Source organism: Neofelis nebulosa, chromosome 4, assembly GCF_028018385.1.
Source record: "Neofelis nebulosa isolate mNeoNeb1 chromosome 4, mNeoNeb1.pri, whole genome shotgun sequence".
NCBI lineage: Eukaryota > Metazoa > Chordata > Mammalia > Carnivora > Felidae > Neofelis > Neofelis nebulosa.
In genome coordinates this window covers 40,965,657-41,109,835 of record NC_080785.1, presented here as the reverse complement: position 1 = coordinate 41,109,835, position 144,179 = coordinate 40,965,657, and the positions used below count along the sequence as shown (strand labels likewise).

At 35.6% G+C, this 144,179-nt stretch overlaps 1 long non-coding RNA gene and 1 pseudogene across 1 annotated transcript; one reads left to right on the top strand and one right to left on the bottom strand.

Annotated features, from left to right (window-relative positions):
- Positions 1 to 33,065: 33,065 nt before the first annotated feature.
- On the bottom strand, positions 33,066 to 70,106 carry LOC131508540 (ATP synthase subunit d, mitochondrial-like; annotated as a pseudogene).
- Positions 70,107 to 71,277: 1,171 nt separating this feature from the next.
- LOC131508397 (uncharacterized) lies at positions 71,278 to 126,729 on the top strand. Its single transcript, XR_009259994.1, has 3 exons — positions 71,278 to 71,382; positions 120,696 to 120,800; positions 126,505 to 126,729. It is a non-coding gene; the product is annotated as an uncharacterized LOC131508397 (long non-coding RNA).
- The last annotated feature ends 17,450 nt before the right edge of the window (positions 126,730 to 144,179 follow it).

Sequence of the window (144,179 nt, the reverse complement as noted above, 5' to 3'; positions counted from 1 at the left end):
TAGATGCAGTATATTTCTCTACTTGGTTTATATCACAAAGTATACGGAATTTTAGACATGTGAATCTAATGGTCAGATGTTAATTTTGTGAGGATTTACCAATCATTTGGATTTAGATCTTAGAATTATCTCATTTGGCAAGATAAATATAATATTTTGACATGACAAATAAGGGTTTAAATCACAATATATTTATATATTAAATGCATCTTTTAAATCATTTAGAATACTCCCTTTACTTTGTAAAACTTAAATGACTTTTCCAAAATCCATGAGTATTTATTAAGAGAATAAGTGTTCAAAATGTTTAACTCTAGGGTATTTTTCCCACTCTGTACAATGCTTTTTTGAGAAGGCACCCAGTTTTAGGGACTTATCAAGTTTTTTAAATGTTCATTGCAAGGGAAGAGGTGTGAAAATCAAGCTGAAATGCAGAATAAGCATAGAGAAGATGGATTACTTATCTATGATTTAAGAAATAGAGGCTCATCCAGCTTCTCATGAATCATGGATGTTAATAGTTTCCAAAAGATTAATGTTAGGTTTTCATTAAGAACTTCAGCATATTCTTGATTATTTGGACTTTGAAATTCAATGGTATGATTGAGAAAGAAAATCAGCTAAATTTTGGTTTAAATGTCCTTTTCTCTGATTTGACCTCCATCACAAGTATAAAGGCTCATGATGCTTTGAGAATCTGGAAACCTGTACCTATGAGGGCAGATTTCAATTTAAAAGGATTATGCTCCCAAATGCCAGAGCTGCCAGCAGCTACGTATGGGAAGCTGTTTTGGGACATTGTTCCTAAAATTATTGCTTCTAGCAGATGGCTTATCCACAAGTGAGGATGATTCAATACTTAAAATGATGAAAAAGATGGGACTTTTGGGGGTGAAAGACACTTACAACACCCAGCTTGTTGAACACCTTACATTGATATAAAATCTCAACAGTTAACACACTAATGGGAAAATACTTCCTCTACCTCTTCTCAATGCTTTTTTATTTTTTTACAAATATATATTAAAAATCATTGAGGGTATTGTGAACCATCACTGAAATAATTTTCTAATATTTCAAATACTAGACTTTCTGTTCTCATATGGGCACTAATTTATTAATTTGAGATTGTAATATATTTCATGACAAATGCTTTCGAGATAATGGTTTGTTCTCTGCTGAATTCTGGGTAGCTTATTGAGATGGTATCATGCTAATTAAAATGTACCTAGGAAAGTATCACTGTGGTCAGGACTTCAAAGATGGTTAAGACAAATTAATATTGTTGAACCCAAGAGATATATTATAAATTCCTCTTTATGCTTCCTTTATTTCTTTCAAGGACAATTTACCCCCTGCAGACATAACTGATCTTTTAAGTTTCTTATTGTCTCCTCCTGAAGAGTAGTTTAATTCTCTGCCTAACAGCTACAGACTTATTTTTTGCTGCATTTTAATTTTTTGAACTGAAACATGACATACCCCAATTTAAAAAATTGTGTTGGGAATTAGAAGTTAAGAAGCATTTAAAAAGTGGTAAGTTGTATTTTAGGCAAGTGTGTCAGGCAAACTAAAACTATGACTCAATCATTACATTTACCAAATGAATTTAAAACATGTAAATACAATTACTTATGTTAGAAATACTCATCAGAAGAAATAGTTAACTTCTTAAGAGGGCAATTCAAGGTTAACTTTACTATTCCTTGTTTTTAAATTAGAATTCGTTAATATAGGTAATAAGCATGGCTATAAAATTATGAATACATAATATTCTTGGGAAAAACTATACCTGATGACAAATAAATGTTTCTCACTCTCATGACTTGTCAAGTAGAATAGCTCATATGCCCAGATTTGAGTAGAGCCTGAAGAAAGTATATAAATGGGAAAGAAAAGATAGTAAGAATTGAGCTATAGAAGGATATGCTTGTATAATTAATTCAAACAAGTGAGGGGGTGTGGTCTAGTGGTTATATGCTTAGTATCTGGAATCAAACTGCTTTCTCTACCCTTTCTAGTTAGGTAACTGTAATCATATGTGTTAATTCCGTAAGCCTCATTTCCCCGCTAGTGAAATGGAGAAAATAGTAATAACTGGTTTGCAGGATTATATGGGGATTAAGTAAAATAAATGACATAAAGGGTTTAGTTTAATTTCAGTAACTGGCACAAAGTAAAGGCCTAGTAAATATTTGCTTTATTATAAATAATGAAGTCATTTTTATTGAGATATAATTGACATATAACATGTTATTAGTTTAATGTGTACAACATAATTTTTTTCATGTAATATGAGAACTTTTAAGATCTTGTTCTCAACAACTTTTAAATATACCATATAGTATTGTTAACTATAGTTACCATGATGTGTATTATGTACCCAGGACTTTATTTATTTCATAAGTAAAAGCTTGTACCTTTTAACCACCTTTACCCAGTTTGCTCACCCCGCCCCCTACTTCCTTCTTTGGCAACAGCCAACTTGTTTTCTGTATCTATGAGGGTTCTTTTTGTTTTTTAAATTTTACATATAAGTGAGATCATACTGTTTTTGTCTTTGTCTGGCTTACTTCACTTAGCATAATGCCCTCAAGATCCATTGATGCTGTTGTAAATGGCAGGATTTACTTTGTTTATGGCTGGATAATATCCCTTTGTATATATATGCCACATTTCTACTTATCCCTTCATCCATCTTTGGACACTTACGTTGTTTTCATGTCTTAGCTGTTTTTAATAATGCTGCAGTGAACATGGGATATAGATACCTTTTTGAGTTAGTGTTTTAATTTCCTGTGGATGAATACCCAGAGGTGGAATTGCTGGATCATATTGTGGTTCCCTGCTGTTTTTCATAGTGACTGCCCCATTTTGCATTCTTTACATGCTGTTTTCCACCCTGACTGTCCAGGCTGTTTTCCATTGTGACTGCCCCAATTTGCATTCCCACCAACAGTGCACAAGGGTTTCCTTTTCTTCATATTCTCAACAACACTTGTTATTTCCTGTCTTTTTGATAATAGACATCATAACAGGTGTGCGGTGATAATCTCATTTGGTTTTGATTTGCATTTCCCTGATGATTAGTGATTTTGAGCACCTTTTCATGTATCTACCTGTTAGCCATCTCTATGCCTTTTTTGAAAAAAATGTCTATTCAGATCCTTTGTCCACTTTTTAATTGGATTGTGACTTTTTTTCTTTTCTTTTTTTTTCTTTTTTTTTTTTTTTTGCTGTTGAGTTGTATGATCATGAGTTATTTTATATTCTTGCTTTTGGCCCTGATAAGTTTTCCTGAAAGATGCATCTGTTTTACTGTTCTCTCCAGAACATTAATTTTCAAGGCTTTTCCTTAAGAAAATTGAAGGTCAAAATCATGTAAATATTAATAACTTGAAGACTGTTTTATTTTCTTTTTCATATATAATGTACTACAGATCTATAGGAGTGTAACACTATGGGACAGGGTGATTTTTGTAACAACCAGTACCTTAGCAGGTGTGCGGAGAGGAGCTAACTTAGGACTGATTATCAGAAGAGTCCGCTTGCCCGGCTGACCCTTGGCTGGCTTTTGTAATGATCTCTGATTGATAGGTTGTTCTGTGTGCCTGGGACAATGGATTCTGTTGTCCAACTTGTCTGGGCTATATACCAACAGTGTGATCAATAGTGAGCTCTTACTTTTCTTTTAACAGTCTGAGATTTCAATGATTGTGGCTGATCATAAAGGCAGAGTGTCTGTCTTACCGGCTCACAATAAAAAACCTTGGAGTTTTAAGGGGCCTTACTTGAGCAGGAAAACTGCATAAGTGCTGTTACATTTTGCTATTGGAATAAAGAGACTGTAGGAAGCCTGTACATGAGTTCCTCTAGATTCCACCTGATGTGTCTTTTTCCCTTGCAGACTGCTGTAATAAACTATAGCTGCGAATACAGCTGCATTTGAGCCCTGAGAATCTTTCTAGAGAATTGCTGAAATTGTATTTGTGAGGACCTCAGAATAGAGGTCCTCAGTTACCTGTTATAGAATATCATGCAGTCAGGGATTATTGTTAGGAAAGGTTATCAGAATTTATCTAGGGCAGGATCATAAATAATAGCTGGTTTAGAGTGTGAGAAGATAGCAGTTCCTCTGGGCTTAGCCCTAAAGGAGTTAGTGATGAAGTGAAATCCAGTAAAGGCACATTTTTTTATTGTTTTCTTCTTTTGTGTTGACAGTATGATAACCCATATGCATGTGTGGCTAGTGGATACCTTACTGAACAATGCCAATCTAGAAGTTTCAGATTTTTCCTGGCAGACACGTAAGGTGACAATGCTTGTTAGTTCTTAACATGGAATGAGATGGTCCTTTATTCTGGTGGAAGACATCATATGCCTACATTTTTTTCTCAAGCTGAAAGCATCTCTCCCGTACTCAAAGGCAGCATTCTATAAAAACCTTTAGTTAAGTACTTAAATCAGTAAATTTTTTAGCATTTCTCCCAATATATGCTTTGTTTGTTCTTTATATGCATGCATCATTGTATTAATAATATATTATACATATTAGAAAATACACTAGACATTTTTAAAGAATAAGCTACAGTAAATATAAAGTCTAATATTATTCTCCCACATAATAATGGTTGCTTTGAGTACCTGTGGAGTATGTGCACTTGCATTTGGAGACCTCACCCTTATTTCTAAATTCCATTCTTCCAGAACGTACTGTAGTTCATTGAAGAAATGTGTGACTGTGTTGCTGGTGCAAGGAAAATACACCATAACCTTAGAACATGTTTTGGTACCAGAAAGTAAGAAAGTACTCAAAGAGTGATGGAGAGATATCCAAATGATAATTGGGGCAAATTGAAAATCAAAATAAAATGTTAGCCCTCAATTTTAAACACTTTAAGCAAATTAGGAAACCATGGACCCATATTTATGTAAATAAATAATGAATACCTAAATAAATTCAGTAGAAAGGAAGCTCTACCATACAGTATCTCCGCTTAAAATAATCACTCATTGATTAATGAATGTAAAATACTATAAATTAACTTTTCAGTGGAGAAATTTGGCAGATATGATCTTAAGCAAGTGATAAAACTAACATCATTGATAATGAGAGGTAGAAACATCATGTATCCTGTGATATTATGCACTGAGCAGAAAACATTCAATGTATCTTTGAATTCTAAACAAAGGAACAATTTATTTATGTGGAAAATCAGAAAAACCCCAAATGAGGGACTTCTTTAATGAAATTACTGACCTGTATGTCAAAGTTATGAAAGACAAGGAAACAATGAGAAGCTGTTCCAGTTTACAGTAGGGTGAAGAAACATGACAACTAAATTCAACATGTGATCCTGGATGTATTAAAGACTTTACTGGGATAATTGGCAAAGTTGAGTGAGTTCTGTGAATTAAATGATAATCTAGTGCATAATGCTAATTTTGTGATTTTGATGGTTATAATTTGGTTTTGTAGGAAAAAGTTGTTATTTTTAGTGTATGCAAACTGAAGTATTAAGGAGTAATAGGATCATTTTGATTTTAATTTATTAAGTGGTAGAGAAAGTGTATTGTATATATATGTACATGTATATATACATACATATATTTATATAGACAGGTGTATTATATACACAAACATACAAAAAAAGCAAATAATAAAGCCAAGTGCGAAATGCAGATGACGTGTATACTGAGATTCTTCTCTTTTTTTTAAATATATTTTTTAGAGCAGTTTTAAGTTCACAGCAACACAGAAATTTTTCATATACCCCATGTCCACACATGCATAGCCTGCTCCCCCCCACTATCAACCATCCCCCACCAAAATGGGACCTTTTTATTACAATTGATGAAGCTACATTGACACATCATAATCGCCAAAAATCTGTAGTTTATATTATGGCTCACTCTTGTTGATTCTGTAGTTTTGGACAAAGGTTTCATGACATGTATTCATTATAATGAGTTGGGTTTCTTTTACTGGTTTTGCGACATATCTGAAAGTTTTAAATCATGTCTGAGGTTTTAAAAAGTTCAAAACACTGAAGATATTATCTTAGAATTAGGAAACATGATATTTGCATCAGTAAAAACTTTTGCCTTGGCCAGGAGGCCATAACAATTGGCCTCTACCTTGGTAGAGGCCTTGAGAGAAAGACTGTGAGCCAGGGAATAGAGGGTCCAGCTAAGCTACACCCAGGGTTCCCCACCCACAAGAACTGTGAGATAATAAATGTTGCCTTAAGCCACTAAATTTTTGGTTAATTTGTTATTCCACACAAGGTAACTAACATAGGTAATAGGCACTGTTACGATTCTCACTTTTGAAAGTGAGGACTCTGAAATCCGTTTCTGGAGTAACTGCTGGGATGTTCTTTGGTTTAAACACTCAGTGAGTATACTGGTACTGCCAGTTAGTTATCTGCCTGACTCATAAAGATATTTGTCTTCTTGTCATCCCCCAAAATGTCTTTTGCTTATGACAAAGCCCAATAACAAAGGTTTTCAGGGATTGTATTCTGAGAATACATTGACCAAATGCTTTAGCCAAATCTGTGTAGAACCCATTTGTGTGCTAGTTGAGCATATTATACTTTCAATAAATGTTTCAAACTCAGACTTTCTAGTTGAACTCTGGAACATTTCCCAGATTTCATAGATTTTTAATAATCCCCTGGTGAAACTATACTAGTTTATATTATTTTAACTGGATCTAGAGTCCTCTGAATCCTTTATATTGTATACTTTAGGTTAGGGATTCTGATGGGAGCAGCCTTAAGTATTAAAGGCCACAAGAGTGTGCTTAATTCTAATCTCTTTATTTACATAAATATCAATAAAATGGCCTCTCTGGAGTGTGTGTGTGTGTGTGTGTGTGTGTGTGTGTGTGTGTGTCTTTTTAACCAAATGCTTTTTATAGTTATTTTCCAATATTTTCATAGTTAAGTCTATTTAAATTTTATATAAATATATTTTGCAGAATTTATTTTTCATTATTCAACAAGCAGAAATAAGAGAATAAAGGATAAAATTGCAAGAATGTGTTCTCAGTTAAAGGTTACAGAGGCATTGAGTTATTTATCTCCTCAACCCTTATGTAAAGTGTATGGACTCCCCAGACCTGTCCCTGGCAGATATGAGTGGCCTTACCTTAAGTCCCAGTCTGAAATACAAATTTTAACATTTTATGGGGTCATGCCAAAAGAAAGAGCAGGATACAGCTTAGTAAAATCTTTGATAATGTACTTTTTCCCTCAATCCTGCCCTTTTATTCAGTCACAAATATATTGGGCAGGGCTCTTAATAACAGAAATCAACTTTAGCTAATATGGGCAGAAAAGCAGTTTAAAGAGAAGTCATGAAAGAATTCTTACGGAGATTGGGAAAGCTGGAATCTAAGGCTAATCAGCAAGAAATCATTTCCAGTTTGATTATGCTCTTGGATCTTGAAACTGGATTCAGACACCACAGCCTATATCAATAATACCCCGATAACCTCCAGTGACATTTGCCTCTGGATTCTAGATGGTGTACAGATAACTGCTATACTCTTACAATGAGCAAAGAGGAAGCACCTGCCACTGTCACTGTCTCTCCAAGAATGGATGCCGTGTGACTCTCACTTCTTCACTGGCTTCCAATTAAAGCTCAGAAGCAAGTGTTTGAATCCAGGCTTCCAAAAGGGGAAGGGTTATTTGACTTCTGTACGGGAGGGGCATTTGCCTCCTAAGTTGAAAGAGTCCTTACACATAGGACTTTTGTTAAATGCAAGTAATGTGAAACAATGGCAAATGTACATGCAACCAACCATTATCATAAATCCATTAGAGATGATAGCTAAAATGCATCATTTAAGAATGGTGAAAGTTTATGGGGCGCCTGGGTGGCGCAGTCGGTTAAGCGTCCGACTTCAGCCAGGTCACGATCTCGCGGTCCGTGAGTTCGAGCCCCGCGTCAGGCTCTGGGCTGATGGCTCAGAGCCTGGAGCCTGTTTCCGCTTCTGTGCCTCCCTCTCTCTCTGCCCCTCCCCCGTTCATGCTCTGTCTCTCTCTGTCCCAAAAAAAATAAAAAATAAAAAACGTTGAAAAAAAAAAAAAAAAAAAAAGAATGGTGAAAGTTTAAATGATTATAAAACTAAGGAAATCTCTGTAAGGGTTGTTTCTGAAGATGTTAATGCCCTGCTTAAATATTTAAGAAAAAATTAGTCTGTTTCAAAGCCAATTTTCTGAGCTAAGTTCTGTTGGTTTTAAATTTGGAATGAAAAGTATGATTATTGGCCTAATAATGATTTGGAGGCTCATTTACTATCGTGGGTTACTGCTAAGCAATGTTTCAGATTCATTCGTGATGGTAGGAAAAAAGTCAAAGTGAGTAAAATGAGGCACATTAACTCTTTTTCTTCCCTTACATTAGACATTCTTCAGAAATAAGCGTGTTGGGGCGCCTGGGTGGCGCAGTCGGTTAAGCGTCCGACTTCAGCCAGGTCACGATCTCGCGGTCTGTGAGTTCGAGCCCCGCGTCAGGCTCTGGGCTGATGGCTCGGAGCCTGGAGCCTGTTTCCAATTCTGTGTGTCTCCCTCTCTCTCTGCCCCTTCCCCGTTCATGCTCTGTCTCTCTCTGTCCCAAAAATAAATAAAAAAAAAATGTTGAAAAAAAATTAAAAAAAAAAAAAAGAAAGAAGCGTGTTTATTAATTGATATTTTATTACCATCATAAGTTTACAGGAATCCTATTTTAGTTATTGTGATACTTATATAAATACAGGTCATCTAAAGGAATGTGGTGATGAAATTATGAAATTTGGTATGTAATAAATGAAATGCTTGTGCTCTAAAACAGTTACCATTCTCACACTTTGAAAGCAATGTATGGTTTAGATTAAAAATGTTTATTCGGGACCAATATAGATTAAGGGATAGCATTTAAAGAAATTCTCAACTCCTGGGATCTGTGAGCTTTCTAAACTGGATGACTCAGTCAACAAGTCATGGAACTTCCCTGTAACATGGACTGTAAAGTGTGACTCAATATAACCCTGTTCTAATGTATTAGACTGTCAAAATCTTGTAAAGAAAACTGTCTTGTATTCAGTAATTTATTTGCACAATTATAGAATATTTTAAGCTTTAACTTTGTTCTCCTACCCACCTGTATGCACATGTGCACACACACACACACACACACACACACACCAACACACAGATAGACAATTAGACACATATACTCAACTGGGACGCAGAATAGTCAAAACTATATTTTACTATCAGTTCTCCCATATTTAATTCTTTGAAGAACCAGACTACAAATAATAGTAAGTCCAGTTACAGCTTGACTTTATAGCCAAACTCAAGTCTTGAGTAGTAGATAGGTGAGTTTGTAATAACCGTTAATCAGTTTTTATAACTAGTCAATCTAGTTATAAGAAAAGCAATGTGTGGCAAAGAGGTAATGGAAGGAGGATGGGGAGTGGCAAGTAAAAGCAATAAACTTGTTCAATGGTATAATTTCCTTTTTTTATTTGGCTTTAAGAAACCAATTTGGGATCTATTTTGATAAGTGAGTTCTTAACTCTAGCCCTATGATATTGTGATTGTAAGAAATATATATTTAGTCATTCAGATGGCCAAAACATATTTCTCATATATATTTGGTCTTTGTTCACAGTTCCTGGCTCACAGCTCCCAATCCATAGCAATTTTTAAGTGTGGAAAGTGTTAAAAGTGTCTTTTGTTATGTTAACAGGGTATCATTTGGAAAGCACTTAAAGATGGAGCCTGGTTGCCAAGAGAGCCAACCATGTGATTAGAAGGTTAGAATTTTAAGTCTCACCCCCTGATCTCTGGGGAGGGGAGAAGAGGTGGAAATTGAGTTTATTTGCGAAGGCTGATGATTTAATCAATGGTACGTAGGTCATAAAGCTTCTTTAAAACCTAAAAGAATGGATTTGGAGAGTTTCTGGCTTGGTGAACGCATAGCTATTCAGTGAGAGAGGTGCCCTGGAGAGGACATGGAGGCTTCGTGCCCTTTCTCCATACGTTGTCCTGTGTATCTTTTCCATCTGGCTATTCCTGAGTCATACCCTTTTGTAATAAACTGGTAATCTAGAAATTAAAATGTTTTTCTGAGTTGTGTGAGCCACTCCAGCAAGTTAATTGAACCCAAGGTGGAGATCCTGGGCACCTTTCATTTATAGCCACTCTTTCAGAAGTATGGGTAACAACCAGGCCTTGAAACTGGTATCTGAAGAGTGTGTGTGTATGTGTGTGTGGGTATTGGTGTGTGGGTGTTGGTGCGTGCGTGGGTGGGTGTGTGCACATGCACGTGTTGGAGCTGGGGTATCAGTCTTGTAGGACTGAACTCCTAACCTGTGGATTCTGATGCTATCTCTGGGTAGCTAGTGTAAGAATTGAGTCAAATTCTCCAACCCCCTGCTGGCATCTGAGAATTATTAGTCAATGTGAGGGAACCCCCCTTTCCACATTGGAAATTGAGTCTCAGACTACCAAAAGGAGCCCTTTTAAATTTACTGTGAACATTTTTATTGTAGTTGTACTGGTACTGCTTTTGCCTTTAAGGCATGTATAATCTGAAACAATATAATTGTATGCTTATAAGATATAGAAATAATAGAATAAAAACTGAATTAATAAAAAAAGTAACTAGCACATTGTACTCATTATGGCAAAAACAACATTACTCTTTCCTAACATAAAATCTTCTTTCTATGACCTGGATATTATTGTAGAGAAATGGAATATTATAGTAATTAGAACTGTCAATTTTAACAAAGAAAACCTAGATTATCAGATAACCAAAGGAACTATATTCTTTCTATACTCTGAAAAAAAATATTCTATAAACCTGATAGAATCTTCATAATTTTAAGACTTTTTTGGATCATGCTGATAAGACATTCTCTTATGAATGTATGTGATGTAAAATCAGTGGCTGTTCACCACACAGTGACAGGGAGGTTAGGGTGATTAATGTGGAATGGGGGTAGGAGACACTGGCAGAATGTAGCATTTTCATAAATTGTATGTTCCCCAAGGAGCTGCTTATTATGGCGCCTTCAGCACCAATCCCATCATTTCTTGTGGAACATGCCATATTCCAAATTAGTGCTCCATTCCCAAGACAACTTTCCTCGAGAAGCAGTCCTTTCCTGTCCTGTGGATTCTTTTGACAAACTGTTTCAGCAAGTGACACTTGTCCTCTACTTTCTCCTTCACGTCTTCCTCATCTGGCTCATGAATTTTCAATTCATGTTCTCGTACATTTGGGGGAAATTCTAGAACACTACCAACTGGACAAGTACTTAATTTCAACTCTGGCCATCAAATAAGTCTTTCAGGGTTTTAACACTTTTTCCACTTCTACCTTTCCTCACATTCTTATACTCAAACCTATGTTATTTCTATGCTTTTACCTAAGCCCTGTGAAAATAGTAATAAAATTGATAAAGCTAATCTCAATACCTTTGTGGACAGAGATGGCATGTAAATTAACATCTGAGCTGTACTTCCATAGGCGTGGTGTTCCAGGAGCTTGGGCTGGGGAGAGCAGCAGGGAGAGTGAACTTATGGGCTGTGGTACACGTTAATAAAGGGAGGAAAAGGGATATCATCTTGTGAAGAAACCAAAATTGAATGCCAAGCAGAACAAATAACTGAGAAAAAAATCCAAATACTATCAAGGAAGTAAATGTATAATTTTGATGAGAACTCTTACCCAAGGAAAGAATAATCTGGAAGAATTCTCTGTGCCAGAAGAATTTTGTCAGAGATTCTCTTGACAGCCTCCCGTGCTTTCTGCCTTTGGTAAAAAGTACATTCTTAAGGGCAGTAAGTTTTCTTGAAATTCTACCCCTTCTTCAGAAATCCCTAATCTCAAGTAGGGTGGAGATGTTTTTTTTTTTTTTCAGGTTTTCTTAGTGGGTGGTTTAAATATGCCTTTATATATTCCACTGTAGAGAAATGATTTCTGACCATGGCCCTACAGGGATGGACTTTCCAACTAACAAGGGTGCAGTTGCCAAGGCATTAATGAGAGCCTCTCTCTCCACTCACTTTGTTTACCACTTTATTCAATTAAAAATAAGAGTTGATCAAATGCCAAGGGCTGTACAAGATGTTGAGGGCAAGTCAAAATAGAAATTGTCCATGTCATCATAGAGCTCACAGGTTGGACAATTTATAAGCTCACTCCTCTCCAGCCTGGGTCGGTCATCAATTTAGAACTTGAGGTGCTGGGTGGGCAGTTAGTATTCATTTTCTGCATAAGTAAGAGCAGAGTAAGGTGGGATATTCATTGGTAGAATTTCATGAAACAGAGGTTTTTCTAGAGATCTTCAGGGAACTTACAAGGATTGTGTGTTTTTTCAAAAGTATGCCAAGAGTAGGAAAGGAATCCACTGTTACTATGAAAAAGGATATTTTTGATGAGGGACAGCAACAAATCAGTATAGATGGACATGGGGAGCAATCATGTTGTTGGTTAGGCATAACAACAGTTTAGTGTTCATTTGACCAATATGTACCTACTACCTATTCTCTGAAAAGCATTGGAGATACAGCCTGCAAGAAGCAAATGTTTTTCTTTCTCTCATGAATCCCACATATTAACTGGAGAGACAAATTTAAAGAATGTAATTACACAATTTATTAATGAATGTAATTGCCAAGATTACTATAAAGAGAAATTTCAGAATGTAAAGAGAGCACATCAGGAGGGTATATAACTTAGTTTAGGGCATTTGTAAATGTGTCTGAGTAAATTATACAAAGGGTAAGTAGAAGTTTCTAGAAAATGTGTGCAGGAAGGATACATAAATACTATCGTCACAAGGAGCAGTCTTTGTGCACTCTGGAAGAATGATTAAGTATGATGAGTGTGAGTAAATAAATTTGGAATGAGAGCTTTTGGGGAGCACGTGGTTGTCTCTGCTCTGTGGAGCAGGCAATTCTTAATTTTATGGTTGTGATTTCTGGTCCCACGTTGGATATAGAGATTACTTACATAAATAAAATCTTTATTAAAAAGGAAAAAAGAAAGGGAGCCTTTGGGAGTGAAAGGCAGAGAATGGTAGACAAGGGTTAATTTCTGTGATTCCTAATTGACCACATTAAAGATTTCATGTTTTATCCTACTTGAGTGGGCATCTATTTAAGTTCTTGGGTCAGTGAAATGTCACAAATAGATTTGTCTCTAAAAAGTACTAGGAAGAATGTGTTGGGTTGAGGACAAGAATGAATTTAAAGAAAGCAGTGAGGAGACTACTTCAGTATCCAAGAAAGTGGTGGTGTAGATATAGAATATGGTGATGGCAGGATTTGTTGTTGGAATGGATCTAAGGAGTAAGCAAGAAGGAAGAATCAAGTTTCTCTCTTATATAACTGCATAATAATTGTGCCAGTCACTGAAATAGAGGATATAAAAGTATTAATCCTTTTTGGAAGAAATAATCTAAGTTTTATAGAGAGAGATAGAAGTGCTTCTACAAATAGAGATGTCAAATAGGGAGATGGTTCTGAGGTTCTGCAACTCAAAGGTGAGGTCAAGGCTAAAGGCATCAATGTGTGAGTCATTGTATGTCAGACTGTAATTGAAGTTAGGAAAGTGGATGAGCTTGCCTGGGAAAAAGTGTAGAGTGAACAGAGACTAGCACATAGGGTCAAGCCTAGAAGAACTACAGCATTTTAAAGATTAGAGGAATAAAAGAGTCTACAAAGGAAGCTGAGAACTGACCAGAAGTATAGAAGGAAAAGAAAGACTATCTTGGGGTATATGTCTTTTAAGTATATCACTGGTCTTCAGGAATCCCATTTATAATCAGGATACCACTATTATGAACCCTCTGTGCCTCAGTTTGCTCATCTATAAAGTAGAGGGTAAGAATACTTACCTGCCTATCTCAGGGGCATTTGAAGATCAAATATGATAATGTCCAAAAATAAATTCAAAATGGATTAGAGACCTAAATGTGAGACCTGAAACCATAAAACTCCTGTAAGAAAATATAGGTAGTAATCTCTTTGATATAAGCCATAGAAACACTTTTGTAGTTCTGTTTCCTATGGCAAGGGAAACAAAAGCAAAATTAAACTATTGAGACTACATCAAATAAAAAACTTTTGCACAGCAAAGTAAACCATCAACAAAACAAAAAGGACCTACTGAATGGGAGAAGATATTTGCAAATGGTATATCCAATGAGGGGTTAATATCCAAAATATATAAAGAACTTAAGCAACTCAACACCAAAAAACACAATCCAATTAAAAATGAGAAGACATGAATAGACATTTTTTTCAAAGAGTACATACAGATGGCAAAGAGACACATGAAAAGATGCTCAACATCACTATTCATCAGGAAAATGCAAATTAAAACCACAATGATATACCACCTCACACCTGTCAGAATGGCTACAATTAACAACATAAGAAACAACAGGTGTTAGCAAGGATGTGGAGAAAAAGGAACCCTTGTGCATTGTTGCTGGGAATGCAAACTAGTGCAGCCACTATGGAAAACACTATGGAAGTTTCTCAAAAAATTAAAAATGGAATTACCATATGATCCTGTAATTCTACTACTAGGTAATTTATGAAAACAAATAATAAGTTTGAATATGAAAACACTAACTTGAAAAGATATTTGTACCTTAATTTTATTGTAACATTTATAATAGCCAAGATACGGAAGGAACCCGAGTGTCCATTCATAGATGAATTGGCAAAGAAAGTGTGGTGTGTGCGTGTGTGTGTGTGTGTATGCGTGAACACATATGCATGAGCATACACACACATATAGGAATATTATTCAGCCATAAAAAATGAAATCTTGCCACTGGAAATAACATGAATGGAACTAGAAGGTATAATGCTAAGTGAAATAAGAGAAAGACAAATACCACATGATTTCATTCGTGTGGAATTTAAGAAACCAGACAAAATTAAAAAAGAAACAAAAAACAGACTCTTACCTATAGAGAACAAACTGATGGTTACCAGAGGGAAGATGAGTAGGATGGGTGAAATAGGTAAAGGGGATTAAGCGTACATTTTCTGTGGTGAATATTGAGTAATGTGTAGATAGTTGAGTCATTTTATTGTACACCAGAAACTAATGTAACACTGTTAATTATACTTGAATAAAAAAATACATGATAATGTCTGAAAGGTCCCTGAGTACAAAAAAAAACTCTATGACAGCTTAAATTATAATTATGCATCATCATTTGCCCTCTTAAGTGTTTTATTATCTCTGTGTTCCTGAGGGTAAATGTACATGAAAATAAGACTCTGCCAAAAGCTTTTACTCAGCATGCTATCTCCTAACCTCTTTAGGTAAAGTTTTGTTCATTTTTCATCTCAGCTCAAGACTTACTTCTTTATGAATGCTTGGCCTCAACTTCCAACATAGGCAAGACTCCATTGTTATAGAACTGAGTTCCTTTGCTTTAGAGGACTTAACTTGGATTTTTAATTAAACAGAATTTTGTGATTATTTGCTTACACTAGAATACATGCTTCATGAGAGCATGGACCATGTCTTTATTGATCTTTGCTTGATTACTATTTCTTAGAATACTCTTTGTGAAAGGTAGGTATTTAAAAATATTAGTAGAGGGGAGCCTAGGTGAGTCAGTCAGTTGAGCTTCCGACTCTTGATTTTGGCTTAGTCATGATTCCAGGGTCATGCAATTGAGCCCGTGCCTCATTGAGCATGGAGCCTGCTTAAGATTCTCTGTTTCTCTCTCTCCCTCTCTCCCTGTCCCTCTCCCCCACTTGTGCTCTTTATCTCTCTCTCTCTCTCAAAAAAAAATATTAGTAAAATAAACTGAATAAATGGATTAATAAATGTTTTCTTCAAAAGTCAAGAAAGAGGAATTGAAAATAGAAAAATATTTAATTTACCAACATGTAACTCATGTGTGAAATTAGGAAGACCTAGCTCAGTAAAGCATTTGTGATGCAAAAATGAAGGGCATTGGAGAACAAATAGAAAATAAAATGCAATGATAGAGAACAGACAACTTGTTCAAGAGGATTGGCTATGATAAAGATGGGGGTGTGTGCCTGGGTAGCTCAGTCAGTTAAGTGTCTGACTTTGGCTCAGGTCATGATCTCATGGCTCATGAGTTTGAGCCTGCATAGGGCCTTTTGCTACCATCACAGAGTCTGCTTCGGATCCTTGGTCTCCTTCTCTCTCTGCCCCTACCCTGCTTGCTCTCGCTCTCAAAAACAAACAAAACTTAAAAGAGAGATGGGAGAAAGCAGTGGAAGTATTCTTCCACACCTAGTGAATATACCTTATTTCGTGAACACTAGATAAGTGGAATCAACATTAGAGGACTACAAAGAGCATACTTTACAACCTAAAAACAATTCAGAGACTGAAGTTAGACCTGAGTAGCATGGCATCCCACAGAGACAGCATTGTTTATGGATACGTGGGCAGTTGCATGTATAAAAAGGGGTCCAGCACAGAAGATGAAGATGAAGTATATCATTTTTTGGAGGCTGTCTTCTTCATGTTAGGGTATCATTGTAGTGGGCCTGCCTGAACATGATTCTGTAGTACAGAAAGGAAGGTGTCCCTCAGTAAGCCTGCCATGGGAGTAGGCCTGTTGATGTCAGAAGGTTTGGGCTCAGAAAAAGGTATGTTGGTCCTTCAGGCTGCTTAGTACAGGTGAAGCAAGTACTCATATAGCACATATCCCACATCCCTGAGGATCCTGTGCAGTGCTTGCTTTGACCAGGCTGCATTAACACATGGTGGTAGTGTAGTACCTCATCACACTGGATGAACTATTTCCCACGTTCATATCCCAGGTCTTAACCAACATCTCAGGGGCTCACTTTGATCATCTGAGTCAGTTTCTAACTAGATGGTATCACTGCACATTTCCCCGTAAGAAATAATTCCCGAAGGTGATGTCCCATGATACTTTAGACTCTAGGTTAAAACATCTTGAATATTTTCCTGACAGATACATAAGAAATAGACCTGTAACAGTCCTCAAAAGGGCTGCTTCTCTACACCACATCTTTATCCATTCACCCGTGGATGGGCATTTGGGCTCCTTCCATACTTTGGCTATTGTCTATAGAGAGAAGCAGCCCTTTTGAGGACTGTTACAGGTCTATTTCTTATGTATCTGTCAGGAAAATATTATATATATATATAATATATATATATATATTATATATATATATATATTATATATATTTTATATAATATATATATATATATATACCAGGTATATATATATTTATATATATATATATAATATATATATATACCTGGTATATATATATTTATATATAATATATATATATATATAATATATATATATACCTGGTATATATATATATATATATATGTGTGTGTATATACACATATATATACACATACTTGGTGATCAGAAAGAATGAAATCTTGACATTTGCAACTCATGGACGGAACTAGAGGGTATTATGCTAAGCGAAATCAGTCAGAGAAAGATAAATATCATATGACTTCGCTCATATGTAGAATTTAAGATACAAAACAGATGAACATAAGGGAAGGGAAGCAAAAATAATATCAAAACAGGGAGGGGACAAAACATAAGAGGCTCTTAAATATAGAGAACAAACAGGGTTACTGAGGGGTTGTGGGAGTGGGGATGGGCTTGGCTATTTCCAGCTTGGCTAGAATGAAATTCTCACGTTTTTCTTTAGACTGCTGCTGCCTGTTGGCAGACAACTGACCTCTTCGATAAAGTCTCCAAGGCTTGGAGGAAATTTGATGGTTAGAAACTTCCTTTCCCAAAGAAAGAAGTTGGTCTTTAGCTTTCAGGAGAAGACCCACGGGAGGTAGCCATTGGGGATGGAGTAATTTTAGGCTCAATGACCCATACTAATTGCCAGAGGCTTTGGTCATAGTATAAAGGAAATGAGAGGCATTTTTAAAGGTGAAGTTCCATCTCAGTGCTAGTTAGAAGTCTCCTATAATCAAAATAAAGTCAATCTCCACGTGACCCAGTCTTCACCCAGTGTTGTAGTTTAATAAATTTCTGTATCTAAAAGTAATTTTAAAAACGTATAGAGATTAAATTGAGAAAACAACAAAAGAACATTATTTTCCAAATACAAAGAAGAGTTCCTAAAAATTCTATGTCCTCAACTATTTCTCTCAGAATCTGATAGCTACTTCTTTGAATCATGTCTTCTTTTGGTAAAATTCCAGAAAATTCTCCATCTTCTTAGCTTGAGTCAAATCTCCTCTCCTTTTTCCAGTCTCCTTTTGGGCACCAGACCCATCAGTGGCTTTCCATATTTTGCAAAAACAAAACAAACAAAAACCAAAATGAAGTTGATTTTGTGCCTCTTAAAATTTCCTAATCATCACCCTGCTTCTAAACAATGGAGAAACAGAAATTGTGTAGGGATTCAGAATTCTCCTTAGTAGACAAAGAGAAGGGTAAATTTTATTTTCTTGTCACACAAGCTAAACCCCAGATTTCTCATTTCTTGAGCAAATGAATATATTGCGTACCTATTGACTCTAAAGTTGCACCAGCCTTATTTGAATTCAGAGCTTCTAATACTGGATATTTGACTTTGGGCAAGTCAGGTAATTTTCTCCTCTCTCAGTGGAGTTATTAATAGCTGCCACACAGGGATGTTGAGAGGATTACATGGAAAATATAGGAAACGATTCTGTTGTAAATGGCACATAGTTAGCTTGCAACAAGAGCTGGTTCCCTTGGAATAGAGTTCTCTGCTTGTGACAGTTGTTAACTGGCACAGTAATAATTACTATGAGGATTAATTTTAACCTAAGTTTGTTTCAGCATATAAGGCAAGTTCAAAAATTTGACCAAAGATATTTCACTTTTACATTTGACCTTGAATTGTATAACGCTTATGCTGTAAATAATTTTAAAATTATTAGTATTCAAATACCAGTGGGAAAAACATGGAGAGAATAGATTCTAACATGGTTTTTGGCAAATTGCTTACCATATGTGAAGCTGGATATTTTAATGAGGTGTTTTCTCTTGTTTCATCACACTTACTTGTGTTGACAAGAATCCCTTGAACATGATCAATGCTAAAATCTCACTTTGGATATTAGTTAATATTCTCATGTTCTAAAATTAAAAAATACCTCTATTTCTACTGACATTCATTTGCCTTTGCTTCTTTTTGTAGTTGATTGTAAAAGAGTTACTCTCATAAACGTGTCATTACCATTAAGATTATTTGAAAACATTTTTATCAGTGTTTACCTTTGCTTCAAAGGATATAGTCAACTAATTTTCATGTCAGCCTTATCTTCAAGTAGAGTAGTTCCAGGGAACTTTTAACTGAACTTATTTATGTCTAAAAAACAACAACGTGCTGAATCAGTAACAAGAGAAGGAATCCGAAGCTTTTGGAAGTCTTTTTACTGAATTGAAAAATTTACTTCCATTGCATCAGTGTTTTATTAGAATAACTAATCAAATATATAATGCCCAAATTCTTTTATTTATCTATTTATTTATTTACCTACTTATTTCTAAAAATGTTTTATTATTATTATTTTTTTCTTGAGAAAGAGCATGAGCAAGGGAGGGGAAGAGAGAAAGAGGGAGAAAGAGAATCCCAAGGAGGCTCCATTCTCAGTGTAGAGTCCAATGCAGTGCTCTGTCTCACAACTGTGAGATCATGGCCTGAGCCGAAATAGAGTCGGATGCTTAACTGACTGAGCCACCCAAGCACCCCAGGAAATTCTTTTAAATCAACGTGTTTGTGTTTTTCTTAAAAAATCATAGTTTGTGTCAAGGTAATTCTAAATTACATTGGATAACCAATTGGGATCAGATGGTTTGAATCAGTTTTAGTGTATGTTTCATTCACAAGAACCAATAGCATTCTTCTACTCAGGAATTTAGGGAATGAAGTTATTTGTTTATTAAAACAAAAATAGCAAAAATTTCTCAGAGTAAATACAAACCAAACATAAAACAATTTGGAATTGAAAGTGGAAAGTCACTAATAACTTCTTCTTTCCTTCCTTCCTTCCTGCCTGCATTCTTTTTTCTCTTTCTTTCTGTCTTCTTTCTTTTCCTTCCTTCCTTCCTTCCTTCCTTCCTTCCTTCCTTCCTTCCTTCCTTCCTTCCTTCCTTCATTCCTTCCTTCCTTTTTATTTCTGTCTTTCTTTGTTCTTTCTTTCCCTTTATCCCTTCCTTCCTTCCTTCCTTCCTTCCTTCCTTCCTTCCTTCCTTCCTTCCTTCCTTCCTTCCTTCCTTCCTTTTCCTGCTTTTATATCTTCCTTCAACTCATGAGAGAGACCCTATGCACAGGGATTTGAGATGGGGAGGTGAGCGGAGAGAGGAAATACATGTAGGCATCTCTTTGCAAATTGTTCTCAGTGGTAGCTTCAGGAGGGGTAGACATGGGCCAAGAAGATTATATTAGAATGTACTAGAATATGTTTGTAGGCTACAAGGAAGAAAGAAAAATTAATATTTGTTGATTCACCTAGATTAAACACTTGTCTGACATTTGACATTTAACTGAGGGCAGTATTTCCCTTTGACTGCAGAACTACATGGTAATCTACCCTGCACAAAGTCCTGTCCTGCCCATAGGTGAAGGAGTGACAGGAGAGAAAACGGGAAATTAGAGTAGCACCTGCAGAACAGTCTGGTGCCTGAATCAAGTATAACTGTTAGTCCTAAAGGGATATACCATCATGTAGCCTGTGTCAGGACTGCTTTCCTTTTTATGGATGAATAATATTCCATTTTATGGATGGACCACATTTAAAAATTTTTATTGATGCAAAGCTTTTTAAAAATTTTAAATTCAAGTTAGTTAATATACAGTGTAATATTGGTTTTATTTGGGATTGTGTGACTACATAGATCAATTTCAGAAGAATTGACTTGTTAAAAATACTGAGTCTTTAATCCATTACCACAAAATATCTCTTCATTTATTTATGTTGTCTTTGTTTTTTTCCAGTTTTTTTAGGTTTTCTGCATATAGATTCTGCATATATTTTGTTAGATTTATACTTAAGTATTTTATTTTTTGAATTGCTATAATATAATGTACATATATTACACAACATATTATATACTAGATTGTATACTATAATAATATACAATATAATATAACCATAATTTGCACCTTTGATATGCTTGCTTTTTTACACAGATTTCTGGGAAGATTTTTTTGGTGAGAGGAATAAATTCTGTAGAATTTTCTTTATAGCCAATTGTATTGTCTCTGAGACAGTTTTTTCTTTTTCAATCTATTTATCTTTTATTTCTTTTTTTGTCTTCTTATATTATTCTTTTACTTGTATTAGTGTCTTTTTACTTCCAGCACAATGTTGAATATGAATGGAGAGAAAGAACATTCTTTTTGTTCCTGATCTTAGAAGGAGTGTGTTCAGCTTCTCATGATTTAGTATGGTGTTAGCTGTAGGTTTTATGTAGATGTTCTTTATCAAATCAAAGAATTTTTCTTGATTCCTAGTTTTATGTGGGTTTTTACCATGAGTGGATATTGGATTTTATTAAATGCTTTTCTGAATCAGTTAATATGATCGTAGGATTTTTCTGTTTATGTTAATTATATTGATTAATTCTCAAATGTGAGTTAGCCTTGCACCCTTGGAATAAGTTTCACTTGGTTATGGTGTATGACACTTTTTATACATTGATGCATTCAAGTTGATGATATTTTTGTGTCTTTGTTCATGAGAGACATTGGTTTATAGCGTTCCTTTCTTGTAAAGTCTTTATTTGTTTTGATGTTGGGGCACTGCTATCTCAGAGAAAGAGTTGGGAAGTATCTCCTCTGCATCTTTTTTCTGAAAGAGATGTTAGAGAATTGGTGCCATTTTTTTCCTTAAATGTTTGTTAGAATTTACCAATGAAATGATCTGGGTCTGGTGATTTGTTGTTTTGGAAGCCTATTGCTTATGATTCAACTTCTTTCATAGATATAGAATCATTCACGTTTTTGTGTGAATTTTGGTAGTTTGTGTCTTTCAAGGAATTAGTCCATTTTATTTAAATTATCATATTTGTGGCCATAGAACTGTTCATATTATTCCTTTATCATTTTAATCCATGGAATCAGCAGTCTTGAGTCCCTTTCAACTCCCATATTAATAATTTGTGTTTTCTTTCTTTTTTGTATGGTTAGCCTGGATAGAAGTTTATAAATTTTATGGCTGTTTTCAAAGAACTACCTTTTAGTTTTATTTATTTTTTCTATTGTTTTCTTGTTTTCAATTTTATGCTTAATGCTCTAACTTCATTTTTTTCCTTTTTCTTGCTTTAGAATTAAACTGATAATATTTTTATAGTCTTTTAAAGTTGAAGCTGAAGTTAATTGATTTTAGATATTTCTTTTATATCATAAGTGGTAAATGTTACTCATTTCCTTTTATTTTTTTTTTTCAACTTTTTTTTTTTAATTTATTTTTGGGACAGAGAGAGACATAGCATGAACGGGGAAGGGTCAGAGAGAGAGGGAGACACAGAATCGGAAACGAGCTCCAGGCTCTGGGCCATCAGCCCAGCCCAGAGCCTGACGCGGGGCTCGAACTCACGGACCGCGAGATCGTGACCTGGCTGAAGTCGGACGCTTAACCGACTGCGCCACCCAGGCGCCCCACTCATTTCCTTTTAGACACTTCACTGTTTTCACAGCATGACAGTAACTTCGATAAGTTGTATTTTTATTTTCATTTAGTTCAAAATATGTTTTAATTCCTCTTGAGACTCTTATTTAACCCATGTGTTATTTAGAAATGTACCATTTAATTTCCAAATATTTGGTGATTTTCTAGCTAAGTTTCTGTTATTGACTTCTAGTTTAATCTCATTGTAGTTGGAGAACATACTTTGTAGTATTTATATACCTTTAAATTTGTTAAGGATGTTTTATGGCCCAGAATGTGGCCTCTTTTGGTTGGTGTTCCATATCAACTTGAGAAGAATGAATATTCAGCTGTTAATGAAGAGAGTATTCTAAAATTATCAATTAGACCAAGATGATTGATATTGCTGTTTGAGTCTACTCTCTCATTGATTTTCTACCTACTTGAACTATCAATTACTAAAGAGGAGGATGTTTTAATTTCCAGCTATAATAGAGGGTTTGCCTATTTCTCTTTTCATTTCTATTAGTTTTTTGCCTCACATATTTTGATGCTCTAGCACTAGGTCATACCCTTTTTGGATTGTTTTGCCTTCTTGGAGAATTAACCCCTTCATCATTGTGTAATGTTCCTCTTTATCACTGGTAATTCTCTTTGTTCTGAGTTTTTCTTGTTGGAAACTAATATTATTCTTCCAGCTTTCTTTTGATGAGTCTTAGTATAATTAGTGTTATCCCTTCCTTTGCATTTATCCTATCAGACTCTTTATATTTGAAATGATTTTGTTTTAGACAAAAAGAAGTTGTGTTTGTTTTTTATCCAGTCTGAAAATTTTTATTTTTAATTGCTATATTTAGAACATTTTATTTTATTTTAAGATTTTATTTTTTTAAGTAACCTCTATACCCAACATGGGCTCGAATTCACAGCTCTGATATCAAGAGCGGTACATTCCACCAACTGAGCCAGCCAGGCGCTCCTTAGAGTATTTTAATTTAAAGTGATTATTGATATGTTTGGATTAATATATTTTTTTAACATTTATTTATTTTTGAGACAGAGAGAGAGCATGAACAGGGGAGGGTCAGAAAAGGAGGGAGACGCAGAATCTGAAACATGCTCCAGGCTCTGAGCTGTCAGAACATAGCCTGACGCGGGGCTCGAACTCACAGACTGCGAGATCATGGCCTGAGCCAAAGTCGGACGCTTAACTGACTGAGCCACCCAGGTGCCCCATGTTTGGATTAATATTAACCATGTTTGTAAATATTTTTTATTTCTTGTCAGAGATTTCTTTTTCAGACTTGTTTCATTTTAATTAAGCATATTACACAGTTTCATTTTATGTATCCTCCTAAAATATCAAGGATACATTTTTACAAATATGTTATTGGTTACCTCAGAGTTTACAATACACTTTTCGACTAACGTAAGTCTACCTTCAAATAACACTATTCTCCTTCTCTTGTAGTGCAAGTATCTTAAGTCCAAGCATTCCCAATCTCTTGCTCCTGCTCCTTATAACATTGGTGTCATTTTACTTTGCTTATGTGTATGCTGCTATCACCCAATGCCTTGTTGCTATTATTACTTTAAATACAATTAACTTCTAGATCAATTAAGAAGAAGAAAAGGCCCCTACCTTACAACACTCACAAAAGTTAGCTGAAAATGGATTAAAGATTAAGTTAAGACCTGAAACTGTGAAACTCCTACAAGAAAACATAGAGGGAGGGAAAGCTCCTTGTCATTGGACATCAGCAAGTCAGACTATATGTAACTAAAAAGTTTCTGCACAACAAAAGAGAAAAGGAAGCCTACAAAATGGGAGAAAATATTCTCAAAACATAAATGTGATAAGAGGTTAATATGCAAAATATATAAGGAACCCATGTACGTCAATAGCCAAAAGACAAATAATACAGTTAAAAATGTGCAAAGGGGCAACTGGGTGGCTCAGTCGGTTGTGTCTGACTCTTGATTTCAGCTCAGGTCATGATCTCACAGTTTCTGGGTTCGAACCCTGCATCAGGCCCTGTGCTGATGGTGTGGAACCTGCTTGGTATTTTCTTTATTCCCTTTTCTCTCTGCCCCTTGTGTTCTCTCTCTGTCTCTGTCTCTGTCTCTCTCAGAAACAAATGTATATTAAAAATAAGAAAATAAAAACAAAAATGGGCAAGGGATCTAAATAGACTCTCCCAGAGAACATATACAAATGGTCAGTGGTACATGAAAAGGTGCTCAGTATAGCTAATGATCAGGGAAATGCAAATTGAAACCACAATAAGATATCATCTCACACCTGTTAGAATGGCCATCAGTGCTGGTGAGGATGTGGAGAAAAAATAATGCTGTGTGCTGTTCATGGAAATGTAAATTTGTATAGCCACTATGGAAATCAGTATGGAGGTTTCTCAAAATATTACAAATATCATATGATTCAGGATTCCACTTCTGGGTATTATCTGAGGGAAATGAAATTGCTATCTTGAAGAGATATCTATACCCCTAGTTCACTGCGGTATTGTTATAATAGCCAAGACATAGAAACAGGTGTTCGTCAGTGGGTTAATAGATGAAAAAAATGTGATACATATACACGCACGCGCGCGCACACACACACACACACACACACACACACAATGGATGATTATTCCACCATTAAAAAGAAATCCTGCCAGGGGCGCCTGGGTGGTTCAGTCGGTTAAGCGTGTGACTTCAGCTCAGGTCATGATCTCATGGTTCATGAGTTGGAGCCCACGTCGGGCTCTGTGCTGACAGCTCAGAGCCTGGAGCCTGCTTCGGATTCTGTGTGTGTGTCTCTCTCTCTGCCCTTCCCCTGTTCACACTCTGTCTCTCTCTCTCTCTCAAAAGTGAATAAACTTAAAAAAAGAAAAAAAAAAGAAAAGAAATCCTGCCACTTATGACAACATGGATCAACCTTGAGGGCATTAAGTTAATTAAAAGAAATCAGACAAATACTGTGTGATCTTACTTATATGTGGAATCTAATAAAACCAAACATGTAGAAACAGAGAGTAAGTTAGTGCTGCCCAGGATCAGGCAGATGGAAGAAATGGGTGAGAGAAGTCAAAGGATACAAACTGCTAGTTATAAGATAAATAAGTTCCGGGGATAATGTACAAAATAATGGCTATAGTTAACAATACTATATGATACACTTGAAAAGTTGCTAAGTGGGGCGCCTGGGTGGCTCAGTCGGTTAAACGTCCGACTTCAGCTCAGGTCACGATCTCGCGGTCCGTGAGTTCGAGCCCCGCGTCGGGGTCTGGGCTGATGGCTCAGAACCTGGAGCCTGCTTCCGATTCTGTGTCTCCCTCTCTCTCTGCCCCTCCCCCATTCATGCTCTGTCTCTCTCTGTCTCAAAAATAAATAAACGTTAAAAAAAAATTAAAAAAAAAAACAAAGAAAAGTTGCTAAGAGTGTAGATCTCAGAAGTTCTCACCACATACAAACACACAAAAATGGTAACTATTAGGTGGTGGATGTGTTAACTAACCTTATTATGGCAATCCTTTCACAGTATTCTAATATCAAATCGTCCCATTATACACCTTAAACCAATCCAATGGTACATGTCAATTATATCCCAATAAAGCTGTAGAAAAAGAAATAAGAAAAATGTTTTATTTTATTTTCATTTTTTCCTTTCCCACTGTTCTTTTTTTTCTTTACATATATCTGTGTTTCTGACTTAATTTTACTTCTCTCTGAATTAACTTCTTTGGGTAGATTTTACAGGGCAGGTCAGCTAGTGATAAATTAATTCTCTGCTTTTTTTTTGTCTGAGAATCTATTTTTCCTTCACTTTTGAGGATAATTTTGCTAAGTGCAGATTTATAAATTGATTTTTTTTCTTTTAACACTTAAAATATTTTGCTTCGCTGTCCTCATGCTTGTACGTTTTCAGAGAAGTCTGCTGTAATTCTTAAAGTTGTTTTCCTGTAGGTAATCCCTCCACTCCTACTTCTTTTAAAGTGGCCCCATAGTCTTTGGTGTTCTGTTGTTTGAATAGGATATACCTCATGTTTTGCTTTTGGTGGGTATTTTTGCTGTTTGTCTGCTGGGTGTTCTCTGGTTTTCCTATATCTGTGGTTTGATGAGCATCATTAATTTTAGAAAGCTCTTAGCCATTGCTGATTCAAATATTTCTTCTGCTCTGTATATTCTGTCTTCTCTTTCTGATTTTCCAAATGTTTATATATTAGGTCTTTTGAAATTGCCCTCAAAGTTCTTGGATTTTTTTTCAGGATTTTTTTTTCTGTATTTCCATTTCACTTTTGGAAATTTTTATTGCTATGTATTTAAGCTCACTAATTCTTTCCTTAGCCAATTCAAGTTTATTGATGAACCCATTAAAGATTTCTTTATTTCTGTATCATGTTTTAAAAAAATTTGCTTTCAGCATTTTCTTTTGATTCTAAATTCAAATTCCCATGCCTCTGCTTACAAAATCCATCTGTTATTGTATATGTATCTGTTTTTTTTTTCCATTAGAGCCTTTTAACACATTTATTATAATTATTTTATATTCCTTGTTGGTAATTCCCACATTTTGTCATATCTGAATCTGGCCATGATGTTTGCTTTTTTTCCCCATGGTCCATGTTTTTTCTCTTAGTGTGTTTTTCATTTTTTTGGTTTAAATTTGGACTTGTTGTTTTGGGTAATAGGAACTGAGATAAATGAGTCTCTAGTGTGAGGATTTATGTTAATACGGGTAGGTGTTACACTGTATTTTAATTTTGTTGTTGTTGTAGTTGCAAGATATTCTAAATTCCTCTAGTGTCCTTGGTTTTGTCTCTTCATAACTTTGGGCATTTTTAAGTTCTCCTTTCCAGAGAGCATTTGCATTTTGCAGGTTTTTCAGCTATAATCCACTCTGATTTACTATAGTCTCCTGGTATGGTGGTAAGGCATAGCGGGGAAGAAGTATTTAATAATCTTATTATTGAATCTCAGCCTTTTAGTGAGCCCATGTCTCTGGTCTGTGACTTTCACATGTCTTTCCTTGTATAAAGTTTCCAAGTAATGATACCTGGCTTGAGAAGCCCCCTCTCCCCCCCCCATCACCTTTTTCATACAATGCTTATATAGGTAGTTATACTGCCTCTATACAATCCAGTTCATGTCACATAAAGCAATAAATAATAATAGGGAGCACTTTTATAATTTTTACTCTGTGTCAGGGACTAGTCTTAGCCCCTTATATATTTTAACCTAATTGTTTCCCATAAATAAATTATGAAGGGGTACTATAATTATCTGCATTTTGCAGTTGAGGAAACCAAGAGACAGGTTAAATGATTTGCCCAGGGTCAGTCGCTAATAAGTGGCAGATCAGGAGTTTGTCATTGAGAAGACTACATCTTGAGTAATTGGAGACTTGGATGGATGGATGGATGTTGGATAAATGAGCCTTTGTTCTGCCAGATAAAAGCATGATTTTAGCTTGTTAGTTATTACTTTCTTTTGCTCTCACGAAAGGGCATAAAAAGCATAGCGTTTCTACAACCACTTAGTATATTGTTTACCAGTTATTTCTGTGGTTGCTACCTGACAGCAAGTCAATACTTGTTACTTGTGAATGTTTTCATTTCTTTAGTGATCCCCAAATTTATATTCCTCCTGCACCAATTATTCAAGTGTAATCGAGTCTTCACCAGTAAATGAATTAGGTAGGTGAATCTGTAAATGTTTCTGATGAAATTAGGTTTCCTTTTCTGTGGAGTCTGGTGGAAAAAATTAGGCATTTAATTCAATGAGTTATGAGGACACAGTCTGAGCTTCATTGATTTATTTACCATTATTCCTTTAGTGTGGACTTTGAAAATGTAGTTATAACTATTATATTTCCAATAAAATAGGAAACTGAATTTTCACTACTGGAATGTTGGCATATATTTGGGTTAGTTTCTTTTTAAATGTTCCCTATATTTTATATTTAAAATTGACTAAAATAACCTGTTTTATACATTTATCAACGTGATCAAATATATCCTATGAGTTAGGCTAGAAGTTTGGGACGTTTGGCTGCCAAACATTTCATCCTGTTCATACCATATTGGCCAACATTATATAAAGCCTAACATTCACTAGAATATCAGCAAGTAAAAAGAACCAGGATACAAAAGGTATCTTCTGTAAGCTTAATCTGTAAATTTACCAGATATATTTATTTTCTTTAAGCTCCTGAGTAAAGCTTGGATATGAGAATTATGATCCTTTAAAAATGTATTTTTATGAAGATAGTCAATTTGGTCAAACAGTTGGGCCCACTGGTCAGCTAACATGAAGAAACATTTTTAGGTAAATATGATGGGATGTAATATCACAGGGAATCTACTCTATGCCTCAAACATATAGAATACATAGCTGGATAAATTAAATGCATAGCTAAACTGGAAATCAAGAATGGAAGAAGCCACAGGCATTTGAAAAGAATCAGAAAAGCAAAGAACACTGAATAGACACCTAGCCAAGATGTCCATAGGGAAAACTAAGGAATATGGGGCTCTAGTCCTGATATATACTAATAATCCTGACCCCTGATTCGAAAAGTATAGGAAGCAGGAGTTGAGTTGCCATGAGAAGGCCAGGAACCACACAGGCATATATTGTGAATTGTAACCCAGAAAAATTCCACCCCGGTTGCCACAGGAAAATAGCAAAGGAATTTTCTGTCTGCCATCTGTCTGAATAATATCCTCACAATTTCATCCTTGTAAACCTTTGTTCTACTTGAAAGGTGAATAAAGGGGACCTTCTCCTGCCACAAGGCCTTTGAATCTATTGTTTCCTCTGCTTTGGATGTTCTTCCAGGGAGCCATGTGTCTCATCACTTTTCTTTGATCGGGTCATTGGTCAAAGATCATTTTGCCAGAATGGCCTTTCCTAAACTGCCTGTCCCCTTTACCTTTCTTTAGATTTCACCATAACACTTATCATCTAAAAGATGACAAATTGATTTGTTTACTATCAGTCTTTGTCTAGTAGAATTAAATGCTATGCTTACAGGGACATGTTTAACCTCTTACTACATAGAAAATCATCTGGCATGCAGAAGATGCTCAGTAGTGGTTGTTATTAAGAATGTGAGGAAGGAAAGGGAAGGGAAGGAAAGGGAAGAAAGGAAAGCAATACAAACAGGTAAAGTAAATAAAAGTTTGCCTCTCTAAAAATAAAGGAGACATAGTTTGGGATTTATTGCTCACTGAGTTACCAAGCTCTTCTCATTTTTTTTTTTTTAATTTTTTTTTCAACGTTTTTTATTTATTTTTGGGACAGAGAGAGACAGAGCATGAACGGGGGAGGGGCAGAGAGAGAGGGAGACACAGAATCGGAAACAGGCTCCAGGCTCCGAGCCATCAGCCCAGAGCCTGACGCGGGGCTCGAACTCACGGACCGCGAGATCGTGACCTGGCTGAAGTCGGACGCTTAACCGACTGCGCCACCCAGGCGCCCCTCTTCTCATTTTTTAAAAAGTTGCAAGTATTATGAAGTCATCAGTGATATTGTGTGAGGAAACAGATGTGCATTTGATATTACAAAGAATTAAGACTCAATGTGTTTAAAATGCCAATTTAATAATCATCAGTGCATTACTACCCTCTAATCAAAGATCTAGTTTATGGCAGGAACCATTCTTCTCGATCCTGCTTGAGTTTAAGAAATTTGTCCTCAAGATTGTGCTACTACAGAAGTAGCAAAGAATTTATACCCACATTTCTTTCTCAGTTCATAATCTCTCTTCATGTTTCCTGTATTCTACTCATCTTCATCAATAGGTACAATTCTTATAAACTTTATTATATGTCTGATGTCAAGTGGATTTTAAGATCAAAGTAGGCAAATGTGACCCAATGGCCATGTCCAGTCAGTAGAACTCTCCATGGGACAAATGTCTCCATATGGGACAAATACCAAATTTCTAAATCCTTCAGTGCCTTTTCATGATTTTGGTGTATAACTTTATGCCATTCAGGTTAGAAATGCTGACTTCCTATCTAAAAGCTTTAATTTTCTACAATATAAGATGTAAACCTTCATCTGAGTCTTGAAAGGTGTATAATACTGTGCCTTCTTTGGATCGATCCTGAAGGGAAATATAAAAATCATGACTTTTATCATGTTACCTACTGATTTTTAAGCACTATCCATAAGAATTGCCCTTGGTTATGAATATTTGAAATCTATAGGGCAAACATGAATGACAGTAAAGAGAAAACAGGGTCAAAATGGGCAAAGATTTGTCAGACTGAAGGAGAAGATGTTTTAAGAAAGGTGAAGAAGAAGTTTCTTTGAGAGACCTACAAATGAAATCTAGCATTCTTAAACATTTTATTTATTAACTTGGTTCAGTATCATGAATATTAGATTTGATTCTTTGAGAGGGCCTCTCTTTACATTCTTGTCTTGAATCCAGAAGATGAGCTTAAAGTATAGTGTGGTTACTTACACATCATTATAGGCTTCATATTGTTTTAATGATTCATTCTTTCAGTAAGCATTTATTGTTCATGACTACATGCATAAGCATTTAAGTTGTTGAAATCTATCCCATTTAATGAATTGATTCAGTATACTACTATTGTGATCCACGTTTATCAGCTTGGGGTCAGAACATCTGGGTAGGCAGAGTTAACAACTGGGAAAGTTAAGACATTCCTCTTCCTTTAGTCTTCATAATAATTCATAGGAGAAATAATGTAGTCATCTCAGTAACTTTTGTTTGTGTGTGGAAGTGGGAGTTGGGGAATGGTGGATAATAGTGACCATCCCCAGATCATCCTCCAGTGTGAAAGAAGCAGGAACAGAACTGAAAGCAAGGCACAAAGAAGCTCTGTTTCTTTAACCTCCCAGAAGAGTGTATGATTGGCTAAAAATTTAATTCATTGGCTTACTATAATTACAATTCAAACCAACTAGAAAAACTGGCCACATTTTAATCATGATGGACCTCTAAAATTATTCTTCTTTAAGAAGACATCATACCTATAACACATGTTAAAATGCTTCTTTGTTATTATCTTAGCCAAAAGTCACACTTGGACACATTTTCTTCCTTTATATTGAGCAACATATGATGGAATGAACCCTTTAAAAGGTTCCTTCTGGGCATAATTTAAGACAGAGTTTGGCTCAGTAAGTTGAGTATCTGTCTCTTGATTTCTGCCCAGGTCATGATCCCAGGATCATAGGATCGAGTCCCGGGTTAGTCTCCACACTAAGTGTGAAGCCAACTTGGGATTCTCTCTCTTTCACCCTCTGCCCCTCTCCTCTGCTCATGCTGGATGCAGATTGTCCATGACTAGCATGGTGATTCAACAGTGTTATTGGGGGCCTGTCCTACTCCTGAGTTTAATATTCTTCATGTTTAGTGTATGGCTTCCATTTCTGAGGTTTTTCTATGGCCCAATGTAGCTTCTGATGCTCTAGGCAACATAGTTATGTCCTGAGCAGCATAAAGGATAAAGATGGAAAGAGAACATGTCAGATACCTCAAGGGGGATATCTCAGGGGAGTCCGCATTCTCAGCATCCCCACTCATATACCAGTAGTATGTAAGAAATTAGTAACGTGGACATACCTAGTGGGAGGCTAAGAAATTTATCTTGGCTAAAGATCGCTCCTGAACAAATGTTAGGATTCTTTTCTGAAAGAAGAGGTAAATGGATACCTGGTATGCAACTAGAGGGTCTGTCATGGAAAGTGGGATGACCACAAGGGATCACATGTGTGCAGGGCTTGCAGTAGCTGGCAGAACATTGAGAGGTCCTTATGTAAATCAGGACCAAAAAGGTCATGATTCTTTTATGTCAGACATCAGGAATTCCGTATGAGAAAGGTATACCATTAATAAATAGGGAGGCAGTGGGCTATCATTAAAATCCAATTGGGGATTAAAACAGACTTCTTTTCTGCATTGATGATTTTATATTCTTCATCCTTAAGGAAAAATGTTCCTTCACTTTAGAGAGACAAAGTGCATGCACGTGCAAGTGGGGAAGGGTCAGAGAGAGGTGAGGACAGAGGATCTGAAGCAGGCTCTGTGCTGAGAGCAGAGAGCCCGATGTGAGGCTTGAACTCACAAAGAACATGAGATCATGACCTGAGCCGGACTCAGACACTTAGTCTGCTGAGTCACACAGGTTCCCCAGAAAAATATAATTTTTACATGGTTAAGAACTGAAGACTTTTAGAAGATTGGCCAGTAAAGATTGAGAATAAAAAGAAGTTTAGCTACGGAGTTTTTAAAAAAATATTCATTTCTTCTATATCTTTGATACAGTGGTCAATGAGTCAATGATATGTCCTGTCAAATCTAGTTATTTAATTCTCATGACAGTGAGTTTCTGTTTGTTTGTTTCTTTGTTTGTTTATTTATTGTGTCCAGACTTTATAATACAAGGACCAGAGCTTTCTCCCCAACTCAGGTTTATAAATTTTTCAATTGGCTTGTGAGGTCAGTAGGGATACTTTTTTTTTTTTTTTGTCTAATTTGGTTTCCGGGAAGACTTTATTCAGGTCCTCAATGCTCATCTGCTCACATGGAATTATGTTCTTCATCTTCTCCAGCTCTTTTTCATATTACTCATTCCTAGCCTTTGAGGGAGACAAAAACTCAGCACATCTTTTCATATCTTCTTTTTCTTCAGCATCTACCTGGACAGTATATTTACCTCTGGGCATTAAACTTCTCAAAGTCATCTACCAAGCCAGACTTCACCACATTGACCTTGTAGTCAGCCCAGTAAAGGGCTTCTAGCAGGTGGATTCTAGGGGAGAGTAGCCAACCTAGATGGAGGTGAGGGTCTCATTCCAGGATTTCAGGGAGTTAGCAATGGCCTTTTGGTTTCCGGTTATGGTCTCCCCAAAAGCTACCCAGTCAATGACTTTTAGAGCAAGTTTTTGCCCAGCTATCTTGAGATCTTTCACCTACCCTGGCAGCCCCATGAGTTTCTTATTTTAAGGAGCAATAGTTAAAAATGTGACTCATATCATTTGAGGAACTTAATCCTGGATTTAATAATGCTGGTTGCTGAGCCTGCTCTAGAGATTCGGAGACAGTCTAGCTGTGATGTGGTCTAGGACTTTCTAGTTAGCAAAACCTCAAGGTGGCTGCATCCTGTCTAGAAAGTTTTCTGTTCTTGGTTATTGGATTTTTTGGAGGGAGAGAGAATAGGTCATTGTGGTAGAGAGTAGGCACAGAAGAGTAGAAAGCAATATTGGAAAATTTTCATCAGAGAGATACTGTAATTTGTTTTCCTCAAAGGAGCATGAACCCAGTAATAGCCTGAACAACTTCAAACCACAAACCTTAGTAGACACCTGTTACTTAATTATAAATTTTTACTACTTAAGCTTTCTTTTTGCCTCACGTTCCTCATTTATTAAAAAGCTTATTCAGTTGCATGAGTTTTAAAATATTTTGTATCAGTGAAGTGGTAAAAAGTAAAAGTTACCCATTAAAATAAAAGTATTTGGAATTGGCTGCTTTTCTTGTCTTACATACTTATTTGATTTTTCTTATTATTTTCCAACCAGTGGTTTCTAATTTTGGACTTACTGAAGAAAGTCAATAATTTTCTGTGACTTACTGATGGATCTTTTGTAATTAGTGACATATTCAGTCACTGTGAACAATCATTAATTTAATGTTCTCATCATTCCTTATCTAGCCTATTCTACATATTTGATTATTGTTTCCCCTGAGCTCCTCCCCATAGCATATAACATATCTTCAATGGAATGTAAGCCACATGAAGGTGGCATTTTATATCCATGCAATGCCTTTCTCTTACATATTATAATATGTTGTCATTTTGGAAAATAAAGTAAAAAATGTATCTTAAATGTAGCTGAATTTCAGGGCACCTGGGTGGCCCAGTCAGTTGAGCATCAGACTTCAGCTCAGGTCATGATCTCACGAGGCTTGTGGGTTAGAGTCCCACATCTGGCTCACAGCTGTCAGCCAGGATCCTGCTTTGGATCCTCTGTCCCTTTCTCTCTCTGCCCCTCCCACTCATTCTCTCTCTCTCTCTCTCTCTCTCTCTCTCTCACACACACACACACACACACACACACTTTCTCTCTCTCTCTCTCTCTCAATAATAATAAACATTAAAAATATTTAAAAATATAATTGAATATTATTTTTGCAGTAAGCTAAGTAATAATTTTTAGCTATTTCTTCACAGTGGCCTTATAGGCTGGCTGCTATTTATTTAAGGTTAGTTATCTTTCCCCTAGAGAGGATATTACAAAGGGAAGGGCAGATTCTTAAGTTAAAATTGTGTTTCCTGATCAAAAGCACAGGATTTATATGGTTGCTTTACTAAAGTTATTGTTGCTGCTTTTTATTTCACTCCCAGGTTATTTGGTAAATAGAAACTAAACTTTCTTGTCAATTTATACTTACCATAATTTCAGAAGCTGTTGAGGTTGAAAGCATGAGCTATATTCCTCTGAATCCAGCAATATGAATTTTTAGTAGAAAGAGAGTAAACAAATTCAAAGAACACATGAACTGTTATTAAAGGTTCCTGTTATCATAGAATTAAAAGTTGTTAGTTGTAGATTAGCAATGTGGGTTATTTTTAAAAACAACTTTACTCTTAATCAAATAAATCCATAATTATAGAATTAATAAATTTATGTTTATAAAATAAGTTGCCTCAGCTTATTGATCAGCTTACAGAATCATTTTAGAATGTTCACAGGGAAACAATTAGCTTTCCCTTTCCAAAATATATATTCCTTTCTCTCAAAATGTCTTGAGAAGAACATTCCAACTTCTAAAATTACCATAATTGCTCTTGTCTGTATCTTCTAGTTTACTTTTTTCTAATGACTATATGACTTAGAGAAACTTCGTTTCTATAATTCTTAAAATTTCATCAAAACACTTTCCTGAGCTATTCAGGTAAAACAAAAATATATATTTTCTGACTAATTCAAACAGTTATTCTAATATTCACTTCATTTTGTGTATACCTACCCTTTTCCTATACATTTTAGACTAAATTTGTTTGATTCTACTCCCTGCTAGTTACAGTTGAGTCTTGAACAAAAGGAGTTTGGACTAAGTGGGTCCACTTACATGCAGATGTTTTACAGTGTCCTACTGTATGTGTATTTTGTTGATGATTTTCTTAACAAGACTTTTTTTTCAAGCTTCCTTCATTCTAAGAATACAGTATATAATACATACAACATACCAAGTATGTGTTAATTGGATGCTCATGTTATCTTTAAGGCTTCTAGTCAGCAGTAGGCTACTAGTAGTTAAGTTTTGAGGGAGTCAAAAATTATATGTGAATTTTTGACTGCATGGCTCCTAATTGCCCCTAATCATTGCCCCTAATCCCATGTTGTTCTAGGACCAATTGTATTTTCAACTTTTACAACATTAGCCAAGATTTAAGAAAGTGTAGGAAGAAAGAATGTACCTAATCAGTAAACTGAAAGTATAGCTAATGAATATGATCACTACATAAACAGCTGTCAAAACATGGATATTTTTTAAAATGAACGGAGGTGCTAACCAGGCCAGACACAAGGATAACTGTTCAAAATAACTGAGGCTGTCCTGGGAAAACTGAGGCAAATGTTCATACTGGTGATAAATAATTCACCACAAGAACTAGCTAAAATCCCCCACATTCTGTAAATTTATTGCAACATGCACTAGCTAAGATTTCCCATATTCTGATGCATATATTTTTACTTTTGGGGAGGAAACTTTTGACATTTTTCATTCAACTGCACTTAGTTCTGGGATGGGAGTGAGGTGCTGAGGCTCAGCACTGAAGGAAACACATCCCACCATGTTGGTTCTCAAAGCATGCATATCAAGCTTTTCTGTTAAATAGAGGTATTACCATTTTATGGTATCTCAAATGTTTTAGGATGTAGTACAGATAAAGTGTAATTAAGCTGTCATATTTAGGTACAACTGTGTAGTAAAACTGCTTTTAAAAACAACATAATTTAAAGGAAAATCTATGCTTTCAAATGCCTGGTGCTTTTTTAACTTTTAGAGCTTATCTTAGGAGAACTAGTAAAGTGTAGGAGCATCTTTAAAGAGAAAACAAGTATTAGATGAATGAAGTCATTAATCTGTGGAAATCTCTTTGAAAGACAGAATGTTTAGCATAGCAAGTGGTTAAACAGTGATAGAAATGTAAAAGACAGAAACTAGAAAAAAACAATAACATTATTAGAGTTAAGGTTGCTTAAAATCAGTTTAAAGAGATTTAGAATATCTATTCCTTCTCTTCCTCAGAATAACTTCATATAATATTCTGCACGGTTCCTGATTTGTACTCTGAATTGGCAGGAACAATCATTTCCAGATAGATCTGTGTTTACCAGTGGTAATGAACACATCTATTCAAATTCTCCATCTAAGTGGAGAATTCACCTGGGTGGCTCAGTTAAGCATCTGACTCTTGGTTTCAGCTCAGGTCGTGATCTCATAGTTCTTGAGTTCAAACCCTGCGGTGGGCTCTGCGCTGATATGCAGAGCCTGCTTGGGATTCTCTCTCCCTCTCTCTGCCCCTCCCCCCCTCACACCTCCCCCCAAAATAAATAAATAAACATTAAAAGAAATTCTCCTTCCATACTTGATTAGAAATACTGGTGTTGCCTCAGTAATAGAAGTTTATTATAAAAAAAATTACCAGTTGTTGAACTGAGTAGTACCCACAGCAATACCATGTTTTGTTGTGGAGACGTCAGTTTTGGTACTAGATCCTTTACTGCTTGACAGTGATTACTTATGTAAATAACTTTTTCTCTTGGACTTAACCATGTGTGTGAACAGGTTGCAATTAGCCTCAAATGTCTTCTACCTTGAATGTTTGGTGAGTGTTTGTTTTTTTTTTTAACATTTATTTATTTTTGAGAGAGGGAGAGAGACAGAGCGCGAGCAGGGGAGGGGCAGAGGGAGAGGGTGACACAGAATCCAAAGCCGGCTTCAGGCTCTCAGCTGTCAGCATGGAGCCTGATGCAGGGCTCAAACTCACGAACTCATGACCTAAGCCAAGTTGGACACTCAACTGACTGAGCCACCCAGGTGCCCCTTGGTGAGTGTTTTACTTTAATATTATAATAGAATTTCTCAACTTCTTTCTCTCATTATTGTGTATTTTCCATGTACCTTCTATTGTAGGGTTTTCTAATTTCCTTTCCTTTCCTTTGGAGAGAAGCTTCTGAAGGAATAGGTTCATGCATTTTTCCACATTTATAACTCTGATTCACTAATACCTCAACTTTTTGATATGGCTTTTCTCTTACCATTTAACAGATTAATTATTATTTTTTAGGTCACCAAAGACATTTGTGTGACTAACCCAAGATGAGCATAGGAATTCTTATCTCATGTAACATCTCTGCAGGATGTGACCTTTTGGGGCACTTTTGCCATTTTGAAGTTCTCTCCATCATGGTATCTCATGACATTTCTTTTTACTTTTTTTTCCTCAACTTCTCTAGCCACTCTGTTTTTTTTTTTTTCCTTTCTTTACCCTCTTCTTTAATACTGGTATTCCACGAACCCTTGTTCAACTTTTCTTTAATTCTACTTAAACCTATAAAAATTTATCCATATCCATAAGTTCAATTTCCACTTATTATGTACATAAATCTCTCTCATTAGACCAAATCTTTTTTAGGTTCTGTTTTACTACATACCTAACATTCATCTGAATATCCAACAGATACCTCAGGTTCAACAACTGTAAAAAAATAAACAAAACATAAACAAAACCAGTTTAGCATTCTAATACAAATTCTCCTTCTAAGTGGAGGATTCACCTGGGTGGCTCAGTTAAGCATCTGACTAATACAAATGTATTCCTCCCAGAGTATCCATTATCACTACATATACTAGTTGCCCAAGTCTCGACCTTTTATCAGTTTTATCTACTTAAAAAATTATCAAACTCTTCTTTCTTCTTCATATTCATTACAAATGACTGTAGGTTAGCCTTATTATTCTTTGCATTTATGTATTAATAATACAATAGCCTACTGGCTAGTCTCTTGTTCTTCACCCCCAACCACTGTCTAAAATTTTGGCATAGATACAGCTTTCTGAAACAGTGAATTTTTTCTAGTTCTTGTCTGCTTGGAACCCTTCAATGAGTTTTCATGGCTCTTAAGATAAAGCCAGAATTACTTGGGGCAGTGGATTCAGCAGCCGACTTCAGCTCAAGTCATGATCTCATGGTTCATGAGTTTGAGCCCTGCATCAGGCTCTGTGCTGATGTCTCAGAAACTGGAGCCTACTTTGGATTCTGTGTCTCCCTCTCTGTCCCTCCCCTGCTCATGCTCTTTTTCTCTCTCAAAAACAAACATTAAAAAATTTTTTTTAGAAAAAATAAAGCCAGAATTACTTAACATGGAATAAGAAACCTTCCTGAGTTGGCTCCTGTCCATCTAGTCTCATTATCCTGCTATATAGCACTCTATAATTATTTATATATTTATTTCTTCCCTTGAATTGTGTGTCCCTTGATGGTGAGGACTGTGAAATATCTCATGAGCTCAAACTCATGGAAGTGTGTCCCACATTTGAAATATGTTCAGATGGTATTAATTATTTAATTAAAAGATTATCAAGTTTAATAAAAGTAAAATAGGATTAATATGTTCTCAAAGTTATACAGAGTTAATACCTACATCGAAGAATTAGAAACCTAAATTCTAATCTTCAATCTCTTATTAATTAGTTGTGTAACTTTCACCAAGTCACATAACTTTCCTGGTCCTCAGTTTCTTACCTGTAAAGTGATTTTGTAGTTTTAAATGATTTCTTAAGCCTCTTCTAGTTCTGACTTTCTATGTAACCTGGTACTGTTCCATGGTCATAATTTAATGAGACACATTAACTTTCCTGGCCTCTAAGGAACAATTTCCTTAACACTCAAATATAGTGTTTCACCCTAGTTTCTGTCCTATATCTAAGTATGTTTTGCCCAAGGGAAAACAGGCTCAGAGTGCTGTGATGGTGGAGAACAGTTTCTCATTTCCATTGGTTTTATATAAAGGGGAGAAAATGGTGTCATAACTCCAGTGGATTTATTTCCTGCTAACTTTAAAAGCTACGAAATGCTTGAAAATATATCCTCAATGTCACTGATTAGAACGTCCTGTGGAGACAAATTAATTTTCTCTAAATGACATTTGAAAACTTGCTAAGGGCAAAGAACAGGAGAATATGGCTATCCGATGAGTCATTTCATAATTTCAGGATGAAGTTGACTACCTTGTATGATAAGTTTTTGTGGAGCAAACAGGACAAGGTGAGTTTTACCCAGCTATGAGCAAAGTACCTATTACTAATTTAGAAAAGGGAGGGATAACAGTCTGGAAAATTATAGGCACATTTAAATAACTAAATGTGCTATAAAGATATATGCCAAGATTTTGGTGACAAGACTTAGAAGAGTTATGGGTAAATTAATACACAGGGACCAAGTTGGATTTATGAGGCATGAAATAATTACAGACAGTATGAAGAAGAGTTTTATGTTAATGCAAATTGATAGTGATACTGAGACTCTGGTGTTTGCAAATTCTGTTAATATCCTGGAAGTGTGTAATAGAATGGAATAGAAATAGCTAAGCTAATATTAAATCATGTAAGTTTATAAGTCTTGTTTTTTTGAAGAAGATATTATTGTAGCAAAAAAGGTTGTATATTTATGGTGCTAAATACCCAACATAGAAAATGTAGATAATGGAATGATACCTAATTGGAAAGACATAGGTATATGATTGAGGTAACGGTTCTTTTTTTTTTTTTTTCTTCTTCTTTTTCTTGTAGACTGGCTACATGTTGAAAGTCATTTTTAAGTAGCTCCTACTTGTTTTACTCTTTTTCTTATTTTAACTTTTGTGATTAAAGAATGGCTTAAGTCACCAGTATGACACATTTTAAATAATACATTCTCAGTCATGGGGATTTGAACTAATTTAGGAGTTGCAAATTTAAAATGCTGATGATAGTGTATTCTCACCAAGTCTACAGAATATTTGAGTGAGATGCATGTAATCCTTTTGACTGAAAATATTAACATTTAAAATTTCACAGAACTAAAAAAAATGTTTCAAACACGTCCATTACCGGTAGAGTAGTGGTTTAGACACTCAGAAGATCTCTCCTGCAAAACAACTAAATCTTGCATTACAAACACACTGCTGAGTTTCAAGAAATAAAGGAAATCTTCAGAGGCCCAAGCAAGCAAAGAGCAAGCTGTAAGTTGAAACCTTACCAGGAAGCAGTGAAGAATAAGTAACAGGAAAGCTGAGTTGGTCCAAGGTATAAATAAATACCCAGGCTAACCCTGTGATTAAATGCTGTTATGAGGATGTATCATAGTGTGCAGGAGCCTAACCAGGAGGGTTAAAGAAGCCCCAAGTAGGTACCAGAACCTGTTGGACAACAGCAGAAGCAAACAAATTCTTTTTTGTTTGAAGTATCATACTTTTAGGGCCTTATGATTCCCACAGACTAAGGTCAAGAAAAGAAATGCTTATAATCAGAGACCACAAAACACAGAAGGAAAGAAGACCCAAGGGTAAGTATCAGCATAAAGAAGAAATACTTCAGATGCTTTTTAAAAAGTTTTTGTTTTTAAAGGGCACTTAAGGGGTGGCTCAGTCAATTGAGTGCCTGACTCTTGATTTTGACTCAGGTCATGATCCCAGGGTCATGGGATTGAGCCCCATGTCAGGCTCTGTGGTGAGTGTGGAGCCTGTTTAAGATTCTTTCTCTGTCTCTCTTTCTCTCCTCTCCTCTTCTCTCCTCTCCTCTCCTCTCCTCTCCTCTCCTCTCCTCTCCTCTCCTCTCTCTCAGTGCCTGGGTGGCTCAGTCAGTTAAGCGTTCAACTTCAGCTCAGGTCATGATCTCACGGTTCGTGGGTTCAAGCCCCACATCGGTCTTTGTGCTGACAGCCCAGAGTCTGGACCCTGCTTTGGATTCTGTGTCTCCCTCTCTCTCTGCCCCTTCCCCTGCTCATTCTCTCTCTCTCTCTCTCTCTCTCTCTCTCTCTCTCTCTCTCTCTCACACACACACACACACACACACACACACACACTAACACACACACATACACAAATAAATAAACATTAAAAAAAAGATTCTCTCCTTTTCTCCATCTACCCCTCTCCCCATTTGTGGTCTCTCTCTGTGTGTCTGTCTTTAAAAAAAAAATAACGTTTTTTAAAAGTATAATTGATATTCTTAAACAAGGAGATAAAATGGAATTATATAAAATGCTCAGTTAAAACTGCAAAAGGCAGAAAAACTGTGGAAGACAAAAGTAAGAAAATGGGCAAGAAGAAAAAAAAGTAACAAATATGGTATATATCAATCCACCTCTATCAATAATCATTTTAAACATCAATAGTCTATGCACCAATTAAAAACAGAGATAGTCATGCTGATCAAAGAATATGATCCCAGTATATATTGTCTGTAAGAATCTCAATTTTATTAAAAGGACATCTTTGAATAATAACAGTAAAGGGATGCTGAATGATATACCACACTAACACTAATCAAAAGAGTGAACATCTATAGTAATTTCAGCCAGAACAGACTTCAGAGCAAGGAAAGGTATCAGTGATAAAGAGGGAATTGCATAATTATAAAGAAGTTAGTGCTCCAAGAAGAAATGATGATCCTTAATAAATACATGTCTAATAATAGAACATCAAAATATGTGAAACAAAAACTGATAGAACTACACAGGGAAGTAGATGAATCTACTATTATAATTGAAGACTTCAATGCTCCTCCATCAGAAGTGGACAGATCCAGCCGCAGAAAATTAGTATGGACATAGTTGAACTCAACAGTGCCATCAGTTAACTGGATATAATTGACATCTATTGAGAATTCATCAAACAACAGCAGAATACACATTTGGTCCGTGCTCACATGGGACATTTACCAAGATAGACTATGTTCTGGGCCATAAATCACGCCTTAAAAATTTTAAAGGGCTGAAAGTTCTAAGCTTCTAATCCTAGCTTAGTCTTTTAGTGACTGGCCCTCATTCAGGACTATTGCCTCACCAACCATTGCCTCATAAGAACAAAAGACACTCCTATCACCCAGGAAATTCCAATGGAATTTGTTGTATAATGCCACCTCTACATATATCCATTTTCCAAATGTGTGTATTATTGGTGAGATTTCTAGTCAGTTCTGTTTGTCTGACCTTGTGCTAGTATCATTCTAACTTATCATAGCCATTTAATTGTTAATGAGGTAAGTTCTTATCAATCCCCTACCAGTGCTTCTTCTCAGGAAGTATCCTATATATTCTGGAATCGTTTTTTAGGCCTAGTTATTCTAACTCAACAATCTACTTTCAACCACATTGCCATCATCATTTGATATTACATTTGACAATTAACAAATACGTATTTGGCATCTACCATATGCATATACATGAGCTACGTTTGGGGATGTAGCACTGCACTGTGCTGTTAAGGCTCCTAAACGACAGTAGCTTATGGACTTACTCTGGATTTCATTTACCATGCTCAAAGCCAGCAAGCCAGCATGTTCTCTTTTAAAAGAATGTGAAATTCAAAGTTGAAGAAAATATGACCATCCTCCCCCTGATTTTAAGAGATGCAAAATAAAACTAAAGCTAAGGAGTTCACGCCTAAGCATGACTGACTTCCAGCCAATTCCTAATACCTATTTAAAATCCGGCAGGTCTGCACGTCTGTATACTTGATTGCACATTGGTGAAAGTCTGGAAAGTCGGTGAAAGTTTGTTAAAGTAAAATTAGAAAATCTAACCTTCAAAGTACGTAGAGAAGGTGTTTCCTTGATGTGATGCATGTGCTTGTAAGAAGGAGCTGGTCTTCTAAATAGTCACTATTCTGAGTTCGTGGCTACATTATAATCATTACAGAAATTAAATATTTAGGTACCAAGATTATCAACTGCTCTAATGCAGCTAGTACTTGCACTATTTGTGATGGTAGGGAGTATTTTAATTAAGAAAAGTCAGACTTCGGAGGATTAAATCATCTGTCACTTACCTTCCAAAATGGCAACTAGCCAACTGAGAACAAACTTTCCTAAATAAAAGGGGTAAAAAAGATGTCTAGGGAATTCTTCCTTCTGAAGCCAGGAAGCAAATGGAAGACCATGGGGGAGGCAGAGGAACAGCAGAAAGAAGTGACAAACCAGAAAGCTCACATTTTCACTTCACCTATCTCATTCCTGCTGTTTACACTTAGGATGTGATTTTATGGAGTACTCTGTTCTCAAAGAATTTTACCAATCCGGACAACACTGGACCCAGAGACAGTGCTGAAACCAGAGGCCACATAAAACTGGAAGAGTGCAGATGGGATGGCAGAAGCTTATCAAGAGACAGAAGCTTATTTAAAAAATGTTTTTAGAAGACAGTATGTTACCATATAGCAACAAAAGGTACTAAGTTCCAATTGAGCAAAGTATTAAAGAGCATAAAGTGCTATATAATTCTGTCTGTATTCAAAGCCAGTGAAAATGAAGTCAGGGAAGTTATGGGAATTAATTTAAGTTGAAGTGGGGTAAGGCAGCAGTTTATATGATGGCAATTGCTGGTGCCTGTGCTAGAGCAACTTTTTGAAATCTCTAGTTTCTTTCCCATTTGTATGTAGGGATAGGCCCATCAGAAGACCTGGGTCCAGAAGCCCATTGCCTCACCAAACTCTACATATATTGTGGATGCATCATACTTTTCAAAACCCCTGAAGAGGAGAGAACAAAGGAGCAAAGAGAAGCCACTTTAGTACACTTCTGGTTGATAATAAATTTTGCTTTTAATGCTAAGTCTTGTTAGACTTACACAGAATGAATATCTATTAGATTTCTTTTTAAGATCCCTTCTCTAAGCTCCTAAGTATATACAAAAGGTCCTGGATGGAAATTTTTGTTCGACTAGTTCTAAAAAATGTAGATTTCTTTCCTTTTGTTCTTTTTCCTTTTCTTTCATTTTCTCTTCCTTCTTCCTCTCCTCCCTTTCCCTCCCCTCTCCTTTCCTCTCCTTCTGTCTTTTTTTTTTTTTTTTTTTTTTTTTTTTTGCTTCTTTTGTCTATCAGATTTAGAGCACAAGTGAATCACAAAAGGAGGCAAAGAACCCAGATGGGACAAATGATGCCTAGCAATAGGCCACATGTTTGAGTCTGTAATATGTTTTCACTCTCTCTTCTAAATTTTGAATATAATCCCAATTAAAAAATAAAAAAGCTTCACAGCTTGCATACCTGACTCCTCATTCTCTCTTCTATTTATTATTTCCAAATGGCTCATCTTTGAGGTGATTTTAAAGGGGTAGTGTTATAGAACTTACGTTTCCTTATTTTTGGAAGAATTAATCAAGTGTGTTTAACATTATAAGTACCTAGAAAGTCAACTTTGACCACTCTGATTACATTGTTAAGGTAATACTGAATTTCTTATTTAATTACTGATTATTATTTTCCACATGATTGTATCAAATAAAAGCAATTACTATTGCATTTTGACTACATTTATTGCCAAATAAATGAATGCCTTGAATTTCTAAGTCAGGTGCTCTGTTCATTGAACTGTTTACAGAACAGAATGGTAGTAAATGTGGCATTTCCCCAAACTAATTCCATTTGCCACAGAACAATTAAAATATCCAGAACACAGCCTCACTTTTACTAATTCATCTGGTTTCTGTAATAAATTGTGTGTACTAGTGTTGGCTAAACTAATGAAAGTATGTTTTGCTTGTGAAAAAATAATTCAGTACCATATGTTCATTATTTATATGATGGGTGTAAATTATTCAAAATGCTTCTCTTTATTATACATTTTTTTAAAGTTTTCACATATTTCAGATAACTAGTATTTTTTTAAAAAACAGTTGTTCATATAATATTTTAGTGTATAGTTCAATGTATATAGCTGCTTTCATTCAGCCTTGAAAATAAGATTTTTTAAATGAATCACTTATAGAAATTTACGTTGCATATATAACTTCTGAGCTAAAATAATACACAATTGCCATGAAAAGGCAAATTAATTACAGCATTAAAGGTCATTTTTAAGTTTTCTGACAGTGTAGAACATTAGAAGGACAAAAATCAATGGCACATTGTTCTATGCTGGAAAACATCTTGATTTAATCAAGACACTGTGTAGGCTTTTATGATTCAAAATAATTGTACTTTCTATGAAATCAGACATTCAGATTTGTAAGCTACTGTTTTAATAAGAAATGAATCAAAGATTAGAGAAACATTGCATTTACTTTCTTATTTTCTCTTACAAACAAATGTAACTTTCCAACACAAAGGCATTTCTTTCTATTTACTCTTTAAAGTTATATTTATACAATTGATGTATATTTTCAACATTAATGAAATAGCTCTCAAAACGTATAACCACATAGAAGTATAACAATTGTAAATTCAAGGATAACTTATCCTTGAAATTCAGGTTTTTATCATCTTTCATTGAATGGAAATTTGAAATGGTCTCTCTGGGGAATTATTTTGGTTAGTACTCTCATCACCAATTCCCCCCAAATGCCCTTATTTAAAGATGAGTCATTGCCTTATTTCAAATGAGAAAAATACATTTTTTCTCTTTGCTTTTCTTTCTGTCCTGAAAGCAAATGAATTTTAGGATTCAAAACATCATTGGCTAAACACTTTAACACTATTAACTGTGTGCTCATAATTGAAAATCATGAGTAAATTTTGTAAGAGGTAATGTATTTTATACATGTATTATACTGAAAGACTATGGAAATTGGTGCCAATAAACATGAGTTTGAATTCTAATTTTCCCACATTCCAGCATTTTGAGAATAGCAAATCATTCTCTGCATCTTTTTTTTAATCTGTAAGAAGACAATAATCTGATTTAAAAAAATCATATTTTTGTGGGTGCTGGGGTGGCGCAGTCGGTTAAGCATCTGACTCTTTTTTTTTTTTTTTTTTTAATTTTTTTAACGTTTATTTATTTTTGAGACAGAGAGAGACACAGCATGAACGGGGGAGGGGCAGAGAGAGAGGGAGACACAGAATCGGAAACAGGCTCCAGGCTCTGAGCCATCAGCCCAGAGCCCGACGCGGGGCTCAAACTCACAGACCGCGAGATCGTGACCTGAGCTGAAGTCGGACGCTTAACCGACTGAGCCACCCAGGCGCCCCAGCATCTGACTCTTGATTTCAGCTCAAGTCATGACTTCATGATTTGTGAGATCGAGCCCTGTGTCGGGCTTTGAGCTGACACTGTGGGGCCTGCTTAGGATTCTCTCTACCTCTCTCTCTCTATCCCTCCCCCACTTGTTCCCTGTGTCTCCCAAAATAAATAAACTTGAAAAAAATTAAAAATCATATTTTTGTAAGGAACAAGTAAAACTCTTTAGATGAACATATTAATGAACCATAAAATACCATAAATATCTCTGTTATTATGTAAAACCAAAGATAAAGCAGTCATTGAGAATATAAATATGTAAAACCAAAGATAAAGCAGTCCTTGGGAATGTAAAAACAATATGGAGGTTCCTCAGAATATTAAAGATAGAGCTGTATGATCCAGCAGTTCCACTACTAGGCATATATCTGAAGGAAGTGAAGTCACTATTGTAAAGAAATGTCAGCAACCCATTTTCACTGTAACATTATTTGTAATAGCCAAAATCTAAAAACAGGTTAACCTAAGTATCTACTGACAGATGGGTAAAAAAAAAAATACAGTGCGCGCGCGCACACACACACACACACACACACACACACACACAGGAATATTCTTTAGCCATAAGAAGAAAGAAATCCTGCCATTTGCAATGCCATGATTGGATTTAGAAGGCATTATACTAAGTGAAATAAGTCAGAAAGAGTAAGAAAAATACTGTATCTCATTTGCAAGTAGAATCTGAAAAAAAAATCCCATATTAGTAGAAACAGAACAGAGCACTGGTTGCTAGAAGTGGGGGACATGGGAGGGAGGCAAGATAAAGAAGGCCTGATTATTTAGATATTGGAAAAATTATTTTACTCTGAGAGCTAAATCATAAAATCAACATAGCATACATAACTAAGCACAGTCATCAAAAATACAGAATGGCTAACATAGACGTGATAGGAATTAAAATAATATAATAGAACATTTCAAAAATAAAACATGGTTAAAAGCCAACTTATTCATAAAGGGTGTTGGTAGCAAAATACACTTAGGAAATTCAATTATCAACTCTACAAACTCTCATTTGACTCCAGCTTGATGGCTTACCATGACCTTTAAATTCAATTAGTATTTAATTAAAATTCATTCTACTTTCATTTAATATAGCATGGGAGGCCAGTTTTCTCCTTCAGATCTCCAGGGATTTGGGGGGAAAAGATCTATTTCAAATATTTGTCTAAAATTCAGTTCTTATATCAAACTCCATTTTGTCTCCTGCTGAGCTATCATTCTTCTTTATCCCTTTCCCACAGAACCACCCAAATGAGAATGAGTACATAACAATATAAAATTGTGACCGAGGTTCCAAGGGTGGTATATGGGTAACATTTGTAGCACAGCACAGAACAATATAGAACTTGAAAGTCATTCAGCAGCCATATCTAATCACTGAGTAATTTCAAAATTCACCTCTCCTTGAAGAGCCTCACCTTTGTAGGTTTCTTATTCCCATTCATTCTGGTTGTCTCTCCCTAAATCAAAAATCTCCCCTCTCTCTACAATGGAGAACAATTCAGTACCCTCCAAATTAACTGCATGTCTTCTTTGCATAGTCAGAGTTTATTAGACTGATTATTAAACAAAGAACCAAGGAGCAGTTGTAGAATCTCACACTTAACTAATTGTGTTAGTTTCCTAGCGCTGCCTTAACGAGGTACCAAAACTTAAAAGTCATGAGGCTTAAAACAACAGATATGTATTCTCAGTTCTGGAGGCTTGACGCTAAAAACTAAGATGCTGACAAGGTTTATTCCTCCCAAGGAATTTCTGAGGCAGAATTGTCCTTTGCGCCTCTCCTGGCTTCTGATGGTTGCTAGCAATCCTTGGTGTTCCTTGGCTATGGATGTATCTATCACTCCAGTCTTTGCCTTAGTCTTCACAGTGGCTTTCTTCGCTGTGTCTGTTTTTAAATTTCCCTCTTATAAGGACCTCAGTCATTGGATTCAAGCCAGCCTTAATCCATTATGACCCCACTTTAACTTGATTGTATCTATAAAGACTCGGTTTCAAAAGAAGGTCATCCTCACAAGTTTGGGAGTTTGGATTTCAATATTTTTTATTGAGAGACGCAATTAAATGTATAACGTGGAGCAAATGGCTTATGTAGGAAACTTAAAACCAGATTTTTCTCTATTGTCGACCAGCCCCAAGATTTGGCATAGCTGTTAGTCTCTAATAAGAAACATCCCACTTTGTTGGGTGCTCAATATTTTTGTGTTTTGTAGGGTGGCAAAATAAGTCACCCAAAAATATGGTATTTTTGTATAAGACTTATTTTGAGCAGAAAGCAGTTGAGAAGAAGCAGATACAAGAAAAAGCTGTCTGCTGTCCCCTATTTGCCTGAAAGCAGGACATAAATTTATAAAGGTGCCCTCTTCTCCTCTCTACCGGGAAGGACAAAAGTTAATCACTGGAGACAACTTAAGACTTTTATCAACTTAGCGACAACACCAGAGGAATTTACATAATAAACTTTATTAACTAGCCTTGTCTGTCATTAATTTCCCATATATTTGCCTTCCCACAATTTGCCAGCCTTGGAAACCCTTTTTGTTTGTCCTGTCACTTCTCTAAAAACATATTGTTCCTTTGTTAAGATGCTACCTAAGCCCAAGTTCTAACCAAACCTCTGTTACCTTGTGTACTCTTCATGTGTTATATGCGCAATGCATGTTAGTAAATACATGTTTTTCTTTTGTTAATCTGTCTTAGGCCCATCTAATTTATAGATCCCCAGCTGGAGAACCTAAGATGGTTAGAGAAAGAGATTTTTCTTCCCCTCTAACTCCTATAAATATATTTGAACTTTCTTATGGGATCAAATAAATTACTTGGGAATAGATTGATCCATTTCAGGTCTGTCTTTTAAGATTTGTTAGGTGGGAACACAGCAATGCTCAATTTAGGACTAATTATTCCTCCACAACAGAGGCAAGGCTCTTCTGAGTACTCTACCCAATGCCTGAATCATGAGGTTTTCCAGTTGGCTCGGTGGGAATGGACACTATTTCCAGTTCTATGTGAATTCCAGCACCTTTGCTTCTAGGCTTCTGGGTGGTTCTTTCCCTGACTTTGGGTAGCTTCCTCACAGACAAGTATTGATCAGTGCTGAGAGGGCTCATCTGCAGGTTTATACATTTCTCTCTTTGGGCAGCTTTCTTTTCATCAGTGGTCTGCCCTGTGAACTCTACTTACTTTGCTCTACCAGTCTCTCACCTTTATCTTCTCACATTAGGGGATCTGCTGAGCTCTGGTTGGGTCCTCCCCCACGTACTGCAATCTTGTGGGACTTTACATCCTCCTGTGTGTGAACGTTAGATTGCTTCCAATATCTTGCTATAAACAGTGCTGCAGTGAATAACTTTGTGCTTATTTTCATATTGTTAGAGGTTAATTTAACAATAAGATTTCTAGAAGTGCAATTACTGAGTGAAAAAGTAAGTGTACATGAAGATTTTTTGTGTATTGCCAAAATATTTCCCTGGAAAGATTGTATCGCTATCCATTCCCATTAGCAATGAACCAGTGTGCCTGTTTCCCTAATCCCCATGAACAAAAAATATTGTCATGTTTTTAAATTGTTGTCAGTCTGATAGTTGAGAAATGGTATTTTAATATAATTTTCAGTACGGTTTCTCTAGTTATCAGTGAGTTTGAACATCTTTTCATATGTTTGAGGACCATTTTTATGTCTTTTTTTTGGTGAATTTTCTGTTGAAAATTGTGTGTGTATATATATACTTTAACCTATTAACTACAAGAATTTACTACATTCCAGGTTCAGATAACTGAAAAACAACCTTAGTTTGACATATTCTGGAATAGTTTTAAATCTTGAAGATTTAAAGAAACTTATAAAGATCCTATAAAGAAAATGAGGTCATAAACACCCATGCTTAATAAAATAAGGTACCATATTTAGTACTTTTGATATTGGCTAAGGCCATGAGTTCTGGGTTTGTGAGATTGAGCCCCACATCAAGTTCTGCTGATATCACAGAGTCTGCTTGGGATTCTCTCTTTTCCTCTCTCTTTGCCCCTCCCTGGATCATGTACACACTCTCGCTCTTTCTCAAAATAAATGACATTTAAAAAAAAACGTTACCATCTCCCATTTATAAATTCTCACTCTTTTGGTTATATATTTTGTTTGGTTTGAATGTGAATTTGATATACTGAGAAGTGAGAGTTCTATCAGCTATCAAAGTTGAGATATTTAGGCAGGGAATCTACAAACAAGGAATTCAAAGGAAAATACTAAGTTAAAATATGAAATTAAGCATAATTAGTCTATAAATAGCAAGGCTCAATGAGGTCATATATAGCTTATAGATGGCCTTTAATCATCATTTGTTAATTAATTCATTAATTAGTAGGTGACATTCCAGATAGAAAAAAGAAAAGGACTTAGAACCAAGACTTAGTTCTAAGGACTAAGAAACTGCAGAATTCAGAGGTTAGGTAGGGAAAGAGAAGGCCAAATAGAAAAGTAAGAAGTGATGGGCCAGAAAGAGCAATATTATGAGAGAGGAGAATTGTCAGAAAGCTAAGTGGGGAAGGCATTTCTGGAATTGAATCATAAACTATAGAATTCTTCTAAGATGTCAAATAAAACAAAGATATACTGTAATACTTCCTAATGAGCATTGATTGCTTCATCTGCCTGCTTTAGGCACCAAAACTTCATGCGCAGTAGTTAGCTAGATCTAACAGTCTGAATTTGAGTTTCTAACCAGAAGAGCTTTTCTAACCATTATATAACCTCAAATTACTGCTATAATATGAAAAGGTAAATAGATTGTCTGAAAAATCTTTCTCTACAACATCACTAATCAAACTTCAGAGCAGTAACTTCAGGGCAGTGGGGAGATTTAATCTTCCATGAAATGCAGTGCTAAATAAAGAAACCTAGTGACCATTTGCAAATAGAGACATTCATCAAGTATAGATGGGATGAATGTCAGGAAGTTGAGCACTCGTTTGGTACATACACACTATATAATTAAAAAAGAAAATTAACTGCTACTGGAAATGTCATATTTGAGAAATGGTTTTAAAATTCTACAGACAAAGTCAGATTTAGGAGAAGAAACAAAAAGTTATTTTAAGTATTTTTAGAATGTATTATATGGAAATTTTTTTTGAGAACTTGTATGTGTATGACAGAGTATGTTTTCATAGTCATATTTTTATACTGGAGTATTTAATTTATTCATATTCAGAAGTGTTAGATAATTGATATAAGCCTAATGTCTCTGATAGCAATAGAAATTTGAAAACAAATTTGAAACAGTAGAGAAATTACTTTATTTGGACAGGTTCTTGATAATTCAGGGAGAATTATGGACTCAGCATTTCCAAAGCCAAGATTGTTCATAAGTTATCTTTGTGTGTTTATTTTTTTGTTTAGTACAACAAAACAAAAAACCCCACAAACCTCTGTTTTGGAGTAAGTTTAAAAAGTTCCATCACTTTTTGTTAATGAACCTACTATCTCTCTGCATAAATTGGCAAAATTTTTATCAGATTGAATCCTGATTTAAAAAAAAAAATACTGGACACCTGAGTGGCTCAGTCGGTTAAGCCTCCCAACTCTTTGTCTCAGCTCAGGTCATAATTTCACAGTTCCTGGGATGAGTCCCACCAGGTCTGTTTCTGCTCTGACAGTGTGGAGCCAGCTTGGAATTCTCTCTTCGAGTGCAAGTGCATTCTCTTCCACAAAATAACCTTAAGAAAATTTTTTTAAAAAAGTACTTCCTCTGCAAGAATTGAGCTTCAGTGGGCTAAATTTTTAAGATAGACATTAAAACTCCTTTTTCACTATAGAAAGTATATTAATAAAGAATTCAAATTTCATGTTTAATTATTATCCTAATAGTACAGTCTTGGAACAAATGAGGCCAAGTCTGTTAATAATTTAAAAATAAACTTTTTTTAATGTTTATTTTTGAGAGAGAGAGAGGCAGAGTGTGAGCAGGGGAGGGACAGAGAGAGAGGGAGACACAGATCATAATTTAAAATATGATTTAAAAAATTGACGGTATAGTTTAGTTCTTACGGATGGTAAAACTTGAGTGATTATATTTGACCTTTTTAATCAAGTCAAGCATTCAACTTTGTTTATTTTTTGTTAATATCATTTTCATTAGTGACCTTTGCACTTGATTTAAGTTTAATTTTCTTCCAGTCTTATAAAACTTAATCGTAGATATGGAAACAAAAAGCTTAGTTAGTATTTTCCAACGTGTTTACAATAATTTTTTCAATAGCCAATAATCTGCAGTCTGTATGTTATTAGATACTGCCATGTTGTTTTTCAACTTTGTGTGTACTTATATACATTATCAACAGTTTGTGAGAGTGATCTTTACTTTATATCTTTAACAAAAATTTGCATTGTTAAACTTTATTGTTTTTTTTAAATTTTCTAGGAAATACATACACACACATATTTTTCTATTGAGTTGCACATACTTTTCTTAATTGCTTATAAAAATTATGTAATTTGGGTAGAAATAGTTTTTCTTTATGTTATACATATTTCTCATATTTGAGGGTCTATTATTGAGAAGTTCTTAATTTTAGTGTAATAATCAAATTTTTCAGCTTTTTAAATTATGTATACATTTGAGGATTTCTTTGAGAGATATTTTACTATTTCTAGATAAATAAGATGTGCTGATATTTTTGTAAGGTTGTATTCTTCACATTTTTTATTTTCAAGAATGTGGAATAGATTTTTGCATACAAAAAGGGTTATCGTTTAGTGGTTGTTTTCTCAGTTCATTGCATTGGTCAGAGGTTTTGTAATGTATAAAATATCCATTTCAGAACTTTGTGAGGTTAATTTTTAATGAAGTTTCTATGTGTGTTTATTCTGTAATTATTGACAGTACAATTCTGTGTATGTTCATTAAATGGTGCCGTATTGTTAGTAATTTATAAGTGACGTGTTCGAAATAACCCATTGTGATCATGGGTTCATCAGTTTCTGTTTTTCTACGTATTAAGGTAAGATGTTTAATTAAATTCATTTAAACTTAGAATTTTAATTTCTTTTCCTAAAATTGTGTTTCTTTGAGAGAGGGAGAGAGTGTGCAAGCAGGTGAGGGGCGAAGGGAGAGGGAGAGAGAGAATCCCAAGGGGACTCCATGCTCAGCACAGAGCCCAACATGGGGCTCAGTCTCATGAACCTTGAGTTCATGACCTAAGCCAAAATCGAGTCAAAGAGTCAAACACTTATCCAACTGAGCCAAGTGCCCCAAGAATTTTAATATCTTCTAAGTCAATTAAAACTTTTATGTTTCTGTAGTCACCATTTTTATCTCTGATAATTCTTTTGACCTTAAAATCTCTTTTGTTTTATACTAATGACAGTTTGTCAGCATTTTATAGTTGCCATTTTTCTGTATGTGTTTCCAGACCATCCCTTGCAATCTTTCTATGTTCTTATGTTTGGAATAAACATCTTATAATCAGAAAAAGTTGGAGTGGATTTTTAATCTAACTAAACAATCTCTGTCTTTCAGTTGAATTATTTTACTAGCATTTAAGATAATTGTGAATATATTTGAATATATTTCTACAGTCTTATTTTATATTTTTTGTTATCTTCCTTTTTTCTGTCTTTTTCTCCTTTCGTACTTACTTTTTCAACAATCATTTTTTTCCCATTTAGGTTTTCTCCTTTGTACTAGACACGAAATTTTTCATTCTATTTATATTCTTAACTAGCTATACTTGAAATCCAACTATGAATTTTATTATTTGTACGGTTAATCAGTGTCTAATTTCCTTCTGAAGAATTCAATGAACTTAGTATGTTTTCATTTTGACCACGTGTGCACACACACACATCATCCCAGTTTACATGGACTTAATGACCAGCTATTTAGTTCTTTTAAGTTTATTTTTAATTTAAAAATATGTCTAATGTATTGACTTAGTATTTCCATAACCAGTAAATAATATATATCTAACCCCATATTAATTTTCCTTTTTCTATACAACGTTCTTCTAAAGATAATTAAGTTTTAAGTTTCATTGTTAGCTCCATTTTGCATGGAAAGAAACCTTTGTGTAACCAGTTTTTACTGGTGTTGAGGACTCTTAGCTGTGATAATACCATAGGTCCTAGCCATGTGTGGTTTTAAAATTTAAATTAGGTAGAGCATGTGACCCTTGATCTCTGGGTTGTGAGTTTGAGCCCCACATGGGGCATAGAGCCTACTTAATAAAAGAAAAAAGGGAAAAAAAGTGAATTAAACAAAATTAAACATTTAAATCCTTAACTGTGCTAGGCATATTTTTTATTATTTATTTATTTTTTAAATTTACATCCAAGTTAGTTAGCATATAGTGCAATAATGAGTCCAGGAATAGATTCCAATGATTGAGCCCCTACGTATAATACCGAGTGCTCATTCCAGCAAGTGTCCTCCTTAATGCCCCTTGCTGATTTAGCCCATGCCTCCACCCACAACCCTCCAGCAACCCTCAGTTTGTTCTCTATATTTAAGAGTATTTTATGTTTTGCCCCCTCCCTATTTTTATATTATTTTTGCTTCCCTTCCCTTATTTTCATCTTTTTTTAATCTTACATTCCACATATGAGTGATGTCATATATTTGTCTCTCTCTCACTAATTTCGCTTAGCAAAATACCCTCTAGTGCCATCCACATTGTTGCAAATGGCAAGATTTCATTCTTTTTGATTGCCGAGTAATACTTCATTGTATATATATATATACACACCACATCTTCTTTATCCATGCATCTGTTGACAGACATTTGGGCTTTTTCCATACTTTGGCTATTGTTGATAGCACTGCCATAAACATTGGGGTGCATGTGCCCCTTCAAAACAGCACACCTGTATCCTTTTAGATAAATACCAAGTATGCACTAGGCATATTTTAAGTGCTCAGTAGCCTCATATGGCTAGTGGCTACTATTATAGTAGCACACCTATAAAACACTTAAACATGGAAAGTCCTATTGGATGGCACTGCTGGAACGCCTGGGTGGGTCTCACTTCTCATTATTCAAGAATAGTTTCTTTTTTCCCAAATGGCCCTTTAACTAGAGCTTTGAGAGTTGAACATCTTAATTTTCAGTGCTCTAGTTTTCCGATTTGGATATTTGTCCCTTTCTTAGTATTTGCTGTTTTCAATTTGCTACCTCTATCTAAGTAGGTTCTTTGGGATTTCCCCTGATTTTTTACAAACTTAGACATACATCTTAAAAGTGCTTACTGTAATTTATTCAGTATCTATGAGTTATCAGAGGGCAGCAGACCACTATGATACTGGAATAAAAGAAAAAAATAGCTTATTTTTATTATTTCTATGTATTCATACATATTTGCTTTTTCTGTGAACTGTCCACTGTATTGCTCTTTACAAATTATCAATTAATTTCTGAATTTTTTATGGACTTGAAGGAACTCTGGAGGAAACAGCCCCTTTGGTACCAGATGTTCTTTGGTGATGTTGCTTTTTTTCTTGTTTTTCCTTTGTTTCTTTTTGATATTTGGTTTTGACTCTGTAATAGTATATATTGCCAAAGAGGCTACTTCATTTTAATTTACATAACTTTTTATGGCTTCTCTTGTTTCATATGGAATTTAGGCAGGTCTTTTCCACACTGAAGATATACATTCTTCTTGTACTGTTGCAGTTTATTTTTAATATTTACATCTTGAACCCATCAGGAATTACTTCTCGTGTAACCTTGAGATGGTAGTTTTATATATCCTCAAGATGTATGAATTTTTGCAACACTATTCATTGAACAATTCATTGTTTTAACTGATAATAAAAAAAATGGTAGAAGTGTTATGCAAAAGTCCTGTGTGTGTATATGTATGTGTGTGTGTGTGTGTGTGTGTGTGTGTGCGCGTGTGCGCGCACGTGTATGGTAATGAAGGTCTAATTTAGGGCTATTTATTTTCTCCTTTCTTATGGTTTGTCTAATATTGCACGAGTAACAGAATAATAGGATTTCCAGAAGTTTACAGTTGTTGATATTCCTTTGTTATTTTTAACGTCTGTGTAGAAACTTTAGAATTCACTTGTTTAAAAAAATTACATTGTGGCTTTTATTGGTAACAGATAATGCTTTAAATATTAATTTAGAAAATTTAACATTTTTTCTTACTGAACGTTTCTAGCCAGGAACAGCATATTGCCTTTTAATTGATTCAAATTTTATTTTTATGTCCCACAAGAGAGTTTTAAAATTTATTTCATATGAATCTTGAACATTACTTATTAAATATATTTCTGTAGGTTTAATCCTTTCTTGTTTCTATTGTAAATGAAAGTTTTCAAACTGGTTTTGTTTTTGATAGAGGAAGGCAATTTAAATTTCAACCTCTAAGACAATGCCCTTATTTTTAAAAATATTTTTCAGTTAATTTACTTAGTTTTCCAGGCACACAATATTGTTTTGGTAAATAATGATGATTTTGCTTGTTTCTTACCTTATTTCTCTCTTTTGTCAAGTCATGTAAGCTCATATCAAAAACAGTGTTAAACAACAGTGGTCATAGTGTATATCCTTGCACTATTTATAAATTTAACAAGAACACTGATTTGCATGCAAAAATCTGTATCCACATTAAAACTATAAATTCTAGATTTATGTCTAAATACGTGTTTAAACTTACATCTATTGTCTGTATTTTCTAATGTCTAATAAATATCGAGGATTTTAAACTCGTTATGTACTATTTAAATCAGATGTGGATGTAAAATTTTAATCAAATACCTTTTTACCATTTAAGAAGTGATGATAAATATTTTACATTTATATTGTTATACAAATTATATTAGTAGATTCCTTCTCTTTTTTTAAGTTTGTGTATTTATTTTGAGAGAAAGTGAGCAGGGAAAGGGCAGAGAGAGTGGAAGAGAGAGAATCCCAAGTAGACTGTGCTGTCAATGCAGAGCCAGATGTGGCACTCCCATCTCACCGAAGTCAAGAGTTGGATGCTTAACCAAGTGAGCAATGCAGGTGCCCAACAATATCAGTAGATTCCTTCAATATTTAAAATTTTCTTTTTAGAAATATGTTTTAACATTTATTTCTTTTTTAGAGAGAGATAGAATGCTCGTGGGAGAGGGGTGGAGTGAGAGGGAGACACAGAATCCAAAGCAAGCTCCAGGCTCTGAGCTGTCAGCACAGAGCCTGACATGGGGTTCAAACCCATGAACCATGAGATCATGACCTGAGCCAAAGTTGGATGTTTGACTGAGCCACCTAGGCAACCCCTTCAATGTTGAACTATACTTGGGGGAGCCACGGTGGCTCAGTCGGTTGAGCGTGTGACCTCAGCTCAGGTTATGATCTTGTCCTTCTGGAGTTCAAGCCCCCCATTGGGCTCTGTGCTAACAGCTCAGAGCCTGGAGTCTGGTTTGGATTCTGTGTTTCCCTCTCTCTCTCTGCCCCTCCCCCACTCATGCTCTGTCTCTCTCTCTCTCTCTCTCTCTCAAAAATAAATAAAAATTTAAAAAATTTAAAAAATACTGACTTATACCTGAATCCAGTAGATTCTAATTAATAAAATATTGTTCTTATTATTTATATTAATATGCATTAATATATGATTATACTCCTATATTCTGTCTGCTAATACTTAATTTATGATTTGTGTCCAGTAGTGAAAATGTATTATTTTCTTTGTCTTTCACTTTTGTTTAGATTTGCTAAAGATGCTCTTGAATAATTTAAATAGTATAAATTTTATGTTGCTTAAATAATTGGTAGAATTCCATGAATTTTCTGAGGAATCTGTAATTAGTGCTTTATCTTGAATTGGTTTATGTGTTCAGAGGTGTGGGAGGTGAGAGGTTGTTCGTTGACAAGTTTCTCTATTTCTTCTGTGGTAATTTGTATGTTTCAATTTATGCTATCTGGAGTGAGTTATCTTCTATTATTTTGTCTACATATGCAAATTAATTTTCATTGTTTATTTATAATTCTTTACTGTCATCTTTGAAAATTCACATCTTCTGGGGTGCCTGGGTGGCTCAGTCGGTTAAGCGGCCAACTTTGGCTCAGGTCATGATCTCGCAGTCCATGAGTTCGAGCCCCACATCAGGCTCTGTGCTGACAGCTTGGGGCCTGGAGCCTGTTTCAGATACTCTGTCTTCTTCTCTCTGACCCTCCCCCATTCATGCTCTGTCTCTCTCTGTCTCAAAAATAAATAAACGTTAAAAAAATTAAAAAAAAAAAAGAAAATTTACATCTTTGCATCTTTTTTTTTTAATATATGAAATTTATTGTCAAATTGGTTTCCATACAACACCCAGTGCTCATCCCAAAAGGTGCCCTCCTCAATACCCATCACCCACCCTCCCCTCCCTCCCACCCCCCATCAACCCTCAGTTTGTTCTCAGTTTTTAACAGTCTCTTATGCTTTGGTTCTCTCCCACTCTAACCTCTTTTTTTTTTTTCCCTTCCCCTCCCCCATGGGTTTCTGTTACGTTTCTCAGGATCCACATAAGAGTGAAAACATATGGTATCTGTCTTTCTCTGTATGGCTTATTTCACTTAGCATCACACTCTCCAGTTCCAACCACGTTGCTACAAAAGGCCATATTTCATTCTTTCTCATTGCCACGTAGTATTCCATTGTGTATATAAACCACAATTTCTTTATCCATTCATCAGTTGATGGACATTTAGGCTCTTTCCATAATTTGGCTATTGTTGAGAGTGCTGCTATAAACATTGGGGTACAAGTGCCCCTGTGCATCAGTACTCCTGTATCCCTTGGGTAAATTCCTAGCAGTGCTATTGCTGGGTCATAGGGTAGGTCTATTTTTAATTTTCTGAGGAACCTCCACACTGCTTTCCAGAGCGGCTGCACCAATTTGCATTCCCACCAACAGTGCAAAAGGGTTCCCGTTTCTCCACATCCTCTCCAGCAACCAAAGTCTCCTGATTTGTTCATTTTGGCCACTCTGACTGGTGTGAGGTGATATCTGAGGGTGGTTTTGATTTGTATTTCCCTGATAAGGAGCGACGTTGAACATCTTTTCATGTGCCTGTTGGCCATCCGGATGTCTTCTTTAGAGAAGTGTCTATTCATGTTTTCTGCCCATTTCTTCACTGGGTTATTTGTTTTTCGGGTGTGGAGTTTGGTGAGCTCTTTATAGATTTTGGATACTAGGCCTTTGTCCGATATGTCATTTGCAAATATCTTTTCCCATTCTGTTGGTTGCCTTTTAGTTTTGTTGGTTGTTTCCTTTGCTGTGCAGAAGCTTTTTATCTTCATAAGGTCCCAGTAATTCACTTTTGCTTTTAATTCCCTTGCCTTTGGGGATGTGTCAAGTAAGAGATTGCTACGGCTGAGGTCAGAGAGGTCTTTTCCTGCTTTCTCCTCTAAGGTTTTGATGGTTTTCTGTCTCACATTCAGGTCCTGCATCCATTTTGAGTTTATTTTTGTGAATGGTGTGAGAAAGTGGTCTAGTTTCAACCTTCTGCATGTTGCTGTCCAGTTCTCCCAGCACCATTTGTTAAAGAGACTGTCTTTTTTCCATTGGATGTTCTTTCCTGCTTTGTCAAAAATGAGTTGGCCATACGTTTGTGGGTCTAGTTCTGGGGTTTCTATTCGATTCCATTGGTCTATGTGTCTGTTTTTATGCCAATACCATGCTGTCTTGATGATGACAGCTTTGTAGTAGAGGCTAAAGTCTGGGATTGTGATGCCTCCTGCTTTGGTCTTCTTCTTCAAAATTACTTTGGCTATTCGGGGCCTTTTGTGGTTCCATATGAATTTTAGGATTGCTTGTTCTAGTTTCGAGAAGAATGTTGGTGCAATTTTGATTGGGATTGCATTGAATGTGTAGATAGCTTTGGGTAGTATTGACATTTTGACAATATTTATTCTTCCAATCCATGAACATGGAATGTCTTTCCATTTCTTTATATCTTCTTCAATTACCTTCATAAGCTTTCTATAGTTTTCAGCATACAGATCTTTTTCATCTTTGGTTAGATTTATTCCTAGGTATTTTATGCTTCTTGGCGCAATTGTGAATGGGATCAGTTTCTTTATTTGTCTTTCTGTTGCTTCATTGTTAGTGTATAAGAATGCAACTGGGGCGCCTGGGTGGCACAGTCGGTTAAGCGTCCGACTTCAGCCAGGTCACCATCTCGCGGTCCGTGAGTTCGAGCCCCGCGTCGGGCTCTGGGCTGATGGCTCGGAGCCTGGAGCCTGTTTCCGATTCTGTGTCTCCCTCTCTCTCTGCCCCTCCCCCGTTCATGCTCTGTCTCTCTCTGTCCCAAAAATAAATTAAAAAAAAAAAAACGTTGAAAAAAAAAATTAAAAAAAAAAAAAGAATGCAACTGATTTCTGTACATTGATTTTGTATCCTGCAACTTTGCTGAATTCATGTATCAGTTCTAGCAGACTTTTGGTGGAGTCTATCGGATTTTCCATGTATAATATCATGTCATCTGCAAAAACGAAAGCTTGACTTCATCTTTGCCAATTTTGATGCCTTTGATTTCCTTTTGTTGTCTGATTGCTGATGCTAGAACTTCCAGCACTATGTTAAACAACAGCGGTGAGAGTGGGCATCCCTGTCGTGTTCCTGATCTCAGGGAAAAAGCTCTCAGTTTTTCCCCATTGAGGATGATGTTAGCTGTGGGCTTTTCATAAATGGCTTTTATGATGTTTAAGTATGTTCCTTCTATCCCGACTTTCTGAAGGGTTTTTATTAAGAAAGGGTGCTGGATTTTGTCAAAGGCCTTTTCTGCATTGATTGACAGGATCATATGGTTCTTCTCTTTTTTTTGTTGTTAATGTGATGTATCACGTTGATTGATTTGCAAATGTTGAACCAGCCCTGCATCCCAGGAATGAATCCCACTTGATCATGGTGAATAATTCTTTTTATATGCCGTTGAATTCAATTTGCTAGTATCTTATTGAGAATTTTTGCATCCATATTCATCAGGGATATTGGCCTGTAGTTCTCTTTTTTTACTGGGTCTCTGTCTGGTTTAGGAATCAAAGTAATACTGGCTTCATAGAATGAGTCTGGAAGTTTTCCTTCCCTTTCTATTTCTTGGAATAGCTTGAGAAGGATAGGTATTATCCCTGCTTTAAACGTCTGGTAGAACTCCCCTGGGAAGCCATCTGGTCCTGGACTCTTATTTGTTGGGAGATTTTTGATAACCGATTCAATTTCTTCGCTGGTTATGGGTCTGTTCAAGCTTTCTATTTCCTCCTGATTGAGTTTTGGAAGAGTGTGGGTGTTTAGGAATTTGTCCATTTCTTCCAGGTTGTCCAATTTGTTGGCATATAATTTTTCATAGTATTCCCTGATAATTGTTTGTATCTCTGAGGGATTGGTTGTAATAATTCCATTTTCATTCATGATTTTATCTATTTGGGTCATCTCCCTTTTCTTTTTGAGAAACCTGGCTAGAGGTTTGTCAATTTTGTTTATTTTTTCAAAAAACCAACTCTTGGTTTCGTTGATCTGCTCTACAGTTTTTTTAGATTCTATATTGTTTATTTCTGCTCTGATCTTTATGATTTCTCTTCTTCTGCTGGGTTTAGGCTGCCTTTGCTGTTCTGCTTCTATTTCCTTTAGGTGTGCTGTTCGATTTTGTATTTGGGATTTTTCTTGTTTCTTGAGATAGGCCTGGATTGCAATGTATTTTCCTCTCAGGACTGCCTTCGCTGCGTCCCAAAGTGTTTGGATTGTTCTATTTTCATTTTCGTTTGTTTCCATATATTTTTTAATTTCTTCTCTAATTGCCTGGTTGACCCACTCATTCGTTAGTAGGGTGTTCTTTAACCTCCGTGCTTTTGGAGGTTTTCCAGACTTTTTCCTGTGGTTGATTTCAAGCTTCATAGCATTGTGGTCTGAAAGTATGCATGGTATAATTTCAATTCTTGTAAACTTATGAAGGGCTGTTTTGTGACCCAGTATATGATCTATCTTGGAGAATGTTCCATGTGCACTCGAGAAGAAAGTATATTCTGTTGCTTTGGGATGCAGAGTTCTAAATATATCTGTCAAGTCCATCTGATCCAATGTATCATTCAGGGCCCTTGTTTCTTCATTGACCGTGTGTCTAGATGATCTATCCATTTCTGTAAGTGGGGTGTTAAAGTCCCCTGCAATGACCACATTCTTATCAATAAGGTTGCTTATGTTTATGAGTAATTGTTTTATATATCTGGGGGCTCCGGTATTGGGCACATAGACATTTATAATTGTTAGCTCTTCCTGATGGATAGACCCTGTAATTATTATATAATGCCCTTCTTCATCTCTTGTTACAGCCTTTAATTTAAAGTCTAGTTTGTCTGATATAAGTATGGCTACTCCAGCTTTCTTTTGGCTTCCAGTAGCATGATAAATAGTTCTCCATCCCCTCACTCTCAATCTAAAGGTGTCCTCAGATCTCAAATGAGTCTCTTGTAGACAGCAAATAGATGGGTCTTGTTTTTTTATCCATTCTGATACCCTATGTCTTTTGGTTGGCGCATTTAATCCATTTACATTCAGTGTTATTATAGAAAGATACGGGTTTACAGTCATTGTGATGTCTGTATGTTTTATGCTTGTAGTGATGTCTCTGGTACTTTGTCTCACAGGATCCCCCTTAGGATCTCTTGTAGGGCTGGTTTCGTGGTGACAAATTCCTTCAGTTTTTGTTTGTTTGGGAAGACCTTTATCTCTCCTTCTATTCTAAATGACAGACTTGCTGGATAAAGGATTCTCGGCTGCATATTTTTTCTGTTTAGCACACTGAAGATCTCGAGCCAATCCTTTCTGGCCCGCCAAGTTTCAAAGGAGAGATCAGTCACGAGTCTTATAGGTCTCCCTTTATATGCCAGGGCACGTTTATCCCTTGCTGCTTTCAGAATTTTCTCTTTGTCCTTGTATTTTGCCAGTTTCACTATGATATGTCGTGCAGAAGATTGATTCAAGTTACGTCTGAAGGGAGTTCTCTGTGCCTCTTGGATTTCAATGCTTTTTTCCTTCCCCAGTTCAGGGAAGTTCTCAGCTATAATTTCTTCAAGTACCCCTTCAGCCCCTTTCCCTCTCTCTTCCTCCTCTGGGATACCAATTATGTGTGTATTATTTCTTTTTAGTGTATCACTTAGTTCTCTAATTTTCCCCTCATACTCCTGGATTTTTTTATCTCTCTTTCTCTCAGCTTCCTCTTTTCCATAACTTTATCTTCTAGTTCACCTATTCTCTCCTCTGCCTCTTCAATCCGAGCCGTCGTCATTTCCATTTTATTTTGCATTTCGTTTAAAGCACTTTTCAGCTCCTCGTGACTGTTCCTTAGTCCCTTGATCTCTGTAGCAAGATATTCTCTGCTGTCCTGTATACTGTTTTCAAGCCCAGCGATTAATTTTATGACTATTATTCTAAATTCACTTTCTGTTATACTATTTAAATCCTTTTTGATCAGTTCATTGGCTGTTGTTATTTCCTGGAGATTCTTCTGAGGGGAATTCTTCCGTTTGGTCATTTTGGATAGTCCCTGGAGTGGTGAGGACCCGCAGGGCACTTCCCCCGTGCTGTGGTGTGTAACTGGAGTTGGTGGGCAGGGCCACAGTCTGACCTGATGTCTGCCCCCAGCCCACCGCTGGGGCCACAGTCAGACTGGTGTGTGCCTTCTCTTCCCCTCTCCTAGGGGCGGGGTTCACTGTGGGGTGGCGTGGCCCGTCTGGGCTACTTGCACACTGCCAGGCTTGTGGTGCTGGGGATCTGGCGTATTAGCTGGGATGGGTAGGCAAGGTGCACGGGGGCAGGAGGGGCAGGCTTAGCTCGCTTCTCCTTAGGTGATCCACTTCAGGAGGGGCCCTGTGGCAGCGGGAGGGAGTCAGATCCGCTGCCAGAGGTTTGGCTCCGCAGAAGCACAGAGTTGGGTGTTTGCGTGGAGCAAGCAAGTTCCCTGGCAGGAACTGGTTCCCTTTGGGATTTTGGCTGGGGGATGGGCGGGGGAGATCGCGCTGGGGAATGCCTTTGTTCCCCACCAAATGGAGCTCTGTCGTCCGGGGGCTCAGCAGCTCTCCCTCCCTTTGTCCTCCAGCCTTCCTGCTTTCTGAGCAGAGCTGTTAACTTATGACCTCCTAGACGCTAAGTCACGCTTGCTGTTGGAACACAGTCCGTCCGGCCCCTCCGCTTTTGCCAGCCAGACTCGGGGGCTCTGCTTGGCCGGCGAGCCGCCCCTCCGCCCCGGCTCCCTCCCGCCAGTCCGTGGAGCGCGCACCGCCTCGCCGCCCTTCCTACCCTCTTCCATGGGCCTCTCGTCTGCGCTTGGCTCCGGAGACTCCGTTCTGCTAATCCTCTGGCGGTTTTCTGGGTTCTTTAGGCAGGTGTAGGTGGAATCTAAGTGATCAGCAGGACGCGCGGTGAACCCAGCGTCCTCCTACGCCGCCATCTTCCCTCTCTCTCCCATCTTTGCATCTTTAACCTTTTTTAAAAGATTAAAGATTTATCTGGTTTATTCTTTATTTTAACTATGGATGCATTTCTCAGAAATTAAACTAAATTCAACTTTTTAGTTCAATATGGCTATATATTACACTTTCAATATATTCTCCCTTCTTTATTGCTCTTTAACTTTTTAGGTTAGATATTTATTGTATTTATTTTTTGCTTAGTAATGTAAATCATTAAACTATTCAATATTTCTCTAAATACTACTTTACATGTGTTAAATAGACTATTGAATGTAATATTTTCATTAGTGCTCATTTCTAGGCAGTCTGTTTTGGTTTTAAACCAAAAACTATTTGAGAGATTTTTTTTTTTTTTTTATATTTTAAAGTCTTGACAAGATTAAAAGAGTTCTCTGCTCTCTTTTTTTAGATTTATAATGTTTTGGATATTCAACTAATATATTCTGGTGTCTCATTTCATTCTGATAATAAACCTGAGAAGTAGACATTTTCCACATTTTGAACAATGCAAAGGGATCTTACAGTATTTAAGGAGTAGGATACATCATGGAAAAATATGACTGAAATCTAAAATTAAGCCTTGTCCAGATGTTGGGTATTTCTTTTTTCATGTACATATTAAAAGAATTAATGTCTTTATTTATTAAGTAAATGAAAGAATGTGATTAAATGAGACATAGGAGTCTGATGTACCACAAAAGTAGGATCAGTCACTCTTTTGGTGGGATGTGCAGCTTGAAAGCATTAAGAGATGTTAGTGGAAATGGTGGAATTTCGAGACAAGTTCAACAGGGCACCCTTCTGCAGTATTAGATAAAGATTTCAGATTTTCTGGCCCCAGGTCACAATGCCATCTTGCCATAAAACTGTGACACTTGCTAGTTACCATTTTTTTTTTTAACATTTTATTTATTTTTGAGACAGGGAGAGACAGAGCATGAACGGGGGAGGGGCAGAGAGAGAGGGAGACACAGAATCTGAAACAGGCTCCAGGCTCTGAGCTGTCAGCACAGAGACCGACGCGGGGCTCCAACTCACGGACCGCGAGATCATGACCTGAGCTGAAGTCAGCCGCTTAACCGACTGAGCCACCCAGGCGCCCCCTAGTTACCATTTTTTTAAGTTTATTTATTAGAGAGAGAGAGAGAGCAAGCAAATGAGGGAGGGTCAAATAAAGAGAGAGAGAATCCGAAGCAGGCTCCGTGTTGTCAGCTTAGAGCCCGAACTGGGGTTCGATCCCATGAACGGTGAGATCATGACCTGCGCCCAAATCAAGAGTTGGAAGCTTAACTGACTGAGCCACCCAGGGCCCCCACCATTTTGTTTTTTATTTCCCTGGTTAAATGTCTTACAACATGATAGGATGGAATACTGGATACTGGATACTAAATAATACTTTCACAATATGTTGTCTTAATGATCTATTGCAGATAAGTATCATTTAGGGATTCTCTTATTTACAGGATGAGTAATAAAAACTCCAAAATTACAAATATAATTTCGTTTGTAATGAGGAATCCCATCTCTCTTTTAAGTTTTGGTTATTTCCTTGAGAATTCACAGAAGAACTCTATGATACTTATCTTGCAAATCAAAACCTGAATCTCTAGCAAGCATTTTATAGTACTGTAGCTTAAATGCTGTGACTAGAAGGTTCTGTGGTATCTAATTTACACCTCCCTTTCCCCCAAGAGAAGGTGAAGACCTGAAAGTCAAGCTGTTCTTTTTGACCTAGAATGTAGGGATAAAATGTAGACCTTCCTGATGGCAATCACCGTCACACAAAACTCTATTGTAATGCCCTGGAAACGTTGCAAATAATTCTGGTTGGGTGGTAGGGCTTAGATATACTTGTGCTTCCATAGAACACCTCTAACCTTGGTCATATGTTACAATGCAAAATAAGTCTGCTTCAGCAGAACATTCTGGGAATAACAACACAAATTGTCCCAGCAAGAGAAATGTGTTAATGATTTTATTTCATTTAAGTCAATAAGTGGCTTGTCTCTTAAATGACTATTAGCCCAGAACTAAGGTATCCTGCTTATAAAAATTTGGTTGACAAAGCTTGTCAGTGTCTGCAATTCCGTTTATTTTATGTACATGTGAGAAAAAATGTAAAAACCCCATTTGAAACAGCATCTGTCCTCCTTTGAAAGCAGAGATCATCCAGTTTTTGTAGTGGATTTGTCTTTTTTAAGGCAGCAAAATTACCCTATTTGTTTTTACCACAACCTATAAATGTCAAATATTCTCAGTGAAAATGATAAACACATAATTTAACTGTCACATATATGCTCATAAAGCAGGAATGTGTTTTTGGTGAAACTTGGAGATGGGGTTTAACTTGGATTACACTATTGTAAAGTTATGAATATATATGGAATATGTATTTATTGATCTTCAAAACAGTATTATTTGTTATTTAATTATTAACACATTTTGGAAATAATCACTTATGCTCACTATTTCCTAGTAAAAGGCTTCTTTATTACTTTGAAATAAGTTACATATATTTTTTTTGGGATTATGTTATTGGAAATAGGTCCACAGTCAAGCTTCATATAGCATATGCCATGACACTGAATGTAAGCAATGACTTAAAATTAGATGTGCTACTTTACAGGGTGTGGAGTTGAGTCAGAGTACAATACTAATAGAAATCTAGTCCATAAAAAATGCTATTAGAGGCTTGGGGATGATTATATGGTTATTTATCTATAAACATTGGATTTTTGGAAATAAATGATGAATTTCTACTACTGCCATACATTCCCATATATTCCTATTTTCCAAAGTACTGACAGGTCATATATATTTATTTTTGATGTTAAATAGAGAATATCTGACATATATTAAGAATTTACTGATATTTGTAGACTTATTTCAATCTTTTCCTTTTTCAAAATGGCACACATCTCCTAAAATCCTTATGAATTGCTGACGTTATATGATTTTGTTGAATGGATTGGCTTACTCCTCTATAATAATGTAATCATATGAGGTGGGAAGAGGAAACTAAGTTAAACTAAACTTTGTACTTTTTCTAGTAGAGGAATAATTATAAATCTATAGAAAATCATAGTCATCCTGTCACCAGAGTACTAGCTGTTGTACACACATGAGTAAAACAGGCCATGAATGTAAAGGCACTGCCTACATCATTTTCTTGTTTTAAAACACTTCTTTCCAACCTATTCCCTGCAATTCAGAACCCAGACTAGAAATCAGTTAGTCATCCTTAACACCTCCCTCTCATGCACTCTCTCACATGTAGTCTATTAGCAGTGGTGTTGACTTCACCTCCTAAATATTCAGGACTCCATCATTTCTCCCTGCCACCATTCTACTCCTCGTGCGAGCTGACATCTCAGTTCTCTGCATCTCTTCAGTACAAGTGAAAAGTGCTACTTCCCAGGTCAGTCTGCTTCCACTTGTTCCCTTCTCAATTTATTTTCTATTATGTCCATGTCACTCTCATGTTTTCAACCCTCAGTTGTGATACGAATGTCAAGCTAAAGTCCATGTTAAAGCCTAAGAGCCTGAATGACCTCACCTATATCTAACTCCCCAACCTTAACTGCATCTTGCACTATTCTCTTGTCCTTTCTGTTCTCCCTTCTTACAATAATCCATAGTTACTGTCATGTAATTTTCTACCCAAGGGTCTCTGTATATGTTATCCTCATTGCCTGGAGCATAATTTCTTCCCTTCTCCTCTACTTCCTAACTGAAGAAGGAGTCTGAGACATTTCTCAGGTCTCACATCAAGCAATGCAGCCTTCCCTGACTTCCTTGACATATATATTCTCTTGCAGCTTTCCTTCCTAGCACGTATGATAATAGCAATTTGGGTAATTATTTGGTTAATACCTATCTCTGTCACTAGACTATAGTTCTGTGAAGGCAAGGTTGTGTTAGTTATTGTTAACACAATAATGTTATTATTTTATTATTTTTATTTAGTATAATGCTTGCTACCTTACTGAATATTTGCTGAATGAGGACTGTGAATAATGAGTGACAAAATTCAGTTTAAAAGACTAAAAACAATGAAAGAAATGGTAACTTTGGAGCTGGGATACCTGGGGAAGTAGGTCAACCTAAACAGAGTTTGAAATTGGGTCACATTCTTCTGGCGGCAGGTCCTACTCCAAATAATTATAAACCTAGTCTTACAATAATAATCAAAAATGAGTATCATTAGTTGAATATTTACTATGTTTCAGGAACTGCATTGGGTTCTTTATATAGTGCCTTAAAAGATTTGAGCCACGATTTTAAAAAGCATCTACATAATAAGGAGATGTCAAATGTCCCAATTTTTGTGACATTTTTGTCTTTAGCAGGCAAAGATATCTGCTGAAAGACATCAATTTGAATAAGTATGTGAGGATAATGTTTTGAGATGTAAACAGATGGAAGCTTCTTTTTTTGATATTTTCAACTATTCCATATGGCAGAAGGATTAGATTTTTTTTTTTTTTAATCAGTCAACGTCAGTTTTTTCTATCCGTGAGGTTAAAATTTCTGCCCTGTCTGGGATGAAAGAGAGAGGAGAATGAGAGAAAAGTCTAAAGATTAAAAGCTAGTGTGTCTTAGAGTTCCCAGGAGAGAGATGATAGAACCCCTATGGCAACTAGATCAGAAGAAGCCTCATGCCACTGTTGTCTGATGGGGCCAAGAATGCAGCAAGATCCCAGAGTTTACCTTTTCCTGCATGGTGCGGAAGCAGAAGAAATGTCTGTGTCATCCATGTAGTCCATGTAATGTTTCTGAGTCAGTAGACTCTACTCTCAAGACCTCCTCATTGTTGAGGTGTTGCTAGAATATCTATTCATTTGACCCTTTACCTTGTGCAAAAGAGAGCATATTTGCATTTAGCTTCCTTCTTGGAAATTGTTAAATTATTTTGACTACTTTATGGTTTTGTTTAAATAGAAACCTTATTTCCTAGGGGAGGAAGAGAGGAAAGGAGAACGGTATTAGCCAGAGGGATCCAGAGAGGTGACAACTTGAAAATCTCGAATGACTAATACTGCTGTTTAGTATCACAGGAATAAAGTGCTTTATATAGACATAAGGAGTCGATGAAACTACATTACTCATAAGGCAAAACACATTTTAAACACAATTCCATAGGCCAAGAAAGCCAGTTTTCTTAAAAAGAACTAGATTTGCTGTAGCCTCTGGGCAAGACAGGAATTCTTATTGCCTGTGTAAGAGCAAGCACTTCCTACAGTCTTTTGAATTTTATGGGTATTTTCTCAGGTTTCAGGAAAAAAAAATATATATATATATATTAGAACATAGAAGTAAAAGCTTCTTTAGAAGTACTTCCTCTTTTTCAGATAATAAATACATGAAGCATGCCTTCTTTTTCAGGGATAGAGGTTGGTTTGAAAGCCTTAATGCTCACAAATCACATTATTGTCATTATATATTTTTGGGTGTTTTTTTCCAAATAGGTCAATTTGTATGTTCAAAAAGACTTTTCAAAATTTCTATCAGTAAAAGAAGAACATGATATGCTTCAGAAGTACTTTGCTATTTGGTTTTTCTATTTTATCACCACCATCTTTGCTGGTTGCTATGCAATAAAAATTTGATTGCAATATGGAAAATTTAAAGAGTTTTTTTCAATAAGCAAAATCAAAGATTTCTTTTTTATTATTTTGCTGAATTCTAGTGAGAAACCTATTTTAATATTCAAGACATTCTATTCTAGGATCAAAGGTCTAAATTTTTCTTGGAATCCATGTAGTTTATATGTGGTTTTCTAAAAGTTATTTATCAATGCAGAATTTGTTCTGTAGAGAGCAAAATGCTGTGTACATCGTATCAAAGTATATTTGATTTATCTGTGATTTGAACTATTGTATTTTTCTTCTAGCTATAAAAAGAATGCTGACTGTCCAGTAGAAAGGTCAGCAGGCAATGAGGCAGCATGGTACCATTCAAGAAGCACCAGCCTAGGAGACAGAGGACAAGGGACAAGGTACTCCCTGACTGTTTTTAATGATCTTGTCTGTGCTGAATGCCCATTAGTTTTGAGCCAAAGAAAAATAATTATTTCTTCCACATACATGAACGTGTATAATTTTTTGTTTCCCTCTCCCAAATAAGAGAGAAATCTCCTCCAAGTTAGCAAGATTAAGAGATTATTGTATGCATATGACCAATCAGCATGAGCATCAACCTACAGCCATTAATTGAGTTTATAATAATTACCAAGAAAGGCAGTGTGGTTTAATTGAGGAAATAACAGGCAAACCTGAGCTGATAATTTAGTTTTAGTACTTATTAACCATGTGAACTTGATCGAATTCCTTAAATTTCTGGGCCTCATCTACAACATTAGGCTAACAATGTTTACCTTCCTGTGTTGTTATAATGATTAAATAAAATAATTGACATATGCAGTGTATATCACACAAAATAAGTACTCCATAAATGATTATTTTTATACTGGAAAAACTCTGACGTTTCACCATCACCAGTTGTAATGTGTTTCTTCTGATAAGCCTCATATACCTGCCACTTACTTTGTCCTCTTTGGACATTTGGTAAGGATTTGATGGTTATTCAGCTCTCCACCAAAAAGATCTTTATACAAAGATCACTATACCTTATATCATGTGGCCCTGCCGTTCTGTCCAGCATTTAATTGGTCTGTAACCAGTTGACTGAGCAAACAGCTAGTAGCCTAGGGCTTAATGTAGGATATATCAAGAGCCCAAAGGGGCATTTATCTCCCTTCAGTGGGGAAATTTGAATGTGACATTCGCAGATATGTATCTTCTCTCCTGTTTCCCGTCTCCTGTCTTCTCTCTTGTCAAAATAAACCTGCATTACTCACATTATCTGAACATGTCTCTGTTCATTGAGTGCGAACCAAAAAATGATACATAACACAGTTCTCCCTTTCATTTCACCAGTAATATGACACCTAAGTGATACTTTCAGTGGTAAACATTTTTTCTTACTAAGAACCGGGTATAAAAGACTATCGTCCAGTTTATTTCCAAGGAATAGAACTCCATCCACCATTGAGACCCACTCCAGAAGCACAAGAACTAGAATATGCAGGTCAAACTGTTCACTGGTCTCAGTCCTTGATAAAATTACTATTTAAGTGTCTAATGCTTATCTCATTTAGTATCAAAGTAAATGGTAATTGGGGAGAAAGTGATGGATTAGTTTAGTTATGAAGTGTAATAGTTGCAAAATTAAGTACAATGCCACTAAGTAGAAATTTTAGGCATAATTACTTCCAAGGGAGATAAAATTTTCAAATAGCCACTTTGGAAGATTACTAATTCATGTTTATAAATTATATTAAAGATGAAATGCATTATTTAAATGTTAGGGTATGATCTAATGTGCCTCAAAGAATTTAATTTATGTGCAAAATGACAATTACCAGATTCTAATTAAATAGTAAGAGAGAGTAATGGTCTAATGCTTTGATGATAGGCAGAGTCCTAATCATCTAGATTACTAGAATCTGGTTCTAAGTTTGTTGGTTTTAGGCAATCTCTATTTTTTCTGATGAAACTTAATGAAATTTTTCTTTTCATAGGAATTAAAAAAAATAGAGAGTTCTTGGAGTTGGTCTGACATTTTAAATATCATTAATTGATTTTGATAGAACTAATCAATTGACTTCTTTAACTCTTAAAAAGTTAATTCTTGTTTTCTTTAGCTCTTAAGGAATAAGATGATGTAGATATACATACATGAATAATTATGATTTTTTTCCTCAGAGTAAAATTACTATAATCATTCATATATATATATATATAATTTATATTATATATTCATATGTATATATATATATTTTATATTATATATCCATATGTATGTATGAATATGAAAAATAATTTAAACTGGGATGTAAAAATGTTTGTATATTAAACCATTTCTTAATGATCTATAAAAAACTCTACAATGAATTTCACATTTTCATTTAGCTGTGGAATTAATATAATATTTCATAAATCTACCATCTAACAATTATGTGCATCATAGCCTTCTTTAAGGGTCAACTTAGAACAAACTAGACCTGTATTTAAACTGAAGTCTTGATATTTTCTTACCCTGCATTCATGCTTACTGATTTTCAGTGTTGGTAGTCATCCAAAGTCTTCATCATTCATTCATCAAGCTATTACTGAAACTCTTCTATGTGTTCTGGATGTTCTGCTAAATTTAGAGAATGTAAAGAAAGTTAGAGCTCATCTTCTCCTCTAAAAAATTTCTTCTCCAGGGAATAGGATAAATAAGTAGGTCAAGTACACCAATGCATCAAGTTGTAAAGATAGTATATATACTGGGAGACTAAATCAAATATGTGAACAAATTGATGAAAGAACAGAGAAGTCTTCCTGTAGTTTGTTCTCTGAATGGAATATTAAAGTATAAGTAGCTATTAGCCAAGGAAAGCAAGGAAGGGATGTGGTGACCCCATTCCCTGAGATGGAGCTGATTGAACAAAGAAGGGAAGATACAATGTTAATTGTGCATGTCTGTATATAGTGTGTGCTAAAAAGGGGACCACTAGGAGGGGAGCTTAGAAAGGAGGCAGGGGCCAGGTAAAGGTAAACCTTGCAGGCTAAGTGAAGAACATGGATGTAATCAAATAAGTCAGGAGGGGCCAAGGTTTTTCCTGCTTAACGAACAACTTGTTCCATATTTCTCTGTACAAAAGCATTCAGTACCCTGTATTGTATACCTTTGGCCCTTTGGCTCTCAAGAGAAGAGGATCTGTACAATATGGTTTGCCAGAAAGTATGTATACATCCCAATTAGGGCTCTCTACTTAAAGTTACTTCTCATTTCCTTAAAGTACATCACAATTGGCTATGTAGTGCTATTAAACACTGTCTCTAGGATAAGTACATTCATACTTCTATGTCCGTAGTAACAGATTCAGTGAGGTAATTAATGGCCAAGTCCAGTAGAATAGAAACTGAATTATCTGTGTAAAGCAATAATATTTCTGTCTTTAGATAATTAGGCAGTATATATTACATATAATATAGTATAAATAAATCTCAAGGCAAATTTTCACTGTGTGACTTCCTGACTCACCCCAAGGAATCAGAAAACTGTAGTTAACTTTTAGAATAATTTAACTACACAGGTCCTTTGGGTAAGAGGAAAATTCCAATAGTAATTAGCATCCTCATTATCTAGGATGCCTATACATTAAGTTTAGGATATGAAGTTACTGGAAGAACCTAAAAGGAAATGGAAGCTTATTCCAAGTTATGTCTTATCTTCTGAGTTTTCTCACTCTTAATTGGGGGAGGTATTGCCTTCTGTACAACATGAAGTTCCAATAAATCTTCAGGTAGAGTGTAAATAATGTATGTTAGCTCCATTTATGGGATAATATAAATGGCTAAATTTGTGTGAAAGTAAAGCAAGAAGCTTCATTTCATGACCTTTCAATTTTTGTCATGTTAAAATAGTCTTCAAGGAATCAATTCATTTCCATATCTGGAAAATGGAGGATATATGTCCCAGTTATTTCTTGTGGCAAGGTAATTTATTGAGATGTAAATTTGTGAGTATGAGGATGGGGCATGCTATTTTTTCCAGTGTTCTTGAAGAACCCTTACCCTTCAATTGCAAAAAAGTGTTTTTTCCTGTCTTAGGAGCTCTTTCCAGTGGTAAGCATAGACTGCTACCTACGTTAGGATGACCACATATCTCTTTTTTCCTGGGTTCATATGAGGGCAACAGATGATGCCCATGCTTTGCCCATACCCCCTCAGATTTTTTTTCATGGAAGTGTGTCTTCTGTCCCAACAGTGGGCACTTCTGTCTTATTGTGGGAAGGCTCCTCACAGATTCCTGTGACCCACTTTGGCAGCACACAGAGAACTGGAAGTATCTGGGAAGTTATTTATATTCATCTAGAGCTGCACTTACTGACTGATGGGTGCAGTGGTTTAAATATTCTAGCTCCCTTGTCCCCTGGCCCTCTTAAGTGTGACCCATACCTTTTCTCTCTCCAGAGATGTCTTAGGTAGGGTTGCCAAATGTAGCAAATAAAAATACAGGATGTCCAGGAAGAAATTGTTTTTAAGTATGTCGCATGCAATATTCTGAATGTATGTATGCCAAAAAATTAATTTTTGTTCAACTTGAAATCCAGTGTAACTGGATGTGTTGTACTTGATCTGCGACCCTCACTTTTGTGGAAATGGCATTCTTGCTTGGCTTCTCTCTCAGACAGTTCTACCTCCGCACTCATCTACCATGTTTCTTTGGGAATATATCCTAAGAAATCACTTTAATACAAATCAGAATCTGCTGGGGAGCCTAATCTAAGACAACCAGCTTTATCTGTTGCCTTGCCATGATTATTAATCCTTTCTCAAAATGTTCTGGTTTGAATGACAATTTTTTTTTTAAACGTTTTATTTATTTTTGAGACAGAGAGAGACAGAGCATGAACGGGGGAGGGGCAGAGAGAGAGGGAGACACAGAATCGGAAGCAGGCTCCAGGCTCTGAGCCATCAGCCTAGAGCCCGACACGGGGCTCGAACTCACGGACCGCGAGATCGTGACTTGAGCTGAAGTCGGACGTTTAACCGACTGAGCCACCCAGGCGCCCCTGAATGACAAATTTTATGATCACTCAAGCTATTATAAAAACATAACTTACTGGGGACATTATACTGTGTTCGCAAGGAATATATAGAGACATGAAGTAGAGACTATGGGGTGGGAAATTGGAAACTTCATAGAGAAAAGGCTTTTCAACCACAGGGCTTGATCTAAAGTTTGTGGTTTCCAGAACAAGTGGGTATAGTGATTCAGACCCTTGAAATACCCTGGAGAGGTTAGATTTATTTGCCTATTTACTGTGACTAAAGGTTCAATGCTAGACACCAGGGTTTCTGTCCTTATCAAAGTTCCCTGTGCCCAAATATATCATAGAAATAGCAGAACAATCAGACCATAGGGGCTATGCAGGTTTGGATAATATTCCATATTAGCAAACAAGGACTACTGAAGCCTGAAGTTATGAAACACACCTGGGGCCTTCACATGGCCCTGAGCTGCGTATGCATCAGCCCTAATAATGGTGAAGATTAAATTCTCTATTAACCTCAAGCGATGAAAATAAGTCATATTTAATTTTTTTTATTTTTACTTTTTAAAATTGAGGATAGTGTTTATTTTTTTAAATGTTTATTTATTTATTTTTATTTTTTTTGGGGGGGGTGCGTGTGTAAGCAGGGGAGAGACAGAGAGAGGAAGAGAGAAAATCCCAAGCAGGCTCTGTGCTGTCATCCCAGAGCCCCACAAAGGCCTTGATCCCACAAACTATGAAATCATGACCTGAGCCAAAATCAAGAGTCAGACGCTTAACCGACTGAGCCACCCAGGTGTCCTTTATTTGATTTAAATAAAATAGCTTTACTGTGGGATACATCTAAGTTTGTGGCTACAAATTTCTAGCACCACATTTTCTAGAAGTGTATAATAAAGCTAATAATTACTACCTATTTAAGTTTTAGTTATAACTTCGTAAGTACTCAAAATGGCCACCCAAAACGTTTTGTGTTTATTTGAATCTAATTTCTAGATTTATATCATATACAAGATCATTTCAATATTAACTTTAAGTGATCTCAAATAATACCCATGAAAGTGAGACAAATATTTCATGATGAGAATTGTACAGGTTAGCATGTGATGACATTTGTAGGATTTCAAATTAAATATTACAATTAAATTGCAGTCACCATGCTATCATGCATTCGTAAATCAAAATATCACATATAAATCTGAAGCCAGCTACTAGATTCACCTTTAATTAATGGATATAGAAGTTGTATGAATGGTATGGTATTAAACATATAAAACCAAAGAGTATATTTTCTATTACTTTAAAAAATGATCTGTGTTAATCAGTTTCTTTGGCTGAATTAGTATGGCATGACCCTAGCTTTGAAATGTACTTAATTTTCTATCGTCAGTACTTTCTCAATGAAGAAATAAAATTTAGAAATTGGAGGACATGATAAATAGCCTTTATTCTAAGGTCAGACGTAAGATACTCAAAGCTAATGGCGAACATCATTCTAAGCCACAGCAAATGAGCCCTACCAACATAACAAACTGCTGATATCAGCCTGGAAACCATCTTGAATGTCAGGGATATGCTCTTCATTTGCAGCATTTGATTGTTCATATAAATATTTAATGAAAATATTATTAGACTATTCAGCTGAGTGAAATAAACTGATGGCACAAGGAGCTAGAGACGCTTACTTAATATTCACTAAATGAGATGGCATAATAATTTATTTTGCATATTATAGAAGTCTTTGGAGAGGTTTTGTACTTTTAAACTTTTTAGCACTATTTAAAAGGCATCCTGACTGCCATCATTATGAGTTTTTAATGTATTTTTATGGTTAATGAAAATGTAGCACACATTTTATAGGGAGAAAGAAGACCATCATCCACAAAATGGATGATGGAAATAAGGTACCTCTGATTCTGAAGGTTGACTTACCTTTAATATAGCTTCACTGAATCTTACCATAAATGTTAACTTTATACCACATAAAATTACACAGTGGGTTTCTCAAGAGTAGAACTTAAATGATTAAATGGATAAGGTAGAAAGCTTTTTAACTATCATGTGAGCTTTGAATTTTCAGGAAAATTGGAAATCGCCTGTTCTGAATCATGTATATTTTAGAACACTGTTTTAGCGAGGCAATATGAAGAAATATTTGGCAAAACAAGTTTTAGAGAACTGTTAACAATCAGATCATATATTTACATATAACATTTCTCAAATTCTTTCTAAATGATGCATCTATTAGTTATTTTGAAAACAAATATTACTTGAGGTTCATGTATATGTACACAGGATAATAAGATGGGTAGAAAAAGAAGACATGTGTTCTAAAAATATGTTCCTTGGAAAGTCAGGAACAAAAAGGTGATACCTACTTTTAAAAAGTTTGTAAAAAAAAAAAAAGGTAGCACTAGAGAATAAAGTGTATGCGTGTGTACATGAATGTGTTCACATGCTTAGGGTGTTTTCTCTCCAGTTTACCCACAAGTTATAGAAAGAATAAATCCTTTGCATTATTTCTTAAGTGTGAGACATAAAAAGCATTTGCCAAGCTTGCTTTTATTCTTGGTATTTGTAAGGAAACTAAGATAGTGAATACACATAAGCATTAAGAAAAAATTCCCCAGAATACTGCTGAGTCGGGGTGCCTGGGCAGCTCAGTCAGTTAAGCATCTGACTCTTGATTTCAGCTTAGGACATGATCTTGTGGTTCCTGAGATCCAGCCCTGCATTGGACTCTACGTTGAGCATGGAGTCTGCTTTGGGATTTTATCCCTCCATTTCCCTCTGTCCCTCTGTCACTTGTACCCTCCCTCCCTCAAAAAAAAAAAACAAACAGCTGAGTCAGCAATAAATGTTAAATAAATGTAACATTTATGTCCCTCAGACTTCAGCAGTTTATGGTATAAACAAGTCATCCAATCTGATGGGTATGAACAGAAATATACAAGCACATTTCAAAGAGCCATCCACAAATAATTAGCATACTGTGTGTATACTTTAGAATATCTTCTAGGACTGTGAAGAGTCAGCAGCAAATCCATTAAATAGAAGTAGTTTAAGAGAACTTGCCTATGAACTTCTCCTCTCCCACAAAGAGTTTATTGATCATAGGGTAGGTCTATTTTTAATTTTCTGAGGAACCTCCACACTGCTTTCCTATCCAAGGGATACAGGAGTACTGATGCATAGGGGCACTTGTACCCCAATGTTTATAGCAGCACTCTCAACAATAGCCAAATTATGGAAAGAGCCTAAATGTCCATCAACTGATGAATGGATAAAGAAATTGTGGTTTATATACACAATGGAATACTACGTGGCAATGAGAAAAAATGAAATATGGCCTTTTGTAGCAACGTGGATGGAACTGGAGAGTGTGATGCTAAGTGAAATAAGCCATACAGAGAAAGACAGATACCATATGGTTTCACTCTTATGTGGATCCTGAGAAACGTAACAGAAACCCATGGGGGAGGGGAAGGGAAAAAAAAAAAAAAAGAGGTTAGAGTGGGAGAGAGCCAAAGCATAAGAGACTGTTAAAAACTGAGAACAAACTGAGGGTTGATGGGGGGTGGGAGGGAGGGCAGGGTGGGTGATGGGTATTGAGGAGGGCACCTTTTGGGATGAGCACTGGGTGTTGTATGGAAACCAATTTGACAGTAAATTTCATATATTAAAAAATAAATAAATAAATTAATTAATTAAAAAAAAAACAAAGAGTTTATTGAAAAATGCAATTTGGGAAACATAATTCTAGGAAATTGTACCAATTAGCATTTTTGTAAGGTTAATTTTTAGATATAAGAACACCAACAAAATACATCTTTAAGGCAAGAATAACTCATGCCATAGAGAAAACTATATCTTCTTTTTAAGTTTTTTTTCAAATTCTAATTAGTTAAAATGAGTGTAATATTAGTTTCAGGTGTACAATATAGTGATTATGCACATCCATTAAACACCTGGTGCTCATCACAACACATGCCCTCCTTAGTCCCCATCACCTCTTTAACCCATCCCCCACTAACCTCCCTCTGGTAGCCATCAGCTTGTTCTCTGTAGTTAGAGTCTGTTTCTTGGTTTGCATATACCTTTTAAGAGTATAGTTTTATAGGGAATTTTTTTTTTGTTATTTGCTTTTGTTTTTCTTTTACTATGTCTCTTCCTTTTATCTATTTAAAAATTACATTCAACTTTAGATTAATGGCAGCCTAGGAAATTAGACTTAAAGAGAAATTTATTAAAACTAAGCTTGGGGACACCTGGGTGGCTCAGTTGGTTTCATGTCCAACTCTTGATTTTGGCCCAGGTCATGATTGCAGGGTCATGGGATCAAGCCTTGCATCAGGCTCCACACTGAGCATGAGACCTACTTAAGATTCTCTCTTTCTCTCTCCCCCTCTCTCTTTCTCTTTCTCTCTCCCCCTCTGACTCTCTCCCCTGCTCTCATGCTCTCTCTCTTTTTAAAAACCAAATCAAACCAAACAGACAAAACTAAGCTTGAAGGCATTGCAGAATTATCAAGGCAGTGAGGAATAATGAGGTCAAGATCTAGGAAAATAAAGAAATCCATTGAGTTGAGCCCCATATTTGGGGTGGCTTCTTTTTTTCCAGATAAATTTCAAAAATACAAGCAGACTTTTTATAACCTCAGAAGACTTGGGGACAAAAATTGGTTTTCAGAGAGCATCATGGAGGGAAGATACTGGTGAATGCCCATACACCCCAAGTAAGGGTGATGTGGAAGATATTGGCACTTAAAGAAATTTCAGTTTTGGACTTTCTCAATCCCAAATTAGATCAAAATGGTTTGGGTTGTTGTGCCCTTGCCCACTTGTTGGTAGCAAGCATAAGTCTTCTTTGTGTGAATATGATATTTTCCTAGGCTTCAAATTATTTCTTTATTTTGTGAAATCAAAAGAAACTAGGCACATGAGGAGATGAAATGACAGAGTAAAAAACAAAAAAAAAAAAAATAGAAGAGAAAGAAGAGGAAAAGGAAGGAAGAAGAAGAGAAGACAAGGGGAAGGAACAATAGACTCCAAGAAAAAGATCCCAAGGGAATCTGTTTGATGGAGTTCTCGGACACAAACTAATCACAATTCTTTTTTTTAAAAAAAGATTTTAATTTTTTAGCAAGCTCTACACCTAGTGTGGGGCTCAAACTTACAACCCTGATATCAAGAGTTGCATGCTCTATCAACTAAGCCAGACAGATGCCCCTCTAATCAATATTCTTAATTCAAAGAAATAAAGCACAAAATTGTAACTTCAGCAGAGAATATATGAGAGATGTGTATGTGTGCATGTATACACATACATACAGAAAAATACATTAACTTAATTGCAACTATGGAACTGAAAAATAAAACAACTTAAAATTCAGGTCTAAATAGATTAGTGTAACTCCATAGTTGTTATGACTGAAGAGGGGATTAGTAAATTGGAAGAAGGATCAGAAGAACATAGCTAAAGAAAAGCCCAGAAGCAGAAGATGATGGATGGCACAGAAGAGAAAACTATTAACATGGGGGCAGTAGTTGAGTACTCTATCACATATGCAAATAGAAACACAAAGGAGAGGAAGGAATAGACAAGAAAACACTGCTTGTAAATGACACAGGAAGAAAAATGTGTGTGTGTCTAGTAAACCTACCTAATCTTAAGAGTTTAAAGTGATTGAATATAAAATTAATTTCCTCCAACAAATAAAACTACAGTTCTTATTGGTTTAAGCCTATGGTTAAGAAGGAAAGAACACTCCTATGATAGACAAAGAGAGATCTTTTACTATTATTTTATGAGGGAAGGATACTCTTTGAAACTACACCCAATGGTAACATTATAAGAAAGGTAAAATGGAGGACAACTTTAAGCATAGATTAAAAAAATTATAAGCAAAATAAAAGCATATCAGATTCAGTAGTATATAAAAAAGATGATGTATCATGATCAACTTAGGTTTATTCCAGGAATGTAAGGTTGGTTTGACCTTCAATAATCAGCCAGTTTTATTATTCATATTAACAAAATAAAAGCACAAATATATAACCAGTAAATCAGTATGGAGAAGGTATTTGGTAAAATTAAACATATATTTATGACTTAAAAAAAACTTCTAACAAATTATGAATAGAAGAAACATCCTTATTCTGATCATAGATAGGCACAGAAAACATAAAGGAGGTTTTGTGTTCAATAGTGAACTATTGAATGTTTTCTTTCAGAGATTAAGACTAAAACAAAGATTTCCTTTCTTAGTATGTCTAATAAGCATCATGCCTAAAGTCATAGCCAGTACAATAGGCAAGAAAAGAAAAAAAGATAACATGGAAAAGGAAGGGAGAATACACATATACATTATTATAATTAATATGCAAATTGACAAAGGTGTTGGATACAATGTCAAAAGGTAGATATGAAATTATATATATATGTATATATGGCCTTTGCAGTAACATTAAAATGTTTCAAATACATTGGAATAAATCCTGTGAAAATCTGCGACAGAAAACACTAGAAATATTGTTAGATAGATTTAAAAAGACCTAAATAAACAGAAGCATATACCTGGTCCAAGGATGAAAAGATTTAATAATTTAAAGATATCAGTTCCCCCCACCCACCCACCCACAAATACATTTTTATATTCAGTACTATCCCAATAAAAAAACTGGCAGATTTTTATGTGACTATTCGTAAGGTGATACTGATTTAGTAATACAAATGGTATTTCTAAGCCAAGACACTGCTGAAAAAAATAAAAGGTGATAGAACCTGTCCTATCATATAGCAACAATGACTATGAGAGTTGTTATTGGCTAAGATAAACAAGCACATCAGTAGAACAAAACTGACATATCAGAACAGCATTGTGTATCTATAAACCTTCATAGGGTGCGACAGTGACCTATGGGTGGGCAAAGATTGTTTCCACAAATGGGACAGTGTCAATTGGATATCTGTATGGAAAAAAAAGAACTTGACCTTTTTTTCATGGCATATATGAAGTACCAATTGCTTGTACACTGCAGAATTTGGAAGGCAAAACATGAAATATTTTAGAAAACGTGGAAGAACTTTATGACCTTGGGTAGACAACTATTAATGTTTATTTATTTTGAAAGAGAGACAGCATGTGAGCAGGGGAGGGGCAGACACACACACACACACACACACACACACACACACACACATACACATACACACAATCTGAAGCAGGCTCCAGGCTCCGAGCTGTCAGCACAGAGCCTGATGTGGGGCTCAAATTCACGAACTGGGAGATCATGACCTGAGTGGAAGTCCATGCTCAACTGACTGAGCCAACTAGGGACCCCAAAAGAAGTATTTTTAAACAGGATTCCTAAAAACATTAGCAATAAAAAAGATTATTAACAAATTAGACTACATTAAAATTGTGTTTCAAAGGTAACCATTAAGAGAGAAAACACAGAATGAATGAAAATATTTATAATCCATGTAATCTATTGAAGACTCCTATCCAGAATATAGAAAAAGTACAAATCAATAGGAGAAACAGAAAATCCAAAAGAAAATGGGATGGAGACTTGAACAGGCACTTCACAAAACAGGATATCCAAATGACTAATACAAATACGAAAAGGTGTGTGACTTTATTAATCATTGTGGGAATGCAAATTAAAACAAGTACCTTACTCCACTCACCACTCTCCTGAATGTCTGTAAAGGTTAACAGTACCATTTTCACAAGAGTTTGGTGCAACAGAGTCTCTCATACACTGCTGGTGAAGTAAAATTTAGCATCAACACTTTGGAAAACCATTTGCCATGATCTGGTAGCTTTCTATGATTTTAAAATTCTACTCTATTTCCATGTGGATGTACATGTGCAGCAAGACTTAACAACATATGTTCATAGAAGCATTATTTATAACTGCTAAAAACTGAAAGTAACGTAAGTGGTCATCAAGAATGAGATAGGACAAAACATAAGAGACTCTTAAATATGGGCAACAAACAGAGGGTTGCTGAAGGCTTGTGGGAGGGAGGATGGGCTAAATGGTTAAGGGGCATTAAGGAATCTACTCCTGAAATCATTGTTGCACTATATGCTAACTAACTTGTATGTAAACTAAAAAAAATAAAATAATAAAAAAGATTGAGTTGGGTAAATGATTATGATATAATTATCCAATGAAACCATCTATTGCACTGAAAATCAGCAAACTTCACTACACATACCACATGGATGGAGTGTATAAACATAATGCTGACTAAAATATGCTAGACACAAAATAAAACATTTTGTATTTTAAGATTCAAGGGACCTAATTCAAAGGACAAAACACATGCATATGTTTCAGATTAAAATGTTTTCCAAAATATATACTTCTCTTAATGTAACATATTTACCTATGAAATTTTAAAACCTAGCAAAGTTCACTGCATATAACATATGCTATAGAAAGACTTGCCGACTGGATGAATCCTTAATTGTTTTAGTGAATGATTTCTGTTCTTCTAATTGGACGACCTGCTGTATTAACCAAAATTTATTCTTCCTGAGCACTTTTCCATTTTGGAATAGATGCAGTTAAACTGAAGGAGATAGAAGAGGAAAGAATAAAACAAAGAATCTGTTACAAACTTGATGACATTATTGGTCTCTTGAAAGAGTTCATCATGTGCCCGGCTAGTTCAAAGTCTTGATTTAGTTAGGGAAGAATAATTGTTTTTCTTAGACTACAATCATTAAATCAGAAAAGAAGAACACTACAAAAGATTATGTAGACACAAGTACCAGTGCTAGATTTGATTGGATGTATCTAGAAGATATCATCACAAACACTGATAATGGTTCAGTTCAGCTGAACTATGTCATTAAGCCTGATTCTCTCTCCTAAGGTGGAGAGAGGGATTACAATGATCAACCCAGACTTCTAGTCCAGATCAGTGTTTTATGGCAGTGAGAAATAAAATTTAAGAGACTGCCTTTCTTCATGACTTGAGGGAAGGTGAGTGGAGATGTTGGAAAAGCATTTCAGCCTTTTTCTCTCAAAGTCAAACTTTTTGGCTGGATATTACTCTATAGTGTTTCTCTGTCATACTAACCAGTGTATGGTCAAGGGTAAATCTCCTGGGGTAATGAGTCTATTGTTCTCTTGGTACAGAAAGAATTGAATCGAAAGTACTAAAGAAAATCAATATACTGAAATCCAGGTAAAGAACTCATAATTTGTTCTTCAGAAATGTCAAAGCTAAAACAGGATACTGAAACTTTCCCTTAAGCTTAAAAACAGTAATCCTGTAATATAGAATGTGATCTATGCGGATAAATGAACACATTTATTCCTTAAAAGAGAAAGCTGAGACTAGCATATAATGTAAATTTAATATTTAAACATCAATTTTGACCAAAAAAATGGATTTTTTTAGTGAGTGTTCTTGTAATTAACTGTCATTCTGTGGAACTCACTGATAAAATCCTAAATGTACAGTGTCATGTTGTTCTCTCTTTCCACTGAGGAAATAAATTTAACTTACAGCAGTATAAACTCAGTCACATATATTGAGGACTGTTTTGATAGCAAAGGTCATTGAATTCAAGAATGAACTATTTGGAAGAGAATTCATGGATTCTGCTACTGTGTAGTTATTGAATAATAAGACCTGTCTAGCAAGACTCTTACGCATTTCCAGCAGAAACCAAAAGGATGAATCAGATACACTTTCAAGGCCCTTTGCCATCCTATAATTCTACAAGACTGATGCAATATATTTTAGGAAGCATAATTCAAAGGTCAGAAGGCAGAGTCATATGTAGCATTGTTGCAAATACAAATCACTTCTGCAATATTTACAGATATTGATAAATGGTATATAGTGAGCTTTATCCTTTTTAAAAAATTATTATTATTATTATTATTATTATTATTATTATTATTATTATTTATATTTGAGAGAAAGAGAGAGAGAGGCAGAGAGAGACACAGACAGGATCTGAAGCAGGCTCCAGGCTCTGAGCTGTCAGCACAGAGCTCAATCTGGGGCTTGAACCCTCAAGCTATGAGATCATGACCTGAACCGAAGTTGGATGCTTAACTGACTGAGCTTCCCAGGTGCCCCAGGCTTTTTCCTTTCTTAACATTTCTCATTCTCTGATGAAGAAGGTAAAATTCTCAATACATTGTTATACTCTATTATGTGAAACAATTTCTAGTATAGTAATGAAATAATTTTTGATACATTTTGTTTGGAATCAGAACATTTTTGAAATATCAAGAAATCCCACTTCTTTTGTAGACAATTATAAACCATACATTTTGGTATCCCCAATATTTAATTTGATTTGTTTAAATGGTTTCCAGATTCTCAAGGTCTTTTTTAAAACAATGTAATGAAAAGTGAACCCTCTAAAAAGGCTTTTGTGGTTACAATTAAATTAAATCATACTCTCCCATAGGCTTGGTATTATTCTAATTGTTACCCTAACATGGCTGTGATTTCATCACCAGTGTTTCTGGTCCTAATTTATTAGCTGTACAATGAAAGAAATATTGAAGTCTGTATTTTGATGCATTATGTCACATTTTCCTTGGTTTTCAAATATCTGTGCTATTTGCCTTAAATTATACTTTTTTATGGCACATGGCATTTCTTTTCTATTTTCTTTGTGAACATCATGAAAAGAATACTAAGAATATGCAACATCAGAATATCAGTGTTTAGAATAAAACGTGAAACTAAGAAGTACTGATAATTTTCCTTATGTAATAAACTCAAACTTGTCTTTTTCTTTATTAATAAAAGTTTGAAAATCCCTAAATATCAAAAATAGAACATTTAGAACACTCAGGTGATGAGGTATTGATTGCACCAACAAAATCACGAAGGACATGTTGAATGAAAAAATTCACACAGACAATATTCATTTATAAATGAAAGCAGAGTTATCCCACAGTGCTTATTTTTACCTCTCTTATCCATCAGAAATTTCACCATTATGTCACTGTATTTAGAGTGGAGGTCTTTTAGCATCATCCTCGCTCATCTTATGTGTCTATCTGTAATTTGAAGTAAGTTCCAGTAGATGGCAATATGGGTACCAAATCCAAGAGGCCACTCATTTTATAACAGATATGCCCACTACACTAATGGATATTGTGGAAGATCAAGGAAAGTAGCATGAGTGTAGAGCATAATGGAGAATACTATTTATTTTTAAATTAAACATGCAACTGAACTAACAAAAGCAGGTTGATATATAATGAGAGATTGGCAAGCAAGGATTTTAATGACAACAACAAAATACTCTGAAATCTATTTCTATATCAGTCACTACAATAAATCTGAATTTTCTCACTAGAATATATATTGGATCATAGCTGAAGCTTCACTGCATTTTACTGCATCCAATTTTATGGATTTCGGTCTTTCTTGTTGCCTGTTTATCCTGACTTCATACCTTTGATCCAGCCTGACCCTGTGAAACTTGCTGCCTTAGCAAAGAACAGTAACCAGTCACACTTGCATTAGCTGTTTTGGGTCAGCCTAGCTTTATACTCATACCACTACCCTTCTATTTCAGAGATCCTGGCCCAGCTGTATCCACATTTTTCATATCCTCTTCCAGTCTTTGGATTTGTACACTGGTTTTCTGTTTCTGGACTTAATACTAGTGTTCTCTTAGGATGCTGGCTGAGTAACATCACTGTTCTCTCTTAGCTCCATGAGTGGGATACCCAGCTCCAATTCATTCTCTTGACCTGTCATTGGCCCCCTGGCAGGGTCTACTCAAGTCCCCAGATGAGGACTGTGTTCAGTGTTAGCTGCATAAAATATAGTACAACTAACAAATGACGTTTTTTATTTCTGGCAGAATTCTTAGACACTCTAGCTCCATAGGTGGTGGATTGAACACTCATTACATGAGCATACTCAAATGCAAATGTCTCACTGATATTTTGCAGGGCTGGGGAAATCTGCCAATGCATTGCTGTTACCACTTAAACATTTCTGATTTTAAATTCAGGAAAGTACCTGCAGATTAGAGAGCTGAGAAAAGAGATAACTTTGTTTTTTCCAATGAAGCATTCCATTTTCCAGCTTTAATTAAAACAGATGTCTTATGTGAAGATTCTTTTATTTATGTAGAATGCACTGCTAAAATGTACGCTTTCACCCTCTGAAAAGCCTTCACTGACCAGGAAAATGAGGCCAGGATAACCCAACTTAATTTAAGTCCTTTGAAATTTCAAATATTTCAATTTCAAGTGCTCTTCACAGACTCTTTCATGCTAAGCTCTATGGGTAGGTCTGCACAGTGCCAAACGAATTGCCAGGAGAGGTGAGAGAATGACAATTGACCAACCCTTGATTTTTATTCCTGAATCTGTCAAGACTACTCATTGGGAAGTGGATTAATGTTCACAGAAGCCTCTCAATATAAGTCTCAGAGGCTACAGGGCTAACACTATGAATCCTCTTAGAAGGTTTGCAACATTTTTCTCTGAAAGCTCCTAAGGTTATATTTTCAAGGTTGGTGGTGTGTGAAGATTTACTTATTTTGTGAAACCTATTTTAAGGCTTCTTTCCCCTCTCATTATTGATAGATTGATGAGTTATTTATGCTATGAAGCATTCCTCTGCTTATATCCTAAGTAGAGTCTAGGGAAGGGCATCTCCTCTTCTGTTTGTGTTCCTTCTTTTACTAAAAGTCTCAATAGTTTCATTTCTTGTCAGTACTATTTCTTCCCACTCAGGTACCCAAGGTAAGAATTCATTTTCTTCTTTTTGGCTCCTATCATGCTAGGATGCCACCAATTATAATGCAAAAACTTTGAGAAGTAGGTTTCCCTATTATATTTCCTTTTGAAACATGTAGTGCAGTATTCCACATAAAATGCATATCAGCAATTTTATTTCAAATATTGATTGATTGACCGCTCTTTTCAATATGAAGTGATGCAGCAGCCTTATGAAATGTTAGTGTTCATTTCCCATATTGCTTTTCTGACAGAACATGCATTATACAGGGTATTTCTTGCACTTTAATTGAAAACAGGTGTTATAGATCACCCTTAGAAGATTGTAAGTGTGCATAAATTCATACATGTTTGGTGAGAATTCTTCTTTGCTGGCTAAAGTTGGATAAAATGATTTCCATTTGTTTGGAGGAGGAAAAGAAAACAAAAATATCACTGCATGCATCATGATGTATGTTCAATAAATAGTAAATATCAAGAACATCCTGTTTTGAATAAATATTTTTAATTGTGGTGTCAGGTATAAAAATTCAAGTTTCAGATTTTTTTTTTTTTTTTAACATTTTTAATTTATTTTTGGGACAGAGAGAGACAGAGCATGAACGGGGGAGGGGCAGAGAGAGAGGGAGACACAGAATCGGAAACAGGCTCCAGGCTCCGAGCCATCAGCCCAGAGCCCGACGTGGGGCTCGAACTCACGGACCGCGAGATCGTGACCTGGCTAAAGTCGGACGCTTAACCGACTGCGCCACCCAGGCGCCCCTCAAGTTTCAGATTTAAAAAAAATATTCTTTACCAAATTGTACTCAAAAAGACTTCCTCTCATAACTCTCATAAGCATTTAAAATACCTGCATAAAGATAAGCATATAATTGTAAATATTATCAACAATGATGCTAATACCCTTGGCAAAACTAATAGGAAGGAAGTTATATATCGCTTGTAGGAAGGCACACAATGACTTAAAGAATTCTCTGGAGATCATTTCTTTCTTTACAAAGGGAATACATGTTTATTTGTAAAGAAAATTGATGATTCTACTATCCTTGAATAAATCTGAATTGCTGATTTTAAGGTATCAAAGTTATCTTTTTTTTCTGGGATTTTCACCTCAGGATTGGAAATTATTCAAATTCAAAACTTTATTCAATTTAAGCAGAAATGTAAAATTTCCCTTGATATCTAACAAAGGTGACTGACATTAAACATTAGATATGTTAGATATTCCAAGATAAAATATTCAGGTTTAACTTGAATAATTTAGAAGTTCTCAAACTAACTAGAGATGTGATTTATAGGCAGACCTGTAAAAATATATTTTGCAAGATACATGGTAACACTCTACTTTTTCAACAAACTCAACTCTATAGAATAAGCTTAGAACTGACAAGGAAAATGGCTGAAACTAAGTCCTAATGCTACCTTATTAGACTCCATTTTTACTCATTATATCAAAAAATATTTATTTTATTTTTAAGACTGTAGTGGATGCTTTTTTCCTCCACTTCATTTTTTTTCTTTTTATTTATTTTATTATTTTATTTTTTAGAGAAGAGAGGCAAAACAAGCAGGGAAGAAGGGCAGAGTAGAGAGAGAGATTCCTAAGCAGGCTACATGCTCAGTGCAGACCCTGACATGGGTTCAATACCATGATCCTGGAATCATGACCTGACCTGAAATCAGGAGTCAGACACTGAACCAAATGAGCCAACTACGCCCCTTCTGCTCCAGTTTTTTGGACCAGCAAGATGAATGTTCGCAGCTGAAGGCTTAAATACTTTCACTGGAGAATTTCCTTCAGCTAAATAAAAGGAAAGCTTCGTGGAAGGTTATATATCCCACCCCAAAACTGCCTACCTCCGTTGCCTGGGAGAGCCGTCAGTCGATGACTGACTGAAATGAGGATCACAAACCTGGCCCGCTTTGCCTCCGCAGAGAATATCTTTGTGATTTCGTTTATGTACCAGAGCATCTTGTGGGACCTGGCTGAAGTTAGCCTCTGCTCAAAACTGTATCCCTTGCTTGACTTGTTCTCCTTCCCTGTTCCTGTCCTGCTTCCCTCATGCCCCTTCTCCTGAGAGCCCTCCTTTAATATGTCATACCTATTCCCAGAATTCCCAGAAAGTCACTCCTTCTAGGGAATCTGCTTTATGGAAAAGTTCCAAAATAATTAGAATCAGAAAATGAGAAAACTATGGATGTCTAGATAGAATCAACATTAAAAACAAAGACACGAAAGATGACAGCTTGAAGTTTTAAGAGTTTTGCATTTCACTTGAAATTGTATTTGAAAAATTAGACCATGATAAGTTATGTAGTAATCTTTAGGGCTACCGATATAAAAAGCCAATAGTGAAAGAATATATAATAGAAAATATTCAAATAACAGCAGCAAGAAAGCATAAACTCATGAACAAAGAATAGATGAGACAAGTAGAAAATAACAGGATGATAGATTAGATTCTAAACATATCAATAATTGCATTAAATGTACATAAATTAATACTGAAATTAAAATGAAAAATTGGATGATAAGGTAAATTCTGGTTCATAAGAATACAAAAATTATAAAAGCATATACCTATAAGATCATAACCTTAAATGATTCAAGTAAAGATTAACAGAATTAAAAAAAAAAAGAAATGGAAACTTGATAGAAGAAATGGACAAAAATGTTAATGAGTGTATATGGGCCACAGTTAACAAAGTATGTACTTGATATGCACAGAGTGCTGTGTCCAATAATTTTAGAGTACTCATTCTGTTTTCTTACTGAAATTGAGAATAAGTATAGGAGACCTATTATTGGAAGTTTGAGAAGAGAGGAAGATATGAGATTACTATCTAGAAGGGTAGGCAAATGGTTAGATTAGGGAAACATCAGTTTCTAGGTAGTACTAGGGCCACTTGAATTTATGACATTTTAATCACATGAGCTATAAATTAATTTAATATTAATGTATGAGTTTCTCTGGAAATAGAAAGTCAAGAAATGGAGAATTTTTAAAGAATCTAAGATAGCATTATTTGTAAGATGTACCAATTGTATGTGCCACTAAGAAGAAAAAATGTGTGCCAACTAAATTATGCCATGATTCTTTCTGATTCCATGAATATTAAGAGATCTTGATTTAGAGATGTTAAGATATGGGGCAAAAATGCATGCTATTTATGATGAAGTAGTGTATGAGGGAATCTAATAGGTAAACAGTGTAGAGAGATATACCTGATTTGGGAGTCTGCTAATAAGAAGCAATTCTTAGAAAAGATATATGCCACAGGAAAGAGTCCAATATTATAGTTAGACTGAGTTTGTCCAGTAGGAGACTGATCCAGGATGATCAGCTTTGGAGTGGAAGGGATATTTTAAATAGGCAGGCTAATGCACATAAGTTCAGAGTTTGAACTCCAAAGTTTGATTTCTGCCACTTATTATCTATGTGATTCTGAGCAAGCCGTCCACCTCTGTGTTTCAGTTTCTCCCTCTGCGAGATTGAGAATATCAAATATTCTCAATATGTGTAGCCTCATATATGTGTATATATATATATATATATATATATATATATATATATACACATCTGTATATATATACATACACATCTGTATGTATATACACACACACATATACACACTTGTATTTTAACACATGTAAATAATTGGTAAAGGGTTTTATGACTGCCTCTCTCTCTCCAGTGCTGAGGTGAGAAAGAGAGCAAAATGTTCTGTTATGTAGTTATTGTAGAAGAAAGGATAAATGGTTAATATCCATCCACACCCATCCCCTCATTCTTTTGCATGACTTCTTATTTGAATGGTTTCCTCACCATTTACTGATGCAAGACAGAAGACTGAGGACTACTTTTAGCATTTTTCTCCCCCCGCCCCCCACTTTTTAGTATCTATTCCAAAGCCCAATATATTTTCCATGAGTTTTGCTGCTCACCTGAAGTTTGACTGTCTCAGTTTTAGATCAAACTGTTACCATAATCCTTCACTCAGGCTTTTCCAAAACTTTCTACCTTGTTTCCTCACAGGTAGTCCTTTTCTTCCTTCCCTCATGACATGACTTCTCTAATCCCATTAAAATCTTCCAGTGTTAGCATTGTGTATTGGATAAAATATCTTCAAGATTCTTTTCAATCTGTCATGAATCTAAAATTCAATACTGATAATTAGAGTCTAATGGAGAGAAAAAATAAAACTAAAAATTTTAGTAATTAAGAATTTGAAATAAAAAAAAATTTGAAATCATACTAAATTATCCATTGGTTAGACCAATTCTGTATGATTAAACTGGCAAAAGGAGACCAGTTTCAAATATGCAATAAATTATGTCAGTGATAAGATTATTGACTAGGATTAGTGAAATTATGCCTTGAAATTATCAGGAGCTTCAGAGCTGTAGAAGCAGGAAATTAGGGAAAGGATGCAAGGAGGCCTTGGACAGTCAGAAAGTCTCTTGGGTGACCCCGTCCATTGAAAGCACAGGAAAAGTTTTGGAACAGTTACAATCCAGGCCAGGTGTGTAGGAATCCAGCAGTGAATTGATATAGACTATGTGACGGAGGGAGCAGGTGGGGGTAGAACAAACAGACTCAAGTTCTATTGAGTTTTGAAGCTAGGGATGGGACAGGCTCTGGGCAGCCTGACTCAAACTCTGTTTTGAATGTACATGTATCTCCTCAATGCTTCACCCCCATTTCGATCCCTATTCTGCCATTTTTAATATGATATGATTATACAGAAATATATTTTGAGGGCTTACATGTTATGTTACCTTTTCTTTACGTTACTGCAGATGATATACATTAGTTGTTAACTTTCATATGCATCAGAATCACCAGAAAAACTAAAATGTCTGATTGAGTAGATATGGATTAGGGCCCAAGAATCTCCATTGCTAACCTGGTCACAGGTGCTGCAGAGGCTGGTCTAGGGACCACATTTTTAGAACCACTGAGCTCTATGATAGTGGTGGAAGGAGACAGAAAAATCCAAATTCACTGAACTCCTTTGGGGAGGGTATGCTTTGCATTAAGAACAAATACCTGTTTTGGGGAAGGGGCATAAGACTCCAAAATGAATGCTGAATAAAATGCCTTCTAATCCCCTTCTGCTTTGCTGAGCTTTGGCATAAGTTAAGATATGCATGTCTGTGGAGAAGAACTGGGGCTGAATTTCATCTTCCAGCATTAAAAAGAGAAGAGAGATTAAAAGATTTCAAGAATAAATGGGAGGGAAAGGAGCCAGGAAGACTTTCATACAGAGAGGGGAGGGGGAAAGAAGCAAAAGTAAATCTCTACTAATGGTATTTTAAGGTGGAATTTAGGAAAAGGAAAATGTATAAGGGATTTTTAAGAAATTAGCTCTGGGTATGTAAGCCTGTGAATGATCAGAAATGCTTTGGGGCAGGAGAGCATTTTGCAGAAATAAAAAAAAATGCTACTGTCTGGACCCAGGAATCAGAGGATGAGTGGGGAGCTGATGACTGGCTAAAGTAGCCTTATAAAAATGATTAACAATTGTAAAATACAAATTGTGCCTCAAGCTGGAATCATGATGATCTCTTTTCTCTGTTATATTTGAACTGTTGCAATGTATGCACAACTTTTCAAGTGAAGTAAAAACTCCAAAATTGTCCATTGATAGTAGAAAAGTAGCACAAGAGATCTCAAGAGCTTGGGGGCAGGCACATTAGGTAGGAATAAATATTCCTTCAAATGATGAAAAACAAACAAGTTCTAGCTCATTTAATCTCTCATATTTCTAGAGACACATTAAAATCAAGGTCATGATATCTAAGAATATTCCCTGTTGATAGCCATTAATTCCCAGATTTATTCATCTTTACTAAAATAATAAAGTACTGACCTGGCTAGTTAATTAGTCAAGGAAGATGAGAAATATTCTGTAAAAAACTAAATAGTAAATAAGCCAAAAATATTTTTTTCAGAAAAATTTCACCTCCTTTTCCCTAAATTAAAAGTATATACCTTTTAAGAAAAAAAAATTGGAGGGGTGCCTGGGTGGCTCGGTTGGGTGTCCGACTTCAGCCCAGGTCATGATCTCACAGTTCTTGGGTTCGAGCCCCACATCGGGCTCTGTCCTGACAGCTCAGGACCTGGAGCCTGCTTTGAATTCTGTGTCTCCCTCTCTCTCTGCCCCTTCCCTACTCACACTCTGTCTCTCTCTGTCTCTCAAAAATAAATAAACATTAAAATAAATTTGTTTTTAATTGGAAACATAGAAATTACAAATTATAAAATATCCTATAATACAAGTACAGATATTTGGGGATATTATTTGCCTGTACTCATTCTCATACATGTCATATACAAAAACACTTAAAATTCTCCATCTTCAAAACTATGTTCATATTTCATATTTTTACTTTTTACTCTTGTGCTTTTGGTATTTTTTGAAATAAGCAGTATATTCTTGCAATTTATTACTTTTATACAAATCAAATAGAAATTTTCTCCTAATGGGGAGTTTAGTTTTTTTAATATGATAATATGTGGTATGTCTTTTTATGTATTACTTTTCATGCTATTTTGATTATTTTCATTACATATAGAATTAAATATATATGAATATCTTTATTTTAAATTTATTTTAAATGATTTAGTGTTTATGCAATAGGTTTAAAACAATACATGTGATTAGATTTATGCTTTTCCAGATTGTCATAGTCAAAAACAATTTTTTTTAATGTTTATTTATTTTTGTGAGAGAGAAAGAGAGAGACAGAGTGTGAGCGGGGGAGGGGTAGAGAGCAAGGGAGACACAGAATCTGAAGCAAGCTCCAGACTCTGAGCTGTCAACACAGACCCCAACGCGAGGCTTGAACCTACAAACTGTGAGATCATGACCTGAGCCAAGCTGGAGGCTTAACTGAGCGACCAAGTTGCCCCATCAAGAACAATTTCATTATTTATGACTCCCTCTTAATGTAAAATGAAGAGATTAGCATAATACTCTCTTCCTTTCCAGTTTCTCTCAGTGCAATAAGATCTGCATGTATACATATACTTGTATAATTATTATTATTTTTTATGTCATCCTTTAAGCATCAATGTTAGTCTTTTCTTTTTGCAATTTTGTTACCATACTGGTCACTATTTTTTGTCATCATTCTGTTGCCTGGTGTAGTTTTTCACATATTGGTCCTCAGAAAACATATGTTGAATTAATGAGTAATCTAAACTTAATTTTAAATACATAGAATAGCTGTCACAGAGAGGATGATATGAGATAGAATCAGGACTTATGCTATACTATGAATCTAACCTCCTCTATTTTAGTTCATATTTTCAATTAAAATACATTGCTGGTACAGGTAACAGATCATTTTTTATTTCATGTTCTGATTTTGCATATCCAAAAATCTCTTTAGATTATCTTTACACATTGATGGGAGCTTATGCAAATATAATGTAAACCAGGATTACATTACTTACCCTAAAAATGGTAACTTATTTTTTTTTTAAGCATGGGTATTTATGATCTTATTTTCTTTATCATCAAGATTTAAAACTTTTCTATAATATGTCAAACTGAAGTTATTTTTTGAATTGCTTGAACCTATAATTTAGTAAATTCTTGTAGTCAGTAGGTGAGTTTAACATGCACAGAAACACACAAACACATGCAGAGACTATTTTTGAATATTTTTTGTTCTTCTATATTTTTTCCAGTTCATTTTTCAGAAATGTAGTCCATTCATGACAGAATTATATTCTCTCTATATTTACTTCATATTCTCTGCTTTTGATATCCATCATGTCTTTCATAGCTATTGTATGTTAAGTATATTTTTGGTCTGTTTCCCAAATAGTAGACTTAAATTTGTGTTTGGTTGATTCTGTTCTTTCTTAACTCATGCAAGAATGTTTTCTGCATTCATCTGTAATTTTAAAAAAAATATTTATTTACTTATTTATTTTTAGAGAGAGAGAGAGAGAGCACAGGTATGATCAGGGGAAAGTCAGAAAGAGAGAAAGAGAGAGAGAGAATCCCAAAACGGTTCTGCATCGTCAGCACAGAGTCTGATGTGAGGCTCGAACTCTATAACCGTGAAATCGGGACCTGAGCCAAAATCAGGAGTCAGATGATTAACCAACTGAGCTACCCAGTTACCTCATTCATCTGTAATTTTTAAGCATTTGTTGCTAATATATCCTAGTTACCTTTTCATTTAACTTTTAATACTTCATTTCTGTTGGACTATGTTTTTTTTAATATATCTGGAAACTCAAAATGAATATAGTTTTACATGTCCTATTGTTTATTATAGTAAATATTTGTATAGGTTTACTTTGTTTCTGCCTATTTAAAAAAAATTAATGTTTATTTTTGTGAGGAGGGGGAAGAGTGGGGGAGAGGCAGAGAGAGAGCAAGACAGAATCAGAAGCAGACTCCAGGCTCTGAGCTGCCAGCACAGAGCCCAACATGGGGCTCAAACTCATGAATGTGAGATCATGACCTGAGCCAGTCAGACACTTAACGGACTGAGCCACCCAGCCGCCCCATCTTTCTACCTATTTTAAGAAGCTGGTCCCAGGCTTTTATGTTATGAAATATTTTATAGGCCTCAGTATTATTTCTTTTTTCACTTTCCCCTACCCCCAGTTTATGCAGTCTTGAAGCAATAGAGATTTGCTCTGACCGGAGGTTGCTGACAGTGTGTCTATGTTCTGTATTTCCATAGATCATTAGTTCTAAAATTTTAGGTTAAATTATTTAGGTCACTCATGTGTAGGCTTTACTTTATTTTAGGTATTTATATAATACAGCTCTGTGCCCTGAGATGAGAATTTTACATTTTTCATTCCTGGTTCCTGTCATAATTTAAAGCAACCTATAGGTCTTTTTTTTTTTTTTTTTTTTTTTTTGCATGTAAACAGTGTTCTTTCTAGAATGCACAGCTCTCTGTGTTTATCTTGTTTTTGCTTCACTTTACATGACTTAACTAAGAAAAAAATGCCTCATCGCAGATCCCCTTCTATTTCAGCCTGTGTTGCCTTATGGAGAATTGTCTGACCTAATAATATAGAAGCACTGAGACTGAGAGGTAGAAGTGGTTTTACAGCCACACACAGAGGCTCCCATCAGGAGGAAGGCTGACCTAGGGAACTTCAGTGGCACTGGCACTAAGTCTTTCATGTGGAAGTGAGAAGTGAGTTGGGAGAAAGCTTCCTATTTTATTCTTTTTCAGTTGTTTTGTTATTTCAGAAATCTAGGTACTGGTAGATTTCTTACAGTGTCTAAATCTTATCCATTCATTTATGTAGAAATTCAGTAATCTCAGATAAAAGAATCAGCATGGTCAGATGCCCTGTTGTCCAAGGAATCGTAACACTTCAACACACAGCTAGATAGCTAGCTATGCTGCTGCGGTGCCCAAAGCAAGGAAGAATATGATGCAAAAAGAGGCTGAAGGATATAACAATACAAGGCGTTGTAACAGTTTAGCAGACATAAATATCAGATCTGTTTAAGAAATTTTGTTTTCTCTTAAGAACAATAGTAAGCCATTAATTCCCAGTGAGTTTCCAATGGGTAACTTATAGTAAAATGCTAATTATTTTCTTTTGTGTATCAAGTTCTGTGTGATAATAGCCTTAGCCTACCTGCCTGGTGCCATGCATGCCATTTCTTCTCTCACCTGCTTTAGTGACACTGCTGTCATTTTTGTTTTTCGAAGGTGCCCAGTTTAAACTCACCTTAGGGGTTTTGTACCAATCGTTCCATCTATTAGGAGTTCTTTTTATGTTGGTTTTCATGTGTCTGATTATTTTTGCCATTCATTTAGAGAGCTATTCCCTGACTCCCTACCTCTCTTTTATTTATTTTTTTCATGTTTATTTATTTTTGAGAGAGAGAGAGAGCAAGAGTGAGCATGAGTGGGGGGGGGGGTAGGCAGAGAGAGAGGGAGACACAGGCCTGAAGCAGGCTCCAAGCTCTGAGCTGTCAGCACAGAGCCCGATGCAGGGCTCAAACTTATAAACTGTGAGATAGTGACCTGAGCCAAAGTTGACGCCTAACTGACTGAACCACCAAGGCACCCCTCCCTACCTCTCTTGTAAGTTAACCTTTCACATTTGTTGCTATTTGATATTTTTTCTTGTTTTCTTTACAAGTTTATTATCTATCATTCTTACTAGCTTAAGCTCCATTAGAAGAGACATCTTATTAACTTTACATCTAAAGGATCTAGAAAAGAGGCACCTGGGTGGCTCGGTCGGTTGGGCAGCCGACATCGGCTCAGGTCATGATCTCACAGCTCGTGAGTTTGAGCCCCGCATCGAGCTCTGTGCTGACCGCTCAGAGCCTGGAGCCTGTTTCGGATTCTGTGTCTCCCTCTCTCTCTGCCCCTCCCCTGTTCATGCTTTGTCTCTCTCTGTCTCAAAAATAAATAAACGTTAAAAAAAAAATTAAAAAAAAAAAGGATCTAGGAAAAAAAAAGGACAAACTAAGCCCAAAGGTAGAAGAAGGGAGAAAATAACAAAGATCAGAAGAGAAATAAATGAAATAAGGACTAAAAGGAAAATAGAAAAGATCAGTGAAACTAAGAGCTGTTTTTTGGAAAAGATAAACAAAATAGACAAACCTTTCACTAGTCTCACCAAGAAAAAAAGAGGGGGGCTAAAATAAGCAACATTGGAAATGAAATATAAGACATTACAACCAATGCCACACACATAGAAAGGATCGTGAGACTACTGTAAAGAATTATATGCCAAAAACTGGGCGATCTACAAGAAGTAGATCAATTCCTGGAAACATACAAACTGCCAAGACTGAATAATGAAGAAATGGAAAACCTGAACAGACCAATGAGTAAGGGCATTACAAATGACTAATAATGAGATTTCATCAGTAATCAAAAACCTCCCAACAAACAAAAGTCCAAGACCAGGTGACTCCATTGGTGAATTCTACCAAATGATTAAAAAAGAATTGATACCAGTCCTTCTCAGACTCTTTCAAAAACAGGGGGAAACATTTCCAAATCCATTTAATGAGGCCAACATTGCCCTGATACCAAAATCAGACAAAGACACTACCAGAAAAGATTACAGGCCAACATTCCTGATGAACACAGATGCAAAAATCTTCAACAAAATCTAAGCGAACCAAATTCAGCAGCACATTAAAAGGATAATACACCATGGTCAAGTGGTATTTATTCCAGGGATTCAAGGATGGGTGAACATCTTCAAACAATGTAGGATACCACATTAAGAAACTAAAAGATAAAATTCATATTATCATCTCAACAGATGTAGAAAAATTATTCCACCAAATATAATATGCATTGATGATAAAAAGTCTCAACAAACTGAGGGAAGAGTAGAGGGAACAATACCTCAACATTATAAAGGCCAAATATGACAGACCCAAAGCTAACATCATACTCAATGGTGAAAGCCGAAAGACTTTTCTCTAAGATCAGGAATTAAAAGATACTCACTCTTACCACTTTTACTCAACAAAGTACTGGAAGTTCTAGCTAGTGTACTAGGCAAGAAAAAGAAATACAAAGCATCCAAACTGGAAAGGAAAAGTAAAAATTTTTTAGTGTTTATTTTTGAGAGAGAGAGAGAGAGAGAGAGAGAGAGAGAGAGAGAGAGAGAATGAGTGGGGGAAAGGCAGAGAGAGAGGGAGACACTGAATCTGAAGTGGGCTCCAGGCTCCGTGCTGTCAGCACAGAGCCCCACATGGGGTTCAAACTTACGAATTGTGAGATCATGACCTGAGCCGAAGCTGGACACTTAACCAACTGAGCCACCCAGACACCCTGAAGTAAAATTGTTTCTATTTGCAGATGACCTATTATATTTGGGAAATCCTAGCAACTCTACCAAAATATCTGTTAGAACTAAAAAGTTAATTCAGTAAAGTTGGAAGATACAAAATCCATATTAAAAAATCATTTACATCTCTATATACCAATAAACTATTAGAGAAATTAAGGAAACAATTATATTTGCAATTGCATTAAAAAAATAAAACATCTGTGAATAAGTTTAACCAATGAGGTAAAAGAGCTGTACATTAAAAACTATAAGACACTGATGAAGAAAATTGAAGATAAATAAATGGAAAGATATTTCAAGATCATGCATTGGAAGAATTAATATTGTTAAGATTTCCATTTTATCAAAGTGTGATACAGATTCAATGCAATTCCTATCTAAATTCCAATGACATTTGTCCAAGAACTAGGAAAAACCTTACAATAATTTGTATGGAACCACAAGAGATCCTGAATAGCCAAATAAATCTTGAAAAAGAATACAGCTGGAGGCATCACACTTTCTGATTTCAAACTGTGTTGCTAATCTGTTGTAATCAGACAGTATTGTATTGGCATAGAAAGTCTCCTACATTGGGGTGCCTGGGTGGCACAGTCATTTAAGCATCCAGCTTCGGCTCAGGTCATGATCTCACAGTCTGAGAGTTCAAGCCCCACATTGGGCTCTGTGCTGGCAGCTCAGAGCCTGGAGCCTGCTTCAGATTCTGTGTCTCCCTCTCAATCTGCCCCTCCCCTGCTCACACTCTGTCTCTCTCTCACTCTCTTAAAAATAAAAAAAACATTAAATTTTTTTTTAAAAGTCTCCGACATCATTAGAACAGAGTCCAGAGATACACTAGTGCATATATGGACATTAATTTGCAAGAAAGGAGCTGAGAATGTGTGATGGGGAAAGGATAGTCTATTGAATAAAAGGTGTTGGGAAAACAGAATAGACATGCAAAAGAATGAAAATGGACCCCTATCTTACACCATACAGAAAAATCAACTTGAAATGAATTAAAGATTTAAATATAAAATCTTAAGCCATAAAAGTCTCAGAAGAAAACAGGCAGTAAGCTCTTTGACATTGGTCTTGATGATAATCTTTTGGACTTGACACCAAAGCCAAGATGACAATAAAAATAAACAAGTGGGACTACATCAAACTGAAATGCTTCTGTACAGCAAAGGAAAGCATCAAAACAAAAAATGAAGAGGCAGCCCGTGGAATGGAGAAAACATTTGCATATATCTGATAAGGGGTTAATATCCAAAATATATAAAGAGCTCATGCAGCTCAATAGCCAAAAAAACTCAAACAGTCTGATGAAAATATGGGCAGAGTGTCTGAATAGACATTGTTCTAAAGAAGAAATGTAGATGGCCAATAGGTACATGAAAAGGTAGTCAACATCACCAGTCATTAGGGAAATGCCAATAAAAACCACAATGAGATATCACCTCACACTTGTTAGAATGCTAGTATCAAAAAGACAAGAAATAAGTGTTGTCCAGGATGTGGAGGAAAGGGAATCTTTGTGCACTGGTGTAACTATATTGTCATAGCGATTATGGAAAACAATATGGAGGTTCCACAAAATACTAAAGACTAGTACTACTGTGTGATCCAGCGACTCCACTTCTAGGTATTTATCTGTAAGAAATGAAAACACTGACTCAAAAACATATATGTACCCCCATGTTCATTGTGGCATTATTTATAGTAACCAAGAATGGAAACAACCTAAGTGTCCATCAACTGATGGACAAAGAAAATGTGGTATATACATATGATGAAATATTATTTCCATAAAAAGCCATAGAAAGAAGGAAATCTTGCCATTTGCAACAACACAGATGAAACTTTAGGGTGTTATACTAATTGAAATAAATCAGACGGAACAAGACAAATTACATAAAAATCTCACTTATATGTGGAATCTAAAAGAGAACAAAACTCCAAGCTTATAGATACAGAGAAAAAAATGATGGTTGCCAGAGGTAGGGCTTGGGGGTGGACAAAATGGTTGAAGTTGATCAAAAGGTATAAGTTTTAGTTATGAAATAAATAAGTGCTGGGTATGTAATTAGTACAGTATGTTGATTGTGGTTAACAATATTGTATTACATATTTGAAAGCTGCTAAGAGAGTATTTCTTAAAATTTCTCATCACAAGAAAAAATTTTAACTGAATAGTGATTAATGTTAACTATTTTTATGGTAGTGAACATTTTGCAATATGTACAATCATTACGCTCTACACCTGAAACTAATGTAATGTGATATGTCAATGATATCTCAATAAAAAAATTTTTAAAAGGAAGGCCAAACCCAAGAATATCACAAAACTGAAATGACTGTCTTAAATTTCCACTGTAAGTGTTGAAATACAAAGGCATTCAAAATGATGAGTGAAATAGACTAAATAAAATACCTTACCTTGCTAGAGTGAAAAATTGAACATTTCATCATAAACATTTGCTTCTTGGCATAGTAACCGTTGTTTCCACCAGAAAATCTCTAGAGAAAAGCTGTCTTACTCTGATGATGTTTGTTGAACTGTAAAGTCCTCAGAGGAAGAAATAAATCTTACTCACCTTGATTTATCACATTGTCCAACATTAAGTAAGATCTCTAATATAGGTTTCTTTGAAAAGCATTAAGTTGAATTGAACTGAGAGGTGTTATACAACAGTGAAGTATATATTAAAATTTTTTATTTATTTTAAATATAGGTTCTTTTTCATGAAAGTCAAATATGTGTAGGTTTGGGGTGGGAAAGGGCTTGAGGCAGTGCTAAGAGGATGTCTTATACAGATTGGCAAAGCCTAAAAGGAAGAGACATTGATATATGATTTTGTGGATAAAGGCTTACTGAACACCAGGAACTTGTAGGCCCAAGAGGGGTGAGAGACTGCTTGGGAAACATTGGCACGCATCCCCTGGAGTTTAGAAATGTATACTTTTTATTTTCACTATGTGAATAATGCCATTATGTCTTTGTGTAATAACAAGGTTGACCCTTGGGTGGTGTCTAGAAACTTGGATTTTGGTTGGATTCCCAACCCCTAATGAGAAGAATGATTCACTGTTCCTAAACTATATGTGTAAACTATGTGGTTTATGCTGAACATCTCCTTTCCTCCCAGGAGTCTGGAATTTTAATATGTGTTGGGTAGAGGGTACCTATGTGACTGGCTGCCACTGAAAACTGTTTGTCCATAGTCTCTTATGAGCTTCCCCAGTAGACAATATTTTACACAAGTGGTCACACATTTTTGCGGGGGGGATTAAGCATGACCTACATAATTACTGTGGGACAGGACTCTTGAAATCTTGCACCTGGTTTCCTCTGGGTTTCCCTCCATGTTCCCTTTCTCTTTGTCACTTTTGTTGTTTATCATTTTGCTGTAATAAATCATAGCTATGAGATGATTTTATATGCTGAGTTCTGTGAGTCTTCCTAGAAAATCATCAGCCTAGTGTTCATAGCCTTGGGAGCTCCCAACACAAGTGCACAAGAAGTACTTTATGGTTGTTTTACTTCTTATCTGTTTGGTAGTGAAATTGAATGTGTGTTCAAATTTTGGAGATTTCAATATTTTTTTTATTTTCAAATTACCTGTTTATTTTGTTTCCACAGATAGTTGTCCCAAACAATATTTATTAAATTATACTTATTTCCCTCCATCTTGAAAATCTACTACTGTATATTAAACTGTAAATACATTTGAATTTATTTCAGAACTAAAGTTCATTCATATTGACTTATTTGTCTAGTATTATGCCAATACCACAGTATTTCATTATTGTGCCTATTTTTTATAGTTAGTAGGTAGCTGTCAAGAATTTTGCAAGAATTTGAACGCCTCCTTGATTTTTTACATTTTAATCAATTGTTATTGATTAATAATAACTTAAAAAGTTTATTTTAAAACGTTTAGTGGAATAGACCTAATGCTTTTACATTATTATTGATAATGGAGTTGAGGGAGATGAGCATAGTAAATAAAAACATAGGCTGTTGAGTTAAATGCCATCACTAACAATACTGCATGTAGAGGAAATACTCATTTTGTAGAAGGGATGAAGAACATGCTTCCAGTGTAATAAAGAAGCTTATTTACCAATACAGTCAGGAGCAATAATTCATTTGTAACTGATAATAAGTTTTAAATACTGGATAAAGTTGGAAGTACAAAAATTATGCGTGTAGTGTTGTACACACTCATAAATTACTTAATAAATAGACAAGTTTTTTTTTCTTTGATTATAGCTAAGGTGATTAGAATTTTTTATTGTTTTGCTTTCATAAATCCTACCTAAAATACATTATTTGTGATTTTCAAATTTGTTTTTCTTTAAAGGAATAAAAATGAAGGCTATGTGATAAAAATTATATGCAGAATCTTTCTAGGTCATTATTTTTTTGTCTTACACTTCTCTCAACCATAACTTAACAGCACATTATTTTTAGCAGTTCTTTTATTGATGCTTTCAAAACATGGTTTAACTAGGAACAACAACAAAAAAATTTCCCTGTTTTACACTCGTAGTTAATATAATACAAAATTATATTACAGAATTATTTTTTTAAATGTTTATTTATTTTTGAGAGAGCACAAGCAGGGAGGGGCAGAGACAGGGGGACAGAAGATCTGCACTGACATCAGGGAGTCCAATGTGAGGCTTGAACTCAAGAACTGTGAGATCATGACCTGAGCCGAAGTTGGATGCTCAACTGACTGAGCTACCCAGGTGCCCCACATTAGAGAATTCTAATAACAAGAATATGACATAAGTTTGTTTGAGAACAAATGTAACTGACTTCAGGAAAATGATGAGAGAAGCAACGTTCTGAAGGACTGGCCACAGACATACATCAGTATGTTTCATGGAAAGAATGGGAGCTGTAAGTTAGTCTAGAGATTTGATTTAGTGGAGAATGACTAAAAAAATTCTACCATGTCAGTAAGTGACTTGGACTTTAAAAATTAGAGTTGCTGAAATAAGCAGGACTGATGTTAAATTATGGTCAGATCACTTACTAATAAATTTGAATATTCGAGGAATGAGGAAAATAAGATAAATTGAACATGTGGATAGAAAATATATATATATATATATATATGGAATAAAAATAACAAAAAAGATTTAGGGGCACCTGGGTGGCTCAGTCGGTTGGGCGTCCGACTTCGGCTCAGGTCACGATCTCGCGGTCCGTGAGTTCGAGCCCCGCGTCGGGCTCTGGGCTGATGGCTCAGAGCCTGGAGCCTGCTTCCGATTCTGTGTCTCCCTCTCTCTCTGCCCCTCCCCTGTTCATGCTCTGTCTCTCTCTGTCTCAAAAATAAATAAACGTTAAAAAAAAAAAAGAAAAAAGATTTATTCATGCAATTAATATATACTGAATATATAGCACATGTTTGCAATGGCAGATGTTAGAAGTAATGTGAACAGAGAGACAAGACTTCTGCCTTCATGAAGGTTGTTGGTGAATGGAATGAAAGTGGTAGATAGAAATGAATAAAAAAAATAAATTTTCAAATAATATGTTATATTACAGAAATAATATATAAAGAGCATAATATTCAATGCATTAACTTGAAAAGCGATTAATATTTTAGCGTCTTTACACATTCATATTTATTATTTTAATAGAAAACAAAATGCCCTTGTAAGATTAGTTCATAATTTTATTAATTATCTCTAACCAGCATCAATTTGGTAAACATTATGGAAAAATGACAATGTCTTAGTATATTATATCTTTATGTCATTAATTGTAATCTTCATTAATTTCCAATTTGCAGGTTTTGGATGCTTTTATGAAACTACTCTGATATCTTGGGGTTTTACATTGCTTTACTATACGCAAATGCTGCATGAAGAAAGATATTTTAATATGTTTTTTCTCCAAAAAGATTATATTATACTGGGCTTTTAAAAATATTAATATCTACTAATCTGTTTGTATTGATAATTTCTGCTATAGCTTAAATTTGTTCAAAAGTAATTTTAAATGCAGTGATACCTTACTGAATGTTAATAAAAACCCAGAAGGTATTCATATACATGTTTGCAAAGGGGATGAAAATGGAAAAAATTATTTTCACTAGGCAGCTTAAAATTTTAACTTAAACATGTATATAATAGTATATATAATATACATATATATATAATAGTATATAATAGGAAGTGCTTTATATATCTGATGCACTAGTGCTGTGAAATATGTCCCTAGTACATGCTTATCTGTGTAATTGGATAATGTATTGATCACCCTTTATAAGAGAATTGAGTGTTTAAAATATAAAAGTGTCTATAGAGTATTTGCAGAACAAAATCTGTATTTAAAATGAGCACTAATAAAACTGACCCATTGGTTGTTTGGAGTTTCTTTGAGAATCTTTAATTTTTTATCATTTGGCCCTTTATAAATATAAGAAACAACTAGCCAGCAATCTTTTAATTTTTTTAATGTTTATTTTTGATAGACAGGAAAACACAAGCAGGGGAGAAGAAGAAAGGGAGACACAGAATCTGAAGCAGCCTCCAGGCTCTGAGCTGTCAGCACAGCTGACAGACCATGAGATCATGACCTGAGCCAAAGTTGGACACCAAACTGATTGAGCCACCCAGGCACCCCTAGCCAGCAATCTTTTTTTGTTTTTTAATTTTTTTAATGTTTATTTATTTTTGAGAGAGAGAGACAGAGCACGACCGGTAGAGGAACAGAGAGAGAGGGAGACACAGAATCCGAAACAGGCTCCACGCTCTGAGCTGTCAGCACAGAGCCCCCACGGGGCGGGGCTCGAACTCACAAACCGTGAGATCATGACCTGAGCTGAAGCCAGATGCTCAGCCGACTGAGCCACCCAGGCGCCCTAGCAATCTTTTAAATTGGATTTCCAAATATGTATCATGAGCCCTCTTTATTAAAAAAAAAAAAATTAACTGTAAATGTTAAATTTTGTAGACTAGAGAAAAGATGAATTAATTAACCAGCATTTATTTACTGGGTTAGATTAGCTTGAAATAGACTTTGAAGTACGGCTTATAAATCATTTTGCAACAGAATGAATTAAGCATCTGAATATAAACAGGGTCCATGTAGTACATTATTTAAACAAAGAAAAAAGTGGTGTGCTAACAAAACAAAAACTTCCTGAAGTAGGAAACTATCATGTTTACTTTCTGTTGTTTTTTATGATTTGTTTTTCTCCTTGATTAAAAAAATCTGTGTAAATTACACAGTGTTTGATTATACATACTTATAAGACAGTAGATTCAAGAAAATAACAATTAGAAATCTTTTTAATGCTATTTTGTAATCTGAAATCTGTTTCAAATGGTAACTACTTTTAACAATTTAATACAGGTTTGTAGTATGTTTTGAGACTTTTGTTGGGGAGCTTGGGCAGCTTGGGCAGCTCAGTCAGTTAAGTGTCTGACCCTTGATTTCCATCTGCTCAGGTCATGATCTCACAATTGTGAGATGGAGACCCGTATCAGTGTCTATGCTAAGCATGCAGCCTGCTTAAGACTCTCTCTCTCTCCCTCTGCCCCTCTCCCCTGCTCACTCATACGCACTCTCTCTGTCTCTCTCAAAATAAATAAACATTTAAAGAAAAGACTGTTTTGTTGTTGTTATAACTCTATAGGATTTTTCTTTTGGTTAATGAATTTTGTTCAATGTCCATGGGTAGAACAAAAGTTCTTCAGTATTCATCTTACATTCTAAAATGAGCCAAAAAAGAAACCAACATTTAGGGCTAAACACTTTCCCTCAGGGCATACAGATTGAAATAGTAGACATGGAAAATTAAAGTGACTCACCCAAGACCATACTTAAAGGAAGTAGAAAATGTTGGATTCAAACCTAGATAATCTGGCTACAGAGCCAGTGTCGTTAACCACCATGATTACTGTTTCCATGTAAGAAACTGCATATGCTTTCACTGTTTTCTGCTGAAGGATTCACTTGAGAATATAACTTTATGCTGTACATTTCTGTATCTGTAGTTCTATTTTGATTCTAATTACTACATGGTAACCCATGGTACTGAGGTACCATGGTTTATTTAGCAATTCTTTCTTTAATGGACTTTGGGATGATACCTAGTTTCAACCATAAGCCAAGAACCAGTGAATACCATTGCACACATATCTTTGCTTAGAAATGTTGAGAAGTGCCAGTTTAAAAATTATAAAAACATTAAGTTTTGATCGTTTTTACCAAATGGACCACCAAATATATGCATCAAATGGTACTATTATAATAATGTATGAAAATACCAAATTTTTTATGCATTGTTCAAGATAGTTTACTTTTTTTTCTCTAATCTGATCAGTTAAAAGTTGCATCTCAGATGAAAATTTTTTATTACCCAGTTTACTTGTAAGGTTAAGGATAAATTTTGAGGATTTTTTATATTGGCAATTTGTATTTCTTCTGGATATTGTTTTTTTCTAATTGAAACACTTTCCATTGGTAGTTATTTTTTCCTGATTAGTTTATAGGACTTTCTCATATATTAAGGAGGTTGATTCTGTGTTATACAATGTAAACATTTAATGTAGCTATGTCATTTATGATATCTGTTTATGATGCTTTTGGTTATATAAAACCTTTAAATTTTATGTAGTTACATCCATCATTAGATTATAGTTTTCCTAGAAGGCTTGTGTAAACTTAATGTAAACATTTCTAAACTGGAGAACTGCATTCTTTGGAGCATTTCTGGGGAGTCCATTGCTAGGTGGCACTTAGAAGAATTTTGGAAGGGAGGAAGAACTACTTGAAAGTTCCTAAGATTAGAGCTTTAACAAGCCTAATTTGTCAGAATTTCACTGCATTGTTTATTTCACATCTACCGGTGAAAGAGCTCACTTAGGATTCTAATAACAGGCAAGTAGGGAAGAAATGTACAAAATGAAGACAACAGGTTCCTAATGGAGAACTCCTGTATGGGAAAGAATTAAAGAGTGAGGGAACAAAGCAGATAAGTAGTTTTAAAAGTTTGAAAGTTTGAAACTGATTAGAGTATCTACTTGCATTTGTTGCCAAGGCAGCTGAGCCTTTAAGGGGTAAGTGTAAAAATTAATACTTTAAAACATTATTTATGTGCAGGGTGAAGGAAGATGAGGACCACACATACCTTTGATAATACCATCCTGTATTAAGTACTATAAATGTGTGTTTTGGTATCTGTCAGCAGAAGTCTCTGCTCACTGTTCTTTTCAAAATGTACTAAGCTGTTATTGCACCTTTTCACTTCCAGATACATTTTAAGATGGTTTGACAAGTTTTGTAAATGTCCTTTAGGAATTTATAGAGTAGTTGAAGGAGAAATGACATTTTTACAATGGTGAGTTCTCTCTTACAGGAAAATGTTCTCTCTCAGTTCATTGAGGTCTTCTTATATGACTTTTAGGAAAGCTTTATAGCTTTTCTTTTCCATTTAGACATGACAATTCTTTAATTTTTTGTTTGTGTATATGTTTGTGGGTTTCTAATATTTTTATACTTTTTATAATTCTTTTCATTACATTTCTATATGATACAAATGGTACATAGGTAGAAAAATGATTTATGTATGTTAATTTTTATGTAATTTGGCTACTTATTTAACTCTTTTATGTATAAAAATAAGGAATTAATTTTCTTATATTTTCACTGTACATAATTGACATGTTTGAAGACAATTACAATTTTTTTATTAAGATAAAATTGGTATATACCATTATATTAGTTTCAGGTGTACAACATAGCTATTTGAATTTTGTATACACCACAATAAGTCTGGTTACCAATGATTACCATACAGGTGGCCCCCCTTTTTTTTTTTTTTTTTTTTTCAGTTGGCCCCCCTTCACCTACTTTTCTCACCACCCAAATCTTTCCCTCGGATAATCACCAATCTGTTCTGTATCTATGAGTTTTGTTTTGTTTGTTTTGTCTTTTAGATTTCATATATAAGTGAAATCAGTATGGTTTTTGACTTATTTCACTTAGCATATTTTGTAGCCAGTAGCCATATGTCCTTTTTTATGGCTGAGTAATATTCCATTGTGTAGTATTTGTATCTGTGTATACCACATCTTTTTTTAATTTAAATTTTAGTTAACATACATTGAAATACTGGTTTCAGTAGTAGAATTGATTCATCACTTACATACAACACCCAGTGCTCATCACGACGAGTGCTATTAATACCCATCACCCGTCTAGCCCATCTCCCACCCACCTCCCTCCATTAACCCTCAATTTGCTCTCTGTTATTCAGAGTCTTTTGTGGTTTGTTTCCCCTCTTTTCTCTTTTCCCCCTTCCCATATGTTCATACATCTTTTTTTTTAATGTTTATATTTATCTTGGGAGAGATAGAGTACAAGTGGGGGAGGGGCAGACAGAGGGGGAGAGAGGAAGAGGGAGATAGAGAGACAGAGACAGAGAGAATCCTAAGCAGACTCCATACTGTCAGTGCAGAGCCTAACACGGGGCTCAGTGTCATGACATATCAAATCATGACCTGAGCCAGAATCAAGAGTCAATCGCTCAACTGACTGAGCCACCCAGGCACCCCTACGTCTTCTTTTTTTTTAAGTTTTTGCCTAAACTCCAGTTAGTTAACATACAGTGTAACAGTAGTTTCAGGTATACAATGTAGTGATTCAGCAATTCTATACATTACTCAGTGCTCGTCGTAACTGTACTCTTAATCCCCTTTTACCTATTTCACTCATCCCCCAACCCACCTCCCCTCTGGTTACCATCAGTTTATTCTCTATAGTTAAGAGTTTGTTTCATGGTTTGTCTCTTTTTTTCTTTTTTTTCCCTTTGCTCATTTGTTTCTTAAATTCCACATATGAGTGAAATATGTATACAACATCTCTTTATCCATGTATCCACTTATAGGCACTCAGGTTGTTTCTGTATCTTGGCCATTATAAATGATGCTGCAGTGAACATAAGGGTTCATGTGTCTTTTCAAACTGTATTTTTAAGTTTTCTTAGGTAAATAGCCAGAATTAGAATAGCTGGATCATATAGTAGGTCTATTTTTAATTTTTTGAGTAACATCTGTACTGTTACCATAGTGGCTGCGCCAGTTTGCATTCCCAGTCGTGTACAGGGGTTTCCAGTAATTGCAGTCTTGAATTCTGCACCCCAGGATTCTATCTTAACTAATACAGTTGTCTTTTAATTCTGTATTACTAATTCTAAAATTATATAATATTAAATTATAATTCTTAATGCATAATATTACATTAACATATTTTTTATTTTCTCCAATCCTCTTATTTGATTGGTTGAAATGCCTGGTAAGCTGATGCTGGTGGTTAGGGCATGGTTCAGGTTTTTTAACCATCCTTTCCATGTTCCTCTTCACAAGGCAGATTGAATGTCCTCATGATATAGTGGTGGCCAGATTCCCCCAGATTAAGTGATTCAGGATTAAGGCTGAAGCCAAGATGGCCCCTTGATCTAGCACTGGAGATCATATACTGCCACTTAATCTACATTCAGTTTGTTAGGTAAATCTGCCCACCTTTAAGGGGAAATAAATTAGACTCCATCTGTTGAAGAGAAGTGTCAGAAGATCTGTGGGCATATTTTCAAACCAGTAAAATACATCCTACACAGTATATATACTGTTGCACTCATTTTTTTATGAATGGTATCATAGTTTCTGTATTCTTCTGCTATTTTTTAAATTCATGTTGTGCGAGCTATCCATACACCTATCCATCTATTCACCCATCCATCTCTTGTTCTAGTATTTTTGCTTACATTTCTATATAAATCCACTTTATTAATATATTTTAATATTTAGTACCATGTTAATGAAATTAAATTTAAGAATTTTAGTTTTTGACTGCAAACATTGGGGCTATCAATGCTCATATAGTTCTCTTATGCAAATGTGTGAGACTTTTAATGGGGAATATATCTAGAAGAGACATTTCTGAGTAATTGTTTTATAATTTAATTTTTATAGATGGTCAAATTACCCTCCACAACAGCATATTAGAGGCCTCTTTGCTTTATATTCTTACCACATTTGATATCCCTTATTTTTTTTAATGTTTATTTATTTCTGAGGCAGAGAGAGACAGAGCATGAGCAGGGGAGGAGCAGAGCGAGAGAGAGACACAGAATCCAAAGCAGGCTCCAGGATCTGAGCTGTTAGCACAGAGCCTGACATGGGGCTCACACTCACAAGCCACACTCAACGAGCCACGAGATCATGACCTGAGTCAAAGTCAGAGGCTCAACCGACTGAGCCACCCAGGCGCCCCATATATCCCTTATTTTTAAAATTTGTCAGTGTTAGTGTGAAAAGTATCTCGCTATAGCTTTGATTTGAACATCTCTGGTTACCAATCTTACTGAACATAGTTCAAATGTTAATTTACCAGTTTGGATGTTCTTTTCTGAAAATGGACTGTTAGTTTTTTTTCTTTTGCCCATTTTTTTTCCTGTGAGTTTCTTACTTTTGTGTTTATTTGAGGATATTATTTCTGCTTTGTTGTATGAACACTTTTTCCTCATAGAATCAAAACTGACACTTTCAGTTCTGAAAACATGAGAACATATATCTCATAATAAAAGAGAAAGAAGCAAGCAAACATTTTTCGCTTATGATTAAACAAAACGAAACAAAGGAAAACAAAATTAGGATCAATCTATCTTGTTCTGGCCCCAAGATAAATTAAACCTTTAACATAGTCCCTAACTTACTGACTCCCTAATAAAACCAAATTTATTGTTCACTTTTGCAGTGTTGGTATTTGAAGATATATCCCAATCTTTCGTGTTTAGGGTAATCATGAAAAAATTTATATTTTGGTTGCCTTTGCATACTACACTGTTGAATACAGTTACAGTTTAATAGATTATAATTTCCTTTAGATATTCTATCTACATAATTATATCATCTATGAATAATCTTTATTTTTCAAAAGTGTTTTATTTTTCTTTTTAAAAACATTTTTTTAACGTTTATTTATTTTTGAGACAGAGAGAGACACAGCATGAACAGGGGAGGGGCAGAGAGAGAGGGAGACACAGAATCGGAAGCAAGCTCCAGGCTCTGAGCCATCAGCCCAGAGCCCGACGCGGGGCTCCAACTCGCGGACCGCAAGATCGTGACCTAAGCTGAAGTCGGACACTTAACCGACTGAGCCACCCAGGTGCCCCAAAAGTGTTTTATTTTTCATGACATCATGTATAACATTGAAGTATGATGAGAGTGGATATTGCTGTCTCATTCTCAATTTTAGGAGAAAAGATTTCAACATCTAACTCTTAAGCATGATTTTGCTGCCTGCTTTTACAATTGCTATTGTAATTCTAGTTGGCTGAGAAATTTTCATTCACAAGTAATGTGGTTTTTTTGCATTTGTATATGATCATATAATTTATTTGTTCTATTAATATTTAAATTATGTTGTCTTATTTCTTTCATCAGTGTCTTATAGTTTTCCTCATATAGATCTTGTCTGTATTTTGCTGTATTTATACTTAAGTGTTTTATACTTTTGTGGTGCTAATGTAAATGGTATTGCACTTATTCCACTTTTTAGCAAACTTTAAAAATTTTGGAAGAGTTTTAGATCCACAGAAAAATTGTAAAGATATTCCAGAAAGTTCCCATATGCTCTACACAGTAGTCTCCACCAGTGTTACTATCCTATATCAGAATGGTATATGTGAAATAATCAGTGAAACATTATTGATACATTATTAGCTAAATAGGTACTGTACTTATGTTTCTGTAGTCTTTACCAATTTTTTCTGTTACTGGATATGGTAATATATTTGGTCACCATGTCTCTGTAGCCCCCTCTTAGCTGTGACAGTTTTTCAGAATTTTCGTGTTTTTTAAGACCTTTACATATGAAGAGGTACTGGTCAGTTAATTTGTAGAGTGTTCCTCGAGAGGGATTTGCCAGATGTTTTCCCCATAGTTGGACTTGAGTTGTATGTTTTGGGGAGAAAGCCCAGAAAGGAAAATTGCCATTCTCATTGTATCGTATCAATGATGCATACTATCAGTATGGCTTATTACTGATTGTAGTAACCTTGAGGTTGATGTAGTGTTTGTTAGGTGTTTCCATTGTGAAGTTACATTCCATTTCCATACTGTTCTGTTTGGAAGGAAGTCACTATGAACAGCCCTTACATAATGAGTGGGAAGTGACCACCTCCTTCAGAGCAGAGTATTAACAAAAAATTATTTAGAGGTTTTCCACATGGGAAATTTGTCTTTTCACCCACATCTATTTAATCATTCATATCATTGCCAGACACACCTATGTTATACCATAGGATACAACTCAACCCTACTTTATTTATTTTATTCAAATTGTTCCAGCTTTAGCTATTGGTAGATCTTTCAGTTAGCCCCTATGTCCCTTTGACAAATCCCCATCCCATCATTGTGTACATACTGTTTTGGGGTAAGGATGTATATCCATACTTTCTGGCCCTTTAATAAGATGCTCCAAGCTCATCTTGTATATTTCCTGCTCCAGTCCTAGAATCAGCTATTTTTCCAACAAGTACTGGTTTTAACTTAGTTTTTAATTTTTTTTAAGTTTTTATTTCGCGAGATAGCACAAATGGGGACGGGGCAGAGAGAGAGAGGGAGAGAGAATCCTAAGCAGATTCCACACCACCAGCAATAGAGCCTGATGCGGGGCTCAAGCTCACAAACTGCAAGATCTTGACCCGAGCCAAAGCCAGATGCTTAACTAACTGAGCCACTCAGGTGCCCCAGTACTGGTGTCTTTTATTTGAGAATGGCATTAGAAATGAAGATCTATGCAGGGGATGTGCTCTTGCTTCTAATCCCTCTTAGCTGACAGCACAAGGAAATATATGCATGGATACTAACCCCTGAATACTAACACATTCCTATAAATATTTCTATATGTAACTATCTGTATCTGTATTAAGCTAAATCACAAGTTCCTTTTGATGTCTCCAACTCTTAATCTTTTATCACATGTAACATTTCTTTGCTTATCTGTAACTGCTCACTGCAACATTGAGAAACCTGGCTCTCATATCTACCATACATTTGTTTAATTATAATTATAGTATTAACATATGGTGGTTTTAGACTTGTTAACCTTTACCCTTAGGAAAACGAATTTATCAACTAGAGTACAATGCTATGCAACGTTTCATTGTGTTTAGTCTTACAGACTCCACATATTCCAGAGTTACTCAGACTAGCACCTTTTCTTCCCACCCCTTTAGTGAGATGTTTTCATGCATTTATAATACACTTATGTGGTTTTTATATATGTTGTTCATTTCTCTGCCAAAATTCTTCTATCTTGTGTATTTATATCTTGACCACATTAGTCATACTTTTGTTTTAAAACATAATCTGTTTTATGCTTCTCCTATGGTTCTTCTGTTATTTTCTGTTGTTGTTTTTATTGATTTTTATTCAAATTGTGTCTCATTTTATACCTAGTGGTTTTTTTTTTGTTTGTTTGTTTGTAAGTAAAACTTTGCATGAAAAATGTTTTCAAAATCATTTGAGCTCTTGATAATGCTTTCTCCAGAGAGAACTGACTTTTTCTTCTGGCAGGCAGATGACAAATCTAATTAATACAATCAGCCCTTGAAATGATCACAGCTGGTCTTTACTCTCTGGTTTATTTTCAGTTCAGCTTTAATTATATTTTGTAGCCCTTTAGGTTCCCAAACCTCGGTTATTTACAAGAATTCCCCATCATTGGCAGGTCTTCATTTGCACTCCCCCACCTCAAACGCATGAAGCTATGGGAAGTTCTGCTCTCCATCATAGCTTTTGATAACACTAGTCAATGTGATGGAAAAACAGTACCCAATGTCATTTTTACCTTACTCCTAGTTTCTCTAAAATATTGGCTTAAATATTCATCTTTTTTTTTTTTTAATTTGTTTTAATGTTTATTTATTTGTGAGAGCGAGAGAGAGACAGACAGAGTGTGAGCGGGGGAGGGGCAGAGAGAGAGGGAGACACAGAATCTGAAGCAGGCTCCAGGCTCTGAGCTGTCAGCACAGAGCCTGATGTAGGGCTCGAACTCACGAGCCATGAGATCATGACCTGAGCCAAAGTCAGATGCTTAACCGACTGAGCCACCCAGGCGCCCCAAATATTCATCTTTCTTAAATAACTCTTAGATGGATTCAATGTGGTGACTTTTAAAAAATAATTTGTTCAGTTGTTTTTAATTGTGTAGCATAAGATTATTACATATGACTTGTCCCATTACTCCTGGAATAGAAAGCACTTACTGCCCAGTCCTTCCTATATCCTCACTCTTACATCTGGGATGATTCCCTCCTCACCCCCTGCCAGCCCAGAATCTGTTAAAAGCGAAACAACAGGCCAAAAATGGAATACTTTACTCTAGGCCCCACATCACCAATCCAGGACTTAATTGGTATGGACTTTTATGGAAATGGAATCTTAAACAGTCAATCAGGAATTGCCTGATCAGCACTGGTTAGGTAATCTGCCTAATAGATCCCTGTCATTCCTAAAGGAAAGTAACTTTGCAATTATCAAGCTGTATAAAACAAAAGACTTTTATAGGCAGATGGGAGAAGGAATAAGGAAGTTACAGTAAGCAAAAAAGTGGTTATTTGTAATACCCCTTGCCCCATAAAAATGAGAAAATCTGAGATTCAGTAGTTGGTAAATGCCATCAAGGAAAAGTTAGCTTCGTTTTTCTCCTTACAACTCCAGTCTTCCGTAGACTTTGGCCAAAAACCTCTAACTTTCCATTTCTTCAATGCTTAGAAAATGATTTTTTCTTATACCTTTACTGGTAGCCATATTATATTAATGAAAACAAAAATGCTTTTTAAATCTTATCTCTTATTGGGGCGCCTGGGTGGCTCAGTTGGTTGAGCGTCTGACTTCAGCTCAGGTCATAATCTTGTGGTTCGTGGGTTTGAGCCCCACGTCAGGCTCTGTGCTGGCAGCTCGGAGCCTGGGGCCTGCTTCAGATTATGTGTCTCTCTCCCTCGTTGCCCCTCCCTTGCTCACACTCTGTCTCTCTCTCAAAAATGAATAAATGTTAAAAAAATAAATCTTATATCTTATTATATTATTTCCCCCTGTTTCTTCTTACTATGGAAAAAGTTTTAAATTTGACTATTTCACAGTAGCTTTTTTAAAATTATTTTTTCAAATCTGTTATTCTCTGATTCCATTTTATTTTTAACTTCTCTTAAAAATTCCAATTGGTTTTTCCTTAGTTAAATGGTTCCTAATAAGGCCTTCTTTAGCAAGTTGTATAGATGCAGTTTCTTCTTGAATATTACTAAGAATAAAATTACAAATATTCTAAAATTTATATTGTTTTTTATTCTGTTTCGTAAATAATTTTACAGAGTTTGTAAAAACGTCCATTTTTATTTAGTTGAAGTATGTTTTCTTATGTTTAGTGAGGCTTTAAAATTTTTTTAAGATACTTTTATTCTTTTACAGTTGAAAGTTGAGATAATTTCTAATTGCTTATATTCTGTCCAACTGCCTATTTTAACATGTTCGAATAGTTCAGCCTAACAATATAGAAACACAGAAACTTGTTGGGAAAAGTAGAAGCCAGTGTTAGGTTGGCTTCTGTGTCAGTGAATTTTGTATTTTGCATTTTATGTGGTAATAAGGGATCAGCATTTCTATCCATGCCAAATAATAAGCTTGTTCAAGCACTACTACAGAATCTAAATTTAGTGTGTCTGCCTTTGTCTGGTGTGCTTCCCAGAGGTGACTGAGGGGGACATTTATATTGTAGATGCCCCATAATCTGTTTCTGATTCCAGCCTTTATTAATTAGTAGGGTCTCTAAATAAAGCTTTCCCAGGCATCCTCCAATTTATTTACATGTGGTATGTTTCTTTGTATTATCAAGGAGATAAATAGGGTATCTACTTTCTTCCACCTGGTTATGTCCATGCTCTAAGTTAATCAAAGTTCTTTATTTATGGATATCACTCTAATATTCTTTGGAATCTATTAAAATCTAATTTTGATGATAAAGCGTTTTTTGTTTTGTTTTGTTTTTATTTTTGTTATTTTATTTTGTTTTTAGATGTAGAGCCAATGAAATTAGGTAAGTGTGCTCAAGGGAATTTTCAAGGCTGATCTCTGATTTTGATGTTAATAGGTTCTAATGAAACTGCTATTTACTATAAATAGTATTATGGAAATGGACTTAGCATGCGTGGTTCATTTTACATATCTGGAGTATAGTATACTGTAGAACAGACAAGTTGTGAGAATAAAGTAGAGTTTGACTTATAGAGCTCTTAGCACAATTCCTGGAGCATACTGTGTTTCATCAAATCTAAGAGGACATTGATTTAAAGATTTTTGATTATTTAATTTATAGTGGGAAGAAGAGTAATTACACTATGACTCAATAGTCTGTAATCACTTAGAGATTTCACTTTATATTTATTGAAAGAACTCTTTCAAACATATGTATACACATATAGGGACACTAGGGTGGCTCAGTCAGTTAAGCATCATACTCTTGATTTCAGCTTAGGCCATGGTCTCATGGTTCATGAGTTCGAGCCCCATGTCAGGCTCTGTGGTGACAGTGCAGAGCCTGCTTGGGATTCTCTGTCTCCCACTCTCTCTGTCCTTCCCTCTCTCTCTGGCTCTCTCTATCTCTATCTCTCTCTCTCAAAATACATAAATAAACATTAAGAAATAATATATACATACAAATATATAAATCACACAGCATTGCTTGCATACATTAAAAGAAAATGCAAGCAAAATAAATAAAGGCATTTCTAAAACTTTTAAACATTGGCTCTTCTTAATATCTTTGCAATTCAGAATTTCATCCTCTGTTCTACCTACATTGTGATAGAAACATTGCTGAAAAGAGTGTTCAACTATTGGATCAATGTGTTTGTTTTTCTAACCAGTGACTTAATTTTTCCAATTTGAGTGCTAGATATAAAATAAAATAATTTTATCAGAAGTTGTATCAATAGAATTATAAGTCTGGCTAATATTCTTTCTTTAAATTGATTCCTAAGTGATTTCTGATTCAACTGTTAAGTAAGCAGATATTCACTCAGGCAGGTATAATTGACTAATGTGTCACAACTGCCAGGTGGCTGAGAGGGAAAGATTTAATAGTCAACCCAAATACGGAGATAGGACAATTTGGGGAAAACATGCATTATTATTTGAAAACAGAAATCATTTGAAGGACAACAATATGTGCTTAAGAAAAAAGGTAGGCAGATAGTAGCTGTTTTGTTGTGGAAGTATGGAAAGAGCCCAGATGTCCATCAACAGATGAATGGATAAAGAAGATGTGGTGTATATATATACAATGGAGTATTACTTGGCAATCAAAAAGAATGAAACCTTGCCATTTGCAACAACGTGGATGGAACTCGAGTGTATTATGCTAAGTGAAATTAGTCAGAGAAAGACAAATATCATGTGAATTCACTCACAGGAGGAATTTAAGATGCAAAACAGATGAACATAAGGGAAGGGAAGCAAAAATAATAACAAAATAATAAAAAAACAGAGAGGGGGATAAAACATAAGAGACTCCTAAATATAGAGAACAAACTGAGGGTTGCTGGAGGGGTTGTGGGTGGGGACATGGGCTAAAAGGGCAAAGGGCATTAAGGAGGACACTTGTTGGGATGAGTACTGGGTGTTATTTGTAGGGGTTGAATCATTGGAATCTACTCCTGAAATCATTATTGCACTATATGCTAACTAACTTGGATGTAAATTTTTTTAAAAAAAGTGTTTTCTTGTGGTCTTCTCTCACACTATATACTTGAGACTTTTTATTCTTAAATACCTATTAACAAGGTTGTGTATTGAAAGCCCAGGGCTTTGCACATAGAGTCTTTTAATAGATACTAGGCTCTGTCCTTTGCTCCTGCATTGCTGATACCCTCCCTGAATACCTTGGCTGCGTGTCACAACCATCCCTAGCCTGTTGTGCCCCAGCTACCATAACCCACTTTTAATGCCTGTCTGGACTCCACCTGCAAATGGATTCTATTTTGATAAGTATATTGTGAACCATGGAATATGATATGAAAATATTAATAATGTATTTTTTTCTTTATTTTTCTAGGAATTTTGCCTTTATTGCTGCAAGATATTGGAAATTCATTCAAGGTTTTGGCTTTTTATGAATCTGAATTTATGGCACCAGATCTAACTAGAGGATTTAATAAAGGTGAGTATCATGTACAAAAGTTATTTTTCCTATCTGCTTCATGAGCAGTATTACATATTTAGTACTCATTTTACCAAAACTGGGAGACATGTTTCTGTTGGCCCATATGTTTCCTCTACTCTTAATTGTCCAGAATACAATCTGAGCTATTTAAATTAACTTTCAAAGCCCTTGGTAATCTGGCTGTATATTGATTCTCCAACTCTGTCTCCGTATGCTCTCTTCCAAAAACTTCTGCTTAAGTCAGATTGATCTTGTCATGGTCTTTTGAACACACCATGAGCATTTCTGTCTTCCTATCCTTACTGTTCAAACATCCCTCCAGCTAAAATAAATTTTGTTATTTTTTCCCCATAAGTGTTTCCTTTATTACAACATTCTCTCCTGTTATTGTAAAACTCATATTTTCCTTATTTAATTTATTCAACAAATACTTCTTGAATACTTATTATTACCAGGCAAGTGGATAAGACAAAAAAAGCCTCCCTCATTATGGAACAATAAAGGGTATAGGAATTAATAAAGAAAAATAATCTTAAAATATATTTTTAGATATTGATCATGATACTAAGGGAAATTAGATTGATCAAAATAGTTTTCATAGACCTTATCAATAACTATCAATTCCAGTCTATGGCACATTTAGATACTGTGCATTAGATTGTTATTTTATCCATGTGTATATAGCTTGCCTGCATAATTAAAGCATAAAATTAAAAGCCTGAATTCATATCTGCAATAGAATTAGCAGTGCAGAAAGAAACAAGAAAGCAATTCAAACTTTGTTTCTTTTTCCCATAAGATAATTTGCAATTGCCAGGTATGTAAACACATTTAAAGCTCACAATAACACAGATTATTCTTATTGATAGATTGACTCTTGTGTTCCCCTTACCCTGCTTTTCAGCAGAGAGGTAGGCATTCTTATATTCACTTTGAGGATGGTAAGAGAATTGACTTGGAGGAGAAGTGAGGCTCATCTCTTGCCAGAGAAGTGACCAACCACTCAGTCTCAGGGAGCAGAAGGGTAGAGGGTAGATTCCTGTGTCTCCAGTATCCTCCAGGACCAAGGTCCCCACTGCTTGGAAGATTCTTAGCATTGCAACCACAGTCCAGAAGGTCCAGCTAGCCACAGAATCTGATCAGAATATTTAAGCTGAAGTGGCCAAATTCTATCAGGTGGTGACAAACTACTTCTGGCCCCAATAACGATGAAACAGGGAGAACGAACCCTCACATCTATGATGATAAGCACTAAGAAGGTAGTGTAAAATGGTGTTGAATATTAGATTAGAGTGTAGATTGTTTCAGCTCTTATTGTTAAAACCAAAGATGTTGATAACGGCTTTCCATAAGTTTCGTAACTATCTAATGCTCTTGCCATATGCAAAGTATACATTAACTGACAATTCTATAGATGTCAAACTTTTAAAAAAATATTTATATGCCTTTGTAAAACTTTACAATTTCTTCTCCATGTTTATAGAAATAAAAATTTGGCAGTGATTTCAACACATAAGATATTAAAATTTACCTTTTCTCTTGCATTTTTTTTTCTTGCCTCCTCAACCCCAGAGTGCTGGTGCCACATGTCTCTTGCATTTCAAATGACATCTGTAAATAACTTTTTATGAAATCTGTAGGAAAGTTTTTATGTCTTTTCCACTTGGCTACTGGCACCTACAGAGTTCCCATCTGAATTTGGAGATCTATAGTATCTAGTTATCTGTCTCCACAGGACATGATATTGGGTTCCTTGGAATTAGAGATAAGCCATCTCTCCAAATGTGTCCGTCTGATAGTTGAAGAGCCCACACTAGTTTGTCTATACACATGTGAAAACCTCAAATCTCGCACTCTTTGGAGGTTAATCAGACGTGCCTTTTGGCAAATTACTTTCTTTTTCCTTTCTTATTCATGAGATCACCATTTCTCTCTTTCTGTTTCTCAAAAGGCATTATATGTTCAACTTCAACAGATGTATTTCTTTCAAAATGCTTTATTGTGAGTTATATACATCTGAGAAAACAGATGTATGAACAAAATAACGCAAACGAAAGTTTATACCAAACCTCACTATTGAGTGCTGAATGGTTCCAATCACCTGGAAAAAATCAAAGGTACTAGCTTTGGTAATTACCAAGAATTGTTAATCACATATCTTATTTTTCTTTTCCTCTCTATTCTGTCTCATGTTCTATTTCTGTCAATTCAGACTTAGGGATTTTGGCTCTGGACGCCAGCCCATTTTTCCCATTGGAAGTTTTTCAGAAATCCTATGGGTAAGAGAGCATCTGGCTTATGATATTTATAAGTGTCTGAGCTCTCTAATATGCCTAGTTACTGTGGAGACTAAGAGCAAATGGGAACCTGAGCTGAAAACAAACCCGGCAGAGGCTGAACTGAAATGCAGGCTTCTGTAGAGAAAGCATACAAAGTTATTCCACGGTCCTTTCCAACTCAAGTTTTGAACCAGTTATGTTCAGTGTTCTTTGTTTGTAAAGACGGCAGTTTAAAAACAATCACAATATTTATCAGTACTGAAGATAGACATCAGATAACCCCATTTGGCTTAGCGTAATGTGCAATGAAAGCTTTGTGATGTTTGAATCCATTCATTCTGTGTGTGATTGTATATATACTTCTTTTCACTCATTACTATTTTAAAATGTTAATTTATTCATTCTGGATAAATATTACATATTTCTACCTCAGTTTACTCATTATTGTAACAAAATGTACCTCATATATTTTATGCCACATTATTTGTCAGTTAAACTCATTTATCATGGACGAGTTTTCCTAACCTGAAAAATAAAGGCACAAATGAAGCTACCCTGTTTGCCATGCCCACTTCCTGCTGTACATTTGCCTAAGGCTTTGTTAGTGCTTACCATTTCCTGTTTTATTTTCATTGTTTGAAAGAGATGCTGTGCTTTCCCCTAATACTTGATGTCTAAGGATATCCCCAGCTTTAACAGTACAAAAAAATTTATCTGTGCACCCTCTCTCTTCAAAAGGGTGTTACTCTTTGTTGCAGATGAATCAAATAAAGGACACTTGGGTGTCGTGGTAGGTTGAGCCTCGGACTTTAGACTTGGTTCAGGTCCTGATCTCAGGGTTGGTGAGTTCAAGCCCCACATCCATCTCACTGCTGTCAGCCTGTAAGCGCAGAGCCCTCTTCAGATCCTCTGCACCCCTTCTCTGCCCTTCCCCTTCTTGCACTCTCCCAAAAAAATAAGTATTTTTAAAAAAATGAATAAAAGAAGGAACAATGTACTTAAGTTAAAACTAATTTTCCAACATTTAAATATTCTTTTATACATAAAATATACCTTTGATGTCAACAAATTATGAGTCTTTACACAAATACCTTTATCCTAATTGTAAACTTCTCTTTTTGTAGAAGTGTTTAAAACAATTTTAGTTGTGGAAAACAGGATGTTGCTCAAGACAGGTACTAAAATAGAAAACAGTAGAATTGGAAAGACTTGACATATGAACTCAATTTCTCCATGTCTAAAGTTTGTTCTTTGGGGATGTTCATTGGAGGTGCTGTGATACTGAAAAAGAATGAAAGAGATTAAGAATCCTGGGTGCTAATTCTGGCTCCACCATTTAGTAACTGGGTGTATTTTCAAAAAGGAACACTAATTTCTGCCCAACCAGGCTGACAGGGTCCTTGTAAGGATCAAATATGTATGAGAGTACTTTATACACAGAATAGTATCTAAGTCTAATCTATTAATATTTATTGTTGTATTCCTGATTTGCAAAGTAGACTTATTTATAGCAGATATACAATGAATTGTTTTTAATTAAATATTTTTAAATTACAAAATGATGCATGCTCCTTTGAAGAAGAGAAACAATGAAAGAATATGTAAGTACAAAATTGATAACTATCTTATAAACTCCTTTCTTTTTTTTAATTTTTTAAAAATTTTAATGTTGATTTCTTTTGAGAGAGAGAGAGAGAGACAGTGTGAGTGGGGGAGGGGCAGAGGGAGAGACAGAATCCAAAGCAGGCTCCAGGCTCTGAGCTGTGAGCACAGAGCCTAACTCGGGGCTCAAACCCATGAAAGTGAGATCATGACCTGAGCGGAAGTCGGATGCTCAACCGACTGAGCCACCCAGGCACCCCTATAAACTCCTTTCTTAACTCTCAGATACAACTAAGTTTAAAAACCCAGTATATAACCTTCCACAACTGTTCATACTCAAGTATGCGCATGTGCGTGTGTGTGCGTGCACCTATATATAACTTTTGCTTTTCTATTTGGTAATTATTTTTGTTTTTCCTCATTATTCTTATCCTAATGCATATCCTTACTTTTCTGAGTTAGTTCTTCCATTCACTTGTTTACTTGAAAGTCTACCAGTTTGTAGAGTTTAAGTGTGATCTCTGCACATGAAAGAAGGAAGAGCTGACATGTTGTTTGAAATCACTTTATGATTTTTACATGATGAATGTAACATAACTTAGCAAATTATTCCTTTATTGATGTACATTAATGTTGTGTCCAAGTTTTGCCACTATAAATAATTCTGAATAACCTTAACTTCTAAATAAAGCAAGTCCTCAATTTCTATTGGAAAGATTCATAAAGGTGGGTCAAAAATATGTATTTTTAACAATAAAAGATAATATCAGATCACTTGCTGATTTCCTATTCATATGAGCCATGAATTTAGAGGGCCACTATTTTTGTTTAGCTAATTTTATAGATCTTAAAAAACACATCATTTTTATTGCATCAATTTTCTTCTTTTTTTTACTACTAATTATGTTGTTTATTTTTATTGTTGTCCAATTAAGAAAAAAATTATTGTTTATTATTGTCCATTTTTAGAAAGTAATAACTGTGGTAACATCAGTAATCTTTTGTTAAATATTATTGTGTGTTTGAAAAATCTTTCAAGACTTAGTTAATATTATGCACAAAAGCTCAATTCCAACCAAAGAAATTGTCTATATCAGTGCTGTCCAATAGAACTTTCTGCTATGATGGAAAGTTTCTGTATCTGCACTGACCAGTATGGTAGCCATGAACCACATGTGACTCTTGGGCACTTGAAATGGAGCTAATGTGATTGAGGAACTACAGACTTAATTTTATTTCATTTTTAATTCATTTATGTTTAAATTTAAATAGCCACATGTAGATAGTGGCTCTTTCAATGGAGAGGGTAGGCTAAAGTACTTTCACGTGTTTAAAATTGATTCTCTGGGCAGGGAGAGTAAGTGTGATTTTTCAACTTAACAGTTAAAAATATAGTGAAATGGTTATTTTTGTGTGAACAATGTGTACGTGCTACTTAAGAACTGGTTGGAGAGTGACTCAACACCATTAGTCATCTTGATCTATTTTGGCAGGTCAATTCAATCAACTCTTGCAATCAGACTTAGCATTTAGATGCTTATCAGTCAAAAATGGTACATGGTTCTGCTCTACTGCACTTTAATTGGTCAAGTATGAGGAAATAGCTTTGTAATATTGATTCATGCTTCTGTTTTGTAACTCTTATGTATTAATATGTATTATAAGCTTTGCATTATTAATTTGAGAATATGTATGTTTATGTGATGGGTTGTAATATAACAATTTTCTTTCCTATTTTTTAGGACAAAATAACATTTTCTTTAATTTTAATTTTTAAATTTGTAATTTTTTTTTTAATTTTATTTATTTTATTATTTTAGAGCAAGAGAGACAGCACAAGCAGGGAAGAAGGACAGAGGAAGAGAAAGAGTCTTAAGCAGTCTCCACATTCAGCGTGGAGCTGACTCTGGGCTTGATCCCATGACCCTGGGATCATAACCTGAGCTGAAATCAAGAGTTGGACACTTAATCCACTGAGCCACTCAGGTGACCCAACGTTTTTTCTCACCTGAATTCTGACTCATGTGACTTTTCAACACTGGAATCTTTAAAAGGTAAGTTTTACAAAAGTAAAGTATTCAACTACTCTTTCTGAATTGTTAATTTCCTACAATTAGCACTTGAAATGAGTTTCCCTCCCCACCTTCCCTTTCTGACTTGATTTCTGACTCACCTAATCATGAGATTTCAAAGTAACTACTTAGAAGGAGGCTTGTTATTGTCTCCTATTATTTCTTTGCAGAAAGGAAAGTCAAGAAAAGTTGTCTTCTGTTACTGGCACAAATCTGGACTTAGTAGAGCCATCCCAATTTCTAAACCCTACCAGTTTAATATGCAAATATCAATGGCTTGAGTAGTAGAGAATGTAATCCTATTATAGTCTCAAATTTATCTGAGTCCTTAGAAATCCTGATTAGCCTTGGTAATCACCTGGCTCCTTTCTTGGATAGTATTAATACCTCTGGTGGTTTCACATTTTTCCATGTCAGAAAATATGATTTTGGCTACAGCTGCTTGTGTCAGAGAAATACCATACATAGAGTTTGAGTTTTAATAATAAAATATCTAGACAGATATTTTGTTTTATAGTCACTAATTAAGAATCATATATCCATTTGAAAAGTGAACCCACACTGAAACCTAATTGTTTGCAATATTTGATCTATTCTATTTCATTTACCATCCAAACCACTCTATAATATAAGCATAAATCTATTCCTGTTTTGACCTCAATTTTGCATATAGATTTTGGTGTTGTATGAACTTTCCAAGTGCTCATATCCATTTAATATTTTATATGGTGAACTGGGATCTTGAGTACATATATATACCCAACCAAGATTATACCTCCATGCCATAAAGTATGAAAACTATGAGTTTGGAGGCATACCTCCCTACGGTTGGCTAACATTCTCCCAGGCTACATTCTTAGGCTACATTCCCCTTAGGCTATATTCTTTCATCTGTAAAAATCCACCTAATTTTACTTATTTAATACCAATTGTTACTGTTATAAGCATTAAACAAAATGTATTGCCTGCCAGTGGTTATTGCATTTCTATCAATATACCTAACATTGGATAGCTGCCTATAAATTATACTTTTGTTTGTTTTTCCTTTCTTGTCAATTTTACTCTGCCCCATTGTAGTCATACTATCTATAGTTGATTCATAAAATCATATAAAAAATATGCAGTAAGCCCAAGCGGGGTGGGGGGAGCTTTTCAGATCAAATTTAACTGAATTTGAGTCTCAATTATATCAAAAGCCTACAATATAACAATAGACAGAAAAACCAGAAATGTGAATCTTCTTAAGTAGGAAGTTTAAATAAAACTAAAGTACATCTGATAGTTTGCAAACATTAAATACAAAGGGGAGCTTTAGTGATATTTCAACATGGCTAACTTAGTATGTCTTAAGAATAATATAAATTCCTATGAAATTTTTTTTAAGAAAGCTTAGAAATTCCAAATCAGGAGAATGAGGAAAAGGTACAATTATTAAAAAGCTATTTGAATGTAACATTTTGCCGATAAAGTATTGTGTAAGATTAAGGATAACTGCATACACATTTGCATTCCTCCCGTTGAACGTTAGGTATTACTTGCCCTTCTACGTAATGGAGTGTGGCAGCAATGACACTATGCCACGTCTGAGCTTAGCATTTAGCAGGACAGGGGCATCTTCCTCCTAGGTCTCTTGGAGTCCTAGGATGACATGTAATAAGTTCAGTGACTCTGTAAAAAGACACACATGAAAAGGCTGTGAGGCTACATAGAGAAAGAAAGTGACCCAGTTGAGAGCAACTTTCCTACCATCCACCTACCAGTTGAATTCCATGGAACGGCCCCTGTAAATGCCATGCAGAGCAGAAGGATCTCCCGTTTGAGCCTGACTCATGCCTGACCTGCCAAATCATGAATTATAATAATGTGGTTTTTTTTTAGAACACCAAGTTGTAGGGTAGCTACTTATTCTATAACAGATAACCAAAAAATGTAGGGGTGAGAAAAAAAGAGCTCCTTGCCAGTCGCAGTTACATACACAACTGTTTCATTGGTTTTACATATATTAACTATGAAGATAGTAATCCTGAAATAATTTATCCAAACTTGTTTATTTTAGTAGATTAACTGACCCTTAGTGTTGTTAATGTGTGGATAATCTTTGCAATAATTATTGGTCTTTACTATTTTAATTTATAGAACTAACCTCTTATAAAAATTATGAAATGATGCAGGAAATTCGATATTTAGGGAGGCAGTATATTGTATTTATAGAAGAAAATACTAAGTTCTCTTTCAAAAAAATCTGAGATAAGATATTTACTCTGTCACTCATTAACTTGGAGATTTTGATGGAGTCACTGCCTTTGTGGGTCTTAAATTCTTTGCCTGTAAAATTAAATCATTAGATTGCTTATCCTTAGGTAGCTTCCAGCTCTGTTTGAAAAATCTTTAAGTTTCAGTGCATCTGGGTGGCTCAGTCGGTTAGATGTCTGACTCTTGATTTCGGCTCAGGTCACGATCTCACAGTTCATTGGATCAAGCCCCTATGTTGGTCTCTGGCTGACAGCATGACGCCTGCTTGGGATTCTCTCTCTCTCTCTCTCTCTCTCTCTCTCTCTCTCTCTCTCTCTCTCTTCTCTCTTCTCTCTTCTCTCTTCTCTCTCCCCTCCCTTCCTCATGCTTGCTCTCTCTCTCTTTCAAAATAAATAAATAAACATAAAAAAAGAAAAATCTCTAAGTCTCTATTCTATCATTGTTTTATATTTTTTTAAATGTATTTGTTTTGAGAGAGAGCGAGAGATAACAAATGGGGGAGGGGCAGAGAGAGAGAGAGAGAGAGAGAGAGAGAGAGAGAATCCCAAGCAGGCTCTGCGCTTGCTCCAGTGCTCAGCCCTCTGCAGGCTCGATCCCATGACCATGAGATCTTGACTTGAGCTGAAATCAAGAGTCAGACACTTAACTGACTGAGCCACCCAGGCGCCCCTGTTTTGTATTCTTTCAGGAGATGGTCAATCAGATGCATCCACAAAAGGTGACAAAAGAGGGGTATAAGAAAACAAAGTTTAATATACTCACAGGTTCTAGAGTAACAAAGTCATGAGGGGCCCATGAGGGGAGTGCCAAGGGAGCACAGTCAAACAGGCAGGTGGGGAGCAGAGAGAGAGCACAAGGACCCATGGGAAAATTGGGGTCAGTGTGGAGGACACAAGCAAAAAGCATGAGGGGATATCACTTGAATGACACTAGGTCACAGAGAGGGGAACATAAGAAGGAGAACTTATGGCAGGGGCCACCTCATCATACTGGGTGTACCTGGTCACCTAGATGGGGTGCTCACAGTATATTTGGGGAGATGTTGAGGCAGCGGGAAAATAAGAAGTTTTAAAACTTACAGTACAAGTTATTAGGTTGTGCTATAGTCAACATTTGTGTACCTCTGAAAGTCATATGTTAAAATCCTAATGCCCAATATGATGGTATTAACAGATGGGTTCTTTGTGAGGCACATGGGTCATAAGGGTGGAGCCCTCATAATTGGGATGTGTTTTTATAAAAGAGACTTCACACAGCGCCCTAGCCCCTTCCATCATGTGAGGATGCAAGAAGCCTTCCAGCTGGAAGAGAGCCTTTATCCAACCATGCTGGCTGGCCCGCTGGTCTCAGACCTCCAGCTTCTAGAACTGTGAGAAATAAATCTCTGTTTATAAGCTCCCTAGTCTGGTATTTTTTTTATAGCAGCCCAAACAGACTAAGACAGGTTGCAAATATTTTAACATGTCACAGCAGGATTTATGGTACTGAACCTAGGAGGTTTGAAAGCAGATGACTTCCTTCCCCAACACCAAGTAGTACAATATCTTCAATACTCTTGGCTCTCCTAAATATTTCAGCATTCTAAACTAACCCTTGATGATTTCCCAGTGAAAACTACTTTTGTACAGGAAGGAGTCAGTACATACTGCTTGATTCTCGTGTGTTGGCTTGTCAGGTAACACTTGTAGTTAGAGAATGCTTACTTATATATTATTTATCAAGGAAGCTCTATTTTCTTATGCCTCCTGTGAGCAATTCAGTATATAAATAATTTGTATTTTCCCATTAGCTTGATGCCTCCTTTGCCATTTCCATACTTTGAAGTTACTTGTGATAGGTTTAAATAATAAAATAATACTAGAGATAATTTAAAATATATTGTTAGCTATAGGAATTTTCTAACTTAATTGGTTTCCCTCAGCCTGTGAGTTTTAGGGAGAGAATTATTACTGCATGTGGGTTTTACCTTTAGATTCATGTGGATTGGGTACATTGTGGGTTTCACAGTAACACTTTCTGTCTTCTTGTCTTCATTTAAGGTGACACTTTGATCAAAGGTGGCAAAGCATGAAATTATGGCCAGCTGTAAAAATGTCACATGCTATTTCAAAATCCTCCTGCAGTTGGGAGAATTTCCTGATTATCTGGACCCACCATGGGAATTAAAATTCAGTGTGCCTGACATTACAGCATGTTTTAACAAGAGCACAATTATATTCCTACCCTGTTCTAATATAGAGTTGCCTCGTCAGAATTGTTAGACAAGTCCACAGAGGATTGGAACTGTCACCAAGCATCAGCTCACACAGGAGAATAAAATAAAGTCAATGGTTTCTGCCTTTATGAAAATCACTAATTGTATTTTATTTAAAAATATGTGCTCCCATGCCTGGAGCAAGCCCTGAGAATGTAAGAGAATCAATCTATTTACAAATTGTATGGCAAAATACTTTATATGATAAGAGCAGTTAGCTATTTCTTCCTCTATAAAAAAAAATCTAGGACATATGCAGCAACTGTCACAATCATAAAAAATAAGACATTTTGAAAATATGTCTGTAAAATTACCAGCTTTATTTTTATGGAGAAAGGAAAAATGTCTTTTGTGGGCTTCAATTTTATTGAAAAATATTGATTGAGCACCTACTTCACACAGGCTATTTACTAGGCTCTGGGGTACAAGAAATGCATAAATACATTTTCTACCTTTGTGAAATTCGCAGGCTAGGAGAGGAGACAGAAATTCAAATAAAATTAATTCCTAAGTCAGAAGGAAAAAAAGATGTGAAAATAAATAATTGCAACCTAAAGATGATAAGGCTGTCTCATAAGATGGGTTCAAAGACAGTGCTCACGCCCAACTGCAACAGCAGAAAAGTTAAGTCTGCAAAAAGTAGTAATCATTTCTAAGAATGTCCTTGTTATAGGAAGGTGAAAGGTATACTATTTACCTGTGTGTAGTAATTTATGAATGTATGTCTTTCATCTAAATTCAAGAATCACTTAAATTCATGAAACTTGTGTGACATTGTCAACAACAATAAAAAGTATTTTTTTTTAACTCTAGCTTTAATATTTGGTGTTTGAACCTAAGGAAAATAAAATGTAAGAATTCTCATGTAACCAGTAGACATAAAGTAACAGGAAGGCTAAAGACGAGGAAATAGTGAGTTTTGTTGAGGTGTCTTGCCAGTTCCATGGTAGAAATGTAGAGGTATGTATGCATGAGAGGTATCTGAGCTTCTATTCTACTGTTTCTGTGAGAGCATTTCTGTTTCCATTTATTTCTGTTCAAGTTTCATTCCTCTTTTTTTTCTGCATGATTTTTAATTATCTTTTCTCTTCCACTGAATTTTTTCTATTTTTTTAAAGTGAACATTAGATTATTCATTTAAGACCTTTCTTCTTTCCCAGAATAAGCATTTAAAACTATGTATTTCTCTCCAAGAACTGACTATCTACACTCATAAATTTTCACATGTTGTGTTTTTTATTTTCATTCAATAAAAATATTTTTTTATTTCCTTTATAGTTTCTTCTTCCATGGCATGTGCTATTTATTGTAAGTATTTGGGAGTTTCCCAACCTTTTGCTCTTCCTTCTAATTCAAAATTTTTAAATACTTTGATCCTTTAAAATTATTGACTTTTGATTTCTGGTCTAGCCTAAGATTTATTCTGAAAATTCATGCATGCATGAATGGAATGTATATTCTTTTCTTGTATGGTAGAATAGTCTATAAATATGAGTTAGATCAACTAAGCTGTTAGTGTTGGTCAGAGCGTGTATAATCTTACTACTTTTCTACCTAACTTTAAAAACAATCTGTTTTTATAGAGAGGTATTGACAATCTGTACCTATGATTTTTAAGTTGCCTACTTATGCTTTCATTTTGCTTAGAGTTTGCTCCATTTTCCATTGTGGCTCAGTTATTAGGTTCATACATGTTAATGGCTTTATATTTTCCTGATATATTAATCCTTTGGTCATCATGAAATGTCCCTCTTTGTCTCTAGCAATATCTTTTGTTTTATAGTATGTTCTGTCTGCTGTTAATATGTTTATTACAACTCTTTTGTAGTTACCTTTTGCACAATGCAACTTTTCCCCATCCTTTTGATATGAATCTATCTGTATTTATGAATCTATAATGTGGATCTGTAGATAGGCTATAATTGAATATCATCCTTGGTTCAGTGTAACAATCTCTATCTTTTGATTAGGGTTTTCATCTATCCACATTTATTGATATTATTGACATGATTGCATTAACCTCTGCCATTTTGCTATTTGTTTTATATACGTGTATTTGTTGGTTTTTTTTCTTTCCTAGCTTTTTTTGTGATTATTGCAAATTTTTATCGTACCATTTTAATTCCTCTGTTGTTTTTCAACATTTTTCTTTTTTTATTCATTTTCTTAGTGATTATGCTAGAATTAGAATATGAATCTTAAATTATTGTAATCAATATCAGGTTAATACTTAGTTAATTCTGGACATCAATAGCAACCCTCCGCCAGTATTGTTATATTTCTTTTTTTTAATGTTTATTTATTTTTGAGACAGAGAGAGACAAAGCATGAACAGGGGAAGGGCAGAGAGAGAGGGAGACACAGAATCTGAAACAGGCTTCAGGCTCTGAGCTGTCAGCACAGAGCCTGACGCGGGGCTTGAACTCACGGACCGTGAGATCATGACCTGAGCCAAAGTCGGACGCTTAACCGACCAAGCCACCCAGGCGCCCCAGTATTGTTACATTTTTATTCCTTCTTTGGTACTATTATTTTCTTGTATATTTCATTTATGCATGTAATAAATTCAACAATATAGTTTTACACTTACTGGCTTTTTTTTTTCTTTTTTTCAATATATGAAGTTTATTGCCAAATTGGTTTCCATACAACACCCAGTGCTCATCCCAAAAGGTGCCCTCCTCAATACCCATCACCCACCTTCCCCTCCTTCCCACCCCCCATCAACCCTCAGTTTGTTCTCAGTTTTTAAGAGTCTCTTATGCTTTAGCTGTCTTCCACTCTAACCTCTTTTTTTTTTTCCTTCCCCTCCCCCATGGGTTTCTGTTACATTTCTCAGGATCCACATAAGAGTGAAACCATATGGTATCTGTCTTTCTCTGTATGGCTTATTTCACTTAGCATCACACTCTCCAGTTCCATCCACGTTGCTACAGAGGGCCATATTTCATTCTTTCTCATTGCCACGTAGTACTCCATTGTGTATATAAACCACAATTTCTTTATCCATTCATCAGTTGATGGACATTTAGGCTTTTTCCACAATTTGGCTATTGTTGAGAGTGCTGCTATAAACATTGGGGTACAAGTGCCCCTATGCATCAGTACTCCTGTATCCCTTGGGTAAATTCCTAGCAGTGCTATTGCTGGGTCATAGGGTAGGTCTATTTTTAATTTTTTGAGGAACCTCCACACTGTTTTCAAGAGTAGCTGCACCAACTTGCATTCCCACCAACAGTGCAAGAGGGTTCCCATTTCTCCACATCCTCTCCAGCATCTATAGTCTCCTGATTTGTTCATTTTGGCCACTCTGACTGGCGTGAAGTCTTATCTGAGTGTGGTTTTGATTTGTATTTCCCTGATGAGGAACGACGTTGAGCATCTTTTCATGTGCCTGTTGGCCATTTGGATGTCTTCTTTACAGAAGTATCTATTCATGTTTTCTGCCCATTTCTTCACTGGATTATTTGTTTTTCGGGTGTGGAGTTTGGTGAGCTCTTTATAGATTTTGGATACTAGCCCTTTGTCTGATATGTCATTTGCAAATATCTTTTCCCATTCCGTTGGTTGCCTTTTAGTTTTGTTGGTTGTTTCCTTTGCTGTGCAGAAGCTTTTTATCTTCATAAGGTCCCAGTAGTTCATTTTTGCTTTTAATTCCCTTACCTTTGGGGATGTGTCGAGTAAGAAATTGCTACGGCTGAGGTCAGAGAGGTCTTTTCCTGATTTCTCCTCTAGGGTTTTGATGGTTCCCTGTCTCACATTCAGGTCCTTTATCCATTTTGAGTTTTTTTATTTTTTTTATTTTTTTTATTTTTTTTATTTTTGGGACAGAGAGAGACAGAGCATGAACGGGGGAGGGGCAGAGAGAGAGGGAGACACAGAATCGGAAATAGGCTCCAGGCTCCGAGCCATCAGCCCAGAGCCCGACGCGGTGCTCGAACTCACGGACCGTGAGATCGTGACCTGGCTGAAGTCGGAGGCTTAACCGACTGCGCCACCCAGGCGCCCCATTTTGAGTTTTATTTTTGTGAATGGTGTGAGAAAGTGGTCTAGTGTCATTCTTCTGCATGTTGCTGTCCAGTTCTCCCAGCACCATTTGTTAAAGAGACTGTCTTTTTTCCATTGGATGTTCTTTCCTGCTTTGTCATAGATTAGTTGGCCATACGTTTGTGGGTCTAGTTCTGGGGTTTCTATTCTATTCCATTGGTCTATGTGTCTGTTTTTGTGCCAATACCATGCTGTCTTGATGATGACAGCTTTGTAGTAGAGGCTAAAGTCTGGGATTGTGAGGCCTCCTGCTTTGGTCTTCTTCTTCAAAATGACTTTCACTATTCGGGGCCTTTTGTGGTTCCATATGAATTTTAGGATTGCTTGTTCTAGTTTTGAGAGGAATGCTGGTGCAATTTTGATTGGGATTGCATTGAATGTGTAGATAGCTTTGGGTAGTATTGACATTTTGACAATATTTATTCTTCCAATCCGTGAGCACGGAATGTTTTTCCATTTCTTTATATCTTCTTCAATTTCCTTCATAAGCTTTCTATAGTTTTCAGCATACAGATCTTTTACATCTTTGGTTAGATTTATTCCTAGGTATTTTATGCTTCGTGGTGCAATTGTGAATGGGATCAGTTTCTTTATTTGTCTTTCTGTTGTTTTATTATTAGTGTATAAGAATGCAACTGATTTCTCTATATTGATTTTGTATCCTGCAACTTTGCTAAATTCATGTATCAGTTCTAGCAGACTTCTGGTGGAGTCTATCGGATTTTCCATGTATAATATCATGTCATCTGCAAAAAGTGAAAGCTTAACTTCATCTTTGCCAATTTTGATGCTTACTGGCTTTTTCAATAATATTGTATTTAACTATTTAAGGGAAGAGAGAAAAATATATTTGTAGTCATTTATATTTATCCACATTTTCATTATTTATATTGCTCTTTATTTTTTTTGTAGATTTGAGTTACTGTCTGATGTCATGTACTTTAAGAATGAACGCTTCCCTTAATATATTTTAAAGCATATCTGTTAGCAATAAATTTACTTAATCTTTGTTGATTTGTGAGTGTTCTATTTTTCTTTTTTGATGGTAGTTTTTTAGGTATACATTCTGGATTGACGGTTTTTAATTTTTCTTTCAGCGCTTTAAGAAGGCATCTCATAGCTTTCTTGGATTTCATTGTTTCTGATGAGAAGTTACCCATTAATCATACTATTGTTTCTTTGTGCAAGATTAGTCACTTTTCTCTTGCTTCTTTCACAACTTTTAGTCTTTGCCTTTTTGCAGTTTGATATGTCCATATGTAGGTATATCTTTGTCCTGTGTGAAATGTTTTGAGCTTGTTGGCTGTGTAATGTTTGTCATTAAATTTTCAAAGTTTTAGGCCACTATTGTTAAAATAGTTTTCTCTCCTTTACTTCTGGTACTCCTATTACATGTAAGTTGGTATGTTTCATGTTATTCCACAGATTTTTTGAACTCTTTTTCCTTTCTGTCTTCAGATGGGATAAATGAAATTGATCCATCTTTGAATGTGATGATTCTTTCTTCTGCCATCTAAAATATGCTGTTGGGCGAGTCTATTTTTATTTTGGTTATAGTACTTTTCAACTTTAGAATATCCATTTGGTTCCTTTTAAATAGTTTCTGTTTCCTTATTGAGACTCCCTACATATTGTTTATTGACCACATGTATTTCTGTAATCTTTAAGCATAGCTTATTTTAATTCATGAATATGTTTGTAATTTCTGCTTGCTTTAAGGTCTTTGTTATCGTCAACATCTGTACCCACTCAGGGGGAGTTTTTATTGACTGCTTTGTTTCCTTTTTTTCTTTTCTTTCTTTCTTTATTTTGCGAGGGGGGGGGGTTGGTGCGGGCAGACAGAGAAGGAGAGAGAGAATCCCAAGCAATCTCTGCACTGTCAACACAGAATCTGATGTGGGGCTTGAACTACCTAACCATGAGATCATGACCTGAACTGAAATCAAGAGTCAGATGCTTAATGGACTAAGCCACTCAGATGCCCCATTAACTGCTTTGTTTCTTGAGTGTAGGTCACATGTTCTGTTTCTCTGTTATGTTTCATAGTCTATGGTTGAAAACTGGCATGTTAGATAATATATTGTACCTACTGTGGATTCTGTAGTAGCTGATGTCTCTGCTCAGTTTTGATTTTTTTTTTTCTGGTTTTTTAGCCTGACTTCCTGAGGCTCCTGTATCCACATACCCCAGTGATCAGCCAGTGATGGGTTACAGGTTGTGCACAAACACTGGGAGCCTATATGATTTCCACCCTCTGCAGATAGACCTGTGTTTAGTTAGGAAGCATGTAAAGTTCAGACAGCTTCAAGTCTCCTTTGACATTTGCTTTCCTCTGTGTCCTCTTGGATCACCCCTGCATGTACATGCAGTCTGCCAGTCAGCCAGCGATGAATGCAGTTTGTCTTACTCTTCCAATGCTCTTGCATTCCTTTAGTTTCCTTGTAAAATATATGGTAGGTTTGTTGATAGCCCCAAATGAGACTGTAATCCAAGGATGGCAGAACCGAAAGCTTTCCCCATTCATTATCATTGAGTGAGCTACTTACTGATATGCCTCTCAGCTCGTGCTTTTGCCTTGGCTGCAGGTTATGACAGCACTTCATAGGCAGTGAAGCCCCTACTTTTCATGGTCAACACCACACTAACCAAGCTGGGGATGGGTATGAAAACAGGGCCAGGCAAAAAAGCCACTGACTCCCATGTATCTTATCCAATATTCTGGCAACTTTTCATGAATAAGACTCTTCCACTTATTGTTTGTCTTTAGTAGTTTCCAGGGCTATTTTTTGCATATTTTGCCCAATTTTATAGGTTTTTTTTGGGGGGGGGAGGAGGAGGATTTTCCAGTCTCTTCATTCTGTCACATACTTTTTTAAAAAATGAGCATTGAGTAGAAACTGATATAACTATTTACAATTTACTATAAGGTTACTATGATTAATACAGTATAAATCTAGAATAGAAATAATTAGGTCTATAAGTAAAAGTTCATAAAAGAGTCTAAATAAATATGGAAAAATATATGACAATGTGTTGTTTAAAATGATGTGGAAAAGGTAGTTTAATAGTTTTTACTTGGTAGTAGTATAACTGGCTATCCATATGGAAGAAACAAAGGGAAATCATTGTTTACCAATTATTAATTACATCATAAAATAATAAATTTCAGTAGATCTAAGATTTAAATTTTAATAATTTGTAAATAATAATATTAGAAAATTCAGTACATGGGGAGCAACTTGAGATTTTTCTTAAGCAAGACTAGAAGCACAGAGGCGTCAAATGAAAACAAAATGTTTGAGGGAAAAAAAGAAAACATCATTCATAGAGTAAGAAGCCAAATGATAACTCTAAGGAAAAAAAATTGTAGTAAATAAAGAGACAAAATTTGGCACTATTAAAATGTAGTCAAAGTCATAAAGTTGGTGAGGAAAAATAGAATAGAGAAAAGAGGTAAAAGAGATTGTGGTAGACAGTGAGACATTGCCAATGAGATCTCTTTTCAAGAGAGAATCTTCCACAAGGAGATCCCTTAGGTAACAACCTGTAGCTGAAGATGCCTTCTGGATCTGTCTCTGCTATCTTGCACCTCCTCACAGCCCCCAGCAATGATGAAACAGTGATGTTGTAAGGACTCACCATTTCTGCCCATTACAGGAGCAATATTTGTATCACCCCTCTCCATCAGGCTGGCAGTCTTCCTCAGAGCTGCTCTTCCTAAAAAAAATTCTTCTTCCACCTACTTTCACAGTCTCCCAGGGCTATTTTGGCCTGAAAGCTCCCTCTCTCTTTTATTTATACTCTCTCTCTCTTTTATTTTTCATATGAATAACTCCCAGTAAATCTTATTTCTTTCAAACTTTTCACATTCCCTTCCGCTATTCCTAAAATAAACTTTTAAGAACTTTGAACATGAAACTCAGAATGATGATCACAAAAAGGGCGCTTCAGAGACTCATCTAATACAGTGAGTTATTATCACAACTAAGTGAGTTTGTCATTGAAAGAGATCTGGGAGAGCAGGTCCTTGTGCAGTCAATAAACTGATCTTATGAATTAAGATTTGGGAGCCATTCTGTAGTTTTGATTAAAAGAACTTCAGTTTCTCTTCCCTAAAAATAAAATAAAATAAAAATCACTCAATCAGTTACAAAATACAACATATTGATAAACGTGAAAGAAACAAAAGTCACAAAGGGTTGAATATAAAAAATCGTTCCATGAACAAGCCATGTGATTTTTGTTGCATAGTGTTTGCCAGTTTAGTTTCCTCTGTACAGTTACTCCCTATTTTTCTCTTTGTTAGTTATTGGTGAAATGTCAATAATCAGGCACATGTCACTAGATCAGGGGTCACTGTCAAGTACTATCATACACCTTTACTTGTTAGACGAGATCACCATTTGTAATTAATTTATTTACTTTGTAATATCCTAACATTTTGTTTTCCTACCAGATTCAAAATTTTGTAACAAGAGAGACTGCCTTGAGAGTTCATTGATGTAATTTCATTACCTAATGCAGGAACTTGCACTAGTAGAATCTCTATAATATTTAGTAAATAATGGTATAGATACATATGTAGAATTCAAATACCGTAACACCTTACATCTTCCATTTCTTACAGTTTCCAAAGCACTTTCAGCACTAAAGCCATTTAAACTTCACAATTACTGTATATAAGATGAGCATACTTATTTCCATTTTATAGATGAGCAAATTGTGCCTCATAAAAACAGGCACAAACTGATGGTAGAAAGGGAGAAAACAGGTTTTGTTAATTAACATCATCATCAATTCTCTAGCCTGGCTACTCAAAGAATCACCCTCAGATTTACAATATTTATGTCATCTGGGATATTAGGAGTGCAAAATCCCAGACAGGTTCCCCCCAAACCCCCTAAATCATAATCAATACTTTAACAAGTTTTCCAGGTGGTATGTGTGCATATTAAGCTTTCAGAAGGATGTTTCAAGACTTTGGGATCCTTTTCATGAGTGAGGTGAAGAATGTAGGGGTGGGGATAGAGTCAAGTTTCTCTGTTTATGTGTGAGAGAGAAGTGACAGGATGAGACAAGAGTTAGGGGAAGTTAGCCCTGTAAAGGGAGAACAGACTGGCTTCAAAACGGAAAATTGAAAATTGAAAAGATGTCTAGTTGGGTTTTCTTAATTGAAAATTTCAGTGTCATATGATGTTAGTGTTCTCTCCATCTCAGCTATGCAAACTTCAGTAAAATATGCATTGCTGTTACTTCTGGGGAATACCAAAACTACAGTGATGGCATTTTTTATTTGATTGGTGTTTGTTGGTCACTCTGTGACCAGGTGCTGTTTTGTCCATTATGTTATTCACAGAGCAGTGGGTTCCTTGAAAAGGAGGTAGAGAGGACAAGTGAAATAATACACATAAAAGTGCTTTAAGCAGTGCAAAGATGCTAAGTAAAAGCACAGAGTTAAGATAATGTTCATGAATTATCACAATCATGAATGAAAGTGTTCATTTGTGTTTTTATGGAATTTTCTCTATAAGAATATAAATAGAAGAATTTAAGTTTGTGGACACTCTCTAATTGAATAGCTATTTTTTCAGTGTCAGCTATTATGGAGTAAGACAAGAACTTAAGACCAAACAAAAACACTTAAGACAAAAATAAACTGCAGCAAGATAAGAAATAATTTACTTGTGAGTTTAATAGGTATTGACTGTGTTCTTTGATGCATTTATATATAATATTTTACAGGCAAGGAATCGAGTATTTAATTAGATTCAAAAAGTATTATGAGTCCTACACTATGGCGAGATAAAGATTTGTGTAGGATATAGTGTCTTACCTCAAAAGTCAAAGATCTGGGGTGCTGCAGACTCGGTGGGTATTACTCCTTTAAAGAAATTGTTCTGGGATGCTCTTTACTTAGTTTAATGTAAATATCTTTTCTTTTATATATAGGTGATCCACTTCCCAAACACAGATTCTGTTTTGTTTTGTTTTGGTTTGGTTAGGTTTATTTATTTACTTTAAGAAAGAGAGACAGCACAAGCAGGGGAGGGGGGGAGAGAAAGAGAGACAGAATCCCAAGCAGGGATCCCAAATGGAATCCCAATGTGGGGCTTGAACTTATGAACTGTGAAATTATGACCTGAGCTGAGATCAAGAGTCAGACACTTAACTGCCTGAGCCACCCAGGCACCCCTCAAATACAGATTCTTGGTGTATTAGTTAAAAGAGTCTTTTATTTTTTTAAAGACAGAATCCCAATAATTAAAGAAAAAATATTAGTGGCTTATAATTGAAAATTATAAGATCAGAGGTGCTTTTAAGCAAAGCAGGAGCCTGGCATGGAAACAATGCCACCAAAAGTATATCTCTCCTTTTTTTTCCTCTCATTTTTGTTTCTGCTTTCTTTGTTTTCTTTTATTCTCATTCAGGCTTTCACTATGTGGCAGCAATTGTCTAGCATGTTTTTAGTGTCCAGGAGCTTCAGGAGGAGAAACACTTTCTCCTCACATCCTTTCTAGTTCTGAAATTGATGCTAACTGCTCTGCTTGAGTTCTGTGCCCACTCTTGCACCAGGCACAGCATGCAAGTGCATGCATTGTTGTTGGCCCTCTCAAGCCAGGTGGGCTAGAAACCATCTAACTGACAACTCCTGCTGATGGGGGCCAGTACTGTTAGAAAAGCAAACTAGTAATCTGTGGCTCAGGTGGTTAAGTGCTAAGCGTTCAATCTTGATTTCGGCTCATGATCTCACTGGTTCATGGGATCGAGCCCCACATCGGTCTCCACAGTGAGTGTGGAGTCTGCTTGGGATTCTCTCTCTCTCTCTCTCTCTCTCCCTCTCTCTCTCCTTTTCCCTCTGTCTCTCTCTCTCTCCCCCTCTTCCCACACTTGTTCTGTCTCTCTCTCTCTCTCTCTCTCTCTCTCAAAATAAATAAATAAACATTAAAAAAATAAATGAATAAATAATAGAAGAAAGGAGAAAGATAATTGACATGTGAAGGGCAGCATTTTCCAGCCCCAAATATACATTTTGGCATAAGGATTACATGTGGCTAATTATTTTTGAAAGGCTACAGACACAGGAAAAGCTCTAAAAACCCAGAGTGGAAGTTACCCTTTTGTAAGACACATTTACATTTATAAGGGAAATCTCCATTTGTGTGTCTAACTTTCTGTACTAGGAAGAGGATGATGACTGCATTTCTAGGAACTCTCATCCTTGGAGAAGGCATGGACTTAAATCTACATAGCAACCATAACCCCATTTACTGTGCCTTTCTTTGGTAACCTTGTGTACCTAGCCCCCCACCCCAACATCTTTTATCTTTATCTGGAAATGGTATTTAAGGTGGTGACTTGGACCATTTTTAAGAGTTGCTTTGTTTTTTTGGGTATCTCCCATGTATAAGGGAGGTATACATGTTATTAAACTTCTGTTTGTTATTCTCTTGTTAATCTATCTTTAGTTGCAGGGGGTCTCAGCCAAGAACCCAGAGAAGTAGAGAGACAAGTTTTTTTTTTTTTTTTTCTCCTCTACATGAACAGGATAACAAGTCCTTAGGGGCCTTATCTGTATTTTGGAACACTTTTTATAGTATCCTCTTTTTATTTGGTAAGAGATACAAAATTCTAATTCACCTTGAGATAGCAGTATCTGTAAATGAACATGCACATGATGTTTTTCTTGAAAAGTAAAACATGCTTTAGGAGGAGTGAGTTTGGCACCAGGGTTTCAAAGAATTAGCTCTGGAGAAACTCAAGTTCTGTTCAGCAGAAATTTTGTTCTTGGTTGAGATTAATTTTGTATTTTCCCTTATTGAAAACAATGGCAGAAAACCAATGAAACCACAAAGTAATCTTAAGCCTTAATAATGTCAAAACCAAGCCCAGTACCTGAATGTCCTCCTTTATCCTTCTCAACGAAAAGTTGCTAAACTGCACTTTGCTGAATTTGAAGTCATCACATGACAGTTTAATCAACTCTTTCCTTTCCTTTGCCAAGAAGCCATCTGGCAGTGTGTCTTTTTCATTGAAAATGTGTCCCTGATCCAATTTTCATTTGTTATCCTGTCAAGAAAGCATTCGTTCCAATGGGGGACCAAATTTGAGCACTGTTCTTTTCTGTAAGCACGAAGGATGAATTTTCATTTTATTTTCAATGAGTAAAGTTTCTTAAGGTTATGGCATGATTGGCAATTCTCTTTTGCTGCTTTTGTATGTTCTGCTGATGTTGCTTTCTTGTTGCTTTTGTTTTGTCATGAACATTCAAAGCCAAGCTTTTTAATCCTAGTATACTGGCATCCCTTTCTTTCATTATGGTGTGTGAACAACTCAGTTAAGTAGAATCAGCTTCACAGACATAATTCATCCACAAAGAAACAACGACATTAAAGATAAAAGAAACATGTACCTCAGCATAAACTTTCAAGACGAGAATCAGTACTTTGGAAATATTTATTTTAAAAACCAGATAATAAATTTTTTTGCAACATCTTACTCTCTTTTCTTGCTCCCCCCCAGCTTAATTGAGGTATAATTGACAAATTAGAAGTATATATATTTAAGGTGTACAACAGGACATTTTGACATATGTATACATTGATAAATGACTGCAGCAATCAAGCTAATTAACATTTAAATCACCTCACATACTTGCCGAGTGTGCGTATGTGTGGTGAGAACATTTAAAATCTACTCTCAGCAAATTTCAAGTATACAATACAGAATTGTTAACTGTAGTCATCGTGCTGTACAATAGATCTCCAGAACTTACTCATCTGACAAAATTGGAACTCCGTACCTTATGACTGACATCTTCTCATGTCCCCCAACTCTCAGCACCTGGTAAATACCAATTCTACGCTGCACT